This window comes from Tenrec ecaudatus, chromosome 12, assembly GCF_050624435.1.
Source record: "Tenrec ecaudatus isolate mTenEca1 chromosome 12, mTenEca1.hap1, whole genome shotgun sequence".
Classification (NCBI taxonomy): Eukaryota; Metazoa; Chordata; class Mammalia; order Afrosoricida; family Tenrecidae; genus Tenrec; species Tenrec ecaudatus.
In genome coordinates, this window is record NC_134541.1 from 12342422 (window position 1) to 12484524 (window position 142103).

Sequence of the window (142103 nt, forward strand, 5' to 3'; positions counted from 1 at the left end):
ACTGTAATCAGCAGGTGGGGTGAGGGGTGAGGAGGGTAGTGACAGGGTTTGGTCCCTGCTGGCCCAGATGGAAAGGCTATTGCGTCTGGCCGACTCTGGCTGTCTATTGAGGAGCTCCGTGCTCCGTGGGGTTTCCAGAGACTGCTTGTTCTGAGACAGATCTCCAGACCTTTCTTGTGCGGAGCCCCTGGGCGGGCTAGAACCTCTAACCTTCAGTGCGTTCACCATTTGAGCACCAGGGTCGAGGATGCATGGCGGCGGTGGCAGAGCAGACGGCGGGACCCCTGGCCTGAGGCTCCTCCGGAGGAGAGGAAGGGTCTGCCTGGCTTAGCCTAGAGGATACTGGGGCTTGCTGAGAGGCAACAGCCCCCCAGCCCCTGAAACTGGCCTTCAGGGAGCAGGAGCTTAGGGACTTACACGTGGGGTGGAGAGAACAGGTTACAAAACCTAAGACATGAAGGAAAATATTGGTAGATCTGACCACATAAATACTTGAAACCCCCCCATTCTCTCTCTCTCTCTCTCTCTCTCTCTCTCTCTCTCTCTCTCTCTCTCTCTCTCTCTCTCTCTCACACACACACACACACACACACATACACACACACACACACACACACACACACGGATATGACTTGGCAAGCCCCGAGGAGGAAAGTCTAAAGACAACAAGCATTTAGAAACATGCTGAATCTCATTAGGAACCAGGGAAAAGCAGATGCAGACAGGCCCATCCGGATCAGCCTTTGGCCAAACACAGCCCCTGGGGGACATTTGGCCAAGTCTGGAGACCATCTTGGTTGTCACAGCTGGGGGTGGGGTGGGACATGCTAGTCCAGTCTAGAGGATAGAGACCAGGGACACTGCTGAGCATGGTACGATGCACGGGGCGGTCCTCCAGGACAAAGGATGACCAGCCCCAAATGTCACCCACGCGAGGTGAGACCTGTGCCCATGACCACTTCTGGACTGGAGGGCGCCTCATGAGAGCCCCACATCAGCCACTGCCATTGATTGGTTCTGACTCAGCCGCCCGAGGTAGGCTTTCCAGGCTGCAAATCTTTATGGTTCAGATAGCCTCCTTTTTCTCTCTCGGAGCGGCTGCTGGGTTTTAACTGCAGACCCCCTGGTTAGCAGTCCAGTGCTTACACAGTCCGCGTGGCTCCCTGCTGATGAGAGTATGTCCCATGATATCCAGCCACTTCCAGGACGTGGCTAAGATGAGCTTAAGTCTGTCTCTCACTGTGGAGTCTCCACCACTTCATCCTCCAGAGCAGCAGTTCTCCACCTTCCTCAGGCCGCAACCCTTTCATAGTTTCTCATGTGGTGGTGACCCCCCAACCATAACATGATTTTCGTTGCTACTTCATCACTGTTATTTGCTACTGTGATGAATCGGGCAACCCTGTGAAAGGGTCATTCAACCCCCAAAGGGGTCGTGACCCACAGGTTGAGAACCGCTGCTCTAGCCCTTATTGTCCTGGTCCATAAAACGGGCACAGTTTCAGCACCCATTAGAGACGTGCTGGGGAGTGAGTGAGGCCCGGTGACCAGCCCTCGGCTGGGACCACACCCAGGAAGGGGGGCCTACTTAGTGGGTGTGCCAGCCAGACTTCCTGGGTTCCAGGAAGCAGCATTTCTCATTTATAAACAAGGCATCACTGTTGTGACGTTTTTGACAAATATGTGTCTGGTGGGAACCCAAACCCAACCTCACTGCCCTCGAGTGGATTCCAAGTCGCAGCCACCCTGAGGACAGGGTGGAACTGCTTTTTTTTTTTTTTTTACCCTCACACCCGCACAGCCCTGGTCCTGAAGGTATCATCCGCCCTGGATTCCCTGTGCCTCCAGCTCCTATCTGCACCAGTGTACATCCTCTACTCTATCCAGACTTGCAAGGTAGAATTCGGATCATGGTAGTTGGGGGAAGGAAGCATTTAGGAACTGGAGGAAAGCTGTGTTCTTTATCGGTGTTACATCGCACCCTGACTGACTCATCTCTCCCCAGGGTAACTCTTGAAGGGAATTGAAAGCCTTGTCTTTCTTCCTTGGAGATGCTGATGGTTTCGAACTGCTGGCCTTGCAGTTGGCAGCCCAGTGAGTAACCATTACACCACCAAGGCCCCTCTTGGTCTGAGCAGGGACTGTGTTGCTCCTCTCTTTCTTCCCACAAATGCAGGGGAAGGAGGGGCTTCTGTGGACCCGCCTGCTTGCTTCCCCTGTTTGCCCTGCTCCCACCTTTACCCCTGCGTCCTCCTGCAGCAGCCAGAGACCAAGGCAGGGGCATTGTGGGGAGGACATTCAGAAGGCACCGCCCCCCCACCATCCGCCCCACAGTGATTCTCAGAGGCCCAGCTTCCATCGCTGGGCCCCCACCCCCTGCCCCTCCAGCTGCTTGCTGGTCTTGTTCTGGTGACCCCTGGCTGGCCCAGCCGGGGCTGGTGGGAGTGTGGAGGTGGTGACCTGGGCAGAGAGGGGCCGCTGCAATTAAAACACCCTCTGGATGCTTGACAGACCTCCCTGAGTCATCTTTCTGTCACCAACCCCCGCCAGAGCTGGCTGCGAGGGCAGAGGGGAGGGCCGCTTTAAAAAACATTTTTTTTTCTTTTAAAAGAGTCACCCAGCAAAGCAATTTTCTGCACGGGAGGACCCGCAGCGTCAGTGTGCCAGCTTAATTACTGTACAGCCCACGACCCTTCACCAGCTTCCCTGGGCCCCAGTCCCTCTGCCCTCAAACGAGCTTTTTCATCGTCCCCAGCAGGGAGGAAGCCACGTTGCCGCAGTGTCTATGCAGCCGGGAAAGGAAGCCTGAGTTCGTGTGGTGGGCGGTTTTACAGCCTGCCCCTCCTGTATCTCATATTGAACATTTTCCTTTAAAATAGCTTCACTGGCATGTGCCTCACGTCCCATCCAATGTAAACGTCCAGTCTTGATAAGACGGGTCAACGTCATCACCATTTGTGGTGGCTGTGTGGACTTCCACTGTGGCCGCGCCGTGAGCTAGTTACCTTCCTGAGCCCTCGGCCGTGTGTGGGTGTCCTTCAGAGGTACAGGCTGTGAGAGGTGCCCATGTGCTGGGAGGGCCCAGAGAATGCCCACCTGTCTGCCCACTTGAGCCAGCAGTTCCTAAACTGGGTCTCTTGCCCTGGGTGGGCGGAGGCCCAGGGCTGTGTGCTGTGGTAACCCAGGGGTGGGGGGTCTCCTGAGTCTCTCCCTCAGTGCCTCGCTTTCAAAGATTGGGCGGGATGCCCCACCTGCCCTGCACCCTGGGGGACCGTTGGGACTTTCTGTCTTCAGGCTTCTTGTCTGCAGAGACACACTGCCTGCGGCAGGACCCAGGCTGGTGGGCTGCCAGGAGGGGCTCTTACCTGCACTCCTTAATCCAAGTTTCACTCCTGCCTGGTGGGAGCCAGCGGAGGCTCCTTCCACGTGGGACCCAGGGTTTGAGTTTGTACTCCCTGTTCCGTTGGCCAGGGAGGTTTTGATGCTGTCGTGTTGCTGAATGGGTTTCCGCAGGAGCTGCCAGCCCAAGATGGACTAGGAAGAAAGGCCTGGCGATCTGGTGACAATCAGGGGAGACCCAAGGGATGGTGATGGTTTAATCCACAGCTCTCGTGCGGAGGGGAGGGTGCAGGCTGGGCTGCACTTGTTCCGAGTGCGTAGGGTCACCATGGGCGAGGGGCTGGGTGGAATTCGGGATGCACAACTCTGACGGGCATGGCCCCTGGGAACGGACAGGCGACACGGGCCCTGGTGAGGAGTTGTTGGGGGGGTCTTAGTCAGGGGCTTAGGGAAGGGCTCCTGAGGAAGTGGCCTTAGAGCCTTGAGGCCAAGAGAGTATCATGGGTAGACCTGGGGCAGGTGGCTCCAGGTGGGGGCAGGGCGGGGAGCGAGGCAGTTCCACTGGGGAGTCTGGAGTCTAGACCCATCACCTAGCTCAGACTTCTACCTCTGGGTGACCCAGGCAAGCCCTGTGGCCTGGGGGCCCTGGGCATGGTCTCCCCGCGTGAGCTGAGGGGGCGCTTGCTCCCCCTGTCCCGCTCCAGGTTGCACATACCAGAGGGCACCCTGCTCAGAGGACGCCACCCTGCTCAGCCTTCACCTGGCACTCCTGTCCTGGGCTATTTTGCCATTGCCTCTCAGGCTACCAGGGAAGCAATTTTGGAGACTCTTGTAAGCAAATAAAGGCCTGGCTGGCACTTAAGTGGCTGAAAAAGAGCCCTAAGTGAGGGACTCAGACCTGAGAGCCACCCAGTCCTGAGAGCCCACGACTTAAATTTAGAAGCTTCGCCTCCAAATGAGGTGAAATTGCAGGTTCCCTGTGGCGGCAGGAGGAGCCGCAGGTCAGACTGGGCCGGAGTGAGCAGGGCAGATTTAGAGAGATTTAGCGGGGGTGGGCTTAGCTTCCCAGCTGGACTTGGGGAAGAGCCCTGTGTCTTCGGGACAGCTGGAGGTCCCCTCTGTGCTCCAGCCCGGCTCTGGCAGCAGGTCCAAGGGAGTGCTGTCTGCAGCCCTGGGGGAGCGCAGCTTGCAAAGGACCATCTGCCACAGAAGGTTTGGGGACTGCATGACTGTTCCTCCCTCCTGGCCATCCAGGCCCTGCAGGGGGTCTGCGCTTAGGGCTGCCTTGAGCCCCTGTGCAGGGACTTCCTAGACCTGCCCAGCTGAAGAATTAACTCCTGCCAGTTTTGGGGGGGGGGCAGCTTTTTGAGAGCCTTCTCCTGGGTGCCATGTGGTCAGTGCCCTGCTGGACCAGCGATTAACCACAAAAGTACTGACCTGGGTCCCAGGGTCATGTATTCATTGGGGTTTGCAGCTGCCACTGAAGGGCACCCCAAGGAGGCTAGGGTTCCCCCCAGAAACCCAGCTTGGGACAGACGAGGGGGAGCTGCTCTGCTCGGCTGGGCCAGGGGGGCACTGCCCACACCCTGATGTCTGCAGGGCAGGGGCTTGATTTTTCACCCCCCAGCCTCTCCCCACTCAGGGCTACCTTTCTAGTTGGGCAGGTCTCTCCACAATCCTGTTTCTGAGAGGTTTCCCCACCCTGGCGTGGGCCTGGCTCCTGGGAGGCCCTCTGTGTGTGTTATGTGGTGTGTGTGGTACATGTGTGTGTATGTGTGTGTTACGTGATGTGTAGTGTGTGATATGTGTGTACGGTATGTGTGGTATGTGTGTAGTGTGGCGTGTGTATGGTGTGGTGTGTGTGCTGTATATGTAGTGTGTGTCTATGGTGTGTGTGTGGTACACAGTGTGGTATGTATGGTATGTGATGTATGTGTTATGTGTGATGTGGTGTGTGGTATATGGTGTGTATGGTATGGTGTGTGGTGTGTGGTATGTGTATGTGGTATGTGTGGTATATGGTGTGTGTGTGTGGTATGTGGTGTGGTGTGTGGTACATGTGGTGTGGTGTGTGTGTGGTATGATGTGTATGTGGTACGTGTGATGTGGCGTGGTGTGTGGTATATGTATGTGGTGTGGTATGTGGAAATGTGGTAATGTGTGATGTGTGTTATGTGTGATGTGGTATATGGTGTGTGTGGTATGGTGTGTGGTGTGGTATGTGGTACGTGTGGTGTGTGTGTGGTACGCAGTGTGGTATGTGGTGTGGTTTGTGGTATGTGGTGTGGGTGTGTGTGTGTCTGTCCATCCCCCTGGTACAACCTCTGGGAAGGCAAGCGCCTTCTAGTGTCACGGGATCAGCCTTGAGGGGCCAACACACCCAGTTCTGGAATTTTCTGCCTGTGTGCCAGGGCGAGTCATTTCTTCTCTCTGAGGCTCAGTTTCTTTATCTGCGAAGTGGGCACCCTCAGCCTCAGGGTCTGGAGAGCCGGGTGAGGCGGTAGGCCCTCGGCACGGGGCTGGCAGAGTGCCAGCTCCCGCCATCGCCGTCGGTCTGCGGCTGCTGTTTCCGGGAGGTACTGGCACAGCCACGCTCCCCAGGCCCACCCTCCCGGGGCTGCTTCTGCTCTCAGACAGCGCGGCGATGACAAAAGCCGGAAGAAGAACTGGTGGCATTTGAGTGAGGGTTCTGGGAAGGAATTTGAGAGTACCGTGGACCGCCACGAGGACCAAGAGCTCTGTCTTGGAAGAAGTACAGTCAGGAAGCTCCTTGGAGGCAAGGACGGCGAGACATTGTCTCATGCACTTTGGACGTGTGGTCAGGCACGTCCAGGGAGGCCCTGGAGAGGGACGCCATGGTTGGCACAGTGGAGGGGCAGAGAAGGAGGGGGCCATCGGCAGGGTGGAGCGGCTCCCACGGAAGACGGTGCAGGGCCAGGCAGGGTCTGGTCGGTGACACATGGTCGCAGCACTGGGTCTGAGCCGCCAGAGAGTACCAAACAGCAACAACCATGGCAGGGGTGGAGACTTTGGTGCCCAGCCCTGGCAGAGAGCCTCCCGCCTGGGTGTCTAGCCTGGGGTGGTTACTGTCCCCTGGGCAGCAGGTGCTGTCTCTCTGCCCCAAGTCCTCTGGCACAGCCTGGGAGGACCAGGAAGGCTTCCTGGGGGAGGTGGCATCGGTCTGGATCGAGTCTTGGATCTGGAAGATAAGGGTGAGCCAAGAAGTCAGCGCTGGTATGGCAGCTGATGTGGGCCAAAAGCCAGAGTTCAATTGGAAAACAAAGCTCCCTGAGCCAGCCTCTGTACCCCCAGGCCCCTCGTTCCTGCCCTGAAAAGCCAGCTGGAAGAGAAGACAGTAGGGGTGACTGAGTTGCTCAGGGGGCTCAGGGTGAGATGCCTAGAGGAGACTGAATGGAAACAGCAGAGGCAAAACCCCAGGGAGATAAGTTAACCCCCCATACCCCCCCTGCCCCGGGACATTGCTGATCAAACACACAACTGAAAACCACAGTGTTGGTGAGGATGTGGAGAACAGGGCGGCATGCTTGCGGCCGGGCTGGTGGCACAGCTGCTGGGACAAGCAGTGAGGTAATTCATTGAAAGTGAAGCATGGCCGGGGTCAGGGGGACTCGAACGGCTGACGTTACACTCCTAGCTGCCCAATGCAGAAGCCATTCTGCCTGCCACCAGGGATCCTCAGAATTGACCACGGGCCCCAGCCCTTCTGCTCCCAGGAACACGTGCTGAAGACAGGGAGCCAAGAGAAGCAGGAGCACCGTGTCCGTTGCCATGTTGTTCACAACAGTCAACAAAGGGACAGCAGCCCAGTGGCCATTGAGCGAGGGGCGGAGCAACGGGGTGCGGCTGTCCACAGGCAGCCAGCAGTCAGGGAAGCGACCCTCCAATGGACGCGTGCTGCAACCTGGATGAATCTTGAAAACCAGGTGCTGGGTGACAAAAGTCAGACGCAAAAGGACGCAGGTGGCATGGCCCCACCTATAGGCTATGCCCAGAAGAGGCAAATGCAGAGACAGAAAGCAGATGGGAGGTGAGCAGGCCGGGGGGCAGGGAGGAGGGGACGGGGAGTTGGCCGCTGTAGGTGCTCAGTTGCCATTTGGGGCGCTGAGAGTTTGGAAAGAGATCGTGGCCCCCAGTCCACAGCACTGTGCATGCATCGATGCCACAGAGAGGTACAGGTGTGTTAGTTGCTGTCCGACTCATAGCGACCTTGTGCAGAACAGAACAAAACACTGCCTGGCCCTGCGTCACCCTCACCACTGCCCCTCTGCGTGAGCCCCTTGCTGGAGCCATGGTGCCCATCCATCTCCTTTTGAATGCTGCCCCTCTTGTGACCAACCACGAGTGGGCTCTCCTGATACCATGTCCACACTTTCGCCATCCTGCCTCTAAGGAGCGTAGGGCTGCACTTCTTCCAAGATGGGTTTGTTGGTTCTTTGGGGGGGTCTCTTGGGGATGCTTTCGATCTTCTTCGCCGGTCTTCCTTCTTCAGTGTCCAACATGCACCTGTGGAGGAGGTGATTGACAACCGCACAGTCAGGTGCACCTTGGTCCTCAAAGCGACGTCTTTGCTCGTTAACACTTTAACGAGGTCGCCTGCAGCGAAGTAGCCCCAGGTCACACGTTGTTTGAGTTCTCGACTTCTACTCTCATGCGTATTGGGCGGCTCCAGCCTTCTCTCCCTTGATCGTGACGTTGTCCAGTTGTGAGATCCGGGCATTGCGTCGTAATCCAGAGTGCAGGCTACAATTTTTGATCATCAGCAAGTGCTTCAAGTCCTCCTTGTTTTCAGCCAGCTAGGGCGTGCCATTTTGCAAATGGCGGGTTGCTGATAAGCCTTCCTCTAATCTTGATGCCAGTCTTCTTTATGCCATCTGACTCCTCAGAGTAAACATGTTAAAATGACAACTTTTCTATGATAGGTGCTTTATCAACATAAAATTTGAAAACAAAACCACACCATTATAGGGCAGGACTGGCACCAGGGAGAGCTTTCCCCCCAGACAGAGTATGAAGGTCAGTGGAATAGGGTCCCCGAAACCCCAGGATCGACCCTTCCCTGGCTGAGAATCAAAGTATGAAACTGAAGCAGGAGAGATTTAGGTTAGATATGGAGGAGAACTTTCCAACTGCCCTGGCTAGGAGACGCTGGGCTACAATCCCAAGGGACATGGTGGCATTTTTCCATTCTAGAGATGGTGTGGAAAATAGATAAGACAGCCAGGGTTCTGGGCTAGCCTGGCTGCAGCCGTGATCAGAAGTCCATGGCTCCCAGCTGCCTCACCCAGTGCAGACCCAGCCCCCTCCCTGGGACCTCTTGTGCCCTCCACTCTGCCAGCCTCTGAGCTCATCTTGAGCCACCCCCAGGCCTTGGAACTCATTTCTGTTCCTGATTACATGGAGTCCTCTGGAACCTCTGGGCATCTCCCATGCTGTTCCCCTGTCCCCCACATCCTTCCCTCCTCTTGCTTGGCTAACTCACTCTGCGCTCTTGGCTGCCTTCCCGTGGCTGGTGTGTGAAGATACAGACTCCAGACGCACACCTCCCTAGGCATTAGGAGCGTCTCAGGGCAGGCACGTGGCCAGTCTTGCTCCATACAGGTCTGAAGCATGGTGTTCAGCACCCAGCAGGCACTGGGGTGGGGGTAGGCTTGTAGAGAAGGGACGCCAGGGTGGTGGTGTCTCTGGCTGAGAGGTGAGGAGTAGCTGGATGTCAGGGGGCACTAGTCCCCCAGCCCAGCATTGCTCTGGTATTAGGAGCAAGTGGGGAGCACAGAGGCCCCGGTTTGAATCCCGCCCTCCCCGTCCTAACCGTAAGCCTTGGTGAGCACGCCCATGTGGAGGTGTGCAGCTGACCTTGTCCTCTTCCTGCAGGTGGTGGCTATGTCGGTGAGGCTGCACTTCCTGTCCCCTGGGGACACAGGAGCCGTGGGGGTCGTGGGCCGCAGTGCCTCCTTCGCGGGCTTCAGCAGTGCACAGAACCGGAGGGTCTCGTAAGTTCTGTCCTGGGGCGGGTGCAGAGGGTGCAGGGCTGGGGAGGGGCGTGTGTGTGTGTGTGTGTATGTCTGGGTGTTGAGACAAACCTACAGTGTCCTGAACAGGCACCATCCCCTGCTTCTGCCCATGGGCCCTGAAGTCCATCTGCTGGAGCTGACCACTTGCCCACCCCACTTGGTAGATCAGAGGGCAGGAGCTGCTGGGCTAGGTCACACAGCAGAACTGGTCCAGAGCTGGGCCCCGGTCTCCTCAGGGCAGGGCGAGGATGGAATGTCCTTCCTGTTGGGCAGACTGGGAAATGGGGCTGCTCTCCTGGCTCTGAGATGGGCAAGCGACCACACCCGAATGAGAGTGTTTCTTCACATGGAAAAGAGGCATCTGGAGGGCTCCTCCCTCATGCGGTCAGTGGGGGATGCAGGCACACGGCTGACACAACAGGTGCTGGCAGGAAGTGTCTGGAGAGCGCCTCCCACAGGTCTGAGCTGACCCTTGCCTGCACCTGTCCTGGGTCTCCTCTGGTCTGCGAGTCCTCCCTGCCTGCAGTTAGGGCAGATGGAGACCCCAGAGGGCAGCCATGTCCATGAAGACACAGCCCACTGACACTGCAGGAGCCTTGTCCCACTCAGAACAGAGCCCAGTGGGACCTCACCCTGTCCTCTGGGCCCTAGCTCCTCCCCCTTCCTCCCTAGATCCTCCTCCTCCTCTCCCCTCCCCCTCTACCAGAGATGCTCCTCCCCCTCCTCTTCCCACCAAACCCCAAACCAAAGCCACTGCCATTTAGTCCATTCCAAACAGTAAGGACCTTGCCGGTGGAGCAGATGCCCCGTGGGGTCCGAGGCTGTACATCTTTACAGGCGCAGGACAATTCGAACTGTGGACTTTTCAGCGCTAGGGGATACCGACCCAGGATAGGGCAGAACCGACCCTGTGAGTTTGAGACTGTAACTCTTTATGGAGTAGAAAGCCCCATCTTTGTCCCACAGTGTCTGCTGTCTTCAAGCCACTCACCTCGAAGCTCCACTGTGCCACTAGTGCTCCGGGGGGCTCAGAGAGGGGTGCCTTTTTCACGGTTGGGACTCTGTCAGGTGTCAGGAGGGGCCAAGTCAGGGAAGGGTCACCTGGTCACTCCCTGTGAAGGGCCTCATGCTTGCTCAGTGCTCACCTGTGACCATCTAGCAAGGTCTCACCTGTCCCTGTAGACCAGCCCCCAGCCAGGCCTCCAGGGCCTCTGACTGGGTGAAACTTCAGCTGGAGCCTGCAGCCCAGAGCTGTGCCCTGGCCTCTCCCCGCTCCCTCCCTCCTGGTGCTCGGGGCTAGAGGAGGGGGCCAGAGGCCATCAAGTTCAGGTCCTGCCAAATCCAGGGAAGATGGATCATTTGGGGGCCCTTTAGGGGACTCCTCTGCCAGGGACCCCCCACTGGGGAGTAGTGGGGATGCCTGGCTGGGCTGGTCCTGAGGCCCCCTCCCCTCCACACCCTCCTGTAGAAGTAGAAGCTACCTGAGACAAGGGAGACAGGGTTATTTTGACCCTCTGTCACAGCCTGGCTCCCATGGTCAGGGCTTTTGGCTCCGGGCTGGGTGGCCTGGCTTGGGTTTCAGGCCTCGCTTCTGGCCTTATTTCCCAGGTAACCCAAGCAGGTCTGAGCAGGCCTACTGCCAAGCACCGAGCGTATGTGGCAGGCCAGGCCAAGCGACCCTGGCAGGGGAGCAAGGCTACACTCACAGGGAGCAGTGGACGAGGGTCTTTGGTCCCCCAGCTGCCCCTCCCTACCTCAGACCTCGATTCTGGACTGAGGCTTTTCATCCAAGAGCTCACCTGGAGGACATGCCTCTGGGAGCACTTGACTCTAAGGAGTGCCGTATGTACGAAGGTCATTTCCCAAGGACTGGATTTGCAGGGCTTGCTTCAAGGAATGCGGGAGGCGAGGGAGACACATTCCTTTTCATCTCGGTCCCATTCTGCCTCGAAGGGCAGGCAGGGCTGCCCTGAGCCCCTTCCCTGCCACTCCTCAGCTGGCTGGCAGGCGCCTCCTGAACCTGGAGATCAGGCCAGGGCCCTCGGGGCCCCAGGAGTGCCCCCTTGGGGCCAGCAGGGGTGTGTGGGTGTGAAGACCCAGCCAGGTCTGGTTTCAAGAGGGGGCACTCACACTAGACTGCCACGCATAGGGCACTTTGGGGCAGTGGGGGAGGGGGCACAAGCCACTTAACCTCAGTCTTCTCATCTGTGGAAGGGGATCATCGACACTGTCAGGGGTTCACACAACTTGGACTGGTAGTGCCCCTCCTTGTCTGTTATCCTCCTCAGCATCTGATGTCAGACACCACCAGGGTGGTTGGCTGTCCACAGGGCCGGGGCGGGGTCCCCACTGAGGTTGTGGGCAGGTCCCGGGCAGGCGGCTGGCCTGGCAGCCTCACGTGAGGGCTGGGTGGCACGCGCCCATCCGGAGGCCTGTCTGGCATGCCAGGGTGTTTAATATTTACTGAGTCCACCCAGAGCGGTGAGACACCCGCCCCCGGAGGCTGCTCCCTGCCCACTGCAGTGACACCGGGGCCAGACACGCAGCTGGTTTTGCCCTCCCCACGCTGCACGTGCCTCGGGGAGCTGCAGACCGGAGCCACAGAGGTCTCCAGGTGATGGCGGCAGTCGGGCCAGGAAGCAGCACCTGCCCAAGCAGGTGGGCCTCTGCAGCCAGCAGGTAAGCGCCTGCCTGTCTGCTGCCCTCCCACTGAGACCCAGCCTGCTGTCCCTGAGACTCCTGCTCCTCCCCACCTCTCTGGGAGCTCGGAGATGGCCACCCTGTGGAGGGCCCGGTTCAAGAGGTGGGTGATGTTTGTGCCTGGGGAGGGCTTGGGGAGGGGGCTTGAGAAGAGTCACATGATGGGTATTGTGTGTGACAGTCACAGCTGGGAGCTCAGGTATAGGGTCCAGTGCCAGGGATGCCCAGGCTGTGCTCAAAAACCACCTGTTTGAGCAGTCCTCCCCGTCCCCTGCCTTACCTCCATCCTGGCACTACCTGTTGGCCTGCTAACTACAAGGTCTGCAGTTCGAAACCACCAGCCACTCCGAAGGAGAAAAACGAGGTTTTCTACTCTTGTAAAGCTTTATAGTCTTGGAAACGCACAAGGGGCAGTTCTACTCTGTCCTGTCGGGCTGCTATGAGTCGTCATCGACTCGGTGGCACTGAGTTTGGGTTTGTTTGTTGTTTTTGTGCCTCCTAACACCTACATGGTCAGTGACAGCCCTTCCTTGTTCCACTGAAACACAGACTTAGTGCTGACTCTGGGCCCCCTGCTCTGAGGCCTTCCACACCTCCCTCTCTCCCTCCCACTTGACAGATGAGAAAGCAGAGGCACAGAGAGGTTCCTCAAGTTGCCGGCACTTGGCTTAGAAATGGCAGAGAGCCCAGTGCAGACCCCGGCGCCTGGCTCTGAGCCTGGGCTGGTGTCCACTCTCAGGGTCTCCCCGCTGGCATCTCAGCTCCCAAAGGCCAGGAGCTGTCTGTCTGGGCCACCGCACCCCGCCCACCCCCCACCCCCAGCCTCTAGCATGGTGGCTGGCTCAGAGCAGGTGCTTTGTAAAGACTTGTTGAGTGAATGACTAACTCAGGAGAAGCCCCTTTACCGAGGGGGAGACGGAGACTCCGGGTGCCAAAGGGCCGGGTTTGGGGGAACTGAGATTGGAACTTGTATTCTGAACGACCAGGGGGCATGGCGAGGGGCTGAGTGCTCAGGGGGTCATGTCTTCAACATCACCCCCCACTCCTGAATGCCCTGGCCTGTGCCTAGGCATCTGCACTTGGCACGTGCAGTTGAGCGGGGACCCACTGGTCTGGTGCCTGAGAACAGGATGGTACTTCTCTTGGGAGTAAGCTTTCATGTTTCTGGCCTCTGGTACTCTGATGCTGGCTTGGCTTCTCTGGGCCTGGGGTTCTCTCAGGGACCGGGGAGGGGACCGTTGCTCTTTTGCCTCTATGCGTGGACTGTGAGTCCTTGAGGGAGAGGTCCCAGGCCTCAGGGCTCCTGGAGCCAAGTCCAACATGGAGAGAGCAAGACCCCTGTGAGTTTTGTTGGAATGAATCAGTGCCCTTAGTGTCCCACCTCAGATATGCAGTCGACACTAGAGGGTTCTCAGAGCGGCAGGGCAGGGTCACTTCCCTGGGGATGCAGAAATGACACGGAAGGGCCCAGGGGCCCAGTTGGCACTGCAGGGAGGCAGGTGTTCTTGGTGTTATCCAGGCCACGTTCCCAGCTGACGCACAAGATGTCTCATTACAGAAAAAAAACAAACAAACAGAAAACACCTGCATGCCAGCTTCAGGAACAGCTGGATCCAGGAACTCATAGGCCTATGGTTTGGGTCAGCCCCACCTCTGCTGCTCTGGTTCTTGCTCTGGTGGCTTTTACCCCCACCCACTTGGTGGCATAGGCAGCTGCTGAAAATTCCGGGTATATGCCCACCCCGGCCCCCAACATTAGTAATGAGAGAATCTCCCTCCTGTGGATTCTGAACTCTGCTCCTGTCTAATTACTGTCAGAGTAGGTCATGTGTCTCTCCTTGGGCTGTGAGTGTTGACCAGGATGTAGATTGTCTCAGAATGCTCGTGTGCATGTGTGTGCTGAAATATGTCAGGTCACCTCCTTCTACTGCCCTAAAATTACATGTGTGAAGAGGAGGGTCAGGGAGCTGTTCCAGAGGAAAATTGAGGTGCTGTTATCAAGGGGTGGCCAGACAAAGCCAACAGGGGCCCGCTCCCCAGTAAACCCTGGGGCTATAATTTGACCTCTCACAAAGCTTTGCCTGCAAACAGAACTCAGACAGTGCTGGCATTTGGTCTGCTCCACTCTACTTCCCTCTGTAAATTAATTTCTGACATCATGTCTTTATGATGATACTTTTCCATACTCATTTTCCAGCTGAGGAAACAGACCAGGAGAGTCCCAGGAGCTCCCCACTAGACTGTGTCGCTTGGTGGCCATGGGGAGTGGAGTTCAGCCCGGGGTTGGGGGCAACTGATCTCAAAGTGCTTGCCTCTAGATCAGGGTGGTGATAGGAGGGCTTTGGGCACACCTGGCTCTGACCCACACGCCCTCCATCCCATTCCTCCTCACAGAAAATCCACCCATAGAAATTCCATGAGGTCTCGGGCACCGGCCAAGCCCTCCCGGATGTATGGTACGCTGCGAAAGGGCTCTGTCTGCCTGGACCCCAAGCCACAGCAAGTCAAGAAGATCTTTGAAGCCTTGAAGAGGGGTCTCAAGTAAGGATGGGCCCTTGGTGGCTTGGCACCGTGTGGCCTTCTCTCTGCTTCTTTCCTGGGCCCTGTCCCTTAGAAGGGACAGAAGCCACTCCTGGTTGGTTGTGTGCCATTAACAACCCTGTCCTGGGTGCAGCCAGAGTGCTGTGGACACAGCAATGAGAGGGGGCATCAGGGGATGGGGGTGGGGGCGAGAAGAGTCACAGGTTCCCAGATGTTGTAGCAGAGACATAGTTTCTCCCCCTGCTCACGCTGACTTATGAACGGGGCAGCCCGGAACCAGCGCTGATGAGAAATGTCAATCATCTTAAGACAAAATCATTTTCAGAGTATGCGTTCTTCCTGAATTTGTGGGGGGGCAGGGTGATAGCTATGCACCCCAGCAGGAGACAGAGAGAGAAAGAGGTTACCTGACCCCCAGTCTTTGTGGCCCAGCAGGACCAGTGGTAGAAAGACCCCATTTGTCCTCTGTGGTGGGGCTTGGGATGTGAGAAACCTCCGCCTTGAACGGGCTCTGGATTTTGCACCAAGGGAGAGGGACGTGGAGGAGCCCTGGTGGCATAGTGGTTTTGCTTTGGGCTGCTAACCATAAGGTCAGCTGTTCACAACCACCATTCACTCCAAGGGAGAAAGAAAGGGTTTGGTCCTCCCGTTAAGAGTTAGTCAGGTTCAGAAATTCACCGGGGTGGTTCTACTCTGTCCTATAGGCTCGCTATGAGTCGGCACCGCCTGACTCGATGGCGGTGAGTCTTTCAGTTTGGCGAGAGATGGTGCAGGCACCTGTTGGAAGCAGGGGCTGAGAAGGCAGCCCCACGATCCAGCTTCCTGCCCCTCCACCCTCAACCAGGCTGACTCCACACTCCACTCTCTCAGGCTGAAGAAGTCTCTGGGAGGGGTGGGGGTCTTTCCTCCTACCTGGGGGTGGGCACAGCCTCTCCATCCAGCCGCCCTATCCCTATCCTCCTGAGTCTGTGTTCTGTTCTTGTTAAGCAGTCCCGGGCTGCAGCCCCAGCCTCCACGTGACTAACATCCCAGCTAAAGCAGTGTTTCCCCACCCCACCCCCAAACCATGTTTGCCGTGATCTGGGTGGAGCCCAGAGCAGTGGCCCATCAAATCCTCGTGGGCGCAGGATGGGGTCCCTGGCCCCCAAGTCCTGCGCTGCTCTTCCTGTCCGAGCCCCGTTGCCTGAGCAATGGTGCAAATGCCCCAATCCAGAAGGCGTCCCCATGTCCCTCTGTGGCCCCTGGTCTGGGGGCATTCGCCAGCAGGTCAGCCTGCACTGACCTCGCCTTGGGCTGTGGCTGAGCTTGGGGAGGGAGTGTAATAGGGAGGGGAAGATTGGGGGCTCCTGGAACCCACTGCCTGTGTTCATACCCGAGTTCTTCCTCTTCCCTCCTGGGGACCGGAAGTGACACTAGGGGGACGTGGGGGTAGGAGGGGGGACCACAGTGAGTGACCCTGTCAGAGGGGCGATACCAAAATAAGGGTCTGGAATTCGCGGCTGTCGGTGTCTGGGCAGGAATGTATCAGTTTCATGAAGACAGGCCTGCGGCTCATTACAACCACAAACATTTCTCTTAAGCCTGGCCTACATGCGTCCATTTACCTACACGGCACAAACCTGATGCCAACCCAGTCTTGGGATTTCCTCATCTGCTCCAGCCAGAGCTGCCCTCTCCCCAATCACGATGACTCTTTGAACATGTGGTTCCGTCTACAGGGGCCACGATAGTTTAAAGGCGTCTCTTTAATATTGCCACTTCTTTATACTACTACAATAGCCACTTTGTCCCGGGAGGCCTGGGAATGACGATGTCTGTCCTCAGTACAGGGTGGTCTGGTGTCTGGGTGGGCAGCTGACACCGTGAGTTACAGCACTGGAGAGACCACTGCTGGCCACGAGGGGCCAGGTTACTTTCCACCTTGGGGGTTGGTTTGCCCGTCTCTACAGTGGGTGCAAATGCAGTAGACTGGCGTGTGGGCTATTTTAGGCTGAAGGAGCGTGAGCCCAGTGCTCCGTTGCAGTGCTGGGCCTCCCCCTCAGTGTGTGGGAGCTGAGGGGCCAGCATGGAGGCCTCCCTGGACCCTGGCTGCATGTCTGTGGATTCAGTTACAAGTAAAGCCCTGTCCTGGCTCTCCTCACAGGGAGTACCTGTGTGTCCAGCAGGCCGAGCTGGATTACCTGTCCGGACGCCACAAGGACACCCAGAGGAACTCCAGGCTGGTGAGACCCCGCCCCTCCCTGCAGCCACCTCCCTGGACGTGGGTGCGACCACACCCTCAGAGCACAGCGAAAGGAATAGATTGCTTCTTGTGATGCTTTGGCCTAGCTAGCTTTGGCCTTAACGCTGACCTGCAGACTGGTGGGCATCGTCCATCGACACCCCTCCACTCCCCCCAATGCCCTGCCCCGCGTGCGGCAGCTCTGCCCTAGCCCACCTTCCTCCCATTCATTCTGGGCTTGAGAAGTGACCTTCAGGTCAGCCATGTGTGCGTCTTCAGATGGCCGGAGACTGCGGGCCGGCCGGCTCTGGTGGCATCAGGACCAAGGGTATCGCGGGTATCACAGTGATTCTGGCCCTGTCCTGAGCGAGCCTGCCTGTCCCTCTGATATCTCAGCGCTCCTCCTTCTCCCCTGCACCCCCCAGAGCCAGATAGAGCAACACCACAACCCAGAGACCAGAGCAGAAAGCTGGGGTGTCAGCGAGGCCTAGGTAACCACCACGTGACTGAGTAGTGTAAGTGTAATGCGAGGGACCACACAATAGCCCAGGGCCTGGGGCCCCAGAAGGGTCAGGTTGCGCAGGCCCCCGTGAGGCGGGGCCGGTGCCATGGCAACCAACAGCAACAGCGTCCCGTGCAATAGTTGAGGCATACTTGTCCTAAAATGTATATGTAGATATTCATTATCCATCGGAACTCACCTAGGCCATTGGTGTTTGATCAGGCGACCCTGCGCTCTGCTCAGGCACGCAGGCTCCGCCCCCGGATGGGCGGGGCTTTCTCTCCAGTCTTGGGAAGTCCCTCCAGCCTCCCTCTTCTCCATCCTGCTGGCTTCCTGGGAGAAACCCCAGCGTTCCTTCTTGGGGTTAGGCTTGAGAAACAAAAGCGGGGGTTGTCCTGGTTATCTGGCCCTGGGGCGCCCCACCCTGCGACTGCCAGTACTGCTTGTTTGGGGAGCTGGAAAAAGGGGCCATTCCCTCCGCCCCGCCGCCCCCCCCCCCTTGTACCACTTCCCTGGAACAGGGACCTGGGAGGAGCGAAGCCCCAACCCCAGTCCGTGCAAGGAAGTAAGTCTAGACTTGCCCAGGGAGGAGGCTCCCCAATCCCGCCCCTGTTCCCAGGCCTGCCTCCCAGAATCGGAGGGATGGAACCCACCAGCACCCACCCACTCCTTTCTGGCCCCTCATGGGCATGTCCGTGCCACAGAGCCCTGCGCTCACCCACGGCTCCAGAAGTAGCCCTAGCGCAAGTGACTGCTTAAGGTGCTATGTTTTAACTGCTCCCATTTCGTAGCCCGGCACAATGAGGCCAGGGAAGGGGCCTCGCCTAGAGCTGTGGGCCGAAGTCCTGCTTCCTGGGCTGCCCGCTGGTTTCCCCGTGGTTGCTCTGCCTTTCAGAGGCTTGGGGTCTTCGGGCGCCTTTATTTCTGGAGTAGAATTTCACAGGCACAAGAAGTCTGAGTCATGAGAAACATGGGCTTGTGGGAGTTTAACTTCTCCTCCCTTTTCATCCATCAGCTCAGCCCGATTTGTCTATGTGCTCCCCACCAGTTACAGTCGTGGTCTTCTAAGAATGAAACCACAATGGGCATGCCCTCCCCCCGCCTTGCTTTCTTTCGGGCACCCCTCATGGAAACCCCTCCAGTCTCAGCTATTTGGTGGAATTCTGCCCCATCAATGCGCCAGTCCCAGAGGGTAGCTGGTTACGTGCTGCCTGGTAACCCAAACATGGCAGCTCGAAACCCCCTAGAGGCACTTGAGAGGACAGGCCTGGCGACCTACCCTGACACACATGGGGTGTCCACGAGTCTCTCTTGTGGTGTGTGTGTGTGTGGTATGTAAGTGAGGTGTCACTGGTACACACATGCCTCTAGTATGCATCTCACCTGCGGTTGCTCTACCATGCAGGGCTGAGAGGTGGTGACAGGGCACTGGCTGGTTGCCCCAGAAGGTGTGGCTGGCCCTTAGAACCACCCTTACACCCTTTCATTCCTACACCTCGGTCTATACCCCGGCTGGACAGGCCCAGAGAGGCTAGGCTGTTGGTTTTCCATTGTCTCAGGCTTGACCTCCTGGCCCATGCTGCCTGCCTCACCCAGCATCACCACCCCCAGGTTGTTCTGAGCATGGCTGAAGTCACCCACAAATCCCTTAAACATTCGGGCATCATGGTTCCCCTTTATTGGGCACCCACTCTCTCCTGGGTTCCTCAGAGGGACCCTACGGGTAGGTGCTAGTGCTGTCCCATCGCCCAGGAGAAAGTGGAGACTCAGAGAGGGCCGGTAACTTGCCCAAGGCCACACAGCTGCCTGACCTCCATGGGCTCACTCACGCTTCCTCCTTGACCTGGACCACACAGGGCCCACTGTCTCCAGGCCTAGGAGGATTGGGGGCAGGGCCTGGCTGCTGGCACTGGCAGCCCCTGAGGAGTGCAGGGGGGAGGCTCTGACACCATCCCTCCCCCTCTCCCTGCAGGCTTTCTACTATGACCTGGACAAGGTGAGTGTAAACCTCTGGGCCAGCTTCTGGTAAGTGAGGGGCTGGTGGGGAAACAGGCTAGGTGATGAGCCCTCACCCTGTGCTGAGGCCGGGAGGAGGGGCACAGGTTGGGAGTGGGGGAGGGGAGGGGCACTCTCAAAGTGCCATCTCTTTCTCCCTGAGAAGCAAACACGCTCTGTGGAGAGGCACATCCGGAAGATGGAATTCCACATCAGCAAGGTCAGCCAGCCCTCTCGACACCCCCCCCCCTCCACCCCAGCTGCAGGTCCTTCTGTAGGATCCCGGCCCCCGTGGGCCCACATGCCATGGGGGTGGGCAGGGGAGCAGGCCTCTTGGGTGCGAGTGCCCATGCCATGCCCATGCCTGTGCCGGGCGCAGGTAGATGAGCTCTACGAGGGCTACTGCGTCCAGTGCCGCCTGCGGGATGGGGCCGCCAACATGCAGCAGGCCTTCGCCCGCTGCCCGCCCAGCCGCGCCTCCAGGGAGAGCCTGCAGGAGCTGGGCCGCAGCCTGCACGAGTGCACAGAGGTGGGCGCAGCCTGGGGGGGCTGGGGGGCAGCCGGGGGCTCTGGGCTGCAGGGTCTGAGCCACCTGTGGGGTTTTACAGGACATGTGGCTCATCGAGGGAGCCCTGGAGGTTCACCTGGGCGAGTTCCACGTCAGGATGAAAGGTAATTGAGCGCAGGAAGGGGCCGTGTGGGTGCCCCGGGCTGGTTGGGGGCCGGACCTCGGCTTGGGGTGGGGGCTGGAAGAATCCCTGGTGCGCTGCCCTTCCTGAGGCTCAGATGTGAGGTTCACTCCTGCCCATCGTGATGGTTTATCCCCCTCGAAGCTGACACCCACTCTTCGGGGGAGGGGTCCCCTATGAGGGATACAGTAGGAGGGCAGGCAGGCCATCTGCAGTCTCTCTGTTGTAGGCTTGGTGGGCTATGCGCGGCTCTGTCCCGGAGACCAGTATGAGGTACTGCCACGAGGGGTCTGACCCTTCTGCCCCGCCCTGCATGGAAGCCCTGGGGTGGCCCTGGGTCACCATGGCGATAGCCAACACGCCCCTTCCTGGGGCTTGCTCACAGGTGCTCATGCGTCTGGGCCGCCAGCGCTGGAAGCTGAAGGGGCGGATCGAGTCGGACGACAGCCAGACCTGGGACGAGGAAGAGAGGGCCTTTGTCCCCACCTTGCGAGAGAACTTTGAGATCAAGGTATGTGTGTGTGTGTGTGTGTGTGTGTGTGTGGAGGGGGGGGGTTGGGGTAGAGGACACATGGAAGAGGGACAGGTGAGCACCCTGGGCACTCGGCTCAGACACCCCAACTCCCTCCAGGTGACAGAGCTGCGGGGCCTGACCTCGGTAGCTGTGGGCACAGTGACGTGTGACATTGCCAACTTCTTCACGACCCAGCCCCAGGTCATCGTGGTGGACATCACGGAGCTGGGCACCATCAAGCTGCAGCTGGAGGTGCTGTGGAAGTGAGTGGGGGGCGCCCCCCACCCCCCGCCAGCCCCACCACCCTTTCCCAGGGCCAGCTGGTAACTCCCGCTCTGGGGTCCTCAGCTCCAAACCACCCTCTGGTGATGGGGCCTCGCCTGCTCCCCCTGGCCGCCGGCTCCTGCTCTGAGCTCCATTGCAGGCACCTCTGCCCACACCTGCCCTCTCCACTCTGCCCTCCTGGCCCTGGACGGCCTGAGGCTACACCCTTCTCTGTGGCCCCACCCCTCGGAGTTTGAATTCTCTTCCCATTTTTGAACGTGTGTCTATTGACGGCCCGGCTGGTCCAGGTCTCTTCCCGGTGGCCCCCTGGGGCCTGAGTACCTTGTGGGCTTCTCATCTCCAGCCGGGAGACCTTGCAGTGAGGTTGGCTGCCTCAACCAGGCATGCCTGAGGGACACCCTGAGCTCTACCCTGGGCTGTGGCTGCAGAGCGGGGGTGGGACACATGCATTGGACCATCCCTGCCCTGGGAATGGGGTGCGGGCAGTGGGGGGGAGACTCGTGGGCCCCCCACTTCAGGGATCCTGGTGGGTTATGAGTGGGACGGCTTAAAAAAAATCACTGCCATCGAATCCCTTCTAACCCACGTAGACCCTGTGAGACAGGGCAGAACTGTCCCTGTGAGTTTCTGGGGCTGTAACCACCAGCAGTTCGAAACCACCAGCTGCTCCTTGGGAGAAAGACGAGGCTTTCTAAAGAGTTACAGCCTCGGAAACCAGCGGGAACAGTTCTGCTCTGTCCTATGGGGTCGCTGGGGGTCAGAACCAACCCCACATAGGGAGTTGAATTGCGTGGTTCCCAAAACTGTTTGTGGCAGGGGAGCTCACTGGTGAGTGAAGGGTGTGCTTAGAGGGAAGTCCTGCACCTTACTCCCCACTGGCCAGGGGCTAGAGAGCCCCTCAGTCCCCGTGCTTGCTCTGGCTGGCTTCTCCTTCCATCCTTAGTGGTGTCCAAGCCTGGGGTCACCAGGGCCACTGGGCTGGGCCCCTTCTCTCCCTCAACCTGTGTCTCACCTCCTCGTTCCACCTCGGGGGGCTGGCTGCAGGCTGGTTGAGCTCCTCACCCATGGGGATGTCCAGTGCGCATGGTCACTATGAGAGGGGGGCAGGCGAGAGGGGACCCGTGCTGAGCACTGCTGAGCCCCCAGGAGGGGGATGACCAGCCCTCTGTTCTCCCTGAAGCCCATTTGATGCCGAGAGCTCCCTGGTGTCACCCAGCCCCACGAGCAAGTTGTCTGTGGCGTGCAGGAAAGGTTCTGTGTACAGCTGGACACCCCCGAGCACACCCAGCTTCAGGGAGAGGTACTACCTGGTGAGTCAGCCTCCCCCAGAAGGGCCCGGGTCACACTGGGTTGCGGGCGTCCCCTGGGGGGTCGACGAAGGTGCTGGGAGGGGCTGGGCGGGGCACACTGCACCCCCCCAGTGCAGCAAGCTCAGGGTTCTGCCTGGCTTGTTTGGGGCTCTCCCGGGCCTCTTTCTCTTCTGTGCACCCCTGCTCTGGGCTCTCGGGGCTCAGGAAGGAGTTTGGTCCTGGTCCGCAGATTCCCATCAGTAGCCACGGGTCTCCATTTACTTCTTTTAAACCTACGGTTAGTGTATTTTCCTGGCGGGACATTGGTCATTGCTACTTGCTGTGACCCCTGAGGCTCCAGGGCCTTCAAGCCGACCACTCTTGTCCGTTTCTTCCACGGACCGCCCTCCGCCGACATGCACACCAGCGGATTCCTCCTCACCGTCTCATACGCCCTCGCAGCCTCTCTCACCCGAAGCTGTGCACGGAGGTGGCTCTCTCTCAGCTGCCCCGCCCCCCAAGTGCCTCCTCATTCTTTACTGAGAGTGCCCTGGTGGCGCAGTGGTTAAGTGCTCACCTGCGACCCCAACGGCGGGCAGTTCGAACCCACCAGCCGCTCCTGGGGAGAAAGACGAGGCCGTCTGCTTCTGTGGAGATGACAGTCTGGGGCACCCTGTGGGGCTCCACTCTCCTGTTGGGTCACTGGCAGTCCACGTCCCAGGAGGTCACTTTTAGGGGCACGCTGCTTCATCCAGCAGGACCATGCTGCGGTGGCAGTGTCTGCTGCCCCAGTGATGGGCACCGTCGATCTGCTGGGGCACAGGTGCTACCCTAACGCAGCCAGTCCACAGGGGCATGCTGGGCCCCATTGAGCCTGCCCCCTTTAAGGCCTGGCGGGGCATAGGCATACTGTGTATGTGGGAGAGGCACCCCAACGCAGGCCAGTGTGTGTGATGCTGCCCCCAAGTTCTCCACCCTCCAGGCCCTCGGTGCAGGGCGCTGACGCATGAGCCCAGCAGCGTGTGGTTTGAGAGGCAGCTTCCTTGTCTTTGGTTAGAAAATGATTTGTGGTCAAGGGCCTAAGTTCAGGAGCTGGTCGGCGGGGTTTTGGATTCTGCCTCTGTCCTCTCCACCCCCACCTGCTGTGTGGTCTTGGGCAGGGCCGCTTGCTGGGTCACCGCCCCAGGCCAGCATTTGGAGACCACCAGCCGCTCCGCCTAAGGAGACTGTCTGTGTCTAGGAAACGCACCGGGGGTGGGGGGGTGGTGGGAGGGGCTGGCTGTTCTCCACTGCCCCAGACAGGTTCCCTGAGTCGGGAAGAAGAGTGGGGATGGCATGGTCTAATTCTACGGGAGGGGAGGGAGTAGGGTTACAAGTGCGGACAGACAGTGGGGGCACAGAAGGCATGCTGTGAAGGGTGCTGCCGGGGCTTCGGGAAGGGAGGGGGCGCATGGAAGGTCTGAGGGCCCCGCTGTGCATCCTGCCCGTGCGGCCCCAGGATGGCCTGAGTCAGAGGCTTTCTGGGATACGGGCAGCGCTGTCTCCTTGGGTGCCATTTGGTCTTTATAAGGTGGCACAGGAAGATCCTTCCAAGGGTATGGACACGAGAGAGAGGCTCGGTGACCAGCTGTTATTTCTATGATGACAGTATGGCCTATTGACCTTCAGCCATTCATTCATTCACTTCACTCATTCCAAACCCCGTGACAGGCTTTGTCCGTGGCCTGCTAAGACCCGGGCTCTCTGGGAGTGGCTATCCTGTGGAGCAGGAAGACCCCGGGCAGGACAAGACAACTATCCAGTCCCGAGGGCCATCAGACTCACAGGAAAACCAGTGGGGTGGGTGGGGAGGAGAGGACAAGGTGGGAGTGTGAAGAAACGGGATCTGGAAAAGGCATGTCTGAGTCAGGAGCTGAAGGAGATACCCAAGTTGGGAAGGCTATGTGTGTGTGTGTGGGGGGTGTTTTGGGGGGGAGGACAGGGGCAGTGCAGAGTCCCTGTGTGGGAATGTGTGTGGGGGGGGAGAGGTGGGGAAGGGGTGAAGAGGGTGGGGGCCAGTAAGGAGGCGCTGAAGCTGCACAGGAGGGAGGCTGAGGGGTTGGTGAGACTAGGGCGGGTCCTGGCAGCATCACAGGATGCTGGCCACCTTGGGTGGACCTGGGCCATCTAAGGCCTATGACATGCAGAACTGGTGTCCAGGTAGGGAAGCCCCTCTGGGGACCCCATGTGGTCCCTGGGGTGGTGGCGAGCTGACTGTGTCCCCCACCCTTCTGCAGGCTGTCCTGCCACAGCCACCACAGCCGGCCTTGCTGTTGGGTGGGCCAAGGGCCCCCTCCATCCTCAGCTACCTCTCTGACAGTGACTTCCAGGGTCCTGGTCTGCGCAGCCAGAGCCAGGAGCTACCTGAGATGGACTCCTTCAGCTCCGAGGACCCCCGAGACACTGAGACCAGCACATCAGCCTCCACCTCGGATGTGGGGTTCTTGCCCTTGACCCTGGGCCTAAGCACGTCCATTGAGGAGGAGACTCATGAGGCGTCCCCTTCCCTGGGCCTTGTCCCTGAATTGACCCAGCTGGCCGGAGGCCTGTTTGTAGAGCAGCCCGGCTGGAGGGACCTGGGGGTGGAGATCCCCAAGCTACCCCAGGACCCTCCGCTGCACACCCTCATGCCCGTGGGTCACCAGGAGGGCCAGGAGGAAGGAGAGGCTGCCTACGAAGGAGACGATGAAGGCGCAGGCGGAGAGGAGCCGGGTGTGGCCCTGGAGCAGTCCCTGCAGGAGATCCTGGAACTGCTTCGCTCCTCAGCACCCGCCCCACCCCCGCTCCAGGAGCTGGAGTACCAGGTCCTGGGCTTCCGGGACCGGCTGAAGGTAGGGCCACTGGCTGCAGGGCCACGGCCCTGCTTGGCTGCTAGCATGACGTCTGGGAGGGGGCTCTGGGGCCCAGCGGCCCAGGCCGGCATCCTGGCCTCAGTCCTGCCTGTTCCCTCTGCACCTCAGTTTCCTTATCTGTCAAGGGGGCCTGCCAGTGACCCCCATCAGGCTAGAAGGGGGTCTTGGGAGATGTCGCATGTGCCTGACACGGATCAAATGTGGCGAGGAAGATGGGGGCTAGAGCAGAACCAGGCCCCACCGAGCATCTTCCAATCCGAGGGGTCTGGGTGGGAGTCTGCAGAAGGCTGTGTGTGGCCACCCTGCTGCACCTGTACCCTGCCAGGCTCCTGGCCAGCACCGGTCTGGGCTGCAGGGGGCTCAGGCGGCAGGCGGCTCACAGAGGCCTGGCCTGGGAGAATTTTCCTTTTCTATCCTGATTTTCTGTTGACCCAGGTTTAAATGTACAGGCAATAAAATGTCCACCACCTGCCTTTCCGGTTACATCCATTCCTGTATGAACCAGCCCCGTGGGGTAGGGCGCACACTGGCACAGAGGCCGGTCGAGGGCGTGCAGTAGCTGTCTTTAGAATGAGTTTTCGTGGTCTTCCTCCCCCCACCCCCTCAACACCACAGACCAGCACAGGAGCCGGAGCACAGGACCCCTCACTTTATAGGCAGCCACGCCGGACCAGGGCTCCCTGTTCACCATGGTCACGGCCGTTACCAAGAAATGCTGAGAAATGAGTTCAGAAAGCACCCAGGCAGCCGGGCAGGAAGATAATGAGTTTGAAACCGTGCTGCTAGCCCAGCAGGCTGAGTCAGCACCCATCTGCTGTCCCTGCCCGGCCTCAACAATCACCCTCGTTTTACAGAAAACACCCTGAAGTCACACTGCAGGGATGGATGGGCCACTGTAGCTATCTTTACGGACTCTTTACTTTGGAAAACGAAGCTAAATCTGCCACGATAGAGTCGGGTCCAACTCACAGCAGAGCCCACACCCAACACCCTGCCAGCGAATCGATGCCGGCTCATAGCGACCCTTTACCCCATAGGACAGGGTTAAGCTGGCCCTGTGGGTTTCCAAGTCTGCAGTCTTTATGGGAGTAGAGAGCCCCGTCTTCCTTCCTCAGCTCAGTGGTGATTTCGAACTGCTGACCTCGTAGTTAGCGGCCCAGCTCCTGACCACTGTGCCCCTGGGCTCCCATAGCCTTTCCAAGGTACCCCTCTGGCAGCCCAGCGCCGGGTCTTCTCCCCAGAACAGCTGTAGGATTTGAACCCCGGGTCTTTCCCTTACAGCGGCGTGCTTAGCCACGGCTTCACCAGGGGTCTTTACACTTGAGCCCAAGCCGTGGCTTTCAGTTTGATTTTTAAGAGCAATTACACAGCACACAGATGTTTATGTATATGCATACAACCAGACTCACTGCCACCGAGTCGATGCCGACTCACAAGGACCTCACAGCACAGGGCAGAGCTGCCCTTGTGAGTTTCCGAGACTGTAGCTCTTTTTTTTTTAAAAAAAAAATCATTTTATTGGGGGCGCGTACAGCTCTTATCACAATCCATCCATCCATCCATTGGGGTCAAGCACATTTGTACATTTGTTGCAATCATCATTCTTAAGACATTTGCTTTCTACTTGAGCCCTTGGTATCAGCTCGTTTTTTTTTTCTCCTTCCTTCCCTCCTGAACCCTTGATAATTTATAAATTATTATTTTTTTATGTCTTACATTGACCAATGTCTCCCTTTAGCCATTTTTCTGTTGTCTGTCCCTCTGGGAGGGGCTTATATGTAGATCCTTGTGATCAGTTCCCCCTCCTCTTTATGGAAATAGAAATCTCTTTCTCTGCTGAGCGGCTAAATTCGAACTGCTGACCTTGTGGTTAGTAGCCCAATGCATAACCCACTACACCACAGGTCTCCATATATAATAGAGCTTCAAAAAATTCATGGTAAAGCGGAATTAGATGAGAACTTTCTACTATATTTTTGAAGCCCCTCTCACATGTCTGTCCTGTGTCTATGTGTGTGTGTGCTTGCATATGTGGGTCCCATGTGTATGTGTAGATGCATGAGCTTGCGTGGCGTGGTATGTTATGCAGACATAGGTTCTGGCTATCGGAAGTGGCATCTCTGTACCTCATGTCAGTGTTCGCTTGTTGCTCAGTTTCCTCTTGGGCCCTGCCTGTGGGGCCCAGGTGTGGTGTGCAGGGTTGGGTCTATTGAAACGGGGTGTTATTTTGGTGACATTTGTGTGGGTTGAGTCGTGGGTATGTGGGGCAGGGGCCAACCTCAGATCAGGGACTCAGAGAACACGCACTGCCTTCCAGGCAGCTCTGACTCCCAGCCATCCCGGAGAACAGGGCAGAACCGCCCCTGTGGGTTTCTGCGGCTGGAGCTCTTTACAGGGGCAGAAAGTAGACCAGTGACAGGACAGGACAGGGAGACACAGCCCCTGGGAGGGCCTTCCAGGGGCTGAGGCTGGGGCTGTCTTCTGCAGGCCCGTTGGACCAGTGTGGGTGAGGGGCTTCCAGGAAACAGCCTCCTGGTCTCTCTGGGGCTGAGAGGCTCAGCCAGCACCTCGGAGTTAGCTGTCCAGGTGCCGGCCTGCCCCGAGTCGTGCTTGGAAAAGCACGGGAACTTTTGGTATTTCAATCCCGGTGTTTCCCACGAAACCACTCACGATCCCAAGTTCCCAAGTGACAAAGAGTGGCAGCTGTCGCACTCACTTGTCACTTGCCCTGTTTGGGCTCACGGTGTGTCTGCGATGGCCGTTGAGCAGTGATTTCAGGAACCCGGTCCCACCCCCACCTGGTCACTATTCACAGGGCTAGTGGCCGGAGCTAAGCTCAGGGCTGTGGACAGGGCTCCTGTCCCTGGGTCAGTGTGGGCCAGTGCTCAGCAGGTCTGGGTGAATGGCCGGCTGTCCACCCTCAGGGCCACGTCGCTCTGCCCACAGCCACGCCACCCCCCTCGGGAGCACGCCTCGGCCGAGAGCTTGATGGAGTGCATCTTGGAGAGCTTCGCCTTCCTCCATGCCGACCTCACCCCAGATGAGCTCTCCCTGTTTGGGGGCTCCCAGAGCTCCCGGTGAGTGCTGTCCTGCCAGGGTCACCCTGATGGCCACGGCTCCACCCATATCCTGGCTGGTCTTCCACAATGCCCCCGTCTGCTTGCTCATTCCCCCCACCCCCACCCCACATCCCTGCGATGCCCACTGCCAATGGCACAGAGCAGGTCCTTATGACTGCCAAGTGAATGAGGCAGGGTGTCCTGCCTGACCCTGAGCTCTCTGCTCTGAGAAAGGGCTGTTGTCAGTCTTTAAGGTCACCAGAAAGTCCTCTGACATCTACCAAAGTGTCTCCCAGCCTCCCACAACCGTCCCCTCTCCCCCACAAACTACCCCTCTGTCCGGGTGCCGTTCCCCCCTCCTGAGCCCAAATGGGCACCGGTACCATCCCTCCTCCCACACTGCCCAGAGGGGGTGGGTATCACTGTCCTGGCACTGCCGAGAGCGGCTCAGGCCTCCGGGTCAATGTCTACCCACTGCACTGGCCATATTGACCCTGTGCTGGGCACTCCTGACCCGAGGATGTCCCCATTCTCCAGGTTGGGACACTGAGGTTCAGGGAGGCAGGCTTGTCTGGGTCACACAGCTGGGAACCAGACTCCCTGGAAGGGTGTGACCCCAACCCCTGCACCGCCCCAGGTGTCCACCTACACCTCCCATCTTCCCCCCAACCCCCTCACTAGGCCATCTCTTGTGTGGAGTCATTGCTGCCCTTTGATCTTTTTCTTTAAGTTTTTTTTCCCGCTCAGGTTAGCCCCCCCCTCCCCCCAGCACTCTGGGCCCTGGAGCTGGCCCCTCTGGATCAGGGAGTGTTTCCTCTCTTCTACCTGGGAGTGGTCACCAAGGCCCTTCTCCCTCCATCACAGGAAGGATAAGTCCCCGCCTGCCCCACTGCTGAAGGCATCCAAGGAGCTGACGGCCGGCGCCCCGGAGCTGGACATGCTGCTGCTGGCTCACCTCCGAGTCTGCAGAGCCCTGCTGCAGGTGGGCCGGGCGGGGCTCGTGGGGCCAGGCCTGGGAGTCCCTCTGTGAGGGTGCTGGCCAAGCCCTGGCCTGTTTCTGTGGTGGAGGACACAGCCCCGATCTAAACAGCCTCCAGCACAAGAGACAGTCAGACTTGTGAGACTGAATGATCTGAGGGCGGCTGCAGGCCCTGCTGCCCGCCGGCTTCTCACAGCACCCCCACCCCTCCGCCATCCTCTGGGTGGGCTGGCTTCAATTCTGGTCTGGCTGAGCCATGTGCCCAGCCCAGGGACCCGTCACTGACCCTTGAGGCTTGGTCAGCATCTGTGTGGAGTCAGCCACCAGCCAGAGAAACACCACTGCAGCTCCCCCACTCTGCCAGGCAGCTCCCTTCGGGACAGGGGAGCCCAGGGGCAGCAGGTGTGATGGGGAGCTCTGCGGGTGGGCTGCCCGCTGACCAGGCTCATCACGGGCTCTTCCAGAAACTGGCCTCCCCGAACCTGTCGAGGATGATCCAGGAGTCCCTCCTGGAGGAAGCGGTGGAGCAGAAGCAGGTTCTGGAGACGCTTTCGGTTCTGGACTTCGAGAAGGTCGGCAAGGCCACATCCATTGACGACAGTAAGCAGTGTGTGTGTGCAGTGCACGCAGTGACATCCCCAGAGAGCCGGGCCCACGCTCACACCACGGGGCAGGGAGGGAGGCTGGGCACCCTGGGCCTTAGCGGCACAACACCCTGAGGCCCACTTCACCATCCAGTGCCTGGCTTCCTAGATAGGGCCCCATACAATCATCCCGAATGCATTCAAGGTCCACGGTTTGAGGTCTGCCCCTACCTCCTGACCCGGCCAAGGAGTGTGGAAGGGAAGCTGCCTGCCCAAGTGCCCCCCTGAGGTGTGACAAGGGCCCTGACCCTCAGCATCCTGCCCCTGGGCCCCCAGTCATTCCACAGGCCTCCCGAAGGAAGGGGTGCCTGAAGCTGTGGAGAGGCTGCACAGGACCCGGCGCCATCCTGTCCTGCCCTGCCACCGTGCTGCTGGGCCAGCTGAAAAAGACCTTCCTGCACAGAGTCCGAGGGAAGTACCCGGGACAACTGGAAATAGGTACCCCAGTGTGATCACACCAGGCCCCTCCTGGTCCCACCTGCTGCCAGGCCGAGTGTCTGCCCAGCCGGCAGGTGCAGGGGTTTCTCAGCTCGATGGCATCTCTGCCTGGCTGTAGCTGGACTCAGGGACCGGGTGGCTGCAGGCAAACAGGAATTGCTTGCGGGGTGCTTTCTGGGGAGCAGAGTCCAGGGCTTCCCAAGGGATTTTTGAGAACTGCCAGGGGCGAGAGCCAGTGGTGTCGGCCCAGAGGCCGGAGGGTGGGGGTCCTCCAGGTGGCGGTTCTGAGACCCGAGTGGGCTTCTGGTGGAAGTGCAGGGAGCCCAGGCAGCACAGTGGGCAGGCATTGGGGCTTTGCCAGCGTTCCTTGGGAGAAAAGTGTGGCAGCCTGCTTCCAAACAGATTCCTAGCCATGGAGAGCGAGCCTGTGGGGCAGTCCCATTCTGCCCTCTAGACTTGCCCTTGGAAACCCCAGGGGGCAGTTCCACCGCATCTTACTCATTTGCCCCCGGAGCAGCCTATGGGGCAGTCCCACCTTGCCCCATAGGTTTAAGAGTCAGAACTGGCTGTGGTGTTTGGTGGACGGGCAAATCCCCAGGCCCAGGGATGCAGATTCAGGTGCTGGCTGGGGCCCAAGCTCAGAGGTCGAGTCAAGGCCTGTGGTCTCGCCAACCCTGGTTCCTCTCTGGGGTGCACATGGCCCCTCATGGGCCACTAAAAACCAAAACCACACTCATTGCCATTGAGTCTATGCCAACTCCTAGCAACCCTACAGGACAGAGCAGAACAGCCCCCGTGGGCTTCTAGGCTGTCACTCTTAATGGGAGTAGAGAGCCGCCTCTTTCCCCCTCACCGTAGCTGCTGCTGGTTTCAAACTGCTGACCTGTGGCTAGCAGTCCAGCTGGCCAGGCCTTGGGGCCCAGAGGGAACCGGGCCCCATGCCTCGTCCATCCGTCTGTCCGCAGTGTGCCGCAGAATGTTGGAGCAGGTGCTCAGTTGCGGGGGGCTGCTCCCCAGCACCAAGGCTCCGGAGGAGCACGTTGTCACCTGGTTCCAGTTCCACAGCTACCTGCAGAGGCAGAGCGTGTGCGACCTGGAGAAGCACTTCGCCCAGCTCACCAAGGAAGGTGCGGGAAGGTGGCGGGGCGGTGGGGGGGTAAGGGGGGTTGCAGCCCCTTCGTCTCACCTCCATCCGCTGCCCTTCGGAACCGACTCCATGCTCCCTTGGCTGCGTGCTGAAATGAACTCCCGGGTAGGGAGGCTTTAGTGAGTGGGGGCAGTGGTCAGGGCCGGACAGAGGGCTACTCTCTGCTGGCCAGCGTCCCTGTTTTCTTCAGTCATTTCAGGGGTGCATTGGACCACTTGCTAGCCAGCCTCCCTAGACTTGAGGAGGCCCCTTTCCGATAGCTCCACATGGGGTTCTGAGACACAGGTGTGGCCAGGCTTGGTGGAGATGGGGTGCTGCCTGCTCGACGGGACCTGGGCCGTCTCCTCTTGCAGTGACCCTGGTGGAGGAGCTGCAGTGTGCGGGGAAGACCAGGACGGTCCGGAAGCTGCAGGGGAAGCGTCTGGGCCAGCTCCAGCCCCTGCCCCAGACCTTACGCGCCTGGGCCCTGCTCCAGCTGGATGGGGCACCCCGAGTGTGCAGGGCGGCCAGCACACGCCTGGCCCGGGCAGCCAGGAACAGAAGCTTCCGGGAAAAGGTAGGAGGCATGGCTCCTTGGCGGCAGGGAGCTTGGATTGAGGGAAGCGCTGAGGACCAACAGCTTTGGGGTACCTGCCTAGCCAGCCTCCGTGGCTTGAGAGACAGTGTGACTGGTGCACAGTGGTCCAGAGCTGAGACCCTGGTGATTGTGCATTTCAGGCACCGGTCCCTGAGGTGGGCAGGGCAGTGCGGGGGCCACACCACGTGCCCGGCCTTCATTCCAGGGTAGAATCTCAGCACATGGACATTGGATTTGTGACTTTTTCCTTTCTCGCTTGAGAATTCTGGACACATAGCAGTAGGAAGAATAAACATGAAGAACCCCCCCGCCCCCATTCACGGGTAAATAGTGACGTGTTCATGTCTAAGCCACAGGTTCCCTGTTGGCTAGAAGCGGCCCTCTCCACCTCTTTTTCCCCCTTGCAACTTACTTGTGGAAGAATTCTGGTGGTTAGTCTCGCGGGATCTAGATTTCCCAATAGGGGGGTGGATGGAAGGCTCGCTGCTTGTGAGGGGGTGGGGTGCCTTCAAAAAGCCTGCGTGTGAAGACCCTCCTGGCTGTCAGGGGTGGGGGACCAGGGCCCTGGAAACTCAGCCACCTTCTCTTTGGAGACTTGGAGGAGCCCCCCCAGCCGGCGGCCAGCCTGGCTCTCCTCACCTCTGGAGAAGACCTGGATCGATCTCCCCCCGAGGCCTGACCATCCTAAAAGGCTCAGGAAAGTTCTCTGCCAAGAGCTGCCCACTATGCAAGAGCAGCCGTCCCCCGGCTGGGGCTATGTGGTGGGCACCAGCCCAGGTGAAGGTGCCAAGTGCGGGCCCCAGCCCTCCTCTGGGTCCCTCCCTCGTGGTCATGGCAGTTGGGCTCACCCGTGGGCCAGGCACACGGTCACTACAATGCGTGAAGCAGGTGCCCAGTTTTCCATTATGTCCGAGGCCCAATGAGGCTCGTGGCCCTGGCCCTGTGGCTGGTCAGGATGGGCTGGCACTGTGCTGGGAGAGGCTGGTGAGGGGAAGAGAGGAAGGCCCCAGGTAGCAGCCTCACCTGTGTTCAACCTGTCAGTGGGGGCCAGGGGGTGGGTGGGTGATTCTTCCATTTCGCAGGCTGGACGGCCCTGATGGCGCTGCACTCAGCATGCTCAGTAGGTGGCCGTTTTCAGGATGCATTTGTGAGATACGGATGAAACAAGCAAACCTCTCCTGACTGGATTACCGCCCTTAGGGTGAAGCCAGGCTCTGAGCCAGTGTTCCACAGCCGGTCTGAAAGCGGTGGCGCAGGGGGCAGTTCTGAGGGGACCTGCCATCTCCTGACTGCCCTGGACTTGGCCTCCACTCTTGCTCCCCCCTAGTGCCCGCCCTTCTCTTCCCCAGGCTGTGCGCTTCTACACGGATGCGCTGACGGAGACAGACCCCAAGCTCCAGCAGGCTGCCTGCATGGCGCTCAGACACCTCAGGGTACGTCACCCTCCTCTTCGCTAGTGGTGGGCCGAGGAGCCGCCTGGTGGTTAACCTTAGAATCCATTATCATCTAAATGATTCCACTGGGACCAAAAAGGGGGAAGTAACCCAGCAGCTGTCCAAAACAAACAAACAAACAAACAAACACACACCAGAGCACAACCCTTGAGAACCCTCTGGGGTACAGTTCCACTCTGAAACACACGGGGGTGCTGTGGGCGGGCATCAATGCCATCCACCGCAGGTTTGCTGTACAATGCGATGAGATGGGTCCAATTCTTCCCATCTGATGGATGGGGCCGGTGAGGCTTGAGGAAATGAAGTGACTTACTGAACGTCACAGACCATAAGTGGTGGAATTAAGGTTTGCAGCCAGACAGCGGGCAGGCCCCTGGGCACGTGTGCTGACATCGAATGCTACAACCCCCAAACATGGGCACCCCTACTCTGCGAGTGGCCTCTCATCACTAGTGCCTGCACAAGGCACCAGTCTGCTTTGTGTCACAGCCTGGCCTCTCTGCTGGGCCTTTCAGAAGGTGCACTGTGGACTAGGTGGGGCTACTGACTTCAAGGCCAGTGGGTTAAGCCCACCTGCTGGAGCAGCTCTCAGCTCCATCCACGGGGACTCAGAGCGGAGAGTCCCTCAGAAATACCCAAGGAGCATCCTCCCTGTGCCAGGATGCCATCCCCACCCCCCAGCTCTGGGGGATGGCAGGGAGCCAGCAGGTGGCCCACAGACCCACTCTGGGCTCTGATAATGTATATGTCAATATGTGCCATGAGAAAGAATCTGTAAAAAGTACAAAGCCATCATTTACAAACGTTGAGTCTGACGGTAAAAGCAAGCTGCCCAGAACCTCGGCACTCAGCAGCAAGGACTGTGGAAGGTTTTCCTTTCTTTGTGAGCATGCAGTGGGCACCCTTGCTGGCAACTTCAGAGTTTCAACGCAGGGGACAAAATAAGAACCCTGGGTGTTGGACTGGAAGCACTTTAGAACTGTTGGAAGGGCCAATAAGTCAGACCACGCATTGTACCTACTTCAGAAACTGCTTAGCAGCTACTGTTGTCCCTGTCATTCTGTGCATCTTTGCGCTCACGTTTTATACAGTATCAGAGAGTTCGGGTTACATCCTTTGGCTAGACTCTCCAAAACGTTACCTTGGAACTGTCACCTTAAAAATTTTGTTTTCAAAAAGCTCTAATTTGCTCCATGCTAATAGTTCACTACATATTAAATTCCTCCCATTCAGTCTGGAGTCAACAAGAAATCTTCCAAGGGTGGGGGCCACAGACGGACCCTGCAGCCTCTCACATCTGAGCTAGCCAGAGGTTGGGGTGGAGAGCCAGGCAGGGGCACAGACATGCCGGGTTCCCCAGTCAGTGCTGCTGAGGCACCCCAGCGACAAGTTCTGCCAGCTGAGTCTCAGTAAAGCTCAGGCACACAGGGACCCTGGGAGATGCAGAGGGAAGTCGCAGGGACCCCAGCTAGGGACCATGCTAGGACTGGTCCTGGCCGGCTTAGCCAAGTCAGGCCTACCTTTTGAAAACAAACATCCCCTTCACCCCAACTTCACATTCAGGGCGTGGAAAGCATCGACCAGATAGCCAACCTGTGCCAGTCGGACCTGGAGGCAGTGCGGGCGGCAGCGAGGGAGACCACGCTGTCCTTTGGTAAGGTGCTGCCCTGTGGACGGTCCTGGGGCCCTAACAGCCAGCCCCTGCCTGCCAATGGCAGGCCTGCTGGAGACAGTGCTGTTGCACAGTAGAGCAGGCCGTTTTCTGGTTTCCCACCGCATTTAGCAGCTCTGCAGACACTGCTATGAATGTGCGCAGTACGAGCATCATGGGTGTTTGAAGGAGGGTGAGGACCACAAGGTGACACAGGCGCCAAAGGAGCCCCTGCTGTTGGAAAGTGGCGCTGACAGGCCTGCTTGCGAGAGGGCTGTCAATCTGTCAAGCTCAGGGCCCCTGTGATGAACGAGCGGGGCAGGAGGCTGCCTGCCAGTGGCTGCAGTCTGGCCAGGGCAGGCTTCCTCCACGTGGGAGGTGGGAAGAGTGCTCTATTTTCTGCTCACACTTCAGACCTGAGTGGAGGAAAGCCAGGTGTGTGTGGGGAGGCCCTGGGCCCAAGCCAGGCTGGAAAAGGTACATCCTGCTCACTGAAGTCTTTGCTGTGGCCTGCAGAGCAGGCCCCCCCAGGGCAGCCCAGTGACTGGTGACCTTACTATTTCAGGTGAAAAAGGACGCTTAGCTTTTGAGAAGATGGACAAAATGAACTCCCAGCAGAGAGATGTCCTTGGCCAGGAGGCAGATGTTGAAATTACGGTGTTTTAAGGAGCCTTGGTGACGGGCTCTCAGCGGACTGGATGCAATGACGGCGCTCTGGGTGGGGGCCCACTGTGTGAGCTGGCCAGAGCTGTGCCTGGAGGCTCAAGACACAAGTGGGGTCTTGTATGAAAGCAGGGAAAGATGACTGATGGCCTGCGAGAGGCATTTCTGAGTCTTTGAGCCATTGCTTGGATAGGGTCTAGTACCAGGCAGCTGGCTAGGTGAGGCTGGCACGCATGGCTCCAACATGCCCAACATCGAGTCCCAGGGTGGACTGGCTGGTCGGTCAACTGCTAAGGAAAGGACCTGACTCACTTCAACAGCAGCTGTGACCCCGGAGCTGGAGGGCAGCTGGGGACATAGTCGCCAGCCATCCCCTCTACTAGGAACCAGAGCTGAGACTCTCACAGAGCTGCCGGACCAGCAGCACTGGGGAAGGAGGCGGCCAGGCTGAAGGCCCTTCTGGAACTAAGCAAGCAAGAGTCCGCCTTGGGAAGCAAGTCTGTTTCAGGCCTGTGACATCCGTCGCTTCAGATGCTGTCAATTGCTTGAAGATGGCTCTGAGGCGCGCGCGGCCCTGGAGAAGGCCGCTTCCTAGTGAAGCCTGTATTAAAAGCCAGCCAGCCTGGCACGCTGCGAGATGTCTCTAAGTCCAGAACGTGGTGACGACCGAGGGTCTGGATGTCCATGGTGGCTGACGAGCTTTGTTACGGGCATGGTCCCAGTTATACTGCCTGCCTAGGCTTTCTGCGTCTTGAGTTTAATGTAGTATTTATTTGTCTTGTTTATACGCCTGGCATTCTGAAAACTCAATTAAAGAGCTGTTTTCCTCGTTGTTTCCTATCTGGACAAGAGACAGTGGTGGTGGATCCTCTGACGCCGGCCCCACTCCCTCCCCGCAGCCTCAGGGGCAGCCTCAGCTGACAGCCGGCAAGCCCGCCCCTGTACGGACACCACGCGGCAAGGCTGCCGCCTTTCTCTCAATCCAACTTCTGTCCTCAAGTGATTCCAGGGTTCTTTCCCCGCCCGGGCTTGGGTGCCCTTTTCTGTCTGGGGCCAGGGTGCTGTGGGTGACACCAGCGCAGGCCCTCCCTGGTCAGGGGACCAGAGCTGAGCTTACCCGCTGCAGCAGACTGCTTCTTCCTCACACGTAAGGGAGACCCCACTACCTCCGCAGACCTGCGGTTGTTCCACAACCAAACAATTTGAGGGACATTGACATTAGCTAACGCTGCACCCCAAAGCAAGACCTGACTCACTTTTGGAAGGGACCACTGTTTATAGCTCCCTTCGGCATCGGCGGCGGCCGGTGCACTGAGGGCAGGAGGTCCCCAGACCATGGACTGAGAGCCAGTTTGCCACTGTCTTACAGGCAGGGGCTGGGGGGCCAGCCCTTGAGTTAGCACCGTTCTTGAACCTGCTTCTCCGAGTCTCCCAAGTTCCTGACGGGAGGTACTTCTAGAGCAGTGGTTGTCCCCCTTCCGGATGCAGCGACGTCACAGTTCATGTGGCGGTGACACCACCCTAACATTATTTTTGTTGCCAGATCATCACTGTAATTCTGCTACTGTGAAGAATCGGGCGACCCTGTCTGTGAAAGGGCTGTTCCACTCCCAGGGGGGTCGCGACCCCCAGGTTGAGAACGGCTGGTCTAGAGGGTGCTTTTGTTTCGGGAGTGGGGGGAAAGCTTGGTGGTGGTGGTGCAGTTCCCCACTCACACAGAGCTAGCCCCACCCATGGCTCAACCTGAATAACCGCCCCGACACCCCCACTGCCCGACAGCATGGACCCCCTCAGGAGGCAGGGAAGCAGCCGGTCCCGGTTTAGGTCCCAGAGGACGCAGAGACGGGAAGCACCCCAAATCCAAGTTCTTTAGAAAAAAAAGTTTATTGTTGCAACTAAAATGCCATCCCCTCATTGATATGGCCAGTTGAAAACTGTACACTGAGACCCTGAGACCCCGCCCGCCATGCAGCACGCGCACACACGCCTGGAAAGGTATCAGGCCCCAACACCTGGGTTTCTTCCGCTTTTTCTTTTTTGGTAAAAACAATGGTTTATTCTATGGCCATTGTGAAAAGACAACGGCCGGATGAGTAAATACTGGCTTAAGGCATAGAGCGGAGCAGGGGCTAGCTCCCGGCCCCGTCCCACAGGGAGCCTCCGCTGTCCCCACGGGGGAGGGAACCAGCGCGTCCACTTGAAATGCTATAGATACACCCCCCACCCGGTGCATGCAAAGGGCTGGAGGAAAACAAACGGCCTGCCCACAACTGCATTGGCTTCTAACACGTGAAAGGCAAAATGTGAAAATGCTGGCCAGAGAGCAGCTCGGGGCTACAGCTGCCTTTTTGTTTGTTCCTTGTTAAAAAGCCACTTAACGTGGAGGGACTCGTGGAGGTCCTAAGTGCCCTCGGAGGAGGGGCGGTGAGCACCGTCAGGCCCCACAGGGCTCGAGGGCAGGGCAGACGCGATGCTCTCGTCCAGGCTGCGGTCGGCTCCCACAGCTGCTTGGCTCCCCGCCACGGTCTGCACCGGATGAGTGTGGCCTGGGAAGAGTGGGGGTGGCCCTGCTTGCCTCAAGGTCCCGAGCGGGAGGTGTGCATATGGCTTCCTGTCCACTTGGAATGTCTGAGTTACAGTGGGACCCAGCTGGTCCAGGGCGGCTGGGCGGCACCAGGAAGTCACTAGAGCGCCGTGGCCGGAGTTCGGCAAGTGTTTGTTCCTGGAAAGCACCCCTCAATTGCTGAGTGACGACCGCTTCAGCAACAGCCTTCGGAACCAGTCACGGGGCCGCTGGCCTGGCACCTGGGGCGCGGCAGGGACCGAGCGAGCTGTCGGCCAGCGTCCCCTCAGGACGTGGGCCGTGCATGCATTCTATTCCGGGGGGACTGGCGACTGAGTGTGGTGCTAGCAGAGGGGCAGGCCGGGCAGTGCAAGCTCAAAGACTCAAGTGTCACTCTCCAGTCGACTGCGCTACGGACACAAGGCGAAGCGGGCCTCAGTGCCCACGCCACCCCGACCGCCCACAGCAGGCCTCCTTCCCAGGACTGGTGTGGCGCCACGGGTCCCAGGGTGCCGCCGTGCCCAGTATGACCTGAGGGTTTGTTATTGTACTTTCTGATAAAGCCCTTGATGCAAGGCTGACATCAAAATTGTTTAATACATTATCGGTTTAAGAAAATGCTTGTGCCCCTTGGACACCTTTGAGGAGAAAATAAAAAAATAAATACGGAGTGGGGCTCACTACGGACTCCACGAAGGGCTGGGAGGCAGTGGCGTGTGCCTGTCGGGGCTGCGTGGGACGTGTGCACCTGCCACCAGGCACAGAGGCAGGCCACCCCAGGTCTCCGCGGGGTCTGCTCGCCTCGTGCATCTGGTGCTCGAGGCGGGGGCAGGGGGGACCAGGAACTTGGCCAGGGCCAGGCTAGTGCAGAGTGCGTGTCCGTTGGTCCCGGCGGCCCTCACCTACCGCGGCACGTGGCGAGCCGGGTCGGGTGCTACGAGCGAGGCAGACGGGCAGAGGGTGGAGAGGAGGAGGGTCAGATTATGTGTTGCTGCTGAACAGGAACTGGAAGGAAACCAAACATTGTCAGATGAGCCCAGGAGCCACCTGCAGTCGCCCGACTCCCGCCTGCCCCCCACAGCCACCCCACCGCGGACGTTGAGGGTACCTGCTTCCCTCCCTACGAGCACCCCCAAAGAAAGGCCTGTCTGCATCCTGCACCATCTGGCAGCGCTGGCTGCCGGGAGGCAACGCAATGGTCAGCATGTGAAGGCCGAGTCGGGTGGGGCCCCAGAGCGGCTGTGAGGCCCTTCCCCAACCTGGACAGCGACACACGTCTAGTGTGACTTGGCAGCCGGGCGTGAGGACGCCGGGGGCGCCCTGGTGGAAGCCCCCGTGACGAGCAGGGAGGCGGTACCTGTGGAGAAAGCACCCAGGGCCCCTGACGCCCTGAGCCAAAGCAACAGCCAGCTTGTTCTTCAGAAACGAGAGGCCCCTGGGCGCCGGCCAGAGTGCTGTCCCTGCAGAGGGCACTGACAGGGACTGCCCTAACCTTCTTCTCCAGGGGAACTTCCGTTCCCAACCATTTGGACCCCGCCCTGGGAAATCACACCGAAACTGGGGCTCAATACCCCAAGGGCACAGGAAGGCCTCCTCAGCGCCTCAGTTCCCCTCCCTCAGCCACCCCCCCGTAATAACAAAGAGCTATTTTATAAAGGTTAAAAACAACAATGTGTTGTAATTTTTTTTCTTCCAAAAACAAATGAACCAAAAAAAAAAGAAGAAGAGAGCGACGTATTTGGCATTTTCTCTACTTGCTCCTGCAGAAGTGAAGGCCCTGAGACTCGCCTTGTGTATTCTTGGGACCACGGGGCTCACGGCAACCCTAGTGCGTCCATCCGCCACCCTCTTTCGGCCCGTCCACAGTTCCAGCCTTAGAACCTTTGCTCTGTCTCTTCCGAGGCCTGGCTCAGATCCTTCCAGCCCGAATCCTGCGCCCGGCCACCGCCAGTGCTCTCTGTGCCCGGGCTCAGGCGGGCACACTCATCAGTGAAAACATACCCTATAGCAGAGGTAGGCGCCAGCCGTGAGGACCGTCACCATGCACATGTTGACCAGAAAGGGCTTCCAGTGAGTTAGCGCCCGCTCTTCCTCCTCCTCAGGAGCTGGGGACTCCCCTTTGGTGGGGACAGTGACTGGGGTGCTGCTCAGATTCTCCCCCACAATCCGCCTTCTGATTTCAGTGTCTCGACTGGAGCTGTGGAACCAGAGGGGGCCCTGGGTCACTTGGATGAACACTTCCAGTAGCAAGAGTGCTTTCATGGGTGTGATTCCAGGAGAAACGAACCCCTCACCCTGACGGAACGTGGAAGCACCAATGCCACGGGCACAAAGCCAGCCACCTCTTGCTTTAGAGATGGCCAGGAGGACCCCACCCTGGCAGTCCACTTGCCACGCCCTCCTGGGCACCCTAGGCTGTGCCCATAGCTGGGAGGATACTGGAAGCCTGGAGTCCACTCCGAGTCCCTAGCATGAATCCCAGCCTCCAGGACCATTTCCCAGGCCTCTGTGTACCGGGGCAAGCTGTCTTCCATAGGGGCTGGTCAGTGCGACCTGGCAGGGACAAGACGTACTCTCTCCCATCTCCCTCCAGGGGCTCCTTGGGAGTGGCCAGCAGAGGCTGACAGTCCATACAGCAGAGTCCAGACCCTTGGCCTGCTTGCCCTCCCTCTAGCCCCACCCAGGAGGCTGTCTGGTCACAGCACGTCCTACCTCCAATGTGCGTCAGTGCCCATTCTATCCCAGGAGTAGTGTTCTCCCAGGCGACAAGGTGGCTGTACCAGCATGTACTGCGGCCAGGCCCCGAGCACTTGGTACTTTGTACAGGTCAGCTTGTTGTTGCCTACCCCCAAGTCTCAATGGAAGTGACAAGACACGCAGAGGCACCAAGTGACTGGTGCCGCTCAGGTGGACTGCAGTGCCTGATTCTGGGACAGCTGTAGGGGCATCACTCTGCACTCTGGGCCCGCCATGCAGCTCTGCCTTGAGTTAGGGCTTGCTATGCTATGCCTGCTTTCCACCCACCTGCCCGCCTCTGTCAAAGCCGGGAGAGCGGGAATGTGCCCCACCCAGGGCCTGACAGAAAACAGGCTCGCCTGCGGCATGATATCACTGGGCTTCTAGTTCATGGGCCAGGGCTTGTATGGCCATGAGCACCCCAGCCAGGCGCCTGCCTGAGGCCGACAGCGCGTTTTAGCTGAAAGACCCCGTGGTGTGTGACTCACGTCGAGTGAGTAAATACCCCTAGGGGTTTCTTTCAGCTGAATGTGTAGGCAAACGGAAGAGGCACAGCTGGCTCTCTCGAGACTGCCTTCGTCGCGTTAGTGGTTACATGTTAGGTGGCCAACCGCAAGGTGAGGTGAGCATGCGAGACCGCCAACCTCTCCATGGGGAAGGACAGAGCTCTCTGCTCCTGTGGAGTTCCTGTCTCGGAAACGCACAGGGCAGAGCCCTCCTCTGCCCTCCGGGGTCACGACGAGTTGGCAGTGCATCTGGTGTGTGTCAGTGCAGGAAAAGGCTAGCCCCTCTCTAAGGGCTGAACAGCTGCACGCGCCGCAAAGGTGGATGATTGTGATGGGGAATCAGTTGCAGGTATATGGGTTGGTTTAATCGCATCACAATGAGGGTAAAGTTACCCTACTGCTGCCCCCTAGAGTTGGAAGTTGGTGATGTGGGGACGGTCTGTCCTCCAACCCCAAGGTCACAGCTTGTCAGCACATGCAGCGTACATGTGAATGGTGGCAGCCTGACCCAGCACAGAGGGGCTACACTGCTGACCCAGGCCCTGGTCAGGAAAGGGCATGGCTCCTTTTTCAAGATCAAAGGCTCTAGCAATAAACATCCTGACCCACACGTAATTCAGCATGTCCACACACCTCATCTCACCCACAAAGGTACTGCCATCAGCAGCCTCAGACCTGGCTAAACCATCTCCATCCCTAATCTCTGCTCCATGCTACCCACTCCAGGTAGCCTTCCTTGACGACTCAGAAAGCAAAGTATCTGAGGTGGACCTGTAGTGAGCACTACCACACCACCCTCTCTGGTCCCCCAAGGTTTGTTTGGGATGGCCTCCTCCCTAACACAGGCTCTTGGAGGCCAGGGCCTCGGTTCCTGGTCTCTCAGGGCAGCACAAGTGCATATCACTTTCTGTCCAACTGTCAGGGGCAGTAAGCTTGAAAGACCACCTAGGAAGGTTAAGTTCCCAAAGAACCAGAGGCAAGTTGCAGAACAGGCCTGCGAGTGGAGACGTCCCTCAGCGGGAGACCCTGCTTAGCAGCACGGCACGCATCTCCAACAGGAACCACAAGGGGGCGCTAGAGCCAAGCTGACGGCTCTGTCTTGGGCCAAGCTGGGGCCAGAGCCTAGTCCCCTCCAGGCAGGGGAAGGGGCAGTTCCATCCAGGAGCCACACAAGCAGGGGTTGTCAAGAGGAGGCTGCTCCCAAGGGGCTTCCAAGCAACAAGGTCATGTCCCCTTGTCCCCAACGTTACCTTTCTGTGCTACGGGAGACATTTAAGGGGGCTCTGGTTTCGGTCTCGATGGGCGCTTCTCTCTGGCTGTCCCCTGCCTCCTCCTTCACCCACTGGTGGTTGGCGAAGAACCCCTTGCATTTTCCGTTGTCTGGCTCCAGGATGCGTTTGGGGGGCCGAGGTGGTGGGGGGACGTGCTCCGGTGGGGGGTCCAGGTCCTCGTGGGAGAGCTCCTTCCACTGCTCCTGGAAAGGGCAGCAAGAGGAAGCCCATCATCAGTGCTGGTGTCTGGGCTGCCTGTCAAGAAAGCCAGCCCTGCAGAGGGCCAGCAGAGAGACGGGCGGCAACTCCAGGCAAGGGCAACCTTTGCAAACTGGTCTGCTCTGCTCCACATCAACACCTGCCCCGCCCCCACCCCCCAGAACTGCAGTGCCACAGCGGAATGGCCCACAGCTCGGACAAGTCCCTCTGACACGGTGCAGGCCTGCAACTCGGGAAGACTGACCACCCCTCCTTCCGACCGTCACACCGGGTGACAGCAACGATGATGCCCACCTGAACCGAGGAGTCTCCCATGATGAATTTGGCACCTTCGATCACAGCCAGGTAGGAGAAGCGGAGCTGATCCGCAGTCTGGATCAGCCCCATTCGGAACTTCCTCATTTCTAACAGCACTTTCTTAATATCCACGGAAGAAGGGTCTTTCCTCTTGTCCATCTGAAAGCCAGAGTGGGGGGGGGGACACAGTCAGCCACCCCCGCCCGCCAAAACGGCGGCAAGGTGTGTACTTCATTCAGGGTAGGGCATTCCTGTGGCTTGATTTTTTTCTCAAGGAAAAATCTAGGGTGCGGGGAGTGCAGAAGAGTAATTCTAGAACACAGAAGAAAATGCAACAAAACATTGATCGAGTGGGCGCAGTGGGTGGAAAGGGCTATGCGGAGAGAGGATGATTTGCCGATGGCGCCGGATTCCACGTGCAAATGAAGAGCACGCTCGGAGCTGAGCCGCGCAGGGTAACGCCAGCATCACCGAATGGAGTGGCAAGAACTGGGAGAGTGGAGCTATGTGATGTGATGGCAGAGACGGCTGTGGCCTGGCCCCAGCCTTCCCAGGGCCTCGGGCCTCCTTACCAGCAGCAGGCATGTATCAGCGAGGCAGAAGGTTCCTGAACGGCCGATGCCGGCACTGCAGTGCACCACGATGGGGCCGTGCTCCTGGCTGAGGGAGCCCGACTCTCGGACTTTGAAAAGGAAGTTCAGGAACGAGGCTGGTGATTCGGGGACCCCAAAATCAGGCCATGTGGTATAGTGGAAATGTAAAATCTCTCGAGTTTCTTGAGACTGCAAGAGAAAAAACATTCATGAGGGTTCTGACACAAACTCCCAGCAAGCACGGGGTAACTGTACACCCATGACCCCATAGCAGTGTTGAGTCTCAGAACCCGAGCTCCTGCAGGCACCCCTCCCTGCCACCCACCTCTATCTTCAGGGTCCTAGGGCCACTGCCACCTTCTCAGGGGGCCACTGAGGGTGGAAAAGTACCCGCCATGGAGCATTAGCTCTGGGTGATGTGGGACGATTTCAAGACTATTGGGATGTCGCAGAGGACTGTGGATGTAGAGGAAACAGAAAGCAACTTGATCTTGAGGGAGAGGTATTTGCAATGCGTGGCTCCACCCCCAGCGAGCAGATGGTCCATGCGGCCAGGCTGCAGGGAGACTGGTATGATGGGCCCAGGCCAGAGTGCTCCCTGCAGCCTGCAGCAGTGAGGCCTCTGCGCTGTCTCCCACCCATTCTACAGGACTGTGTGGCCGGGGCACCCTGGGCTCTAGTCATCGCAATCCGGCCGCGGTGCTTACTGGGAGAAGAGAATACGAGACCATTTTAACCTCAGAGCACACAGCAGGCGGGCCAGGGCCCTGAGACCACGAGACTCCCTGTCCAGGCCACCTGGAGAGAAGCCGAGAGGCCTGCTTATGAACAACTCTGCTTCACGTGGCAAACTGTCTCATGGGATTCACTACGTGCCAGAGGCCAATACCACCGCCCCGCCCCTTTCCCCCTGCCCAGGTCCACACAGAGCTCTGAGTATCATTATAACCACTTACCCAGGCCAACGGAACCCCGAGAGAGCTGCGTGGGACTAGAACAGCCACAACCCCAGAAATGAAGTTCATGATCTCTAAAGGCTAAAAGCAAGGGTACAGGTCTACCCTGTCCCTGCTCACATTCCCTCAGCAGCAAGCGGCACGGTCTTGTCTTCACCAGACCCGAGGGCAGAAAGCTTTAACCACCGACCAGGTGACCACACCATCCTCCGCATGGTTTCTTTAATGTGAACACTGTTCAAGTCACCCCCCCCCCCCACCAGCTCCTCTCTCTTTGGAGTGCAGTAGTGAGGGGCCCAGCTGCCCACGAGAGCTCCTGGTCCCCTAGCACTGCGTCCCCGAAGGCCACTTGAACCTTTCTTTGGTTCTCAGGGACCTGGGCCCCAGAGCTTACTTCAGTTATGAACTCATCAACAGGGGCCACGAGGAGGCAAAGGCATCCAGTTAAAAACATGACCAAGATGTGGAGGTACCTCAGCAGAGCACGCGTCCCTTTACCAAAGCCCAGCGTGCCCCTCCCTGCACTGACTCCACCTGTACCCCCTCACTGGAAAAGCCCATGCTACCAACTCCCCAGTCCCTGGCACAGGCCAGGAGCCTGGTATTAACATCCCGAACCCTCAGAGAAACCCAACCGAAGAGATGAGGAGACGGGCAACACTGAGAGTGATGTCCCCTGCCCAGGGCCTTCTGGTTTGATGGGGCAGAAGGACCAACCAAGTGGGTTCCAGAGAGCTATGGCTGGCCCGCATTTCACAGCACCCTTGCCTGAGCCCGGCATTGCCACAGACCCCGCTGGCTCCCGGGGCTTACTCAGGACCCCATGGGCAGTGTCTTCTCGGCATGGTGCTTGGTGTGTTCAAAGGTCACAACCTATTATTGCTGTTATTTTTGATCAAAATTTCCCTCCTCTATTATTAATTTTTAAGAGTTGATCCTTCTCCCCTGAAGAATTTATTTCAGAGGACAGCACTGAATCTGCAGCTGAGGCAGAGGGACATGTCTAGAAGAGAGAGTGGAGCACATCCTGGCCCACCTAAGCTATAAGGACGATATTTCCATTCAGAACAGCCAATCCAGAGAAAAGTCCACATGGCCAGCCCCACTATGAGACATGACATCCCTCACTGACCCATAGCCCTACAGGGGACAACACTAGAGACACAGTGTAGGAATTCTGCCCGATCTGATCTCACCACACCAAGGCAGAACAGCAAGGGGAACAGAGCAACGAAGTCCCCAGGAATATAAAAATTAGACTTTGGAAACAGGGTTTGGCACCCCAACAGACTCGACTGGAAAACGCTCCTAAAGGCAAACAAACAGTCCTTGAACTAACTACAAGTTTTTCTTTCTTGTTGTGTTTTTTTTGTCATTGGCTTGTTTGTGGTAGTGTTGTTGCTTTGTTTTAATTTGTTGCTTGATTTTGCTCTGTCTTGTTTGTGTGCATGTTATTATCTCCACAGGTCTATCTAAATAAGATAGGTTGGATGAACAATTTGGAGGAGAAAACAATAGGACCGACTGTTCTGGAGGTTAATGGGAGAGGAGGAGGCAGGGGAAAAGGAAGTGGGTGTTAACAACCCCAGGGACAAGGGAACAACAAGTGATCCAAATTGGTGGTGAGGAGGGTGTAGGAGGCCTGGTAGGGTGTGATCAAGGGTACTGTAACCAAGAGGAATTCCTGAAACCCAAATGAAGACTGAGCATGATAGCGGGGCAAGAGGAAAGTAAAAGGAAATAGAGGAAAGAGCTGGGAGGCAAAAGGCATTTATAGAGATCTAAGTAAAGGCATGTACATATGTAAATGTATTTTTATATGAGGATGTGGAAATAGATCTATGTGCATATATTTATAGGTTTAGTATTAAGGTAGCAGATGGACATTGGGCCTCCACTCATATATTCCCTCAATGGAAGAATACTTTGTTTAATTAAACTGGCATTCTATGATGCTCACCTTCCTGACACAATCACTGAAGACAAAGCGGTTGAATAAGCAAATGTGGTAAAGAAAGCGGATGGTCCCTGGCTATCAAAAGATATAGATAGCATCTGGGGTCTCAAAGGCTTGAAGGTAAACAAGCGGCCATCTAGCTCATAAACAACAAGGCCCACACGGAAGGAGCACACCAGCCTGTATGATCATGAGGTGTTGAAGGGATCAGGTATCAGGCATCAAAGAACAAAAAATCCTATCATTGTGAATGAGGGAGAGTGCAGGGTGGAGACCCAAAGCTCATCTGTAGGCAATTGGACACCCCCTTAAGGAAGGGTTGGGTAGGATGAGCCAGTTAGGGTGCGATGTACCAACGATGAAACATACAAGTTTCCTCTAGTTCCTAAATGCTTCCCCCCCTGCCCCCATACACATACTATCATGATCCCAATTCTACCTTACAAATCTGGTTAGACCAGAGAATGTACACTGGTACAGATAGGAACTGGAAACACAGGGAATCCAGGGTGGATGATCCCTTCAGGACCAGTGGTGCAAGTGGGAGGGTGGGTTGGAAAGGGGAAACTGATTACAAAGATCTACATAACCTCCTCCCTGGGGGAAGGACAACAGAAAAGTGGGTGAAGGGAGATGTCAGACTGTGCAAGATATGACAAATAACTTATAAATTATCAAGGATTCATGAGGGAGGGGGAACAGGGAGGGAGGGGAAAAATGAGGAGCTGAATCCAGGGGCTTAAGTGGAGAGCAAATGTTTTGAGAATGATGAGGACAATGAATGTACAAATGTGCTTTACACAATTGATGTATGTATGGATTGTGATAAAGAGTTGTATGAGCCCCTAATAAAATGACTGAAAAAAAAAGTTGATCCTTGACTATCATTTAAAAAAAAAAAAGGGCAGCTTCAGTCCTCATTTGTGTATACACCTCATGGACGACCCAACTGCTGCATCATCAGACACAAAGTCGCATTCTTAAAGTAGCAGCTTGATTTGTCAAAGCTGTCAAAGAAAATAACCACAAGGCAAGCATCCAGTCACCATCAGACATCGGCTTATTGCCTCCGCAACTTGAGAACTCATTTTAGAAAATAATTTATCTTTTTGTGGTTGAGGTTGAGAACTGCCTTCGGCTGGGTTCTCTGTGAAGCAAAACCCGTGAAGCACACATGCACACCACTGGCGGCTGATTCTGGTTCCCAGGGACCCGACCCAGGGTCTCAGAGAGGATACCTCTCTCTCCGAGCAGCCACCCTCATTCTGCTCTCACAGGATTTGGTGAGTGCAGCCTGGCAACCTGCGGTTAGCACCTAACCCACAGCATCACCAAGCCTCCCTCTTTATATCCACATAGATGCAGATGCAGAGAAATGGTTCATGGAGCTGTGAAGGCTGGCAAGTCCAAATTCTGTGGATCAGATGTCAGGCAGGAGGCTTCTCCTGACTCGTGTAGTTTACACGGGCTGATGAACCCCAAACCATCAAGTCAGATGGGCTGAAGGAGCCAGTGAAACTCCAAACCTGCAGGTCACTGGCCCACATCCCAAGAACCAGAGGTCCGAAGATGACAAGGGGGACGCAGGGTGGGGAGAGGGGTGCTTTGTCAGAACATGCATATATATTAGATACAGGCCGCAGCCCTGGAGAAATGGATTAGCTGTCCACATCAGATCACAAAGTGCAGGGGACGATTACGTTACATGATGATGAGCCATCAGCCCAGTGGCTATGAAACGATGGAGAATAATAGCCTGACCCAGTTGACAGGCAATAATGATCATCCATCACCTGTCAACACGCTTCCTTCAACCACTCATGCGCTTTCGAGAAAGACAGTCATCAAGTCACGTTCACACTGAACCTGCTACAATGGACATGTACACAACCCAACCTGCACCCACCCCATGTAAAACTTCTGTTTTCTAAGTAGCGGGATAGGAGAGGGACGAGAATGAGAATGTTTGATGTGTGTGTGTGTGTGTGTGTGTGTGTGTGTGTTGTCGTGAGTCGGAATCAACTCCGTGGCTGTGAATTTGGCTTTGAGAGTGTGCTTGTGTGCATGCGAGCCAGCGAGCGTGTGGACATGCAAGCACGCATGCCCTCCTCCCCCCTCCCCCCAACAAACAATAGAACAAAGAAGCAGTACTCCCAACTTGATTTCCACAGCTGGTCACGTGACTGCTCACAACAGGCTCTTCCTTGTGGCGCCAGCAAGCCCCTCAGCTCACCATGGCTCTTACCTGGCAGGAGAGCTCCTGCCTTCACTCCTGAAGGGCCTGGGCCACCACCAGTCACGTCGGAATGAGGTGGCTGCAGTTTCCCACGGGCTTTAAACACATTTATCAAGTAATCTATTTAATAAATACATGTCCTAGGGAATTTCCATTATTCCAGACTATTATTTTTGACTTCCCTTTTACACTATCCATCTGATTTTCCACTTGGTAATCAGGATCAGTGGTGCCAGTCAGTACAGTAACTCCCTTCTCTGCCAAGCGATTCAAAGGCACGATGAGCCCAAAGCGTCTCCAGGAGGAATAATAGTCTTCCTTTTGAAACTTAGACCTCTAGACCTGCAGGCCAAAGGGCATCAAAGATGGGAGACAAGAATTTTGCAGGGGGGTCAGTAGGGGTAATACTAATGAGTGGAGCCATTCCCTTGAGTCCTGGCTGTTGGAGACTGAGCACACTGCCCCCCACATGGCAGCCTGACTGTGCCTGCAGTTCTACCTTCAGGATGGAGGTGAACATCCAAAGACCAGTGGATCCATGAGCACAGCATTTCCACCCATTTACTGTGAAGTGAGTCTCTCCATCTAAGGCAAAGCCATGGTGGTAACCATGACGACGGATACTTATCTGTGACTTCACAGGTGGTCATTTCGGCAGAAGCATTAGGTGTAGGGAAGGCAACCGTGCTCTGAGTAAATGTCTACCTATCCCAGTAAGAACGACACACTGCTCTTTCCACGATGGCCACTGCCACCAGGTTGCTGCCCATTCACCTGAGGAACAATCCCACAGAGTAGCCTCGGCGCTGGGCATTCAGTAGTGGCTGCAGCCAGGTTGTCCTTGGTGAGTAGACATCCATATTGCGGGGTTCATGTCCAACTCCCATCCTTGCCACCACAGCCACTTTATTCTTGAGCCCCCTGGGCAATGACAGGAGCATCGGGGAAAGGCAGTGGTTGGTTTCCATGGAGCTCCTCATCCTATCCATCTGATTGCTGAAGTCATCCTCTGCAGAGGTAACCTTTAGAAAAGCCTTCCCGAGTCCCAGAAAATCTTCACTTCTCTGGCGCCACAGAGTGGTCTATCCACGTCCTATTCCTCATGCCTTCTCGACTCGAATTTTCAAATCAGGCTCCTTCCAAGTCCCTGACCATGCAGCCAAACCATTGGCCACAGCCCATGAATCAGTATATATAATTGAACATCTCACTATTTTTCCTTCCTAGCAAAGCAAGCAAGTAGGTACATGCCTGTGGCAGTGACATAATTTCTGTCAACTTGTGAAGGGGTGGAGTCTAGCTTGTCAATCATGTCGCAGCTTGAAGTCATTTGGAGGTGCGAAGGAGGTAAATAGCTCACTGGAGGCCAGATACACACTCTCCGCTTCCTCTTCCTGCTGACAATCCACATGGAGTTACACTGATAGAGCCAAAGTCCTGGAGCTGGAGAGCCATGTGGAGACTCACACCAGCACTGAGATGCTTCCACCACCACTGGATCTACAACACTTCCCACCCACTGGCTTGTGATCTTCCCGAATTCTTCATCATTGCATGTGTTGCGTGAGTCTGAAGAGGGATTTATAGACTGATTACAGGACATATGGGCTAATATTGGATTCATGGACTTGATCTGCACTGGGCTAGGATGTTTTCTCACTATATAATTGCTCTTGTATGTAAAGCTCTTTCTTATACACACGAGTGTCTCTTGATTGGTTTCTCTAGTCCACCTGGTCTAACACAGTGCCACTGTAGCTCTGCCTATGTGGAGGTTCCTTGGCCCCACTGCCCTTTAGGGACAGCAGTGTTCCGCGGCCTCGGCCAACTGATGGGAAGGAGCTCCCCAAGAGCTCACAGTGCAGACTGGAGAGGGAGGCAGTGTGAGGGGGGGACCGTGGGCATTTGGCCTACTTCCTCGAGGAGCTCGTGCCTTCACATCCGGCTTGGACTTGATCTCACATTTATCACTTCTACATAAAGATGGGGTGCTCCTGGGCATGTCGGACTCTATGACCCTGCGGGTCAAGCAGCACCCACTTCATGATGGGCAGCTCTGTTGCATGGTGACTTGGTGCCATACTTAAGCATTGTTTCTATTAAGGCCTAGCAATGACCCCAAAGCTGTTCCTCAAAAGGAGAACAGTTATCTGCAGAGGACAGCAAGGCTTTGTTCCAAAATCCTAAGGGTCTGCCTTGTGATGCACCAACAGAGGCATATCTACCAGCCACTGACACATCAAGCGCCGTTGAATCAGACGGAGCATATGCCCCAAGTCGCAGAACAGCTTGCACGGCAGCCAGAACCTGTTACAGAGACTTCTCTGCTTCTGCTGTACGTCACCATTTAATCCAAGATTCAGTGAGCCAAAAAAATCTCATCCTTTTAAAATCTCTGGGGCTGAAACATTATCCCTCAATTCCTCCTTCCCATGAGCTGTCAGGTAAGCAGCAGGCTGCTAACTTTAAAGTCAGTGGTTCAAACACACTAGCTGCTCCAGTGGAGAAAGATACAGCCGTCTGTTCTTGTAAAGATTTATAGCCTTATAAGGAGGCTGTACATCAGAATCAACTTGATGGTAGTAAGTTTGGTCTTGAGGGGGTGGTTGAGAAAAAGGAGGAGAAAGAGAGACTGAAGATGATTTACTGCAAAGAAATGGCTCATGAAGTTTGTGGAGGCTAGCAAGTTCCAACTCTGTGGGTCAGATGCCAGACTGAAGGCTTCTCCTGACTTAAGTGGTTTTAGGAGCTGAAGAACTCCAAATCAGCAGGTGAGACAGCAGGCTAGGGGTACATCCCCAGACCCAGACGATGACCATCAGGATGCAGGAGTAAGAGAGAGGTTCGCCAGAACATCCAACTAAGAGATGCAGGCCATTCTTCCATGTAAATCAACGGAGTTTCAACAGATTGGCTGCTCTCATCAATGATCACATCCTGTCACAGTATGGAAGGGACTCCAACAGGGTCTGCCAAACCACCGAGAACCACAGTCATCACACCGAGAGCACAGCCATCACAAGCAGAACCATGCACTGATTTAAGTTTCTACACGTACATGCACTGATCACATTCTCTGACTTATACGGCTGCCCTCACAGCTTCCGAGTCGTTCCTCCTCTGTGAACATGAACTCTCACCCTGCCTGCCTAACTATCAAGTTGCTGTTGTCAGTATGATCCCGTAGAGACCAAACTGATAGCCCTTAAAGAGCATCATGCTCCAGGCAGATGTCCTTTAGTAGGTGAGCCAAGCCAAGGTTTGAGGACGACTTCCAAAGACACCTTGATTTACGGTTTGCAGATCATCGCAGGGCAGGAGTCTTGTCTTCATCTGGCCTCTAGGGCCCCTGAAATCTGGAGTCCACGAACATCTGACATGCTGTTCTGCATTTCCCCCATTTGGATAAGAACCAAAGGCTGGCTTTTAATGACAGGCTGTCGTCAAGCAGCTGGGACTAGAAATTCTTTCCACATAAATACACCCAAAGACCTCCCGAGAAGACGTCTGCTGGCCGTGGCACAGGCCAGCCTCGAAGGCCCTTGTCCTGTGCTCCAACCAAGGAGGCTGAGGGCAACGGCAGCCGAAGCCTGTCCGCTGCCGTCTCTCACCCCCCGGCCATTCTGCAGCTCCTCCACCTCGAGGGAAGGACGAGCTCACTTTTCATCGCTCTTTTCTGTCCCGAGAATCGGTCCTGTTAAGAGTTGAGCGAAAGTTCTATGGAGAAATGTCCCTTCCCAGGGGCCACTGGTCTGCGCTACCTTGCCTAGGACACACAGAGCCTGGGCAGCATGTCCCAAGTCAGACGTCGCACAAGAGAAAAAGGCACTAAGCCGCTGTCTAGTGTGCTAAAGCGCAAGCCATACTCACTGTGACGTTTTCCAATTCTAGTTGCCGTACTGTGTAATAGGACTTAATATCTTCCGAGATCAAGGTTAACTTCAAGTTTGTGTCTTCAAAGATCATTTCTTTTTCTTCTCTCTGTGGCCAGTACTGTGCACATTTTAACTGGAGGTGGAAATAACAATGAATTAATGTGAGCAGCCAGCTGTTCTCCTATGAGAGAACACATTTCCCAGTGCCACGGCAACCCAGAGGCCCGGGGTCTTCCAAACCTAGAAGTCACTTCCAGTGCACCCACAAATCTTCTGGGCGGTGTGTGTGTGGGGATGGTGGGGGTGGGAAGGGGTTGTGAAGCTCTCCACAGGACTGCACATGGTCTTGCAACCCCAGCAGTGCCCTGGTTCCCCGCCCTGGTGACGGGGAGTCTCAGGGAGGTGAGGTGGGTTTGGTTTGGTCTCTTTCCTGTCCCCTCCAAAGTGGAACCAGATAGCACAGTCTGGTCGCAAACTACTCTATGTACCACTTCAAAGATGCCCGACAGCCTGGCATACCGAGTGCAGGCATCTGACCCTACCCAAAGCAGGCACTCGTCAGTGGCAAGAACAGAAGAGGCAGCAAACGGACACTTTTTCACTGAGGGCTGCTGCCAACTACAAGTTCATGTTCAAAGAAGGCTCACGGTCCACTGCCCACACCACCACCTTCGCTCAGCTATGGTTTCGATGAGAAGACAACTTCAGAGGTTGTACTTGAATTTTCCTTTAAAACAAGTCAACTCTCAAAGACCTGGGTTGGTTGAGAAAATCTGACTCAAAGTTAGCAGGACACTGCTGTTGAGCTCGGGGCTCAGGCTTAGTCTCTGCCCTTTTTGATTGGACACCAGGGGACCAGTCCACTTTGTTAGTCTGTACTCGCCCAGCCCTAGGGCTCAGTTTCCAATGTTCTTGACGGGAAGGTGCCTGCTGGGAGCCACCTGTGTTGTTTCTTTAGTCAAAGTGCTGACAGGAGCGGCGAGAGCTGGGGGTTGGCTGCACACTGTGTGCCTTCACATTTTACTCATCAAGCCACCAAAGTCGAGAGAAAAACACTTTCACTGCAAAAAAAAAAAAGGTTTCTTCTGAGATCAGACGAGTCAGGTCACCACTTTGAGAACTCACACACGGGCCTCACCTGCTACACCAGTACCTGCATTTTCACAAAGTGGGCCGCAGCAGTCGGCACGAGTGGACACCGTTTGTGTGGGTGCTTTTGTGGGGGGGGGGGAGGGAAGAGCTCTGTTCATTTCCACCGTGAAGGCTCCCTTGGATGTCTTACTTCTGTGCAGTTGGGGCTTTAACCCTCTAGGGCAGCGGTTCTCAACCTGGGGGTAGCCCGATTCATAACAGTAGCAAAATGACAGTGATGAAGAACCAATGAAAATAAATTTATGGTTGGGGGTTCCCATCACATGAGGAACTGTATTGAATGGTCATGGCATTAGGAAGGTTGAGGACCACTGCTTTAGGGCCTGACTACTTTATCTGGATAGTTTCTTGGGACTTGTGATGGCCTCCTGGCAGGCCGAGTCTGTGGTCAGAGGTGGCCAGGGCAGCTGAGCCCAGGGATCGAGGTGCCTGCACCTGGCAAGGCCTGGGGACCCCCGGGCCACATGCTCCTCCTCTGAGCTGGAGAGGGCCCGGGGCCAGGAGTGCTGCAGTGTCTGGAGGGGAGCAGGTCCACTCTGTCCCTGCAGGTGTAGTGTCTCCGGGAGAGACTTTTGTAGACACTCGGGCCCGGAGTGAGAAGCACTGGAAGGCAGGCACCGGCTGCAGGCTGGGGACACCTGGGATTGGGTGCGGGGGCGCGGTGACTCAGAAAACGTGGTAAGAGAAAAGACACTTTGTCTTGCTGCAGGGTGGTGATGGCGGTGGGCGTGGAACCAGCGGGCCCAGACTATGTAAGCCTCCCTTCTCCACAAAGCCTCATCCTGTAGGGCCCAGGGAACAGGAGGGTGTTCAGCTGGCCGGGGGTGTGAGGCGAGCCTCAGTTTAGAAGGGCCAATCTGGAGGCAGGGTACAAAACTAGACTGAGGGGAACAAGTGAAGAGATGGGGATGGGGTGTGTGAGGGCTGCTACAGGGACACTGGGTGGTGGCCGGGGCAACTGTGTGCCCCCATCTAGCTGGTGGCTGTCCCAGGGAGGTTCTGAGAGTTGCACAGAACGTGGGAATAACAAAGAGCCCCTCTCCTTCTGTAGCATTTTCATGGGCAGAGTCCACACTGATGAGACGTGGCCAGGGGGAAAAACCGCAGCGCCCTCTGCAGTCAACAGGGGCTCACTCCTCCCTGCAGCCAAGGGAGCGGCTTCCACATAAAGGTTAGTTTACGCCAACATGTGAGACAGAGGCCCAGGGGCCACAGACCAGAGTACACTGGAGCGGACTGCTCAGACTCTGGAGAGGGATGACCTGGGGGAGGGGGGGTGTCAAGGGCAACCTGCACCTTTTCTTCCCTTCATATTCACTGTATCTGATTTATAACAAACACAGATTTATATACAGATGTTTTATATGAAAGGACTTCAAAAACATTTGTGGGAAACTTCTATAATCTTTCCAAGTCCATGTTTTCTATCAACTCTTTAGATCTCCTGATATGCTGCTGACATTTTTTATACTTAAAAAAACAAGAGCTTCATGGTGGGTTTGTGGGCGGACGGATGGATGAACGGACGGACGGCAACCCCGAAAGTAACAAGCCCACTCACCGAGCCCTTCTCCATCACTCTGTTGAGCATGACCACGCCCCTGCTCTTCTGCTCCCACACCATCTCCCAAAAGTGACCGCAAGTGTTTGGCAGAGGGCCCTGCAAACAGACAACGAGAGCACGCGTGACCCGAGTGGCGCACACAACAGGGCACGTGGGCAGTTGGCAGCGCCCTGGGTCCCACCAACTCACAGGGGTGGCCAAGCCCATCTGTGGGGGTAGGCAGGAAGCAGTGAGGAGAAAGTGACAGGACGTGTCTGGGAGTCTGAGTCCCGGTTTCACGGTCATCTGTGCGACCCTGGGAAAATCCCTTTGCCTCCCTGCCTCAGCTGTGCCAGGGGCTACTCAGCCGATAGTGCCAGTTAGCTGGATCATTCAGACCAAGAGCTTAGCCCACTACCTAGCAGCTGAGGAGCGAGGCATGTAGACAGACACGCGACGTGAATTAGGGCCCTGAAGGAACAGTGTCGCCGAGGCCCGGTGGAGGGCTGGCTGAGCGGCACGAACTTCCCTCAGCCCACCTGGCAACAAGCACAGCTGTGTGCTGGACCCGGGAATGAGTGTAGACTCAGCTTGGGAGATCCAGAAGCTGAGGACTAATGAAGGCCTGACCTGTATTTTCTACTAAGAACCAGACGGGCCCAGTGAGGCTGCTTATGAAAGGACAGGGACAGGACCCAAGAGGCAGTAAGAAAGGCTGTGGTAGACATCCCCCAACCAAGCTCCCCACCCCAAATTGGCCTGGGTTCACAGTCATTTCAGGCTTCCCTCTGATTTTAAAATGCAACTATGAAACAGAAATATATGCTCAGAAGCACCTTATAACTCAAACTTATAAGATCAACAAACTGCATGAAGGAGAAAATAAAAACTGATTTAAAAAAAAAGGGAAATTGAGAGGGTTCAGCCTCATCTGTAGGAAATGAAGGAAGGAGGGAAGTCCCTTCCTCTCTTTGACAGGAGGTACCCGTGGTTTCTGGGTCTCCGGCACAGGAAGGCCACCGACTGCTCCGCTCTTCCACTTGTTCCCCCCTAAAGGCATCCGTGGCCGACAAGGTTAAGCACTCTCTCGAGTTCACACTTGCCATGCAAGCCTTTCCCGGGCCGTTCCGACAGGTGCCAAGAACGCAACACGGACGCTCGGAAAGGGAATGGGACAAAGCTGCTGCCTTGGCGCTCCCAGCTTTGGTGTGAGGAGCCTGTGATTGGCAAGGGAGTATTTGCAGCCTCTAGGGGAGAGGCGGCAGTGGCTCGGCCTCCTCCAGCCGCAGACCACAGGCCCTTGTGGCATTTTCGTGCTGTTTTTCTTGGTGCTGTGGTTCCCAGCAATGCCTCTTCCCAGATTCATGTCACCAACAAACAGGAGATTCTTTGGTGGGCTTTTTGTCTGTTTAAAACCCAACACTCTAGAAGATGTGGCAGACAACTTCAGTGGTGTGGAGGGAGCGAAACTCTCTCAGGAATGAGAACCGCCCATTTACCTGGGTAAGAATGTAACTCCGCTGGGCTTCCTCCATCCTGATCAAACTAGCATTGATATAGTCGTTATCTTCGTGGTGCAGCTTAATCCGACTGTGGTCAACTGAAAGGCAAACCAGAACTCAGAGGTTAATCCTGGGGGTCCAAGAGCTGGCAGGCAGTGCACCCCCTGGGAGGACGAAGGCGCTATGTCGGTCATCAGGGCGTCCACGAGGGCTGAGGCCATCAATATGATGATGGCTGGTATACTCAGAAGATCAAATATGACTGATGAGATAAAAACAGAAAAAATTTTTTGGATGTGCTTAAAATTTAACAGTAAATAATAACACGGATAAACTTTATTACAACAAAATGTATCTTATTTGGGAAATTAATTCTTAGGGCCTATCTTCCCTTGATGCTTGTTATCTCTCCCTCATCCCAGGTAGGCCAGGGGAAGCAAGGAATCCATCCCGTGATAGCCAACAAACCCAATCCTCACTCATCGGCATGGTTAGTTTCCACAGATCAAGATGGAGGATGATCACATCACATCACAAAACAGAGGACAACTCTACCACTGCGTAACTCAAATTACATCACTACATAACTGCCAAACCACTGAGAATCGTGGTCCAGCACATACCCTTAACATAACAGGCAGTGCGACAGGCACCGCACACCTTGGTGTGTCTTACCACCATCTGTATGTACGTCAACACTACACAAAATTGTCTGATAGTGCATTTTTTACTACCGTCATAAATGTAAAATATTAAGGAGATGAAGTCATTAAGGAAGCCGCACGTGGATATGCTTTTATAAAATAAAATAAATAATAGCTTCAATCTTTAAAGGGGAGCAAAATGCAACAAACACACAGCCCCTCAGCGCGATTTAGTACAATGGTGTCCTACCCACGGCTGGGGTTGGAAGATGCAATCACTCAGCACACAGCCGTGGGGACCATGGTGGCATCTCAAACTCCTTCCCACGAATTTCTCTACAGCTCAAGTCCAATGGACGTGCTGCTCACAGCTGTGCGCTGCCAAGTTGATTCGGACCCGGACCCTCTAGCCCCATGGAATCTGCCCATTGGCTTCACTAGCCTGTAATCTTTATGGGAACAGACTGCTAAGTCTTTCTTCTGCAGAGTAGCCAGTGGGCGCGAATCATCCATTTTTCAGTTAGTAGCTGGTTCTAAATCTTTTAAACTCAGAACCTGTCATCATCAGAACCTGTCAATCCCAAACCTCTGAAAAGTATGGATATACTAAATGCAACTTCCGGAATAATTTCAGAACCAAACTCTCATGTAGAAGTCCTGCCCCAGTCACCAAGCAAGCACAGCTAGGTCTGGGTCCCTGAAGCCATTCCTGTGTCATAAGCCCAGCAGGGGCTCCCGGAGGGCCTTACCCTCTTTGGTCAGTGCAGCTGTCAGGAGCAGGTGGGCGCAGCACAAGGGCGGCTGAGCTCTGGCGCCCACCACAAAGAAGACCTCCCGCAGCCCAGTGGGAGAGAAGTGAATGGGACGAGCGGTTGAGGGTTTTCTGCTCTACAGATGAACTCTAATGAGAGATGTTTTTCAGAACCAGCCACCACATTTAGAAGAAAGTTTATCCTTCTGGAAGAGTTCATACAAACTGGGCCACTCCTCAAGCAGAATGGAAATGTACTATGGAGATTACAGATCCCGACAACCTGGGTGACTGGCGCTGGTGGGCTCGGTGAGTGGGTACGGGTACGATGGAAGCGACCTGTGGCCTCTGAGCTTTGGTTTTCCAGGCAGATGGAAGAGGTCAGGGCTAGAGGGACACTCAGTGAGACGATGTGTAAAATGCCCAGCTCAGTGCCCAGTACCTGCAAGTACCCAACGTTGGCGGCTGCCATTACTGTCCCACCAGCATCACAACCATTTGGACATGAGGGCCTCTTCTATTTTGAATCGCGCCCCCCCCCCCCCGCCCCTCCCTTCAATGTCCCAGAGCCTGACAGCACACCACATCCTTTACTGGAGAGTAAAGGAGAGGCTGGAGCCTAGGGTCTTTTCAGGCACTAGGAGGTGGGGGTGGGGGGTGTGTATGGACAGGGGATATTCTTTCCAGCTCAGAACTGGATGTCACATGTTTCTGGGGAGACCAGACCTCACAGTAGAATCACCCAAGGCCTTGCATTTAAAAAAAATCTCCAAATGCCTGGGAAGGGCTCTGTCCAGTCTGGCTGACTTTGAGTACCAGCAGAGCAGCCCATAAAAAGCACCCCGGGCCTTCCTGGTGTGGCCGCCGTAAAACAACCCACCCAGGCCAACATTTAGGGGCCAGCTACTAACTGAAGGGTCAGTGATTCGAACCCACCAAGTTGGTGAATGAGGGGTAGTCTGCTCCTGTAAAGGGCAATTCTTCCCTGTCCTACAGGGTGGCTCTGAGCCTGAGTCAACCAGCTAACAGTGGGTTTGGGCTTCTCTTATGTCATCTTCACACAGCCCACCTGATGGGACAGGTGTGATCCAGCGTTGCTGAAGGTCAGAGAACAACTTCCCCAAAGTGGTGGAGCTGAACTGCACACCTCAAAGGAGAGTACCACAGCGCTTGCGATTGCAAACTGTTCTGGCCCTCAATAGTGGCCCCCTGCACAGCCCACTCTGCCTCAAGGAGCACTGAGGCCACCTTTCCCGGAGGTGCCCAGCCAGGGCCTGGATGGAAGGACCAATGGTTCTTCTATCTTCTATGTCCCAGCAAAAAATTCGGGAAGTTTAGCAGCTCCAACTCCTCTCTGGTTGGGGAATAGAACAGGGTGAAGATCTAATGGCTAAGGACTAGAACAAGTCAGGTGCCCCCCACATCTCCCACCCCTTGGTCCAGCCTCTCCTGCATCTCATCTGGGTATTGTCAGTTAGCAACTTTCTAGGTGGTCCCCAGACTGGAAGCTGGTCCCACCGAAGGTGGAGGCTGTTACGGGGGTCAGCAGATGGCAGGCAAGTGGAGCTGCCTAGAGGTTTTAGGTGAGGTGACCAGTCCCTCCCTATAGTGGACTCCCAGGGCCTCACGCTTTATTATGATGCCTTGGGCCAATTAATACAAGTGCTGAGTCACTAAGAAAAGGTTCTAGCATGCTCGTGGTGTACTCGGCTTCAGCTGGTAGGAAAATGACTCATCACAAAAATATATAGTCAAAGCTATAAAAAGGTGTTTTGAACTCAGCTGTATTTTCCAGACACGGAAACCATACCCCTTCTACAATGGGGGAGAAAGGAACCATTACTTGTAAGTCTCTAATACCTTTCTTTAATATAGGAAACCATCAAGTCCTAAGGCGAGGCTTATCAGTGATTTATTCACAAAAGGGGGGAGGGGTGTCTTGGAGGCGTGGCTGAACAGGCCCACCCACAATGGATATTAGCCCCGCCCCACCCCCAGACCCCTGATGGTGCTTTGTATACTTACAGGGACTGACATCTCTGTACCTGTTTCGGTTTTTGTTTTTAGGAAGCTTGGCCACTTTACATGGGAAGTCACTGGCTTCATGTCGGATATCCTACAGGGGGAAAAAAAAAGGAGTTTTTCTTTGAAATCTCCCACATCAGAAAGTCTTTCAAATGTTAATCTGAGGCTCCCAAGAGTGGGGTGAATAGACAACGGCCCCCCACTGACTGGGGTGGAGGGAGTTGTGTGCCTGAGGACAGAGATGGCGAGGGAGGAGAGGCCTGGGCTGGTGCACCATCTTGCATGGGTCAAGGTGGGAGGGAAGGTAGGCACCCAGGGGACACCAGTGAAGGACCGTAAACACCAGGCCTAGGAGCTCCAGATCAGCAGTTATTCTGAGCACATCAAACACACTTTGATGCCCTCAAACTAGGGCACTGCAATCTCGGGAGAGGGACACTCCACTGTTAAGTCAGGAAGAAGACGAGTCTGGGTTCACAGAAGACTTGCCAGGTGCCTGGAGACGGCTAACTTGACTCTCTACCCAAACACCATGGCGATTACATTACAGGCGTTTTTTCCTTCTACTGTATCCTCATTAAGCGACAAGCCCCAAACAGGAGATCAGGAGCGACCACAACCTTAGAAGTCAGAAAGCAGGCGGGTTGAGAGTCGGAAGAGCTGAGGACACCCCTTATGAGTCCACAGTGGGGAACAGTGAGAACCGACCGAATGTGCACCTCAGGATCCTCTAAGACCCCCCCCCCCACACACAAAACCAGGTCCTGATAAAGGCAGACTCACTGCAGGGTCGGTTGAGCTGTGCATGAACAGGCCCCTCCTCCCCTAATCCAGCTGCTGGGTGCCTGCCCTCTCCCCACCTCTCACTTCTGCAGAACCATGGAGGTGTAGTCTCTGGAAACTCTCTACTTGGAGACTGGCACAATGGCTAGTGTGAGTGCCACGTCAACGACAGAGGGTTAAGCGGGACTCAGCGCCTTTGTCCTAACAGGTGCGGACGCTGTGGTGGCCAGACGTTTGCTGTCCAGGCAGAGACCAGAAGATCTCATTGCCACGGTGTGCACTTCACAACCCACCAGGAGTCTGTGGCCAGCTCAGGGTTGCCAAGCAAGCTCAGAGCTCCCAATCAGCCTGAGCTCCCAGCCACCACTATGCCCAGGCCTCGATTACGGGGCTGCAAGAGCGACAAACAAAACAAAAGAAGGAAAGCCCTGGAAACCAACTAACCAGGGAAGAAAGCCATTAGAACAACAAAACACCTATTATGAGTTTATTCAGCAGGACAAGAAAAGACCTTGTATCCATGAATCAAGCACAGGATGTCCCAGAAAATAAACAAAAAATATCTCTTGGAGCTTAAAAAAAACGTTAGCAGAAATGACAAGCTCAATGGACACGCCAGAAGATAAAGTAGAAGAAAGCTTCCCGAAGACCAGGTCCCCTTCTCCACAAAAAAGTCAAAGTTAAGCAGAAGCGAACGCTGTAATCATAATTCCAGGAAATCTCCTGGCATGAGAACAGGGCCCATCAAGGGTGCGGCACAATGCTGCAGACAGTGCAGACAGCGCCCGAGGGTGGCAGTGGAGATGGCACTGAGACCAGGGGCACAAGGGAATTTTGGGGCTGATGGAAATGTTTGGTACCTTCATTGTGTTGGTGGCTTTGTGGGTGTAGATGTTTGTCAAATTCTGTGGATTGAATTACTTAAAATTGACATCTTATTATTTATACATTATATCTCAACGTTCATGTCAAAAACAAACAATAAAAATAATCATTAAGAACTACAGATCTGGGCACTGTCCTGCATGTGTAAGCCTTAATTTAAAAATCTCTGGCCCTGGGACAGTCCCGGGGACTGTCCTTGAACACCACTATTTCAAGAACCAACCAATTTGGGTCCACTGGGTAGATTATGTAAGATGCCAAACCCCGGCGCTCAGAGACGAAGACTGGTTCCATACAGGTGACAGGGATCGTTGGAAGGCCATGTGCGTTCTTTAGATTGGCCCTGGGCCCCCATGTGGTGGACTTCTGGAAGCCATTTTCGAGCTGGGGAGAGGAAGCAAGTTCTTCTAAAACGACAGCTTGGCTAGCAAGATGCATAATTGCTCGCTAACGTTTAAACAGAACATCTGCTAAGCTGGAGCGCTTCAGAGGGGCGAGGAAGTGAGTGGGGCAGAGCCAACACTGGTGGGATCATCTCTGAAGCTACAATTTCCCATCCGCCCCCTGCCCACGGCAGAAAACAAAGGATCCCGCCAAGACTGCAGCTCTACCACGGAAGGAGACCGGGGCCTGCGAGGGTGGATGTGAACATTTTCAGGAAAGCTCATTATTCCACACTCAAAGACCTCTAAAATCCAATTAGCAAAAAGTCAAATGGGGACGAAAAGCTGATTCATTTTCAATGTCAGATTTCTATTTTTCTTGAAAACACAGGCACAAAAAGCCAGTCCAGCTGCAGAAACATCTTCATGATTAAATTAAGCACATCTGTACGTTAGACACAGGGATTCGGGTTTAAAGACCTTGTGCTTCTCCTTAGGAAGGCGAGCCGCCATGCAGTGGGGTGCCTGCTGAGGAGCGCACACCTGTTCCTCCTGGCCCTCCACACACTGCTGTCACCTTGAGTAACCACAGGATCTAGAGGTTCCCTGAAGCTCAGAGTCTTCACTTGGATCATTTGAGAAGCCAGAGATGGACCTGAAAGGGAAACTGTTGGGAAAATGTTGCATCAAATCCTATTTCTTCCACATTGTGTTATCAAACCGATGATGTTGGATTTAATTAGCATTACTATTTGCTTTAGGGTTGGGCCACACAGACTGCAGATAAAGTATCACCAAAAGAGTTCATAAAACGATTTGAAGCAGGAACCACTGTTGTGTGATGGTTCCAACAGTGACCCCTGGTTTCCCACGGTAACTTCTCTCACTACTACCGCCACAATGAACTAAGGCCCCTTGCCCCTTAGCAGCTACCTCCCTGTCCGCCCCCCTCAGCCCATTTCTCAGATGGCTGCCTCAGGGGAGGGTCCCAACAGTCACCTGGCATCTGATACAAGCTACCAGGAAGCAGCCACTTCAAATGCCCCGAGGGAGCACGCCGGGCACGGTCCCGGAAGCTGGCAGCACTCTCTGACCAGGGAAGTGTGTGTAGAAGCGGGAGGTAGTGGTGGTTGGGACAAAGCAATTAGGAAACATATCTTCAAATCAGTGAGGGTTGCACAAATCCTGTTACTCATAAATCCCATAAACATGAATTAGGAGAGCACAACATTTCTCAGTAACCAGGTACACCCTGTAAAATGCACACACCATCAAAGCCAGAGGTTAAAGGCCTTTGAAGTCAAAAGCAGTGTGGAGTCTTTGGCCTGTGCAAGTTAATGGGATGATCAAATTGACTGCCCAACCACAGGATATTGTTTTTATTATTCCCTACATTCACAGTACATTCACAGAGCCATTATGCAATGAGTCGTGCGTGCAACATTGTGAATTTTGAAGATGGACTACAATGCTCAGTGAATAGAGAAAAATGGAAGTCAACAAGCAAGATGAGCTCACCAGTTTTAAAACTGCAGCATACTGGAAGCTTCTGTGACAGAAAGCTCGAAGGCAGAGCAAGGGAGGAAGGAAAGAACACAACTGGGCAGCACGGGAGGGCGACAGGCTATGCTGGGTCAGTGCCTACACGGGCCTGGGCATGGTTGAGGTAACTCACTTACAAGTCACAAAGAGAACAATCATGTGCATGTAGAGTGAGTCCTGCAGGATGAGCCATCTTCTGGAAGCTTAGTTGAGACTGAACATGGTCCTTTCTGGCCACCCAGCATTTAAACACCCAAACCCAGCCCGTGCCGTCATCTAATCCATTCTGACTCGCAGCGACCCGTCCCCCAGGGCTCCCACGGCTGTCATCTTTCTCCACAGAGCCACTGCAGGTTCTTACAGTGTGTGAGTGCTTAACCACTGTGCCACCAGGGTTCCTGTCAATTCAAACAAGGAACCTTTAGAAATAGCAAAAGAGGGCCACTGTCACTGAGTGTGACCCCAAATCATTTGTAGAAACAAAGCCCCCTCCTTCGTGGTGAATGGCTATTTCTGATTCACTTCCAGGAACTCCCAACTTCTCTTCCAGCTGCGTGGAAGCCCACTGCTGCGGCACGCTGCTGCCACGGGAAAGCCGTACTTACAGCCCACACGCCTCCTCTGGGCCGCCAAGTCAAATGCGGATGCCAGTGCTAATGGCATCCTGGGATCATGAGAGCAAGCTACTGAAGCCTTCCTGATTGCTACACGCCTCAGAAGAGCACTGGAACACACGGCTACAATGGCCTTTTCACATGTCACTGGTTTTAAACCCGGTCTTATCGACCATAATAGCATCTGTTTTGTTTTCTTTTTTAAAAAAAAATCACTTCTCTTTTCAGTGAAATGTCATGAATTTCACCTTGGGCAGAAATCAATAGGCAGAAAATGAATCAGACTTCCAGTAATTGATGTCAATAAAACATATTGGAACCAGTATCTATTTAAATGCTGAGAACCACAAAACTCTTCCTGTAAAAGATGAAATCTACTTTCACTCTGTCTTGTTTACCTTCTGCTTTCCAGAAGGGCGGCTTGACACTCCGAGGGTCTGGGTTGCGGGCAGCAGGCCGGGGACAGCTGTGCGGCTGACTAAGGACCTGACTAACTGAAAGTGCCAGGTTGACACCTCCCTTAGAGGAAACCCGACTACCAGCCGGCTCCTCCCCCTAAGGTTAAAGACCCCCACACTAAGCAGTCAGCCACCAGGAGGACGGCATACAGGGACCACAAGATCTTCCTCCTCTAAAATTGTGGGGACCAGACTAACGAAGCTGGTACTGCTTAGGATGCCTAATGGGCACCACTTAGAAATAGGAATGGGAGGTGACAGAAGATCGAAATGAAACCAGCGTTGGCAAAGACGGTCTTTTTAAGCAGTACCAGATGCTGTTATCAAAACGGAGGGGAAGACACAGGCGCTGCTCTGTTCAACCCAACGCACAGTTAGCACAGACAGCGTTCCGACTGAACACCGGAGTCCAGTCAGGATGGACCACTCTCAGGACTGTTTGTCTTGCCTTTCTTTGTACATCTTTTAGTGATGTGTACAACGGATGCTTCAGCTTGATCATCATTTACAGATATCCAAAGACGGAGTTAATAAAAGGCAGTAATAGTGAGAAATGAAAATCAAAACTTACATCCGACTTACACCAGAACTGAGCGACAAGGGAGCTGCCACAACGGAACCCCTTCACAAAATGGGGACTGTACAAGTATAGCTTTCTAGGGTCTGGATGGAAAAGTAACCAAGGGTAAGACAGATATTCGAAGGCAGTTGGGAGTGACAGTTCGCAAAAACAGACAAGCAACCCGAAGAGGAAGCAGGTAACCAAAGCACTTCCAAATGAGTTTCCAAAGAATTGTGCGTGCGTGTCCATGAAACCACGTTCAGGTTTAGATTCAATTTACGAGTCTCTTCCATTCATCCAAACATTTGTGGCACACGGACTATGTGGGAGGCACAAAGAATGTCAAGATGAATAGCGGGACGAACTCCGTACATCTTGGTTCAAGTAGGGGAGAGAGACACACACAGCTGGGTTCAGCATGAAGCCCTGTCAAGTGTCACCTTCACCAACACAGGACCCAGGACCAGTCATCAAAGTTATGTACGATTCCCAGGAAAGAGAACAGAGGACACCTTCAGACAAGGGACATGCCCTCTCGCGCACTCTGGCCCCTGCCCCAGCTCAACATTAGTGATGTGATCGCCCTCTACGGCAGTGCTTCTCAACCTACCCCATGCCACCACCCTGTCACACAGTTCCTCATGTGCTGGGGACCCCCACCCTAAAATTATTTTCATAGCTACTTCATCCTTGTCATTCTGCTACTGTTATAAGTTGGGCGACCCCTGTGAAAGGGTCATTCGACTCCCAAAGGGGTTGTGACCCCCAGGTTGAGAACCACTGCTCTAAAGGGAGAATGATGGCCCTGATTTTTTCTCTTTTTTTGATGGCCCTGATTTTATCTGCACCTGCAATTTTTTCTTTTCAACCTTAAACTGTGAAATAACTAAAGGGTTACAAAGTCCACCATCAGTTTTACCCTCAACAATTCATTCACATTTTTGTAATGAATGCATCCATTTCAATTTCCTCAACATACTATTGCTTATCCTACTTCCTCTCTCTGTTTCCTGTTCCTAGTCCTCTGCCTCTCGGAACCCTGGGAACTCTGTCCTGGGTAAATGCTGCCCCTTTGATCTTCACTGGCAGAGGACTCTATCTGTGGAGTGAGTGCAGTTCCAGGGCTGAAGGGTGACTAAGGGCCACAGTCTGGGGGTGGGGTGGGGTGGGGTCTCTCCAGTCTCTAACCAGTAAGCTTTCTCTGTTGTATGATTCGGAGTTCTGGTCCACATTCCTCCCCTCTAGCCAGGACCTGCATAGGATCCATCACAGAGCAGTGGCTAGTGGTGGCTAGGCACTATCGTTCTTCTGGTCTCAGGGTTGGGGAGACTGATGGTTCACAGACCCACTTGTTCCCCCTGGAAGTTCGATTTTCATCACTCCTTCCCTTTGAATACTGCGAGACCAACAGATGCATCAGAGAGCTGTTCACAAGCTTTACTGACTGCAGGTGCTGCTCGTCCAAGTACGATGTAAACAGTGTCTGTGAACTGCGTTATGCCAGATGACCTTGGTGTCTCCTGAGACAAGGGGCCTAGTTCCCAGGAGAGCCACACTGTTCTTTTGTGCTTCCCGTGAATGAATGAAGTTAAGGGTGCAAACAGTAGACTGGACACACAGCACAGCCTGCATGGTACTTTAAGTATAATTTATAATTTAAAGATAATGTGGTTTAAACTTTTCTTCTTTTAAGCTTTAAGATCCTAAAGGCACGAGTTCGAACCCACCAGCAGGTCTTCAGGAAAAAAAGAGGCTCCCTGCTTCCATAAAGATTTACAGCCTCAGGATCCCAAAGAGGGCAGCTCTACTCTGTCCTACAGGGTCACTAGGAGTCAGAACTGACTCGACGGCAGCGCGAGTTTGAAAGCTATGTGCAAAGGAGTCTTGGCTGCACACCAGTTAAACACCTAATGACTAAATAGAAGGTTGGTGGCTCAAACCTGCCCAAATGACTCCATGAAGTAAAGACCTGACAGTTTGCTCCTGTAGGGACCGTGACCTTCTGAGAACTGAAAAGTTGCAGTAGACATCAAGGCCGACTGGCACAACCTAGTCCACAAAGACGACATTCTACATTCTACTTTGGTGAGTAGCACGTGAGTCTTAAACATTTTGAGAGCAGCCACACGACGGGCACCTATTGGTCTCTCCCCATCTGGAGTAATGACTAATGAAGAAATTACAGTCAAACGAAACAACAAGTCTGAAGGACTAACCTCAGGTTCGGAGACTGAGACCAGAAAACCTAGACGGTGCTCGACTGCTATTGTCAACCACCCTGAACGGCATTCTAAGAGAAGACCCCTAGACCGAGTCTGAGAAAAATGTGGAACAAACACAACTCCAAATCATAAGAAGCAAAACAAACGAAACCAATCCTAGGCTTACTGATTCGATGCGGGTAGAACCCTTGAGAATATGACTGTTTTGACACCCTTGTACCCGAAACTGAACTCCTTCCTCCTGGTTCAACTTTCAGCCACCCAACAGTCAGGCTTGTACAGTGTACGTGACCAGGGACTATACTCACTTGAGAACAACCAAGCACACAGATCGAAAGGGCAGTTCTGTCCCAAGATCAGTACTGTCAGGAGGGTTAGGAAAGAAGGATGAATGAGAATGATAAACACAAGCACGCTGCTACAGTAAGCCATAAAACGTGTATGCTTAGTGAATGGAAAAACAATTTTCTTTGTAAACTTCCACCCACATCACAATTAAAAGGTTTTGGCCTTGTTTGTTTGAATAAAAAGGTTACCATAGTGGGGGGAGGGGCAAAATGAGGAGCTGAGACCAAGGGCTCAAGCAGAAAGCAAATGTTTTGAGAAGGATGATGGCAACAAATGTACAAATGGTGCTTGACATCATGGATGGACGGATGGATTGTGTTAAGAGTTGTACGAACCCCCAATAAAATGACTTTTTAAAAAAGGTTGCCATCTAGAAAACCCTACGGAGGCAGTTCTTTGTTACTGCTGTCACAGGGGCTGGCTCCCGGGAGCTGAAGCTAGACTGGCAACACTGAAAGATGCATTGCCACAAACCCGAGGCTAGTAAACAGAAATACTCTAGGTCCTCAGGAGAAAAAGTCTCTTCATGCCATTTTGTCAAGAGAAGGCTTACTGAACAACAATGCCAAAGATGACCAATTCAGTGAGTGCTTCCCCATTTACTCTGTCAAGAGGTCTCATGAAGTGTCCCCGAACCACAAACACACTGTGGCCCGTATGCCTGGGGCTTTTAAGCTACCGGTCTCCTCACTGTACAGTCAGGCCATAGCCACGGTTCTAATGGCCTTCCTGCTCAAGGCCGTGCATCCAAATGCAAGCCTGCAAAAGGGACTCAGGAAGCTGACGTTCCACCACTCTACTTTAGTAATTTTAAAGTCACCTGCTCATCGATGCTGGCCGGCCTTTAACATCATTAATCACCCCCCAGTCAGGGAACTTGCAGCATCTGGTGGGCTCAGAAATGGCAGCCAGAGGTTGCCCAGTACAGGATGTGCGAGGCATGTATTGCAGAATGCAACCTACAAACCTCACCCTCACTACTTGAAACTCCAAGAATATCGGAGTACAGGGCCCAAGAAACACCGCATACGTCGGTTTAAATGATGCTTTTCATAAATCGCAGCTTCTGACATAGTCAGTCTTTTGAAAAAATAAACTTGTTTCATGAAGCATAACATCTCTGGAAAAGTATACAAATCACAAGCATAAAGCTTGGTGAACTTCAGCAAACACCATCATCCAGATCAAGAAATAGAATATTCCAGTACCTCACTGCTGCTTCTACCCATCACTACTGGCCCTTACCAAAGGCAAACACCATGTAACCAACCACCTGGTCAGGGGTGGACCAGGGTGACAGGAATTTGTATCTCTTTCTGAAAACAATGCACCGCGGTCTCCTAAAGTCCCCCTGCCGCTGAGTTGATTCCTACTCATAACAACCCTACCCAGGGCACCGGGGCTGTAAGTCTTTACCCAGGCAGACAGCCTCATCTCTCCAGCAGAGTGGCTGGTGGGTTTAAACCACTTGGGGTTAGCAGTCCAATACTTTTAAAAAATCATTTTATGGGGGCTCACATAGCTCTTTATCACAATCCATAAACCCATCTGCTGTGTCAAGCACATCTGTACATTTGTTGCCCAGTCCAATGCTCCAGCAGAACACCTTACCACACTCTCTTGACACATCTTTTACTAAGAAGCAGTTCCTAATTTATCAACCTTATCTCTTCTAGTTAACATTTTTGATATCCTATTCAAGAAATATCTGCCTGTCCCAATTTAATGAATATATTCGCATATATTATCTTCTAAAAGCTCAGCTAAGTAAGAAAAAAATGTTTTCAGAACATCTTGGCTTCTATCTTGATTGTGATGCCACCAAACGTGGCCAGACAACACCCAGGACAGCAGTGTGAGAGGTCTGCCCTCCCAGCAGTCATTTCTGTGCCCAGCCAGTCTGGCTCTGACACCCACGGGCCACTCGGCTGGGAAGCTCTCAGTGTCTGGTTGACCTGGCTCCCCTACTGGTTTGCCTTCGGGCCTTTTCTAAGCCATATATACTCTTTATGCTCATCAGGGTCCCTGTAGCTCTCTGTCTCTGCTGGAAACCACTCTTTCCATTTCTCTGCCTGCAGGTTTGAAAAATGTGATGTTTGAGAAGTTCAATTCAAGTGTGGGAAGGTCAATATCAAGTCCTGATACAAAAAAAAACAAAAACAAATTTGCTGCCATTGAGTGGATTCTGACTCATAGTGACCCTTATCGGGTAGAATAGATCTGCCTTGGTGGGCTTCCAGAAGACTGTAAGTCTTTCTGTGAATAGAAAGCCTGTCTGTCTCCCTCGGAGTGGCTGGTGGTTTCAAACTGCTGACCTTGCAGTTAACAACCCACTGTATAGCCACGAGAGTTCCTTGAAATGCTGATGGAATACTACAGCAGCTCTGCTACTGCTGCTTGAGAGGACATTTTCAGATTTTTTTCCCCATAGTGAATATATATTATTTGTGTGATAAAAAGCTTTTAACTATTCTTAAATTGTTGCTGACCTTTTCTTGAATTCCCTTATTGCTCCTAAAGTTAAAAAAGTCTTCCTCCTCAGTCTATTTTTTAAAGTTAAACGCAATTCAGTTGGGGTTTATTTATTTTCCTTCTATGGTTTTCAACTATGCCTATTTTACACTTTACTGCCTTTAAGTTACATACTCTACTAAGAATAGGGATGATCCACCTCCCCACCCCGTTCCCATTATGAGCAGTATAATCTTTGTGGTGCTATATTGTTATAGTTTAAAATAAAATTTCCTCTCTCCCCCTAAACTCAAATAGTAACAAAATGCAGCTGCATCTGATGAAAGTAATTTGCGAATGAGCAAATCATTATTTTTCCAAAGACAGACAAACTATTACAACTAGTAGGGCTGTTTTTTAAGACGATGCAGACTGGAGTCATCTCCCCCCCCCCCCAACTATTTAGCCAATTCGAGATAATAAGAAACACAGGTGATTAAACGATAGAGAATTTTTAAACTCTCACAATAGCATTTCTGTCGTTCAAATGAATACAGCTACTTTGTTCTTCTGCAAAGAAGATTGCATTGAGGGCTCTGATCCAAGTTTCTTTCTTTGTCTTTTGTATTTATCCAGTATGGATTACTTTGGCCTAAACTTGCAGGGAAACCAAGGCTTCAAACTGGTTTGGACCGGTTCAGTCATGACTGCGGCTGCAAAATGGGACCAGCCCAGAATTTGAAAATTATGGGGATAACTGCAAAGGGAAAAGTTGCAGGTCAAAGCCCTGGTACTGCAGACTCAAAAGAGGCACAGTGGGACCTGCTGCTAAGGCGGTGACAACACACACTCAAAGCGGTGCAGTTGGCTGTCCCCTTTGAGCAGGTCACCGCTGTTTCCAACTCTGCCAGGTAAAAGATTTGATTACTACGAAATCCGCACACACCGGCCCTTGTGTTTGAAGAGGGGGATTACGTTTCTAGCCAGGTGTTCCCCATTCTGGCTCACTCATAATTTACAAATTTGGGTCTGTCCTGTTTTCACTTCATTGGTCATGACTGAACTAGGGAGAACCAGTCTGAAGCCCCGCGTGAAATACGATTGACTGTTCAATCAGTTGTTTCTGTACATCATGTTCATAAAGTCCATTAAAAAAATCAAAGTTCTCCAATATAGTCACCTGACTTTTCACTCAAGAGAAGCGCAATGTATTTTACTAAGTGAATTTAATAGAAAAGCAACATGCAGAGTAACTGCTTCCAACAACAGTGAGCTAAACTAGTGGAGCATTTTGTTACCTGCTCAACATCTTTAGCAGAATGGGCTTTTCCCAAGGGTTCTATCCTTTCCGCCTCTCCTGTCATAAATGGGGGCAGGAGTCGCATGATCTTTAGCTCGTCTGCCTTCTCAGATCGGAATACATGAAAAATAAATTTCTATACAATAGAAACACGCACTAAACCTTTGCTAATAGGATATGATCAATTTTTAGAAGCTTCTGAAAGCTGACAGATACCAAACCCTTTCTTAAAAGGGTCTACTCAATATCTGGATGCCACACCTCCCAACTACAGAGGAACCAAAATCTATACACATATTGCTAGGTAAGACCCAGGGGCCACTGTTACCGCATATAGCTCCTGCAGAACCAATAGCCTCCAAAGATATTATAACCCCATACACATACTTCCTCCCAAGGCTCAACAATGATGACATCGAGGTCAGGCTGGCAGGAAAACAAAGGCCGAGGGCCAAGTGACAGTGACATTTGCAAAGATCAGGACAAAGGAAAAATTTTCCAGCTACTAAAACCTAGACATATTTTCATGCAGCAAGATACACAAACTTAAAGAAAAAGCACTATGAGAACGTGGACTTGCTTCTGCAGAGCCCACAGTGTAAAATGTCACTGAAATGTGCTCCTTTGAGGATCGGCGAGTTAGAGGCAAAACCGAGACATGCCTTTAAAGGCGATGAATTGGTTCTACTGCTTCAGTATGCCCTTTGAAGCAGACTCTTACCTAAGATGCCCGAGTCTAGTGAGGAGGGTCATCTTCAAGATCACGAGCCCAATACATCATGATGCTGGTGACCCACTTTAGTCTTGCATTTCAAGCGGTGTCAAATGTTGTTGGGCAGGTGGCTAAGTCACAGTCCCCGTCCTTAGTGTGTTCTACTTTAATGAGCGAAGACCACCTGTGGCCACCCACAGACCAATACTGCTAAGCAGAAAATACTGACCAAAGAGAAAGTCCGTTCCACCAGAGGGAATGGCACCGAGGTTAGCGAGCGTAGGAAGCTCCGGAGAAGCTGTGGGACTGTCACATCTGGGGGAAAGTAACACGAGGGCAGGAAAGGGATTCCAGGCACTACTGACCTGTGGAATGTCCTACAATGGGAGGAACGACGTAAGACATATAGTTATGTCCCACAGGCTGTTCTGGGGCTGGGTTGGAGAAGGGAGGGTCATTCTCCACTGGATGCCACTTATGTTGCTCTCCCAAGCCCTTGCTACCACACCAGTGGTCAGAAGGGAGAAAGGGGCCCACAGCCACACCACAGGAGCCTGGGACTGAAGTCTGTGTGCCCACCCCAGGGTGCTCAACCGGGAAAGAGCGACTTTCCAGGAATGATACATGAGCCTCTCCACCTCCACGGCCATCCGCCAGAGCTGGCTTGTTCACACCCCAGCCCAGCTCCTGTAGACAGCGGGCCCTCAGCCAGCGCTTACTCAATGGGTGTCTAAACAGGTCAGAAAGAACCAAGGGCAAAGCTAGGGAAGTTGAATGAAGAAAACAGATATTGCATGAGGAGGGCAGTGGAAAAAAAAGAATTGAGTGCATACGCCTGCTCTCTCTGACCCGTCCCTCCATCAGAAGACTTCGGGGTCATTTTCTAGCACTGAGCTAGTTCCTACATGGAGAACCGGGCGAGGGTGGGGGGCTGGTTGGTTTGGAGAGCACTGTTTCTAGGAAGGCTGTCTCTTCCACCTCCTCCTCCTCCTCCTCCCCTGTAGGCGGCCCCGTGCTCTGATACAGGATGGACACTGAGAGGGTTACACTACATTGGCGATCCCAAATCCCTCCTGAAAAACTAGGCAGAGGAGAGGATGATAGGGTTATGAAGGTTTTCGTAAGAGCTCTTAATTATTTTTAAAAATCATGTATTGGGGGTCTAATACAGCTCTTATCACAATACATACATTCATCCATTGTGTCAAGCACATTTGTACGTTTGTTGCTATTATCATTTCCAAAACATCTTTCTTTCTACTTGAGCCCTTGGTATTAGCTCCTCATTTTAAAGTACAACTGAGGAGAGGCTTCCAGTGGGGGAGTGACCCAATCAAGAGAGAGAGCTCCGCAGTCAACAGCACAGCCCTGCTTCCACCTCTGTCCAGGGCCCTCCCGGAGCAGGACATGGATCCTTCTCTTCCCTTCAACTACCTTTGTCCCTGAGGCCAAAGGAGGGTTCTGGCTCCTGCGCTCTCCGGTCCCTGAGCACTTGATTTATCCATCTTTTAATAAAAAATAATCCTTTTTGGGTGCTGCTGGATTTCCTTCAAAATAACAATAACACAAACAAAGAAACCTAGAGCCAAGGGTGGTAATGGGCAGAAGGTATGGGTGAAAGGGGACTGACCATGAGTTTATCCATCCTGAAATATGCTGTCCTCACTACTATTTTAGGTCTGATAGTTTTCATAATTATGTATCTTAAAAAGAAAAAAAAGCAGAGTTTTTACAGTTCTCTGCATTCATCTCTAAAAATAAAAGGACAGCCAGAAGAACGAAACTAGCACTGACAACCCCAGACTCCCGAGAAAAACCTAGACACAAGGTGCCCTGTGTGTGTGTGTGTGTGTGTGTGTGTGCGCGCGCGCATACGCAAGTCCAAGGCAGTGGCTGTGATGCGGTATCCTGTGCTCTCAGCACCGGAGTAGGAGGAAGTGAGAAGGGAACCAGTGAATGCCAACCCTGGGACCAGGAGGACCCCAGGCACCAACCTGTACTCCCTGGGAAATGTGTCAGCAGCCAAAGGGTACAGACTCTGCAGACTCCCATTCATGGCTGAGTGCCAGGGCCCATCCCACCCATCACTCCCAAAGGTCCTGGGACGGTCTAGACCCTGCAAACTCTCAAAACACACTTGTAGGGCCAGCCCCTGAGCTGAGGGGCATCACCTGGGAGTACAGCAGATTGAACAAGAAGGGAACAACAGGGGCAGAGGAAAAAGGTTGAAATGCAAACTCTGGGGTGGAAGAGCAGAAGAGACAGAACTGAGAAAGTACAGGCCATTTAAAACCACTTCACAAAGACAAATGCCCAGGAGTGGTCGAGCCCTGAGCTAGAAAAAAAAATCAGTCCAACTGGACCCTTCCTCCTAGAAAGACAAGGCGCCTGGCAGCTGAAAATTCAGCAAAAGAAAATGCGCTAGTCCCACACAGCACTACTACTTATTATAAAGGGAGTAAGGAGCCAAACAATCGCTGCACAGAAAACCAAAGCAAGCCAGAAAGATGTCCTCACAACCTATGGAAACCCATCTAACCAGTTCAAAGAATTAAGAAAATGATAGAAGCCATAGAGTAATCATTATCAATCAGAGTGAGATATCAAAGTACCAAGGTGACAGGAAGAAAAGGAAACAATATAAACGAGAGGTGAGAAATCGGGAAAGAAAAAGGGAAAGAACTATTTCCAGAGAAGTAGACTAACCACGGAGGAGCAAGAAGCCAGTAAAGAGCATTCAAGGCCTTCCGAGAAATAGAATATGCAGGGATTTTACAAAGTTGCTTGTACAATTCTTGTTAACATTTCCATGAATTTGAAATCATACCAAACAACTAATAAAAAAATGATGAGATTGAAAGAGAGAGACCCTAAGGATAATAAAACCATGAAAACCCTAAAAACTCACTCAACACTTGACTGACGTTAAAAACCATTAAGATCTGAAACTACAAATTCAAAGAGCAAGTTGGTTTTTTGGGGGAAAATGATTCAAAATGTCTGGTAACAAGGCATGGTGAAATACTAATTATATGATGCAGAAAAAGGCGCAAAAAAGGAATCCTTTGGTTACCCAGGGAATAGGCCAATTACATAGAAGGGAAAGATCATCAAATTGCCAGGAGCTGACAGCCAATCCCAGAAGCCAGTGGAATATATTTAAATTATCTATGGGAAGACTACCCCAAAGACTTTTATATAGACGAAATGGCTTTTGAATATAAAAGCTGCAGACAGATTTATAAGCATGCATTAATTCATGGAATCTTTTTTCCTACAAACCTTCCTCTGAAGAATACAGTAGAGACTATGTGTCAGGCACCGAAAAGAACCAGAGATTTAGAGAACACATAGCGAGCATGAGTATTTTCTAACACCTGGGGGTGTGATGGTTGCCAGTGTCAACTTGGCTGTTTGAACCCACCCCGGGACTCTGCAGAAAGACCTGGCAATGCGCTCCTGTGCACATTACAGTCAAGAAAGCCCTGTGGGGCAATTCCAAATCTCTCACCCAGGAGCGTGCTAGGAGTTGGAATGGCCCCAGCGGCAACCAACACAATATATTTTTCTTTCTTTTTAAAATCATTTTATTAGGGCTCATAAAACTCTTACCACAATCCATACATCCATTGTGTCAAGCACATTTGTACATTTATTGCCCTCATCATTCTCAAAACATTTGTTTTCTACTTGAGGCCTTGATATCAGCTAATCACCACCCCCCCCAACCCATGCCCTTCCCTCCTAAACCCTTGATAATTTATAAATTATTATTATTTTGTCATGTCTCACACTGTCCGACGCCTCTCTTCACCCACTTTTCTGTTGTATGTCCCCCAAGGAGGAGGGACAACGTATTTCTACAGCCACAGCATATGCGCTAATAGGAATTCTAAGACAAACGCTGTGCCATGTAATGACAACAGACAGGGACCCGAGACAAGTGGGGGCCAGAATAGGAAGGGATCTTGAAAAATGGAAAAAATCTTGCTGATTGGCTTTACAGAAAGCAACTGAGAATACTTCCAGTCAGAGGCTGGGGCGGAAGAGATTACTGGCTAGCTTCTGAACTCTTGCAGCAGGGAATCAATAGGAACTGCACAGCCCTTGGGGCCCTCGGGGTCTCTTATGGAGGCATTCGTTCAGAAGAATACTTGGAAAACGGTCACTGGTAAGCATCAACGTACTTCATCCCTTTTGGACATTGCTCATCAAGACTTAGAAAAATAACATGTTCATTGTATTCAGTACACAAACACAATGAGACACAAATCACTGTTACCACTCCAGTAGCGTGGATTCTTCTACAGCTGTCTCCAAACACAGGGCAACATCAATTATGAATTCTTTCTTATTTGTACACAGTATCTCCTCTACTAGCCTGTTATCCGGCCATCTAGTCTACCTGCACTTATTCATGTAGTTGCTTTTTCTAACAGGTTTTCTAGGTGTATTAATCACAGTGATAAACAGAATAAATCTGCCCTTCCTAATATTTTAGTTAGAACTTAATTTTCATGTCTTTTTAACCAGTCTAGAATCTCAAAACAATGTTCAACAGAAACCTCCCACACTCACTGCTATCGAGTAGCTTCTGACTCATTCTGACCGTGCTGGGCAGGGTCGAACTGCCCTTATAGGCTTCCAAGACTAACTAGGGGACTAGAAAGCCTCATCCTTTCCCCTGGAGCAGCTAGCTGGTGGTCTCGAACTGCTGACCTTTCTTAACCACTAGGGCACCAGGGCTAAACACTAGATTAACAAGTCACTTAATTTGAACCATCAAAGCTGAAAAACCTTCTCCACTTAACCAGCCTCCTTCTGTTGTGTTAATTACGTTTTAATTGTAAAGAGATGCTAACTGAGATCAGCTAGAATGCCCTGATTTTTTGCTATGGAGAGTCTAACCTCCGCTGAGATTCTCTTCTGGACACAAAGCGCTCCCTTCTCACCACAATCACACAGAACTCACTTTCCATTTGCTTGGACAGAATCCCTGAGAGCTCCTGGCCTGCTTTCCCACCAGCCTTGCTCCTTTGGGATCTGTGTGCTCTCAGTCACCCCAGGGATGCTAATGGTCAGTATCAATGATCTTGCTTTCTCCATGCTTCCTCCTTTGACTTCTCAGGTCTTTTCTTTCTTGATCTTTCACACCCCCAAGTTGAAAGACTGGCGGTGCCTTTGCTAACAAAGGCATTATGGTCTCCTGCAGAAAACTCAAGAACTGTATAAAACCACATACAAACCATCAAGGGTTGGGGTGGGGGGATATCTCTTCAGTTATTTGCCTCACAGGTGGGGAAGTCGGTAGAGAGTGGTTCTATGACCTGAAACCGCTATACACTCAGATTAAGGACTTCAGTTCATTTCCCTACATGTGGTGCCATGAAATGGCTTAATATGACCCTTCTATCCCAGGTCTACTCCGGTAAAGAGTTAGTCTTGCAAACTACAGGGGCAGTTCTACCCTGTCCTATAGGGTGACTACGAGTCGGTATCCACTTGATGGCAGTGAATTTTGGTGCTTCTGACCCAAGGAGTTGGGTACCTTGCTAATAACACAAATACAAATAACAGCATCCTGATGTGGGTGGGCCTATGCAATAAGGTGTGTGGGACTTTCACAAGGGGCTTGCTTGGTCAGTTTCTCATCCCTAAGTCAATCCCCAAGGAGGGGACCCACCACAATCAAGAAAGAAGAGCTGGGGGTAGAGTGTGTCCTTTGCACCTTGCATCCCTGCACTAAGATCCTCTTCAACTGCTGAGATGAGACATCAGCGCCAGGAGACCAGCAGGACACAGAGTGGGGCTTGTTTGCTGAGGGAGGTGCCTCTGGGGGCTTGCCAGAGCTGGGCTCCCAGGCCCCAGAGTGAGAGTCGAGTGCCATTGGGCAGGTGATCCTGCGTGCCTCTGGACAGTTACTGGTCAAAATAAAGAGCTTTGTCACACTGGCCCATGCCAGGCAGAGACTGGCCTGGCCCAGGAGACCTGAGGGCTAGAGATCAGAAGGAGGCCTGTCTGCAAACACAGCTAAGAATGGGCTGTACTGGTTGAATAACTCTATCCTGAGTCATTTCTGATCCCGTTCCTTCTCCACTAAACTCCACTATCTGAGTACAGCCTGTGCATTGTGTGGTCATTGCAATAAATTGTCAAACCCACAGAAGTGTACAGAATGCCAGGGGAGGGCGTGGAGGTGTCAGAATTAGTTTTTTAAAAAGTCTGTCCAACTCAGGAATGATCTGGGGCTGTTGGTCTGGATTCTGCTTTCCCCTTTGTGACAGAGATGGCTGCCACCCCATTCCTACAGCAGGTTCATTCTACGTTGGCTGCTCTGCTTCAATGAAGGCAACTTAGACATTTCTATCGTGACCATGCCTCTTCCAGGCCCTGCCGGCACTGCCTGTGGTTCTCTCTTAGTGGATACTTTCTTAAATAAGGAGCCCTGGCGGCACAGCGGCTGCAGCACTGGGCTGCTAAATGCAAGGTTGGAGCTTCAAATCCACCTATGTGAGAATAAGGAGGCGGTCTGCTCCCACAAAGGAACCCTATGGAGTTCTTAAAGGGCTGCTATGAGTCAAAGCTGACGTGGTGCTGTGAGCTTGCAATCTTAAACAGGTTTAGAAAAGATAAACACGGGTACGGAGAAGGGCAGGGCAAAAGAATGCTTCTGGAGTGAATAAAAACAAAACAAAATCATATTAAAAATAGCATTTCTAAGTAGACAACAGATTCCGAAGACTCCCACCACATACACACAAACACTTACAAATGTAAGTAAAATAGGTGATTTGAGTCAGGCTGGCGGCTTGTACCAATGTCAAGATCCCAGAGCATGGAGGGAAATGGGGCCAAGTATACAGGGATCTCTCTGTACTATTTCTTACAAGGGCACGACGAGGCTATATTTATCTCAATAAAGACTCAATGAAAACAAACCCATAGGATTGGCAGAATATCAGCTAAGATGTTTACAGTCAGTGTTTATATTTTAGCAACAAGATTAGGGGGAAATTTTACTTTGCTTTGCCCAGTAAACATGGCACTTCATAAGGAAAAACAATGTGTGGAAAATGAACATTCATAGCAAAGGCTGAAAGGATCTGGGACTCTGAACATCTGAGAAAACCTTTTCTAACATCTCAAGGGATGCGAGGAGAGTGATACAGATGGGCTGGGCAGCCCCCGCGATTCTCGTAGGACGCACTCTCCCAGTGTCTGACTTCACGCAGGTGCGCAGCAAGCTGACGGGGCTCATGATCTCCCGAGGAATCTTCTCCGTGGTCGCTGGCCCGGCCAAGCAACTTCTAAGAGGAAGGCTCGCCTCTTCTCTGCAGCCGTGTCAAACACGCTCGTTGTGCTTCTCTCCCTTTCAGAGAACTGTACCACAATTACTAGGAGCCAGGGTGTGACTGTTTGGTGGCAGTCTCCTGCCGACAACTGCCCACATCGAGCACCTGTCTGTGCATCCAAGACCACCTGGGCCAGTGCCTAGCACAATGCCTGTCAACTGTAGCTGCCATTACACGCTGAACCAGGTGAGGGCCAAAGACACTGACCTCAATTCAGAGATGGCTGCCACCACGGTTCACTAGGGGACATGAGGACGCTCTGTACGAGAGTAGTTGTCAGGCTGAGTCCTGGACACGTCTTATTGAATTCCATATGCATTTGTGAAGGATTTACAGAGGCATCTCACCTTTCAGGGTGACTAAATTCCACAGTTGACTGGGAAAAGTGCATGCAATTAAAGCTAATGTCTTAAAAAACAAAGCAAAGCCCTAAATTGCCAGCATTTAAACCTTACAGGTTTTTGGGGTTTTTTTTTATGATTTTAAGTGCATGGTTCTGTGGCATTAATTAGTCACCATGCTGGGCTACCACGGTCACTCTCTTTGAAAAATAGTCTTCCTCGTCCCAAAGAGAAACTCAGGCCCCCTCAGTCATCAATCCCACTGCCCTCTCCCTAGATCAGCGGTTCTCAACCTATGGATCGGGACTCCTCTGAGAGTCGAATGACCCATTCGCAGGGGTCACCCGATTCATAACAGCAGCAAAATGACAGATGAAGTAGCAACAACAATAACGTCATGGTTGGGGGTCACCACCACGTGAGGAACTGCACTAAAAGGCCGCGGCCTGAGGAAGGTGGAGAACCGCTGCTCTAGATGTTTGTAAGCTCAGATCCTACTGTCTTCGGTTCCTCTTCCTCTGGTAGCCTCTTTCCCCTACAATGGTGAATGTCCAGGTCTGATGTGACCTGAAAATCGCAGTGTAACACTTAAAGGATTGTCTTCATTCACTCTTCTTTGGACTAGTAACACAGTGGGAGCTCTGGGGGTGAGTTACGCACTAGCCTGCTAACTACAAGATCAGCATTCAAAGCCACCAGCCACCCGACAGAACAAAGATGGGGCCTCTACTCTCAGATTTCCAAGCCCACGGTGGCAGTTCTACAGAGTAGACAGGACCCATGGTAGTGGGTGTTGACTTGAGTGAGAAGTCTAGGCCAGGCCCTGGGGTACATTAGGTGCTGGGTACACAAAGGTGTGGAAGACAAGACCCCACATTCCTATAGCGTTCACATTCTAGCTAAGAATAAAGCAATATATAAGCATATAATAAAATATTAACTCATATGATATGTTAAGTGTTAAAAAGGAATAACATGTTACAGAAGTCAATTCTGCACGTCAGAAGCTGAATGTGTTCTTTCTTTAGTCAAATTTGAATTTTCCACCAGGCAAGTAAGATTCCCAAGCAGGTCTCCAGAACCTGGAGGTTATCCTCCTCAGCCGGGAAGTTTCACATAGGATAGTGACCCAGCTCATCTCACCCTGTGACAGAGAAAGAGGCAGTGGAAAGGGTCTAAACTAGCAGAGAGCTGAGCTGCGAGAAGGCGTAGTTCTGGAATACAGTCCAGCCACTAGATATGAAGGTAAATGTAAGTTGACTTTAGGTTTTGTGTCAATCAAACAAAGAGTACATATAAATTCTTCACAGTACATATAAATTCTAGAACTAAATTGCTCATTGGTTTTGTAATTAATAAGTTTCTCAGCACAGCAACAAAATGCTTTGGGGTAAGAAAAATTAAGCAAGCTTGTGAGGACAGATAAAAGCAGTGTTTAACATTACAGAATACACCCCCCAACCAAAAAGAGCAGTGAGCCAACGGAACCCTGTTTAACACAAAAAGAACCCTTTAGACAAATTATAAAATCTATGGACAACCTAAGGAGTCGTGGTGGCCAAGAGGCTGACTACTAACACAAGGTCAGTGGTTCAAATCCACTGGCCGCACCAAGATGTGGCTGTCTGTCTGTTTAGGTCAAGAAGACAGAAAGCGTATCGGACTGCTGAGGCTCAGCAGTAATTCAATGGCAACAGGTTTGTGACCTATGAGAGCGTGCTTTTGATATATTTTTTAATTTCACTTGGGAAAAATCTGCTAAAAGCAGAATGAGCTGCTTCACGTGACAGCTTCTATGCTCACACAACAACCTCTCCCAAAGCGGTATCTATGCTCTCCATGATCAGGGGCAAGAACCTCAGAAATGTCCACCATGCTCTGTCAGTCTGCGGCACGTGGGGAACCATCTCCAGTTCTACCTCTAGTGTCACCTCATCCACCTTCCTGGCTCCTCCAAATCGAGATTCAGACTTTTCCTACGTGGTACCTACACTCTCACTTTCTGGGTGGTGTACACGGGCTGTTCCCCTGCTGAGATGCTAAGCAGAAGCTTCCTTCCGTCGCCCCCTCTCCACATGCTGGTTTCTACCAAGCTACTAAGTGTACACACGTTGGGCCTGTTAGTTTCTTCAATTAACAACCGATGCTCCAACATTTTAGAGCCTTGGTGGCACTGTCGGATAAGAGTTGGAAAACTAACTGCAAGGTCAGTGTTTCAAACCCACCAGGTGCTCCACGGGAGAGAGATGAGGCTTTTGGCTCCCAAGAAGATTTATGTCTCAGACACCATAAAAGTGGGTCACTGAGTCAAAATTGACTTGATGGCAGTTGAACATTTTAGTAGTGTTTAGTTAAGGACAAAAATGGGGTACCAAACAGGTTGGGTGTCTAGGGGGTTGGAGGATGGCGGTGATGCTTATTTGTGGGAGACAAGAACACCAGACACTGCTAAGGCCACCCTGGTTGTGACATGCAAAGTTCTCTCCTTGGTCCTCTCTCTGCTAGGCCTTTTTCATGCTACCAGCCCTCACCCTAAAAAAATATATATATGTACTTCCTTTGTACTGCGTGTTGCACAGAGCCACACGGAGCGAGAGATTATCTTCTCAAAGGTTTCTCTAGCCTCCTGGGAGAAGACATCTGCACACTAAAATATTAAAGCAGGTTCAGGTTGAAAATGTACAACACAGTTTCATGTAAAAAAGCCTGAAAATGAAAACTACCCTTAACTCAGAAACAGGAGGGGGCTTCAAAAAGCGCATGGGAAGATTTCCCCATGCCAATTTCCCATGCACTTTGTGAATCCCTTATACCTCATCGAGGGAGATCAGATGGGCTGAATTATGTCCCCTGAGAAGTGTGTCAACCTGACTCAGCCATGATTCAGCATTATGAGGAGCCTTTACAAAGGTTGTGGGAAAATAGAACTGAAAGACTACAGAATTTTTCTATGAACTTTTTAAAGTCCCTTGGTATGCAATTATCCTCCATTTTGTGATATGATATAATTATACCCCATTAAATGACCTGCTGTTATTATCTTCTGTGTTGTAAAGCCTAACCTCTATGATGTTAATGGGGCAAGCTTGGAAGCATTCATGTTAATAAGGCCGGACAATCACTCTCCAAGATTAGGTTAGAGTTTAAGCTCCTCTCTTTTGAAAATGCAAGATAAGTGAGTAGAGACAGAAGAACCACAATGTCACACCAAAGAAGAAAAGCTGGTGGTGGAGTGTGTCCTGTGGACCCCAGGCCCCCGAGATTGGTCTAGACCCAGGGCAGGACTGATGCCGAGACATATGGAGATCTTCAAGGGGCACCAGGCCCACAGATGTTCAAAAGAGAGGCAAGACAGAAAAGAAAAGGCCTTCCCCACAAGCTGGTGTTCTGCACCCCACCTTCCAGTCTCCAAAACTGTAAGAAAATGAGCCTGCTTGTCCAAGGCGTCCTCTGTGGTAGTTCTGTCACCCTGCCACTCGATAAACCACAGGCAAGAGGCGGCATGTGTAACTGTAAACGCTGCTCTTTTATGCACCGTGACGTACAATGAGGGAGCATGAGATTCAACTACACACCTTACAGATGACTCATCTGATTTCTCACAGCAAGCTCACTAGGTAATAATTCTGCCACAACATGTACATTTACAAGTTAGTTGGGAAAAGTATATTTATTTCAAAAACAGAAGACTCGGGATATTCAGACAAGAGGCAAAAACTCTTGCACAAGTGAAATATGGACAACTGAAGGGAAAAAACAAAGCCAAAAAACAGACCTAGGCCTAGAGACCCTAGAAGTAAAGAAGAGGGACAAGGAGGAGCTGGTCTGGTCCATGAAGTATCCCTGGGAAGCCCTGTCACTGCTCCCCAGACCCAGACACTCCAACTTCATTGTATCCCAGTCTCCTCCCCAGACCCTGGATCCAGCCTGTGCGCCAAATCCACGAGAATCCAAGCTCAGAATTGGGTGGGACACACGCACACACAAAATCTGCCTGCCTGCCTGCCTACCTGGATTTGCCTGTGTCTCCATCCACCTCCCAGATAGGACTCTAAATGTTTTTGATTAAAGAATCATTATTAATACTAAACATTTTACATACAGTGGGACTTAAAAACTTCATGGAAAAATTCCATTATCTTGTAATTCCATTTTACAATTTTAAGATGTTCAGGGATCATGAACTTTTGAAGCCACTTGGAACAGTGATCATTATTGTACATGGTAAGTAACGCTACCAGGAAACTATACATTTATATTAATAGGAATATTTCAGGTAGAGTGTATCTCAGGTAGGCTCTAGGAGAAGACTAAGGATCCCGAGTGGTGCAGTCATTAAGCACTCAGCTGCTACGTGAAAGGTTGGCAGTTTGAACCTACCAGCCACTCCATGGGGGGTGGGCAGATGTGGTAATCTGCTTCTGTAAAAATTTGGGTCTTAAACTGTGAAAGAAAGGAAGAAAAGAAAGAAAAGAGCAGGGGTGGGTGGAAAAGGAACAGATTTGGGCCTTGAAAATCCTATAGGGCAGTTCTACTCTGTGCTAGAAGGTTGTTATGAGTTGGAATTGACTTGATGGCCACAGGTTTGGCTGTTAGTTTGTAGGGGAGGATGAAGAATGACACCGTGCGTTCTATCACAAGATTAGGAGTTCAAAATCACCAGGCGTTCCAAGGGAGGAAGGTGAGGTTTTCTGCTCCCGTACACATTTACAGCCTCAGAACCCACCCAGGGTCAGTGCTACTGTTGTATTGCTCTGAATCAGAATTAACTGGATAGCAGTGAGTTTTGGGGAAGATGCACCTGACTCAAATCACATTTTTTCATCACCTCACGATACATAAGATACAAGGACTGATGCAGATGAATGACCCTGTTGGCAATACACCACAGCCTGCCAGGGGAAGGAGCACATCTGTCTTGGAAGAAGCACAGCCAGCGAGCTCCTTACAAGTTGGGATGGCGAGTGAGCCTTCTTAAGCACACCGAACGTGCAATCAGGAGGGACTCACTCCTGGAGAAAGAAAGACGCCGGGTGGAGGGGGGGCGCGGGCGGGAAGACACAGGGGTTTCAGCAAAAAAAGAAGACCTCAATGAGATGGGCTGGCACCACTGCTGCAACCAGGGGCTCAAAGGTGGCAACGACGGCCGGATGGGGCTGGTCCAGGCGTCACTTGATTCTGTGGAACACAGATGTCACGGAGTCGGAGGAACTTGACAGCACTTGACAACCACCACACAGGACGCACTGGTTCTATGGGAAAACAGGGTCCAAGTGCCAGACATTCAACTCTTAAAGCTTTTGGAGCGTGACACATCTGCGCAGCGAGGACTATCTGTCCTTTCATGCTTGGCTACCACTCTGACTTCATGCCAGCTGGAGGAGCCCATCTGCGTTATCGCTCCTGTGAGCTGAACCAAATAAGATGGAAGGGGCCCCGCCAGAGAGCAATCAACTTGTGAAGCTTCAGAAGCCAGGGACTCCATCACACCCACGCCTGGACGTGGCTTTAGCCCAAAGCTGCTTGATGCAAAACAGACTATCCAAGGATAACACAAGGGAAAAAAGAACAACAACAAAAGAACACAAACACAACATTTTTGCCACAGCCCACTCCTGTTTGCCTCCCCGGGCTACTGCTGTTCATTTTGTGGCTGCACATTGCTATTGGTCCCAACTTGCTCAGGCATGCGATTGATCCTATCACCCAGCTTCTTCAACTGACAGTGACAGATTGTAGATGTGCTCTTAAATGCAGAGGCAGAAAGTCACTAGAGACAGAGTCGATAGCAGAGGCAGCAGTTAATGCCAGAGTGCAGCCAGGCCAACGTCATGGGCGTGCAGGGAGAGAGCCCACAGCGTTTGGGAACCGTGTCTCTAGTCAACACCACAGGCCCACTCTATCCTTATAGGGTAGGCGCCCCCTCATCCAACATGTCACTAATTGCTAGTGGTAGCTGTGGTAGCCATGGGGGGAAGGGCTGGGGAGGAGGGCAAGCCAGGAAGGGGGGAAACAAGACACAGAATATGCTTGTGGGTGGGAACCAGTAACACAGACTAGTACCCGGAGACAGAACAAGCCCGTCTGAAGCCAATGTACTGGATACAGATGCTCACAGCCTGCCTTCCACGCAACCCCCAACATGTTCTCTAAGACGCCTGCCAACAACCCTGCCTGTGCAACTTTAGCCCTCTTTTGTTCGAAACCCTCTGCCTCTCATCTGCAATCCTGCTACGGCAACAGCCATTTTCGTGTTTGGGGAACACAGGCAGAACACACAGGCTTCAGCCCCACACTGCTCTGACCCGATGGCCGGGAAGCAAGGCTGGGAGTCCAGTGGCCTGGAGAGGCGATCGCTGTCCCTGAGAAGCCAGGGCCGGGTGAACTGGTCGGTCACAGGCTCCCGGAGGGTGGCTTCTCTGCAGTCACAGGAGGCTCTGTTCACGGGCGAAGCAGGAATCACCATCTCTGCCCCAAGTCACTGTCTACAAAAGGTGCTACCATCTACAAAAGGTGACAGAAAGTGCACCAAGGAACTTTATTCTCAATTTTATTCCCAAAGTCCACTTTAAAAGGCAAATCTAGAAAAATAAAACCAATCAAGCTCCAAGCACAAGCAGCCACGACAGCTCCAGATATTCCTCGTTCGTCGTGCCTGGGCAAGAGCAGAGCGCTGTGGTTTCTGGTGTCCCTCCCCCGCTCACCCACTCCCACAAACAAACGATGCAGGCAGATGCTACTGTTCGCCTGGGATCCAGAAAATGAGGGGGGCATGTGAAGATCCACAAATATAGAATCATCATCGGGGCTAAACCAAGGATAGCATGTTTCCAAAGAGCTGACACCCAAAACAATGATTCTGTTTCAGATGCATATGCTCTACCTGGCCAGATTGGGGGGGGGGGGATAGAACTTTCTGGCAAGATCAGGAAATTCCAAACAAATGAAACTCTAAAGGCAAATTCAGAAAGGTGATCTAACTTTAGAGACCCGAGCATATGCTCCCCCATCCCCATCCAGTTTTTGACGTTTAAAGAGGACCACAGCACCAACCACAAAATCATATGCTAACGAGAACTTGGCTTCCTGCCGGGCAACTACGCTCAGGCTTTTAATAAATGCCTCTGTTTCCTGTCAGCATCGGTCAGGCCAGCTCCCAAACCTCTTTAGTCTGAACAAGGGAGACTCTCTCATACTTGGCAAGCATGCTGGAACACAAGACCTAACAAGCCACTAGGAAAGGGCCTCCTGAGGGGCCTGGAGGCAGGACAAGCTGATGAAGAACAGGACAGACACAGGTGGGTGCAATACAGTCCCATCCAGGACCAATAGATCCCTGGGTAGGATGAGGCCCAATGAAATGAATATCCAAGTACATGCAAGCACCCACACAAGGCTGAGAGCCTCCTCACAGAGAAGTACGAAGGAAGGGTAACAGAGAAAATCCAAAGCAGTGTAAACCGACAGCTGATCAATAACAGGCGGCACACAATACCATCAACTCAACACCCCACTGCCAGCCCTAGAGTCCACGCCAGGATTCCAAACAGCACAGCTCACCCACTACTGGGTCCTGGGAATCCCTGGTGGTCAACATATTTGAAGTGCTTGGCTGTTGACCTAACGGTTGGCAATGTGAGCCCACCCAGAGGCACCTCTGAAGAAAGGCCTGGTGATCTACTTTCCAGAATGACCAGCCAGTGACACACCTTGCTGAGCACAGTTCTTTTCTGACACACATGGGGTTGCCATGATGCAGACCGATTTCATGTCAACTGGTACCTGGGGACCAAGAGGGAAAATGGCTGAAGTAGAAGCAGTCCTCACACTGAAAAGCAGCCACGGTGAGCTATTCGCCATAGGCCAGTAAGCAAGCCATTGGCAGCGGGGGCCCTGGGAGGGCCCAGAGCAAGCTCCAGTGTGCCTGGAAGGAAGAACATGAGTGGGCCAGGGCAAAAGCTAGAATGGTCCAAGCCGAGGAAACTGCACACATGCAGAGACTCTGACAGACAGGGAACACGGCCATTTCAGGACTGACACGTGGTTTAGCAGGGTGCTCAGAGCACAGAGAGAGTGTTCTCCATACCTGCGTCAAGTCCAAGGCCTTGACTGCTTCCTGGGTGGGTAAATGAGCCTGTCCTGGAAGAAGAAAACGCAGCCAGGCAGTTTCTTGAAGAAGCAAATGAAACCCACTAGAGACCAAGAAGGATTTGAGAGGTAGGAAGGAAAGAAAAAGAGGCAAGAGAGACTGAAGTCAGGGAACCTAAACAGAGGCCAGCCACGCTCCAGGGTGCTAGGCAAGGGGGTCGAGTATCCACTAGATCAGCGACTAAGGAGCCAAGGCTGGCATTGTCAAAAACTGCTGCCAGGGCTTGGCAGGGTGGAGCCTAATGTCTCTGAGTCAAGGAATCACAAGGGGATGATCGGAGACCACGTCACGGCAAACAGGTCCATTAGAGCAAGACGCTACAGAGTCGTGGCTGGAGGAAGCCCGAGACTGTAACTGGTACAAATCAAACAAGGACAGAGAGGGAGGGCTGAAGATACATACCCATGAATCACTAACCCATTATTAGCAAGAGATCCTGAGCAGGTAAAGGGGTAGATGCCCAGAACACAGCTTGAAGGGCAGCCACCCCAGAACAAAGGCTCCCTTTTTCCTTGTCAGAGGAAGGAGGTGGCCAGAATGGCAGAAGAGTTGGGGATCTGATGGCCAGAGCCCAGGGAGATATGAAGACTGGGAATCAGACTGAGGCTAAAGAATGGGTTTCCAGTAGCTACAGGGGTACGACTTTTGACCCTTCTCCAGTCCTGGAGTAGACCAGCTGGAAACCTAGAGGAAAGAGAAGAACATGTGGAGGGAGAGTAATGAGCAAGGGGGTGGGTGGAGAAGTGCAATAAGCTGTGGTATAAAGGCAAGCAGGCAATGACCTATGCAAGATTGAGAATGCTCCAGGGTTTGGGGCAGATGGAGAGGAGAGGGCGGTGATGAAGTTGCTGGGAGACGTGGGGAGGATGCTGGGTGGGCTGCTCAGATGACCAGTGACCTGGCTTAAGAGACGGCAGCGTCAGAAATGGCAAGGCATGTTGTGAACCAGGCAAATTAAGGAATAGGGCGGGATCTGGAGGGTTCTGTTTAATCCCCACTAGAGTAATATAAGACAAGTGATTCAACAACTCCTCAATGTGGTGATTAAGTGAACTGAGAAGCTCAATGAGTCCTCCCTGAAGATTGGCAGCCTAAGTACAAACCCAACCCAACTCACTGCCATGAGTCCATTCTGACTCACAGCGACCTTAAAGACAGGGTAGAACTGCCCCCACGGGTCTCTGAGACTATAGCTCTTTAGGGGAGTAGAATGCCTCATCGCAGAGCAGCTGGTGGTTTCAAACTGCTGACCTTGTAGTTAGCAGACAAATGCATAACCATTTAAGCCCCCAGTACTCCAGCCTGAGCCCAGATACAGAGAGATTAAGAGTGAAGGGGTGGAGTCTAGCCTCTGTGGGCATGGCCATCTCATGAGGATTCTGGGAACTCCCGTTTTCTTCCTTGGAGGCAGGAGACAGTCTCTCTTTCTGCTGACTCCCTGTGAGATATCCCAGTTAAGACACATGGAGAGAGGCTGATGGCAGTCAGAACCTTGGAACTGAAGGAACCATGTGGAAAGGAAACCCCCTGCCAGCGCTGAGATGCTTACAAAGCCACTAGATCCAAAAGACTTTCCACCCATTGGCCTGTGATCTTCCTGCATTTGGTATCATTGCATGCGTTTCTTGAATCTAAAGAGGGCTTTAGATTGGTATCGTACATATGGGCTACTATCAGACTTATGGACTTGATCTGGACTGGGTTGGGATGTTTTCTCAATGTTTAATTGCTTTTATATATAAAACTCTTCCTTATACACACAAGTGTCTATGGGTTTGTTTCTCTAGTCTACCCGGACTAACACAATCCTATTACTCTTTTTTGTCATCCATTTGTCAGATAAACCCTTCACAAATCTCTGCTTAATCTAAGTAACCAGTAATCCCCAATTCTCTTTTAGAAACACTGGAGTCAGGACTACTTCTAACAAATCATCTTCAGAGCTAGAATAAAAAACTGGGCGGATATTCTCATGTTTTAAATGGTTAGCAGTGCTCTAGTTCTGACTATTTCTGTTTGGGAAGGAAAACATTAAGTGATGGTCTGATTGAAAAAACAGGCAGCAATCAGCAAACCATTCAGCACCATTCAAGACAGTAATTTTTGTATTTAAACTTAAAAACCATAGCTTTCCAAATTTTGCAGTGTTGAAACACCTAAAAATGAAGGCTATTGCTGAGTCCACTGACTAAGGGGATCTGGACCAGCAACCTTGCTTTACAAGGTACTTGACTTGGGAGAAACACACTCACTCACCTGTCTGCTGAGAATTGCTAATAAACAGGCCATGTAATGGGATCGGCCAACTGACAGTATTCAAAATATTCTTTCTTTTTTTTTTTCTTTCAAAATACTCTTACAAATTCACAATAAATGAGACCTTTGGTCTCGGGATGTCCGCTGCAATATCAGGGACTAGTCACATACAGGGACTTTCAAAAGTTCCTGGAAAAATTTCACTGTCATCTCTTTATTTCATTTTTCCATGAACCTTTAGAAACACCCCCCACACCCCAAGATTCCTTCTTAAAACCTTGATTTCACATATTAAAATGCAGTCTATTTTTGTTCAGACTAGTGATGATCGCACATCTACTTGGACAAGAAAAAGGAACACTTCCCAGAAGTGGTCAGTTCACTTCAGTAAATTCCTATTGCCAGCCCCTAAGTGCAATATCCTGAAGGTGTTGCTACAGGCATGTGACAGAAAACCAGAGCAAGAAGCGCTGCCCTCCTAGAGAGGACCCCTACAGAAGTGACATCAGTGGAGTGAGGTCACAGCCATGATGCAGCCTCCATGACACCACCTATCAGAGGCTCAGAGGGGCCCAGGAAAGGCAGCATGTGCGATGTGTTCCACGGCCCGCAGCTCTTACCTGAAAACAGGGAAGGGCCTCCTACCATCATCTGAGGTGTGGACTAAAGCAAAGAGAGCAACCTACTCAGCAGAGATGGAAGGAACTCATGGGTGACCGGGTGGAGAAAGGGTTGGGGACTCTGTTCAGAAGGTAGACTCTGAGCTGCTGAGGGCGACGGGGCAGGAGAGAAGAGAGAGAACGAGCCCTCACACAGAGACCAGGGTGGGGCATAAGGGCCTGGGAGGACAGGACAATCAGGCAGAGAAGCAATGACAGGGGAACAGAAAAGAAAAAGGATCCAAGAAGACAAGACACCTATACTGGGAGACAGCAAACATGAGGGTGGAGTAGGGGGCTATGACCGATTCTAGACCTGTGGGTCACGACCCTTTCACAAGGGTCATCTGATTCATAACAGTAGCAAAATGACAGTGATGAAGTAGCAATGAAAATAATTTTAGGTTGGGGGTTCACCACAACATGACGAACTGTATTAAAGGGTCGTGGCATTAGGAAGGTTGAGAACTACTGTTCTAGGTAATCCGCTGACAACAGAGAAGGGCAAACAAGAGTAAGCCCTTGATCAGGACCTAAAGAGCAACCTGCCCTTCAGTTCCCCACTTAAATGTTCCTTTTCTAGACTGCCTTTATTTGCCCACACCTGTACCTGCTTCACCTACTCCTGATCGCTATCGGGTACCTCTTCTGGGACGGCACCAGTCAATAGGAGCCTAGCTAGGCCAATGAGGCATTCTTAGTGCTCTGGACTGGAAGGGCCTCTGGCCATTCTGCTGGTTGAGGGGTAGGGAAGGGCCTCTGTTTGGCTTATGGGGAGAGACCATCTTGCTCCCCACTTATCCCCACTGGCCAGCACAGAGCATGGCAGTAAGAGCTGCCTGGGCATGCGCTGAGTGGCTGGAAGGACGGACCCTGCCAGGCACTGACCATCTAGAAGCGAAGAGCACATGGTAGGGGTGGGAAACAGCTTTCTCGAGCACTTGGCCTTGAGCTTTTGATTTCAAACAAAGTATAAAGTAGACATGACAGCACGAACCACAGTTCAAGAGTACTTTTGAGATCGGGCTTGGAGGACGGGGGAACAAAGTGTAGAACAAAGACCTTGAATGCTTTATAATGGCAAAGCAATGTCCTCATTTGTGACAGTGCCTAATTTATCATCCCGGAGGGTCCAGCAGAGTAAGCACTGGGCTGCTAACCACAAGGTTGGTGGTTCAAGCCCACCATCGATTCCATGGGAGAACAATGATGTTGTCTGCCCCCATAAAGATCTACAGTCTCAGAAGCCCCACAGAGTTCTACTCGGCCCTACTGATTCACTGAGTCCGAATCAATCCACGGCAGCAGTTACTAAATAATGTATCCAGGAATTATCAAAGAAAAAGCATCTTCTATGACATAAAAAGGCACTAAACAGCAAGAACTTTAAAGACACACCCTTTACCACTTATACATTTTTAATTTTTATCATGGCTACCATTTACTTTCTCCCCTTGATAGAGAAATAATATAATCTTGAGTTTAGACACATGATAAATGGTTATCATTTCTAACCAAGTGACAGGACTCATTAAAAATACTTCTTCGATTTCTCAAAGCAAGCCAACTTAGGCAAGTCACTTTTTCTAAATTCCCACAGGACCCACTCAGTTTAATTTCCCAGTGGGTCATCAAAAGCAGTTCATGGAAATACCACGGGGCCAAAAACGTGTGAACAGTCACATCCAGTTGCCTGATATGGGAAAAAATGGGGGTGACTTCCAACTTCTTCAAAGCAGCAGAGGGCGTGAAGGATTAAGGGGCAAAGGACAGCTCGGGAAGGACTCCAGGTTTGACTCTCCAGGCCATTCCCTCAGCAGACTCTCACGCCTTTCTCCCACAAAAAGCTACTGGGTTCAAACCACTGACCTCTCCGTTAGCAGTCAAGCTCTTTGAACACTGGGGCTGGACTAAAGCACACAACAGGGGTCCACCCTAAAGATGCTGCGCTGTGCTGACCCCGCTCTGCTCCACTCCGGCATCTGCTGCCACACAGGAAGGGGAATACAGGCTCTTTGACGGTCAGTTTCTCCAAGAGAAATCAGAAATTTGGGTTTTGCTGTGGTTTCACCTGATTGACAAGCAATGGCAAGAAATGAAAACTTGCTCCTTGTAAAAACACAAAGTGAGTGTGGGGAGCCACTTTTTGACAGGGAGATAAGAGGTTAGAAAATTGGGTAAAGGTCAGAAACCATCATCTCCTCCTGTCCTAAAAACTCAGGTTTGGCCTCCGTCCGTCCCTGTCTCTAGGCAGTCACATAAGTAGGAAAGTGGAGCAATGACCGATCCTCAGCTGGATTCAGGGCAGGAGACCTCAGGCAGAGAGAACACCGACGACCTGGTGACAAATCCAGAAAGGGGGACAGTCTCACAAACCCACAGGGGCAGTTTTACCCTGTCCACAGGGTTGCCATGAGTCAGAAAGGGCTCGGTGGCAGTGAATTTTATTATTTCATTTTTATGGTACATAGTAAACAGCTCAGGGGATACGGCACTTTGCACAGTGCCTGAGGCACACGGTTGGCTCCACAAATGTGAGCTGGTACTACTGGGCTTTCCAATGAACAAGAGAACCCGGACCGGACTGTGTGTTTCTCCCTCGAATAAGGGAGCTCCGTCCAATTACAAGAGCTCACTATGCTCTGTCAAACTCCAACTCACTGTCGTGGGGGATTCCGGCTCCGAGCGGACGTGTAGGGCAGAGTGTGAGTGAGTGCCTGTGGTAGTTAGATCATCTGCTGTCAGTCTGGGACTTGAGAGGATGAAGAATGAAGGCGTGGAATCTAGTCTGTCAATCGGGCCTCAGCCAATGAGGCCTCTGGGTGGGCATGGGCCTCACCTGAGAATTCTGGGAAATCTGTTATTTCCTCCTTGAAGGAGGGAGATACCTCTGTCTTTGGGAGACATTGCAGCTGACAAGACACATGGAACTACACTAGTGCCCTCAGCTGGAGAAGCCACATGGACCTACCTGGATGCAACCAGTCCTCTGAAGCCGGAGAAGCCAGGTACAGACCCCTGCCAGTGCTGAGATGCTTACAACGCCACTGGATCCAAAGACTTTCTACCCACTGGCCTGTGATTGTCCTGCATTTGGTGGCATTGCCCGTGTTTCTCGAGTCTGAAGAGGACATGATAGATTGGTATGGGACATATGGGTTAATACCGGACTTATGGGACTGGATTGGACTGGGTTGAGATGGTTTCTTAATGTACAATTACCCATTATATAAAACCCTCTTTTATACACATGGGTTTCTATGGATTTGTTTCTCTAGTCTTTCCGGATTAACACAGTGCCCACGTGGGTTTCCAAGACTGTGACTCTTTGTGGGAGTAGAAAGACTCCTCTTTCTTTAGGGATGAGGTTTGTTTTAAAAGGAACTGCAGTCACCCATACAGCCTTCAGTAATACAAAATCACCTGACTTTAGTGCTCCTAGGACGCCTCCTTATTGGTAAAGAGAAGGACGTGTGATAGTTGTGATAGGAATGACGGTGAAAACATGAATTTCTGGGCTAGTTTCAGATCAAGGCCACCATGGACTAGTCATACATTGTTCCCAAGCCCAGCCCAGGGAAGGACACATGGCCCCAATTTTTCCAGAAAGGTCCCCACGCCTCCACTTCCCAGCTTCTCCGATGACTACTGAGTGGTAGGATGCTGGAGGCAATCTAGGCTGGAGGCGATCTACGCTACTAGGCTGCCTGGTCCAATTGCCACATAACTCCTCCAAGGTCTCCTGACAGCTCAGGGCGGTCTCAGAATCCAACCCAGGTTTCCTGAGGCCTCTTACCTCTTAGTCCCTGGGCTTATGGTGCCTTGGACTAAGGTGGTGAAACACTACTGGGACTAAGGTGGTGAAACACTATTGTTCTACGTGAAATTAACCAGCACTGGAGGCCAAAGCCCTGTCACAACCAACTAAGAGGAGTCCCTGGGTCATGTAAGAGGTTAAGCCTCAGGGGACAAACCGAGGGGCAGGCAGTTCAAACCCACCCAGGGATCCACAGCAGACAGTTCTGCGGTGTGGAAAGCCCCTGGAGGGGGCCTCCTCTGCACACAAGGCTCACCAGGAGTCCAGATCCACTCGATGGTGTCTAATAGCAGCACCCCAACTCAGGGAACAGGGTGAGAGAGTTCTTAGCCACTGCCTGTCCCAGTTTCATTTCACCCCATCTCAGAGTTGCTCCAAAGTTGGTTTCTTTTAAACCATCACATCAACTATGCCTTTTCAACAAATGTTCCAACGCCTATCAAAGAATCTAGTTACTTGTTAGAAAAAGAGATGCCACTAAGCCAAGGGACCACTGGTCTTCAAAGAATGGTATAATGCTTCAAAGCGTCCAACTTCCCAAGGGCTGAGGAAGTAACTTTTTGAAATGGAGCCAGATGGAGAATATAGATTGTGTCCTACATTCAAATCCTGTCTTTCTAGAAAGCATGCTTTAATGTCAAAGGATAGAGAGCAAGCTGTGAAGAAGAGCCTAAAATTAGCTCAACCCACACTTAATCTAACATGCTTATCACTTCCTATGATCAACCTACAAGATTAGAACACTGAAGGCCTTTGCCATCCATGCCGTCCTTCCCTTCAGTTTTACCATTTCTCCTGTCTAAACTGGGCCTGGTATCTCAATACTCCTGAAGAGCGACAGTTCACTGACGGGAAGGCATTAGAGCTCAGCTTTGTTCTGTAAAGGAAATGGCATGTAGCGTGTAGTTCTTAAGTGGTTAGAGCGGCCACCTCCTCCTCAGACTGAAGAAAGGAAATTTGAGGTGCTGGACCACGCCTGTTTCCAGCTGCACTTCACACTGACGACCGATAACACACCAGATGCCTCCTTCCGTGGTTCGCATCCATCTTTGAAAGCCATTCACCCCTAGTTTCAAAGCAACCTCTACCAACCAAGGCGGTGGGGAAATACGCATGCTTGTTGTCATCAAGGAGTGGCACAAGTTGCAAAAGGCAGCTTGTATGACAGATATGCAATCACGAAACGGAAGAAAACAAAACGAAACACCCAGGGAGCCGGGTTGTTAAAATTCACTCAGCAAAATCTCCTGTCTGTTAAGTACAGACTTTTGCCCTGGTAGCATACAGTATTACACATTTGGGTGGCTAACCTCAAAGGTAACAGTTCAAAACCACTGGGCACTCTGTGGGAGAAAGTTGAGGCTTTCCACTCCTCTAAAAACGAAGTCTCAAAAACTCACAGGGGCAGTTCTACCCTGCCCTACATGGCAGGGATCTACTCGATGCACTGGAGTCTACCTGATGACGGGAAGTTTGTTAGAATCAGTTTGCTCATCTTGGCATCACTCAGCTTCTGCTCGCCCCCTCCAAGGATGTCCCTGTCCACAGGCAGTGCACAGCAATGACAATGTTCTTAAAGGAAAGAGCTGTCCAAATACTGTTCAAATCAGGGTGAAAACAACAAAGTAAAATAACAGCAAAAACAAACAAACCAACAAAACACCCCTTCCTCCCAGGAGACCACTGGCTACCTTTCTGAGGCTCATGCTCTCAACTCAAAGCCCCAAACCCCGGCACTCTCAGGGAGGTATCGGACTGCTGACTGCAAGGCCAACGCGTTATTCAAGCCCACCAGGAGGAATGGTGGGGCTGTCTGCTCCCGTAAAGACCTACGGCCTTGGCCGTCCTAGATAAGGTCATCCTGGGTTGGAACGGACCCAATGACAGCTGTTCTGAGTTTGGGTTCTCGCTGGGCAGTTAGCCACACAAATAGCCATGGCCCGAGGTAGGCCGCTTCACCCTTCTCCTTGCAGCAGTAGACTGAGACCCAGCGCTGTGGGCAGCATAGAGGCACACAAATCTAAAGGGGGAGCGGGGGGGGGGGGGTTGTATTTATAACAGTGACAAATGCTCACTCATCCTGGGGACTTAAAGTCAATTTACCGTATTATGCTAAAAGCAGTTTGCTTATTTGTTCTCTTGAGTGAACTTATATTCAGAAATGACTTCATCCTCAGGCATTTTTAAGTAGCCCTGTGTTCTTCAGAGAACTCCAACCATTTGGCATAATTACTTGATGTTCACTTTCCTGTAAGTAATTTGCAATCCTGTCTAAACTTCTGAATAACCAATAACCATGGGGGTGGAGGAGAGAGAATGAGTTAAGATGTTTGCTGGAACTTAAATGTGGCAATTTTTGAATAAGACTCTTCAAAAGGAAGAAATGTACCAGAAAGAGACTCATTTAAGACGAAAAAAACAAAAAATGCCCGGGGAGAAATGTTTCATAATAGAGGAACAGAGATAAGAAAAAAGAGTTTCATTCACTCATCACTGAATTCAAACAGACAATTCTGGAAACTTAGTTCTGCTCTGGTGGCATAGTGGTGTAGCAGCACGTTAGGCTGCTAACCGCAAAGTCAGCTGTTCAAAACCACCAGCGGCTCCAGGGGAGGAAGAAGAGGCTTTCAACTACTGTAAAAAGTTAGTCTCAGAAACCCACAGGGGTAGTTCTACTCTGTCCTAGAGGGGTGTCGTGAGTCGGAACTGACTGGGTAACAGTGAGTTGATGTGGTTCTGGAGTTCTGCTGTTTATCCTTGTAATTGGTGTCCCTCACTCTCAAAAGCCCCAGACACAGCCAGGCTTTTCCTTCTGAATCTATAAAGCAAGCCTGCCCAAGTGTCTGGGGAGAAGCCTTTGGCGTGGGCAAGAGGAGTGGTCCAAAGGATTACCCAACAAGTGACCAACCTGCAATACCGGATTGAGAGTTTTCTGGTACAGCAAGCACTAGATTAAAGTAGACTCTAAATTGTTTATTTCCCAGAGGGAGGGAAACAACGACAAAAGAACATAACCCCAAACCTACTGCCATCTAATTGAAAGAATGGCCCCTAAGATTTTCAAAGCTCTGCAGAAGCAGACTGCCACACCTTCCTCCTGTGGAGCCACTGGTAGTTTCAAACCGCTGACCTTTCAGTTAGCAGCCAAGCACTGAACCACCAAGCCATCATGGCAGGGCTCCCGTAGAGAAAATACTGACCTTAAGTTTTACCAAGTCACTGTTTACTGTGGAAGTCTGAATTACAGAAACCACCTCTTGAAGCACGAATACTGTCCCCTGACCATGGAGGATCCTAACAGTTAGGGAGAGGAATCCTTCAGACAGGCGATCAAATCAACATTCCCTCTCTTCTCCTCTTTCCCTCTCTCTCTCTCTCACACACACACACACACACACACACACACACACACACACACGGATGAAAATCATTACCAGCAGCTATTATTTTATTTGTAGTGCGACTTGTACTAAGTTCTAAAAACCAAAAGATTTGAGAGCTAGCTTTTTTCCTTTCTTTGGTTTTTTTTTGGGGGGGGGGGAGGGGGAGCGTGCAGGAAAGCAGAGGAGCAACCTCATCTAAGGGCAATGGCCTCATGCCCCTTTGCAAGACATTCCAAAACTGACACATGTAAATCAGCAGCGCCGTGCCCGCTTGTCATGTTGCCTTGCGAAAGGAAGGGAAGCAGGGCGTGGACCCACAGACTGCTTCCACAGAGTAAAAAAATCACGACTTCTAAACTGCTGGGCACTTTGGTGCTTTCTTCCTCAGCGTGGCAGAAGCATACTCAAGCATGCCAGTCAGCTGAAGCGGGGCCAGATGGAGGTCTCGTTCTAAAATTACACCAGAAAGGGCAGGTACTGTGCATGGATCTCGCTGGGGTTGACTCTTTCGTAAATTCTCAAGAATCAGTTCCTCTATCTTTTACAGGAAAAACCACCGAAGGGCCACAGAGAGTAAAGTGCGCAGAGCTGCGTCAGTACTGCTCACTTCCCCCAGCCCTAAATCAAGCCAGCCCTACCGATTAGAAATGCTCAGGGGCCAATGGGGCGAGGGGGCTGGGGGAACGATACCCTCCCACCAGCTTCTGTGCCTCTCAAGTTTTGAGTGGGACCACCCCCACCCTTGCCCAGGCCCCTTACAGAAGGGAGAAATCCCTGCAGGCTGTATACGGAGTTTTAGAAACATCAAATTCTCTTTGGGAGTCCAATAACCCATTGACACTGGGGTGGTTCTGACTCGGAGCAACCCAACAAGACAGAGAAGCATCCCTTAGGGTTGCCGGGACTGTCCCGTCTCTCTCCCGCTGCCCACCTTTCGGAGAGCAGTGTGCTTATCCGCTGCACCACCAGGGTGCCTTCTAAGTCCAGTCAAAGTAAGAGTCCTATTCAGTGTTGTCAGAGCTGAGGCTAGAACTTGCAAGAGACAGCCCACGAATGAGTGGCTCTCAGGAGCAGAGGGGTGTTGATTGAAGGCTCTGTCTGTTGTCCGTTGTCACTATTGATATTTTGTAAAGATCTCTGCCTTCGTGAGGGTTGTTACTTTACGGAGAGCTAGACTTCATATCCCACAATTTTAAAATGTTTTATGAATTTTATCATTCAACGACACGCAAAACCCTAGAAGTCGCGTGAGGACCGAGTGAAAGTAAAGAGGCCAGAGCCATTCACAACTTTTTCTCAGCCTGTTGCCACCGAGTGGGGTCACAGCAACCCCATGTGTGTCCTAGTAAAACAGGAGGGGGAACAGTACCCTCAAACTGCCTCTTAAGTTCACGTCAGGCCAAGCACAAATTTGCAGTGAAATTGAAAACTTCCTTGAAGCAAACTGGCTGTAAATGCGTCTGGATAAGTAGCCAAGCCTTTCTTCCAAAGCCACCACAGTGGGGAAGGTCTAAAATTCTTGTCATGCTGTGACTCAAAGGTGGTGGCTTTCTCCAAATGGCCTGCGCTACTGTTGCTGCGCCCCACTACAATGAGCCGGGCACCACGCACCTCGGATATCTTTATATTGTCAGGGCCTAGCTAAGTAAGCGATGCCGGTCTGAGGGCCAGTCTGCTCAATCCCAACCTCGGGAGGGCACTGAGATGAACGACAGAGATGGGCCTGCCGACCTCAGGACGTGTAGCCGGGGCTCCAGGGGACCCAGACAGAGGGTGTCCTGAAACAGCTGTAAGACAGGGTAGAACTGTCCCTATGGGTTTCCAAAACCATAACCCTTTACGGTAGTAGCAAGCCTTATCTTTCTCCTGAGGAGTCGTTGGTGGTCTTCAAACTGCTGACCTTGCGGTTAGCAGCCCAAAGCATAACCATAACCACCAGGGCTCACACACTTTAGGTAGTTAAGCTTGTCAAACAATTGCCCATGGGACCATGTGAAGCATGGATGTGGGGGGGGGGGGAGGGAATGGAAGGGCTGAAGAGGCACAACCTTCATAAAGTTGGGCTCCACTCATTTCTACAGCACGACCCTGGAAAGAACAGCGAAATAAGGGCCCTTGAGATCACCGAGCATGGCATGGAGCCCACCCTTCAACGAGTTGTGATGGAGGGATCTCAAGTCCCAGCCCTCCTAGGGACTCTAAACATACAGGGCAGGAACCACTGCTATGAAGCTACAAGGACCTGGAACCAACGACCCAGCATGAACTCCAATTTTTCTGAACACGTGCAGTTGTAAAGAAGCTGTCCAGCCTGCGCATGAGCAGCAGGGGGCTTCCAGAAGTTTGTGGAGGAAAAATAGAATGAAAAGTTACACAGATCCTATAGGAAAGGATACCAAACCTCACTGCCATCCAAGTCAATAAATACTGACTCCTAGAGACGCTACAAGATGGGGTCGAACTACCTGTGGGTTTCTGAGACTGTAACTCTTCATGGCAGTAGAACGTCTCATCTTTCTGCAGACTCTATAAACAACTGGTCCGAGGTAGATCTAAGAAAATATCCCCGGAAGTAGAAAAAACAAACAAACAAACCTAGAACCAAAACTTTCAAGAAGAACTCTGCCACTGAAAAACAGACCGCAAACAAAAAACAAAGGTGGTGGGGGTGCGGCAGCGTTATCTCAAGAGTTACCAGTCTGGAAAAAAATCCTCCAGGAAATTTCTTGTTCATTTCCACCATGAAATTCTGCACCCGCTTGGTCACATTACTCAAGACCATGCATGTTGATGGGCTGAGGAGCTAGCTGTTCACGCTACACTGCAAGATGCAGTGGGGAGGCCAGGGATCCCAGCCGTGCGTGTCCGGGAGCTGAAAGCTATTTGCATGACCGTTATCCCCCAGCTGATTTTGCAGAACCATCTGGCACGGCCGCCTCACTTCCCAAAGTACCAATGGATTCCTATAAATATGCCAGTGATGTCGAACAAATAATGATATGTGCACTTGGGTCCCCAGCTCAATCATACTGGTCCAGACAATTAAGAAAGTCTTCACATCAGTTTCAAAGTGATGAGCCGGCACCTAAATTTAGTTGGCCCAAACCAGGGATGAACAAGAACATTTGGATCGAATGGGTCACTCAAGATGACTAGTACTTCCCAATCTCTCCTTGTCACTCCTGTTTGTTGGGTCATGGTATGTAGATCTTTCTCCTCTGAACCAAAATACAGTTTTCTTGCTTTGGATGAGAAAGGCATTTAAACAAACATCATGGGGAAGTCCTGAGAGCCTTCTCCTTGGAAGCTAGCAATCCAAGCAGTCTGCAGCTCTAGGGAATCAGAATGCGTTATCGTTAGGATATGAGTTTTAACCTCAGTGGGCATTAGATTGCTTTCCGTAATGGAAGCAGCTATAAAAACAAACACCAATTCGAAAGAGTGGCCCATTTGAGAGAGCCTGCCTGGAACATGAAATAAATCTTGCCTTTGAGTCAAGGGCTATTGTGCCATCTCTTTCATGAGAAACAATCAAATCATTCACACTCGAAAGAGTAACCAATGCCAGAGAACCAAAGAATTCAGAGATGAGAGAAACAGCCCAACACCTGATCCCAAGGCCTCGAAAACTTCAGACCGGCAAGGGATCACATCCTAGCCATTCCTTTGAGTCCTGTCGTTTCTCTTCCTAGCTTCTAAAACCAACCACCCTCTTGCCCTGCCTTATTTTTTTTTAACGATGGCATTGCTCTACGGGGTAGCTAGCCACCTCAAACTCGAGACTCGCGGAAGTATGACTTCCATCTCCAGACCAGACACACAACTGCTTAAATGTTAGAAAACAATTTTCACAGCGCTCTAAATTGTGCGCTCCAAGCTGACTTTTTATAGCACCAAATGCTTATTCGTGTCTGAGCTATTATTAGCAGTAAAGATTAAAAGCAGGTCTCCATTCACTATCTAACTGAGCTAGCAGTGAATCTTTGCCTGAAACAGTTGCTTTCTAAGCCGCCACATGCTTCAGCACTCAAAATACACCCCCCGCCCCCCGCCCTTTATTCTCTGCCCCTGGGTCTCTGCATCTTCTTCTTCTCGGTGACAAAGGAAGTCGGGACAATGAGAGAGCATGATGGTGCTACCTCCCTATTCCAGTTTTGGGTAAAAATGACCATATGATCCTTCAAGTCATAGTAGATTGCACACTCCAAAAGCAATTCTGCGGTTAGCAGCCTCACTCTGACATGCCCTGCAGTAGTCACTTCTTTGGTTCCTTTTAAATTTCCATTCTCTGCCCAACCACAAGCACCCGGCTCTTAATCCTGGAAAAATAAAGGTGTCAGAGAACCAACACACCACTTGCAAATCTGGCCACTTTAGTCTCAATTGTCAAGTTGAATTCTGTGTTTTTTTTTAAATGCCAGCGTGATATTACCTGGTGAGGAGAAGAGCTGCTAGCTTCAATTCTGGAATGCCTGCATAGTAAAAGGTAAGATAAGTCCTCAGCGGACAGTTCCCTACGGTCAAAAGAAACCACCTCCAGTCCTGTGGCAATCCAGTAGGAAACTGGGGCAATCTCAATCTAAAGCCATCTTGACTAACTCTTGTGGTTCCAGTGTGGTGGAGAGGCTTAAGAACAACGAAGGAAATTAATTGAAGACCAACACATTACATGCTCCACACTAGCAGCTCACTTTAACACAGTTAACCAAGGCTTGGGTCAGAGCACGTGGGCTTAACACGGCATGAAATAAAATTCAACCAAGACCTTCTCTACAATAGGACTATGTTCCTGCATCAGTTTCACTCCAAATGACTTTCTCCTCAGGGTCTCCTCCCTCCACTCATGCCAGTCTATTTCATAGTCAATCTCCAGCAAAGAGTCTCATGAAAAGCCACTGAATATTCAGTGGCATTAAAATCGACGCAGAAAATTTGCCCTTACCATCTCAAAGTCATGAGTAGCCTTCATTCAATTAGCCCAGAGAGACCAGGCAGAGAACACAAATGTTTCTATTGATCCAGCGCACTTACATTGATTACAGTAGCTGGGCAACATTAGAAATATTTTTTCTATCAGAAGATAACCTACAGTCCATGTAAAATGAGCCCTGTCTAAGAAGCCTGATGCATATCTACCCCAAGACTGCCCCCAAAAGAGAGGCTTTTGTTAGCCAAGCATCCTAATGAAGGGCTTAAAGCTCTTTTCCATAAGAGGATCTCAAAAGAGATTTTAATACTATCCCTAGCTGAAGGACCTCACACATTGCCTTTTGGGCTTAAACGGAAAATAGAGGAAAAGGGGGAAATAGAAAAAAACGCAGTAACACACAAAACTACCTTCCCCCTAAACACAAGTAACCAAATCTCTCTTCTGTCCACTGCTTATTTAAGATACGCGGTGCGGTTCTGACTAGCCCTCCCAGCCCCGGCAATGACATTTAATCGGGAGTGCCTATTTTCTTTAGGGGAATCGAACTGCTTGTGGAAGCAGACATCTTCGTGTTTTTAATCTGTTGTTTAGGAGACGGGCTGTGCCGGCTTTCTTTACGAACCGCCTTAACCCACACGAGGGCTCAGAAGACAGACTCTCAGCCCTGTCCAGAGGATGAGCTGTGCCCTGGAGCCAGATGCTACTTTCGGGGAGTCAAACCTTCACCTGCTCGGTTCCCCTCGCGAATGGTACGATTTGGACTCCAGGAGTGGCTTACTGGAGGCCTCCTGGCTGGAAAGCCTGATACACTCGCGGCTTGCTGCTCGCGTCCTGACAGCGCACAGCCTTCTTCTGACCCACATTCCTCGAAGCTCCCGCTAAGGTAGCCCACCTCCCACCCAGAGGCTCGCGACCCCGTTAGGTGGCTTTGTTTTTTTTCTACAGCATCTGTCACCATCTGAAATGATCTGTCTGTGTCTGTCTAACCTATTCTCCGCTCCACAGGGACTCGAGCCCTTGCCTGTCTGGTTCGCCGCTCCTTCCAGCGCCTGGAGCTGGGACGAGCACGACGCCAATTTATATCCATTAAATGAATGAACAGGAAGGGGGAATGGGGCTGTCATCCGTGGAGTCCTCGGACAGACACGGGCCCAGAGGAAAGGAAACGTGAGGAGGGCGGGGGAGAGGCCGTTTCCCCCGGGAGACAAAGGAAAAGAGTCCGAGGTGGTCCCGTCTGGAAAGGAAGTCTCGGGGTGTTAAAGCCACCCCAGGGGACAAAGGGTGGCTCGGCAGGGGGGCGGGGTCGAGCTGCTGGGGATTCGCGCGGAGAGGCTAGTGGGCGGCCTCCAGGCTCGAGAGGTCACCCGGGCGGGAGAATAGGAAGTAGGTGGGAGATCTCGGGGGGAGGGGGGTAATGCAGGCCCACCCAAGGGGACAAAGAGGGAGCAAGGCGGCCTCGCCGCGGTCGGATCGAATCCTCTACGAGGGCCATGCTGAGGGCGGGACCCAGAGGGCGAACAGGGCGCGGTATTCTGAGGGGGGTTCCCGCGGCCTAAGTGAGCAGCCTGCCGCGCTCCGGGGCGCTCCCGCACCTGGTAAATGGCCGCCCAGCTACCAGACTTGTCGATCTGCTCGAACTCCTTTTCCATCTCCATGACGGGCCAGGGCGGCTGCCGCGTCTCCTCCTCGGCCCACTGCGCCGAACCCCGCTTCAGGCCGTGCCGCGATCTTAGCCTGCACCCCCACCGCAAGCCCGGCCTCTCGCCGCTACCGCCGCCGCTGCTCCTTCATGTCAACCCGGCAGCCGGAAGTACGCACCGCGCCTGTCGAGAGCTCCGCCCTCGGATCCGAAGGACCAATTGGAGCTCGGGAACCATTGCAAGCACTTCCGCGGGGCGGAGTCCCGAGGAGGCGCCGGGGAAGTGGCCCCAGCCCCGCGAGACGTTGAGCAGAGCGCACTTCCCCCTCCCTCCGGGGCTCCGGGCTCGGGTGTGGCGCCCTCCCGTTGCCTAGGCGACTCCTGGGCACCCAGCCCGCGGCGCAATGCTTGGCAAGGCCTGGCAAGGTTTGGGTGGGTCTTGAATTCGAGTCTGAACTCGGCCCCTTGAGTCACGGAGTGACCTTGAAATAGGCACTCCTCCTTCTTGCAGTGCCAAGGGTCCTGGCTGAAATATGGGCCGGGCAGAGAGGATTGCCTGCCACGCTCGCCTGGCTCCCAGCACTGGCCAGAGGAGGCTCGCCTTGTTTTCATGAAACAGGAAAGTCTTATGATTCACTGTTGGGGGAAGAGCCATTATTCCTAAAGGTAGGGGCTCTGTTTCAAATGCACGATTTCCCTGTGGGATCCTCGACTCAAAACAGTTCAGTTGTGCAACTCTGGAATGACCTCTGTGTCAGTATTTCCCAATGCATCAATGAAAGCCCACCTGGACCCTGCTCAGACTGTACCTGCGGAGAACCAATCGCACGGGGCATTGCAAGCACCTGGGAAGTGTGACGGATGTAGGTTTCTGGGACCACCTCCAAGGTGTGGGGCTGAGGCCCAGAATGTGTATTCCTCACTGATCACTCCGTGGAATGTTAATGTCCTAGTCCTTGGAGCACACAGGAAGGAGCGCCGGTCACGTGACCCTCCTGTAGACGGCATTTAAATCCCCAGCGTTGGCGTGTCACGTTCCGTGGAGCCTGTGAACTCCATGGGGTCAAACCCTGAGGACCAATCATGTCTTCCTGTCCCCATTCCAGTCTTCTTAGAGTGACTACATGGAATTCTTGGTTGAATTCCAGTTCATTTCCTGAGTGCTCGTGGCGCTGTGCCTGACATTCTAAGTACACACTCTCATCAGATCCCCCCGGGCCCCCCAACAACCCTAGGAATAGTTGCTGTTATTATACCCACTTTACAGATGAGAACTCCAAGGCACAGTGACTGGCTCAGACTAGCAGTGCTTAATACTTGTATGAAAGAGGATTCTAAGCCTGTCTCCAGGCTGTGGAGCCAGTTTTCCTGGGTCCCCAGTCCATCTCTGCTAAATGCTAGCTGTGAAGTCTTGGGCAAATTCCCTAACATCTCTGCGCCTCCTTTGTAAAATGCTGGTAATGAAAGTACCCACCTGAGAAGGGGGGTGTGAGGAGTGAACGAACCCCTGTTGTGCGCTCAGTATGTTAGGTTGCTTAATAAAAATTAGCTGTCATTATTGCATACCTTCGAATCATAACAAATGGGAATATGACCAAGCGTTTCCTCTGCTGGGTGTATACCTCAGAGAAGTCAGAATCGTAGCATGAACAGACATATCCTACCGCAGCACTTTTCACAATAACAAGACCTTGGAAACAACCTAAATGCCCCCTGGTAGAGGAATGAATGGATTAAGAAACTTTGGTCCCTACGCACAGAGGAGTACTGTGCCACGAAGCACCGTGTGGCATGGGTGAACTTGGAGAGCATTATGCTGAGTGAAATTAGTCAATCACAAAATGGCAAATGGCATATGAGACCGCTATAAAGAAAACAAAGCCAGACATTTACCCCAAAGTAAACAGACTTTAGGTTACCCAGGGCAGGAGTGGGGGAGGGAAGATGAAGCTGTAGGCTCAAGGGCAGGCTGGTGGGAACTTGGGTGAAGGGGATGATCATATTCCATAAGAGGGAAAAGAGAAATCGAAGGGGGGCAGTAAGCTCTTGGAGGAGCTGATAAATCGCTTAAATTGCGGAATACAAAGTTGATTATCTGAAATGTTAATCCCTACCTAACTCACAATTTTTAAAAAACCACAAATGAGAAATAAGTGAATTTCTATTGAATAAATGGAACTGGTCTACAAGGCCTGGCCTTTAAATACAGAGGATGCCCAGGGAGGAGCTGTGTTGGCCAGAGATGCCCATGAACTGGCCATGACCCACAGCAACAACAAAGTTCATGTGGACCGCAAGAGACTTGACCTCGTGGAGTAAAGGGAAGCGGAAGGTTGTTTCCACTGTGTTCCATGGAGCTAACGAAGGGAGTAATAGCCCATCTTGAGCCCAAGCGGCTCTTGTGCCTGCAGGGACTGTCACTCAGTGGCTGGAGTAGCCATAAAACAAGGCCAAAGCTATGGCAGGAGCTTGAGGGGAAAGTGGGGGAGGGCAAAATCCACATTTGGCCTCTCATGGCCCTGTGCTCATTAACAGACTCATTAACTGTCACAAGTCACCTCACACTTGGTGACTAGAAACAACAGCAAACACCTTCTGTCAAAAGCCCTCAAGTCAGGGGCCACACTGAAGTTTCAAGGGATAATCCTCTGCTTCCTGCAGCTTCTGGCCACCCCTTGACTTGCGGCGGCCAGCACTACTTCAGTCTCTGCCTCTGCTTTCACACGGGCTCCTCCTCTGGTATATGCTCTATAACATATGTTATACATGTTTTAACTCAAACCAAACTAAACTCGCTCCCATCGAGTTGATTCTGACTCAGGGAGAGCCTTATCGGGCAGAGTAGAACTGCCCCTGTGGATTTCTGAGACTGTAACTCTTTATGGAAATAGAAAGCCTCATCGTTCTCCCAAGGAGCGGCTGGTGGTTTTGAAGTACTGGCCTTGCAGTCAGCAGCCAATGTGTAACCACTACACCACCCAGGTTCATCCTGTTATAAAGACACTCAGTATTAGATTTCTGCCCTAGGATGACACTAATAATTTATACTTGCTACAGTGGAATAAACGTTGGAATAACAACCACAAGGTCGATGGTTCAAACCCACCAGCTGCTTCATGGGAGAAAGATGAGGTTGTCTGTGTCTGTAAAGATTTGCAGTCTCAGTGGCTATGTGCTGGGTTGCTGAGAGGTCAGCAGTTCAAAATCACCAGCGGCTCCTCGGGAGAAAGAGGAGGCTTTGCACTTCCTGAAGAGTTAACAGTCTCAGAAACCCACAGGGACAGTTCTACCCTGTCCTGTAGGGCTGCTATGAGTTGGAATTAACTTGATGGCAGTGAGATTGTTTTTCTTTCCTTGGTTTTCTTGAGGAGTTAGGACCAGGAGGGTTGGCACTCAACCTACTACGAAAGGCAGAGGGCGCAAGCTTGTCACAGAATTGATGCCAAAGGTAACTCATCATTTAATTTCCACAACAGCTGAGTCTCCTCCACTTCTGTTTTGGACAGAGTAGCAGTCAGAGAGAGCTTTTAATATTTGGAAGGGGAAATTCTCTCAGGTAAAAACTGCCAGTGTGCCCTGTGCCCCGCCCTGGCCCCTCCCCCAGCCTCCTTCCCCAGCCTCTCTGCCCCTCTCCTCCTCCCCTGACTCCAGGAGCCCGAGCCCTCTGATTTGGGCCCCCCAAATCCACCAGGCCAGTTTCCACATCCAGAGTCGGCTGCTCTTTCTGCTCGGATCACTTACATCACTCAGCATCTCAGGTCGATGTCGCCGCCCGGCCAGGTCTTTCTACCCTCAAGTCCCACTCTGCAGTGCCCCCTGTGACTCTGCTGCTTGGCATCTTGGCACTCTCCAAACCAAGCTCCCTGACCAAGTCGATTCCTGCAGGACAGGGCCGAACCTCTCTCTCTCTCTCTCTCTCTCTCTCTCTCTCTGGCTAGTGGATTCGAACTGCTGACTTTGAGGTTAGCAGCCCAATGTGTCATTTACTGCACTGCCAGAGCTTTTTAAAATGCCTCCATTTACTCCCACCCTTCACCACCACCCTTTCTCCAGCCCTTTCTGCCCACTGACTGTTCGCTTCTTGTCTGTGTCCCAAGCACCTGGTGTTGTTATCATAGGAAGTGGGATCTGAGTGTTGGCTTTGATCTGCAAAGCGCCTCGCTTCCCTGCCAAGGCCTGGCCTGGACCCAGCCAAGCCCCAGGTCTCTCCCAGCGGTCTGCTGCTGGTGGATGGGAGCCCTTCAGTGGTGACTGGTTAGAAACATAAACAAAGGACTGCATGTGTCACAAGTGCTAGAACCTCTTCCTGGCAGGCTTCTCGGGCCTTTCCCTCACGGATTCCGCTAATGGAGGAGATCGGCCCTGCTGATCAATGACCCATTGCCCGCTGAAGAATGTCCTACGGAGTGGGTAAGAGCGGCTGCTTACCAAGCCTCCCAAGGACCAGTGGGTGGCTTAGCAGCGGCAGACCCGAGAGTGGCCTGGTCATGTGGTCCAGGCCTTACACAGCGTCAAGAGCTCCGAAGCCAAACTAGGTCTCAGCTCCAATGGCAGCTCCTCAGGGCTAGCCCCTCTGACCCCTCCTCATCAACAGAGACCCGATCACGCTGGCCCGTGTCCTCCTGAGCAATGATCAGGAAACGGGCGAGGGTGTTTCTCCTTGTGTTAACCAAACCCAAACAAGACCAGTTGCTAGTGAGTCGGTCCCAACCCCTGCCCACCTCCCCCCAAATGGGGGTCAGAACAGGAGTGGACTCCTTACCGTTTACAGTGGCTGCCTTTGCACAAGTAGATCCCCAGCCCCTTCTTCCAGGGCACCGCTGGGGGAGACTCGAACTGCCAGCCCTTAAATTAGCAGCTGAGCACTTTGTTGGTTTCACCCCCCTCCTCCGACCTCCTCCTTAGAGTTGCCATGCTATGCGGGGTGGGGGAGGGTGGCTTCAAAAAGTTCGTGGGGAAACAGAATGAAAAGATGACGTCATTTGTCTCCCACGAACATTTTGGAAGCCCCCTCACCTGTGTGCCCTATGTGTGTGTGATACACTTCACGGAGAAGAGGACCTAGGTCGATAGGGCCCAACATGGTCTCTAAACGACAGACCCAGTGAAGCCCACTTGGCCTCGGGAGGTTCCAGAAACCAAGACAACAGGGCTTCTTTGTGCCCCGCCAATGCAGAGCTGGAAGGAGGGACCCCAGGGCGACCCAGCTCCCTCTGTGCACAGCCAGGAAGGGAAGTGGCCCTTCAGCAAGACCCACACGGGCTGTCCTTGAGGAGTTTGGACACCTTGACAGGTTGAAGATTTGGGGTGCTGCCAAGGACACCCTGGGATGGAATAACCAAGGGGTCAAGCCTTGGTCCAAAGAGTGGGAACATGGGTGCAGGACAGAGCCCCCAGATCAGATCAGCGCTAGCGAAGAGGGCTCTTCTGCTCTTGGTATTTTCCACCAGCCCTGTCGGTCTGGCTTATCCCCATTTTACAGATGAGAGCCGGGCTGCTTGGAGAGGGCGAGAGGGGAAATCCGTGAGCTCCCAGGGACAGAGGGCTTGCCAGGATGACAGAGCAAGTGGCACCGGAGGGGACCTGCCATTTACTGCCTCTCAGACCGCGGGCCAGTTGCTCAACCTCCTGGCGTCAGTGTGGACACACTCCAATGAGAGAAACCCAACTGAAAGTGGCTTTTGCAAAACGGGGAATTTACTGGCTCACAAAACTGGGAAGTCCAAGGGTGGCTTGTTCCAGATACAGCCAGAGCCAGGGGCTCAAGCAAGGTCATGGGGACTCAGTCTCTCCTCCCTGCTCTGGTTTGGTCCCACCCCCTGTCCCCTGCAAGCAGGCCCTCCTGCAGGGGTGACCAGGGTGACCCAGCAGTCCCACACTGACTTCGGGCCAGATCAGCCACCCAATGGAAAGCTACCTTCTTCCCCCAGTAGACCCAGCACTAGTCTCATTCGTCTCAATGGGGCTCATGTGGCACCCCCTCGATCCAGGGGCAAAGTTGGCAACGGAAAAAACGGAGGCCCAGCAAGGTCATTTTCTTAACTGAGGTGGCATAGCTAATTAGTGAAAATGAAAACCCACTGCCATCCCATGGGTTCCAGCTCTTAGCAACCTGATAAAAGGTTTCTAAGACTATAAATCTTTATAGGGACAGAAGCCTCACCTCCCTCCCAAAGTGTGGCTGGTGGGTTTGAACCACTAACCTTGAAGTTAACAGCCCCGTGCCTAACGCAATGTACCACCAGCTTTTCTAAGACCTACACCAGTGGCAGACCATCTGGTATCAGCATCAATGCAGACCATCTGGTATCAGCATCCACAGTGTTATAAAGTCCCCCCATTTCAAGTAACTCCCACAATCTGACATATAATGAGCCTGACAAGAATGGCAAGAGTGAAGCCAGACCTTTACTGAGCCTTACCCGAGGGGAAGTGCTTCACGTGTGCTATTAGCTCATTGAGCGCTCACAACCACCCTGTGAAGCCTATCGAGGTATTATGGCGTTATTGTCCTCATTAGAGTACACTGAAGCAATTTACTCACAGTCATGGCTGAAGGAATGGTGGGGCCAGGATTTGAACCCTGCTCTTGAACCCTGCTCTCCTGGTTCTGAAGTTCTCTATACACACAAATAAATGAATATATGTCTGTATCTATCATGCACACACACACAAACATACATGCTCATACCTAGATTACACCTCCACATGAAGAACATTTTAAATCACAATAATTGGGCACATAAGAAACACGATAAACAGAGAAGATGGAAGTTGTGAAGGATTTTATTTTACTTTGCTCCACAATCAACACCCATAGAAGCAACATTCACCAACTCAAACAACCGTAATGCATCAGGCAAATCTGCTGCACAGAATCTCTTGAAAGTGTTAAAAAGCCCAAGAATATGCCTCAGACCATTGTAAACATGGGTCTGTTGTTAAGTTGGAGGCTTCTCCTGACTCTCAGAGGCAGGACACCCAACCAGGAAACCAACGAGGAAGAAGGAAAAGGAAGCAGAAAGCCCACAGCTTGTTGGATGCAGAGGCAAAGGATTGCACGATCAGTAGATCAGGCATTTGGTTGCAAAGCTCAGCGAGTCCAGGGTCAGCAGGTCAGATAGCCGGGTGCCAATGGCTCCCAGGGGTGGCAGGAAATATGGCGGACTGGCTCCGGTCCAGAGAGGCCGAGGTGGGTGAGCCAGACTCTGCCAGAAGCCACGAAGTTCCCTGCAGTGTCCCCTGATTTGGAAAGTACACCCCCTCCCCCACCCAGGGGAGCATCCTCAGGGCTGTGACCTGAGTTTCCAGGGTTGCATTCCACCCTAATCTTACAATGGATTGGCTGCTCACAGCAGATCCTATTATTGGGCTGATCACATGGTGTAGGTCACATCATAGGGGATTACTCCTCCTTAATTGCCAAATCACTGAGAATCCTGGCAGAGCCAGGCTGACGCAGACTTAACTCTCTCAAGAACTGAAGGGTACATAGTCCAAGCTGTGGTATTTTCAATGGCCTCTCACACACGTGAAAGCTGGCAACAGATAGGGAAGACTGAAGAAGAATCGATGCCTTTGAATTTTTAATTTAAGGAATGATAAACGCCCCATGGACTGGCAGAAGAATGAACAAATATGTGTTGGAAGAAATACAGTCAGATGTTCCTTGTAAGTGAGGATGGCAAGGCTTCGCCTCTTGCACTTTGGATGTACTGTTATCAGGAGGTACCCATCCTTGGAGAAGGATATTATGCTCGGTGAATTAGAAGGTCATTGAAAAATAACAAGACCCTCAAGGAGATGGATGGCCGCAGTGACTGCCAACCAAACCCAAGCCCAACCGACTGCCAGGGAGAGGAGTCTGACTCATGGTGACCCTGTAGGACAGGGTAGAACTGCCCCTTGGGTTTCTGAGACTGTGACTCTGCGAAAATAGGACCCTCATCTTTCTCCCGTGGAGGCTGCCAACGGCGGGGCTCAAATCCAGGGAGAATGGTGGGTATGGGGAAGACCTGGGAGCGTCTCCTTCTGCTCTACAGTCAGATAGCTACGAGGCCCAACAGACTCAACAGTGCTTCGTGGCAATATAGCTGCATGCTCCAAAATACTTAACCACTGTGCCACCAAACCAAAAATTCAAACTTATTGCCACTGAGTTGCAACCCTACAGGCCACTGGTTCTCAACCTTCCTGACACCGTGACCCTTTCATCCAGTTCCTCATGTGGTGGTGACCACCCGACCATAAAATTATTTTCATTGCTACTTCATCGCTGTCATGTTGCTACTGTTACGAATCGGATGACTCCTGGGAAAGGGTTGCTTGACCCCCAAGGGGGTCGCGACCCACAGGTTGAGAACCGCTGCTGTAGCACATAGTAAAACTGTCCCATAGGATGTCCCAGGCAATTTGTATAGAGGCAAGCTGACACATCTTTCTCCTGCAGAGAACAGAGAGTGGGTTTGACCTGCTGACCTGTGGGTTATCAGCCAAGCACCTAAGCCCTGTACTGTATGGGGGTATGCTGGGTACCTGTATGCTGTGGTTGCTGGGTGCTATTGAGTAAGCCCAACTTACAGCGATTCCTTGCCCAATGGCCTGGAACACTGGCCAGTCCTGCGCCATTCCCACACTCTGCAGGGTTGGCGCTCGTGGTTGCAGTGGTGTCAGTCTTCTCACTGAGGGCCTTTCTCTCTTTCAAGGAGCCTCTAGTTCACCAAGCACAATGTCCAGGAGGGACAGGTCCCTCCTGATAACATATCAGAAGCACATGAGGCCAAGAAACGGGTAGGCATTCAACCATCACGTTAAGAGGTAGCAGATGACCAAGAACCAATGCTACTGAAAGAAGTCCAAGCTACACTGAAGGCCTAGTGAAAGAGAAGGCTCCAAGAACTGCCGGGACACCAGTGGAAATGTTTCAACAAGCTGACGAAACACTGGAAGCACTCACTCATCTACCAAGAAATTTGGATGACAGCTACTTGGCCAACTTACTGGAAGACATCCGTACTGGTGCCCCTTCCAAAGAAAGGGGATCTAATAGAATAGGGAAATCATTGAGACTATCATTAATATCACAGGCAAGTAAATTTTTGCTGAAGATAAGTCAACAGCAGTTGCAACAGTACAGTGACAGGGAGCTGCCAGGAATTCAAGCTGGATGCAAAAGAGGACCTGGCACAAGGGATGTAATTAGTGATGGGTCATCACTAATGGTAAAGCATTTGGCTGGGTGGACCAAAGCCAACTACAAATCACCTCGAGAAGGAATAGGAATCCCAGAACACTTCATTGCATTTACACTGAATTTGTAAATGGACCAAGAGGCAGTCAAACGAACAGAACAAGGGAAAACGGCACGCTGGGAAGTCAGGGTTGTGTCCTCTCACTATACTTATTCAACCTGTTTGCTGAGCAAGTCGTCCGAGAAACGACTGTATGAAGAAGAACACATCGGGGTCGCAGGAAGACTTAACAACCTGCGATATGCAGATGGCACAGCCTCGCTTACTGAAAGCAAGGAGGGCTTGGAACACTTGCTGATGCATACTGAGGACTGCAGCCTGCAGTATGGATTACAGGTAATGTAAAGGAACAAAAATCCTCACATTGGGACCCAAAGACAGCATCGTGTGAAATGGAGAAAAGACCAGCGCTGTCAAGGATTTCACTTCACTCAGGTCCATGGTCAATGCTCATGGAAGGAGCGGTCAGGAGATCAGCCTGCTGCACAGACCCGGTTAAAAATGTCGAGCAAGGGTCAAACTCTGAGGGCTGAGGTGCTCCTGACGCAAGTCCTGGGGTTTCCAATGGTCCCACAGGTATGCGAAAGTGGGACAATGAAGAAGGAAGACCACAGAACTTGAACTGTTTTTTTGGTAAGGGCTATTGAAGGTACCCGGGCTGCCAAAAGAGCAAAATAAACCTGCCTTGGAAGAAGTGTGGCCGGAATGTCCTGTAGAATCGAGGGTAAGACTTAGTCTCATTTATTTTGGTCATGTGGTCAAGAGACGAGTCCCGAGAAAAGGACAGCCTGTCTGGTAAAGTAGAAAGACAATGGACATGAGGAAGACCACCCAGGAGATGGATTGACGCAGGCTGCAACAATGGGCTAAAAACATTTTGTGACGATGGTACAGGAGGGAGCAATGCTTCATCTTGTTGGGCATTAGGTCACTGTGAGTTAGAAGTGACACAAAAGCACCTAACAGCAGCAGCAGCAACCCCCCCCCCTTGTTCTATTTGACCAGCTGCCCCTTGTTCTAGGTACAAGTTCCACACGGGCTCCCTGAAGTGTTCTAGAATTCCCATTCTTGGTAATGTTATCCCAGATTGGTTTTCAGCCACACACTCAAATGCTTCCGCATAGTCAATAAAGCACATGTAAACATCTTTTTGGTGTTCTCGGCTTGCGTCCAAGATCCATCTGACTTTACCGTGATATCTCTCATTGCCAAATTCTCTCCTGAATTTGGCTTGAGTTTCTGGCAGTTTCCTGTCACTGTACTGCTGCAAGAGTTTTCTGGATTACCTTCAGCAAAATTTTACTTACATGTGGTCATAAAGATATCGGTCGATAATGAACACACTCCTTTGGATCACCTTCCTTTGGGATGGGCACAAATAGGAATCTCTTCCAGTGGATTGGCCAGGGGTGTGTGTGGGGGGTGCTCTTTTAGCCTTATAAACCCCGCCCCCCCCCTCCACCTGGGGAGAACATTCTGGACTTCACTCAAGCTGTTACCAAGTGCATCACTTGAGCTGCCTGTCCTGTGAGTCGAACTGGCTGATGTGGGAAGAGGAAGGTTCTCTGGGGAACTGGCGGACTTGAGTTCGGCTGAAGAAGTGGGAGGTTCCTAGAGGGAAGTTGGAGCCAAGGATGGAAGCAGCCAGTCCATGATCTCAGCAACTAGGAGCCCGGCGGGGGGGAGGGGAAGCTGGGTGTGGAGACAAGGTTTCTAGAAGCCATGGCCACTTCCCCCTCCCTCCAGTCTGTAGGGTCAGGGCTAGGGCACCCCCCTTTCACACAGACACAGACACAATACTTCTGGTGCAGATTATGGAATCTGGATCATTTGGGCCTTTGTGCCCTTGAGCAAATTCCTGGTCCCCTGTGAGCCCCAGTTTCCCCTCTCTCCTATCAGGGTTAAATGTGACAGTGCTTGCAAGGAGCTTAGCCTGCCCCTGTTGCCTCTGTTGCCCCATCTGGCTGCTGCTATGACAGTATGGAAGGGACCCATTTGTTTTAGTTGGAGATGCATGGGGCCTGCTAACCATCAGGCCAGTAGTTCAAACCCACCAGCTGCTCTGTAGGAAAAAGATAAGGCTTTCTGCTCCCTTGAAGATTTGCAGTCCCAGACTCCCACAGGGGCAGCCCTGCTCTGTCCTGTAGGATGGCTAGCAGTTAAAGTGGACTTGATGGCCCTGGGCGTGGTTTTGGTTTGGGGTATGTGTGGACAAGGGAGGTCACTATCCGCCTCTGAGAGTTTTCATGGCATACAATGCAACCTGCTACTTTGGCTTCCCCCCACCCCCCTTTTTGTCACACTGCTGAAAGTGAGCAGGTGGCCTGTGTGGTGTCAAGGAGTCTTCATTGGCCGCTTTGCCGTCAGCATCTTGAACGTCATAATGATTTTAAAACAAAAGTCCCACGTTTTTCTTTGGCACTGAGCCTAACCCATCATGTAGCCAGCCAGCCCTGGAGGTGGGATTTAGATTTTGGAAATCCCTGAAGGGGGGGTTGTTGGTGTATGTGTCCGGTCAAACCCATAGCAACCCTACGTAGAGCACCCTGGCCCGCGCCATCCTCACCATGGTTGTGATGGTGCAGCCACTGGTCCAGCCATCTTTTCGAGGGTCGAGCTGTTGTTTGCTGCCCCTGTACTTTACCAAGCCTGATGTCCCAGTCTCTCCTAATAACATGTCCAAAGTCCATGAGATAAACTCCATCCTTGCTTTGAAGGGGCTTCTGGCTGGCCTTCTTCCAAGACACATTTACCTGTGGTTGTTGTTTTAGGTAGTCAGTCCATTAGACTTTCAAGAGTCTTCTCCAGCACCATCATTCCAATGCCTTGATCCTTCTTTGGCCTTCCTTATTCCATCTCCACTTTCCACACGCATATTTGGCGTAGAAGATAAGCCTGGCTTTCCTCCTTTAATCTGGAGGGCCACTGCTCTTTGGGGAAGCCTGAAAGCAGTGACTGTATTAATGCCTACCATGTTGAGTCGCTCTTCACCGTTTAGTGAGAAGCTACTAAGCTGCGCGGATTGGGTGTTCGCTGTGGGCCAGGCTCAGTGTTAAGCGAGCCTATGTTCGCCATCGTCTCTCTCCATCTTCCCCACAGCCCTGTGTGAACACCGGTACCCTTGTCTCACAGCTGCAGACACTGAGGTCTGGAGTGCCTATGTGACTTGTCCCTGAGTTCATGTCACGTAGGCTGAGGGAGACTGTCCCTGGGCTGACAGAGAAAAAGAATGGATTTCTAAGCTGGACTTGAGAGAGCCACGTTCCTGGGAAAGATGCCCTGGGATCGTTCTGTTCTAGTTGGGCTCCAGGAACTTGGAGACCCAACCATGCCAGCTGCGAGATGCTGGCTGGGACCCCGGTACTCTGTCGCTGGCCAGCAGGGGCTGGAGGGTGTCCATACATGGGGCGACCAAAAGCAGAGGATTCCACACGTCGGTCGGGGCATGGGCGCACCACGCCAGCGATGACCTCCCGAGGGCTGTGGGACAGGGGAGCTCCCAGACACAGGATTCCACTGGAATATATGGTTGTATCTGCTGGCCCCATCCATAGCAGGCTAGGAAGCCAGGCACCCTCTGGCCCGGGGAGGGCCTTTTGCTTTATGTGGGGCAAGAAGGCGAGGGGCACCTGGAGTGTAGAATGGAAAGGTCAGAAGCTCCTTCCGTAGGAGGCACACTGCCTGCCTCGCACATCACGGAGGCAGGGGGACGAGGGAGGGTGAACTGCCGTGGGGAAAGCTGGGGGTGGGCACATGGGCTCCAAACCCTCAAATCCCAACGCCGTCAAGTCCACTCTGGCTCATAACAACCCCGGAGACAGCAGAACTGCTCCCCAGGGTTTCCAGGGCTGCCATCTCCCCAGAAGCAGAGTGCCCTCGCTTCCTGCAGAGGAGCGCCCACACACGCCAACCAGCCACATTCCCACCAGCAGCCAATTTAAAAAACTGTGAGTTTCTACCAACGATCAGCCCTTTTCTGTTCCTCTCCTAGAACAGTGTGTGGGCAATCAGGCCCAGGCTCCTTCACCCTTGTTCTATCCTTTGCTGTTTCCTTGGTTCCTCAACAAGTCAACTTAACAAGACATTTAACCAGCCAACAGGTAACTGAGTAAAGGAAAAGGTGAGAGAAAGGATCATCCTCATAATCCTTTCTAACTTCATAGTGGAGCACATTGCTCCCACCCACATCCTATGGGTCAGAGGGTAGTCAGACGGCACATTCAGCTGCAAGGGAAGCTGGGAAATGTAGTCTTTGTTGGACAGCAATCTATCTGCTCACCTACCATTCGGTTAGTTTCATGACGGGAAACAAGAACAGATATTGTTCTGACACCTGTCGTATCTGACGACAGTTAACATTGAGACCATAGCAGTGAGCACAATTTTATGGAAGTCTTGGAGATAATCCGTAGGAATGGCAAGGCGGGCACAAGCTGAAATGGCAGACTGCTCTAGGAGAGGAACAGAAAAGGGCTGTTCGTTGTTAGAAACTCACAGTTTTTTTCCCCCTCTTAGATGCAAACACAGGCGCTGTTTAAACTACCGTTGCTTGGTTGGATTAATTAGCCATGGTTCCTACTCAGTGGGTAGGCTATTCCCTTCAGGCCAAGATGGCATCAGGGATAGGAGCAGCATTCTGGAGCATGCAATTAAGAGATGGTAGACATCGGCGGCCGCAGCAGTCCTGTAAGATGGCTCACTGCGTTGCCAAGCAACCCCTGATTGGTCCATGGGACATGTGAGCATCCCCAGAGAGTCTGAGTAATAACCGGTGGGAAGAACCTGATGCAAGTTTGGTTTTCTTCGAGTCATGGGGTCCGACTGCCATCAGATATTTAAGAGGAAGCTGGAAATTTGGGAGACGAATGGGGAAAATGACAGGCCTGATGAACTAGAACTAATGTTAATCCCTTTCTGAGGAAGTTCCTGCCGACTGCCCATTTCCCCTCAACGTCTTCTAGACTAGCAGAGTCCACCCTTCATAAGAGACTGAAAAGGCAAGAGACTCATTTTTCAAGCCTCCTCTGTTGGGATGGCAGGGACAGACCACTCAATTCTGGCCAACAGGTGAGCATCACCGTTAGCCAGGAAGACTTCGACCATGTGTTTGAAATGAACGATGGGGAGGCCATGTGCTGGGGATGGAGGCACAGAGATCTTGAAAGCACCTGGATCTTAGAAAGTATCCCTGAGTGGTTGACCTGTCCAGGGAGCCACCTACCTCTGGCCTCCCTTGTTTCCCTCTTGTTCTTGTTTAAGCCACTCCCTGTTGGCCTTTATTGCTACTTGCAGCCCAAAGCACTCTGACGGGTCCTTCCCTTCAGGCTCTACCTCCCTCCAGCTCAAAGCATCTCAGTTTAACCACGTCCTTCCCTCAAAGTCCCGGTGGCCTCCAAAGTCAAGACCTTTTGGAAACCAGTACCACCAGCTTCTCACCGCTGACGCTCTGCATCAGCGTCTCCCGTGTCACTCCTTGATTTTCCTTTGGGAGTGAATCTGTATCCGAGTGGGATGAGAGCAGAACTCGAGGCTTTGTGCAAACCTGCGTTTCGGCGTGGGTTGACCCTCTCATACTGATATCATTTACCTGCATGCGCGTCTCCTTGGCTGGCGTGGATGGTGTCTTATTCACCTGGGAATATCCTCAGGGCCTAACACAGGATCTGGGCAGAGGTGGTGCTCCTGGAATTTTTGGTCAAATAAATGCAGGAAGAAATGACTCATCTAAACCTATTTGACCACCTCTCCAAACAGAGCCGAATGCCCTCCCCGGTGCATAAGCCTTGGACAAGACAGTTCTTGCCGGGATGGAGGCGGAAATAAGAAGGTTAATCCAATTCTCAGTTCCTTGAATCTGCCCTCCTTAAATTACATTTAATCCACTCACTCCTGGCCCTCAACTCTGCCTCAGCATTGAGCCAACTCTGCCTCAGGTCTTCTCACAAACAAAAGAAGGAGAGAAGCAAGGGAATTCTGTTTATTTGAAACCATTTCAAGAAATGAGAAAAAAGGTCAAAACACAACAAAGCTTCCCAAGCCCATTCCCAATGAGTCCATTCTGACTCCCTATACCCCTAAAGGATGGAACAGAACTTCCCCGTCGGGGTTCCAGAACTGTGGGCCTTGAGGGAAGCAGACAGCCTCATCTGTTTACTTTGGGGTTAGCAGCAGAGGACTTTTGCCACCGCACCACTAGGGGCCCATCGAAATAAGACAAAACCAAACCATGTCCACTACCATCGCGTCCTTTTCCCACTCACAGCGACCCTCCAGCATGGAGTAGAACGGCTCCCGAGGGGTTCTGCGGCTGTAAGTCTTTAGGCAGGCATGCTGTCTCATCTTTCTCCCGTGCGGCGGCCAGTGGGCTCGAACCGCTGACCTTTCAGGTGGTAATCCAATGCTTAGCCCACTGCCCCACAGAAGTAATGGGAGAAGCTTTTTGAAGCTAGTCACAGTTGAAAGCACTCATATTGGAGGAGATTTCTTTTGCTCACCGTCGTGCTCGGGAGACTCAGCCGAGCCACTGGGTGCGACTGACAGTCTCATTGGAAGGGTGTTGATTTTTCAAGATGGAACGCAAGACAGTTTGGGAATCAAAGCGAGCATGAGAAGTGGTAGGATTGGATGCAAGTCGTCGGAGGGAGCTCTGCCCACCCCCACCCCCAGCTTCTGTGTGTCTTTGGATAGTTATTGAACTTTTTGTTCCTCTGTTTCTGCAAAATGGGCCAGCATTGGCCACGGAGATTCCTGTGCCAGGCCCCGCTGCTTCCATGCCTGCCCCTACCACGCTCATCCCTGCCACCGACGATTATTCTTGCCCAGAGGGCAAAGAGAGGTTTCAACAGAGGAGATTCAGCAGCAATTAATATAAAAATAAAATGATTTCATGGCTACACTTCAACGAGTCAAGGCACATCGCTAAACCAGTTAGCCATGTGTCATCTCAGAATTCCCACCAAGCCGGAGAGGTAAAGAGGGCAGGTGAGGGCATTCTGGGCCGGCAGTGGGCACCACCTCCTCAGCACCACAGCAGAGCCTCCGGGGGCAGCCGGGGCCCTTTGCACTCTCACCTCATTCTCAGGTGCCAACATGTGTACCTGCCAGACCGAGGGTTCCCTGAGAGCTGTGGATGCCTTAGGAGGTTGTCCTGAGTATGAGGCCCTCACATGAGGTTCAGCTTTATTTTTTTTAATTGTTGTTGGTCACAAGTAGCCTTTGTGAAATAGCGCGAGAGTCAGCTCGACCCAGTGAACAAGTTCTAAGGTAGGCCCGTGGTCATAAGTATGGCCAGGGGAAAAAAAATTCTCCCATGAAATTAGGCAATCAAGGAAACAGGATTCTCCCACGGCATATCCCAGAAATAGGTTCTGGTCAACTGGAACAGAAAAGGAACTTGCTAGAAGGATATAAGGCTCTTTGTAAAACTGGAGTGAGGAAACTCAAGGAACAAGTTTGGGAAGAACCCGAAAGGGTGCCCTAACCGGCTTAAAATGATGGGCATGGCCTGCAGCTCCCACAAGGCTTCCAGACGCTTTGGCTGTCAGTAACCGAAAGCTGAACCAGGTGTAATGCTTGGGGGCCCATGGGACATATAATAACCACCTACATTTTTCACATCCAGGATTTAGTGAAGCACCCTGGTGACATAGTGGGTTATGCATTGGCCTGCTCACGACAAGGTCAGCAGTTCAAAGTCACCAGCCACTCTGAGGGAGAAAGATGAGGTTTTCTGCCCCTGTAGGCTTTACAACCTCATGGAAGAAGTTCTACCCTGTCCTTTGAGTCATTGCGAGTCAAAATCGATTCGACGGCAGTGAGCTTGTTCTGAGTTGTAGTTTGAAGATTCAGTGGGGAACAGCTGTCCCACCGTGAGTACATCTGGTGTGTGTGCTGGGGGAGAGGGGCTGTATCACTGAAGAAACAGGACTCACCCCACCAACCCCAGCACCAGGGACCCCCTAATTGTATCAAAACCCATATTCCCACAAAAATACATTTTCCTTTTATTCAAAAGGTGGTACTGAAGAAAGCACATCGTTTTCAATAAAAATTCAAAGCAGAAAATGATTCAGTCTAAAATATAGAAAATAATTCAGAAAAATTAGAAATAATCCAGAAATAATTTTATAATGATCAAAGCATTTAATATAATATCTTAGTAAAGGTTTCATTGTTTAATTTAAAATAATTTTAATAGGTATCAAAATTGAAACAATAAGAATAATAAGAAAAGTAAGAATACTTCAGGAAAATTCAAAGCAGAAAATAACTCAGTCTTGAAAAGGTAAGCGGCGTGAGGGTTTATTAATGGATAGGGCTGCTTCACAGGGCCCTTGACATGTAGTGGTTATGAACTGACTGCTAGCCCTCGGAGAAAGACGGGCTTTCCACTCCCAGAAAGAGTCACCGTCTTGGGAACTCACGGGGCAGTACTATCCTGTCCTATAGGGTCCCATGACAGTTAGTTTGGGTTTGTTTGTTTGTTTCCTTTTTAAGGGCTGTTCCTAGGTAGACTGAGTCAAAGATTCAGAACGTAGTTAAGCAGACTTGCTCTCTGTTTCTTTCTTCTGCCACCTGCGTGTTGCTTTATCTGAAAGCTGGATCCCTGCAGGGCTGCAATCTGACTACCCGTGGGAATCCGGCTGTAAGGTGCTTGGTGACATCCAAGGAGTGCTTCCATGGCAGAACCCAAACCAGCTGCCATTGGATTGATTCCGAGTCGTGGTGGGTCCCTGTGCAGCAGAAAGGACACAGAGGGGTTTTCAATGGCTGCTTTGGGGGACATATGTAGCCAGGTCTTTCTTAGGGTGGACTTGAACTTACTACCTTTTGTTTCGCATGTGACTGCTAAATATTTGCATTGCCCAGGGTGTCCTTCTTGCTAGAAGCTTGGAGGAGAGAGATTTCTCTCTCCTTGTGTCTCATTGACCCAAAAGGGCTTGGGTCTGTTCAGCTATGCTACATCATCATCAAGAAGCTCATGGGAGGGATGCTGACCCCTGAGGGACATCTGACAATGTTTGGGGACACCAAGTAACGTGACCCAGTTGAGCCCAGGTAACCCACCGAGTTGTGAGTGATAATAATCCATGGTTGGTGACCCCAACAAGGGGGTGCAGGTGGCATCCTGAAGAAAGAGGCTCAGGGATACCACAAAATAGTCTATGAGGCACAGAACAGCATGCTCCACCCCACCTCCAAAGAATTATTTGTTTCAAAATGTCAACAGGACCAAAATGCGATTGAGACTAATCAGACCCACTCCTGTACCTGAAGGCTAGTAGTTGTTGAGAGTCAGTTACAATAGCCACTGCATAAGTTGTTTGCAGATTTCTTTTTTAATCACTCTGCTCAAGATGAAAGTTTCAGAGAACTTGTTTGGGCTGGCCTGGTTACATGCCCATTCCTAGGTTAATGGAAAGTAGGCACGGAGGTCGACCAGTTAGCCTCCCACAGTATGCCTGGGGTGCTAGTACTGGGGATCCCTATGGAGGGATCAAAACAGAATAGAAAGCCCCACACATGTCACTTCTCTAAGAAGCTTGGCCTCTTGACGAAGCTGTGGTGCTGGGGCACATTTCGTGTCTTAACCAAGCATTCCTAGAACGGAGACGAGCTTCCTCACTGATACGCTTCTTCAAGGCGAAGAGGATATTGGGCAGGGTTTGGAACGACAGAGAGCAAGCGGAAAGCATGTGACATCCTGAGAAGAGATGAGCACAAGCGGAGAAGAGTAAGATTTCTATTAGTTTGGTTTAGAAAAGTATCATCATCAATCCCTTCCCTCCTCCTCTCCGTGTGCCTTTCTCATTGAGAAACAAACACTACGTTCCCACCCCCACGAATCCAGTCTTACCTGGGGAATGTTTTGACTCATTGAACATGGTGGACATGATGCCACGACGGCTCTGGTTTCTGTTCTCTTGGCTGCCACGGACGACGATCGGGCCACACTGCTGGGGAGCTCAACAAGCCATCTCGGACGTCCCTCCCAGGCATGGATCTGATAACTTCAGCCTCATCTCGCTACCGCTGGATGCGAGACACCAATGAGAACCACCCGGCTGAGCTCAGGAATGGGCGTGTGATAATAATGCCTTGTTTTTAAGCCCCGAAGTTTGGGGATTGTTTTTCCACAATGTGCTTGATAGCTAGAATGAGATACAAAGGTAACCACACCAAAAAAACCTCACCGCCACTGAGTCTATGCGACTTCAGAGCGACCCTATAGGACAGGGTAGAACTGCCCCTGAGTTTCCCAGACTGTAACTCTTTACAGGAGCAGAAAACCCCGTCTTTGCCCCGTTTTACTCTCGAAGTGGTGTCTAGTAGTCTTGAACTGCTGACCTTGCAGATCAAGGTCCAAGGAACCACGATGCCACCAGGACGCGTCTGTCACGTTGCCACCTTTTTCTTGTTTATTCCAGGCTTCACACTGTGACTTCTGTGGAAGTCCCCACCAGCCAGAAGACAAAAACCACAATTTTGAAATCACAAGGCTCACGGACTCATTAGCCACCCTTTGTGGTGACTGGCACCAAAGCGTCCCATTGAGAAAGACGGAATTCCAATTCGTTCTGAGGTTTGGCTGGGCCAGATCTGATTTTGAAGCTCTGCCTCCGTGTTGACCCTGAGATCAGCCTCCGGTTTCTATGGCTGGGGTTTAAACGACGCTTTCTGAAGAGGAATCTTCAACTGGCTGGTGGCTGAGTGTGAGCACAGAGTGTGCCCAGCTGGGACTTCCTTTCCTTCCACAAGGCTGGTCGGCCAGGGAGCGCGTTTAAAAACAAAAATACCCCAACTCACTGCCATCGAGTCAATCCTGACTCATCACAGCCCTATAGGCCACGGTCGGACTGCCCCTGTGGCGTTCCGAGCCTGTAACTCTGCACGTGTTCGAGGACAGGTGTGACATTCAGGAGCGTTTCCATCAACGGCTTCTGCCTTCCCTCCTGGGGAACAGCATTGTGTGTGTGTGTGTGTGCGCGCGCACTAGAAATGGTTATTTCTTTATTATTATTATTATCATAAATCATTTTATTGGGGGCTCTTTCAGCTCTTATAACAATCCATACACCAATCACACCAAGCACATTTGTACAGATGTTGCCATCATCATTTTCAAACTATTTCCTTTCTGTTTGAGCCCCGAAATGGTTATTTCTGAAATTAGTATCAAAAGTCTGCATGTGCATAACATTCCTTCTGTCTGCACGCAGGCCAAGTATGGCCCAAATGGTTTGGCTAAGCTTGCTTCCGCAGCACCGCCCTCCCGGCTCAATGTGCAATCGATAGCCCTATTGTTGAGTCTTCTGAAAAAAATATTTTTTGATGCAGGCAAAATGTGCACACGGTAACATTTACCCCTTTTGGTGTGTAGTTCTGTGACTTTTGATCGATGTAACAGTGGATCACAGTCAAGATATGGGGCAGTTTCATCAACTCCCCTCCTCCAGATTCCCTGGTGCCCATTTGTTCCTCTACCCATCTATGGCTACCAACCACTGGCTACCTCCCCACCTTGTTTCTATAGCTTTCCTTCCCCAAAATATCATGTAGGTGAAATCATGTTGCAGGTCGTCTCTGGACTCTGGCGTCTTTACCGCAGCACACTGCTGTTGAGAGCCACCCATGCGTTGTAACGTCCAGGGTGCCTTCCCTTTTATCGGTGCCTGGGTGTACCGCAAAGCTGTCACCGTTTATGATTTCCCCAGAAGAAGGATAGGTTGTTTGCAGTTTTTTGTTCATTATGAACAAAGACTCTAATAAACAACCTTGTACAAGTTTGTGCAAGTTTTCATTTCCCTTGGACAACTTCCTAGAAGTGGTATTGCTAGATTGCATTGTGATTGTATGTTGAACTTCATAGAAGAAACCGCTCCGCTGTTTCCCACGCAGTGTGCGCTGTTTTTCATTCCCATGGCTATGTTTGGGAGTTCCAGGTGCTCCGGGTCTTCATCTACACGTTATAGTGTCTGTTTGGGGCTTACTTTTATTTCAACAATTCCTAAAGGAACTCTAAAAGCAAGCATGAATCAAGTTGGGTTTTTTTCCATTTCTTTAAAAAAAATTTTAATTTAATAAATCTTTTTATTCAGGGCTCATACAACTCTTATCACAATCCATACATACATCAATTGAGCAAAGCACCCTTATACATTCATTGCCCTCGTCATTCTCAAAATTCTCCTTCCACTTGGGTTCCTGGAATCAGCTCGTTTTCCTTTTTTCTCCTCCCCCTCCCTCACTGTTCCCCCCCACACACCCACGAATAAAGTTTAAAATCTATAACCCAGATCACAAGACCCTGTATGAACCGGCCCCTGCCCATCTTACCAGGACCATGTGGTATCCTCTCCCCTCCCCTCCTCCCCCGCTTCTCTCAGAGCTTGCACACACAGTTCCTGTGACTTGGGACATGTGTGCTGGCCTTTAGATCTCATCCCAAAGTTACTTCCTCAGGGCTGTGACTAGGTTCTGGTCCCGCAAACATGTTGTCCTATCCCACCGCCTTTCCTATGTAGCCTTTACCACAATGGTTTCCAACCCAGGGGAGCACTTGGAACTGTCTGGAGACAGGCTTGGTTGCCATGGCCAGGTTAGGCATCTAGTGGTTAGAGGCCACGGACGCTAGCAAACATCTTACAACGCAACAGGGCAGTCCCTGCGACGAGGCATGGAATGCTTTGGCCCAGATGTCAATGGGGCCAAGGTTGAGAAACCCTGCGCCCATGAGGGCGTCAAGCAATTGCCCTTAATTGACAGCCTTGCCTTCCCCATCTGGCTTCCCTCTTCATCCGCCCAGGCTTCTCCTGCCTCCCATCCGAGTCATTTAAAGTTGATGGGCTCTTTTTTCACTAGACTCGCAAGCCCGCAGGGCCACGGGGGCTCTGTCTTCTCTGGACATGGCGTGTCATGCACTAAGTGCGCTGCACGGAGAATACATGAAACCTGCCTTCTGGGAGCACAAAGCATCTTTTCCATTTGAGCAGCCCAGAAAGCTTTCCATCTCACATCCCCTTTGATAACGCTTAAGACATCATCCCTGGAGGGGCCGGGGGAGGACAAGAAGAAGTAATAGTGAGTGAGGAAAGGAGAGAGGGGGGGGGGAGAGAGAGAGAGAGAAAGAGAGAGAGAGAGAGAGAGAGAGAGAGAGAGAGAGAGAGAGAGAGAGAGAGAGAGAGAGAGAGAGAGAGATCCAGCAGTGCCACTTAACCAGGGAGTCACGTGCCCTCGCCGTCCTGCTTTTCCCGTCTCTGAGATGGGAATGATCCAAGCTACCTCGTGGGGCTGTGCTCAGAGAGGAATGGGCTGGTCCGCGTCAGGTGCCCTGCACTTGGCGAAGGTTTGGTTTCCTCACCTCATTTCCCCTCCTTCTCTTGAGGTTCCTGGGCGGCACTGGCGCCCACACTTGCTCCCCTAGATCAGCGGGTCTCAACCTTGGGGTGGGGGGTGGGGGGTTACCACACCATGAGGACCCGTATTAAAGGGTCGAGGCAGTGGGAAGGTTGAGAACCACTGGTCTAGATATTTCAAGATGCAGAATCCCTCCCCCCACCCGCCCACACACACACAGACACACATCCTGCGTACTCCTCATTGTGAAGAGGAAGAAAATTGAGACTGTAACACACGCAGTCCCAGAGGTAGGGACCTGCAGCTTGGTGAACCATTCTGTGCATGCTGGTGGCTCCTGTCCTCCAACCCTGAGGTCCCTCTGGGGCTGCAGTGTGTTCCAGGGGACATAAGTGGCTGCGAGCTGATGGCCCCAGATACAACCTTCAACCAAGGAGGGACTGTCCCTGTGAATCAGTATCTTAGCCCCTTCACACAGGGGACCACCACGCTAAAGTGTACTCAACACAGGCCCCCAAGGGTTCCTAGCGAAATTCAACTTCAGTGGCCCCAACAGGTAACCAACAGGTTACCAGCCCCTTAATCAAACCCAACCCAACTCACTGCCATCGAGTCGATCCCGACCTATGGCAACCTTATGAGAAAGGGTAGAACTGCCCCTGTGAGTGTCTGGGACCACATCTCTTTATGGGAGGGCTGGGGGTTTCAAACTACGGACCCTGAGGTTAGCAGCCCATCCTATAATCACTATGCCCCCAGAGCTCCTTAGCCTATTAGGAATGCACTTTTCTGGCTCCCCACCCTCCTTATCTTACTTTCCTAACTCCTTTGTTGTTCTTCCTGGGATTGTCTTTCAAATAAATGACTTGCCAACATCAACTGCCTACCTTCTGTCAGGAAAGATGTCTTCATCTTTTCTCTTTTTAAAATCATTTTATTGGGGGCTCATATAACTCTCATCACTATTCCATCATCCATCCATCCATCCATCCATCCATCCATCCATCCATCCATCCATCTATTGTGTCAACCACATTTGTACATTTGTTGCCATCATCATTCTCAAAACATTTTCTTTCTACTTGAGCCTTTGGTATCAGTGCCTCATTTTTTCCCTCCCTTCCCTACCCTCCCTTCCTTGTCATTCCTTGATAATTCATAAATTATTATTATTATTTAATGTCTTACACTGACCAATGTCTCCCTTCACCCACTTTTCTGTTGTCCATCCCCCTGGGAAGGGGTTATGTGTCTGTTGATCATTCTCCCCCCACTTTACCCTTTCCCTCCTGGTATCACTACTCTCAGTATGGGTCCTGAGGGGTTTATAGGTCCTGGATTCCGTGTGTTTCCAGCTCTTATTTGTACCTATATACATGCTCTGCTTTAGTTGGATTTGTAAGGCAGAATTGGGGTCATGATAGTGGGGGCAGGGAGGAAGCATTAAGGAACTAGAGAAAAGTTGCATGTTTCATTGGTGCTGTACTGCACCCTGACTGGATTGTCTCTTTCTTGTGACCCTTCTGTAAGGGGATATCCAATTGTCTACAGATGGGCTTTGGGTCCCCACTTCTCATTCCCCCACATTCACAATGATATGATTTTATGATCTGGGTCTTTGATGCCTGTTACCTGATCCCATCGACACCTCATGATCACACAGGCTGGTGTGTTTCTTCCATGTGGGCTTCATTGCTTCTCAGCTAGATGACCGCTTGCTTATCTTCAAGCCTTTAAAACTCCAGACACTATGTATTTTGATAGCCGGGCACCATCAGCTTTCTGCGCCACATTTGCTTATGCACCCATTTTGTCTTCAGTGATCATATTAGGAAGGTGAGCATCATGGAAAGTCAGGGGATTAGAACAAAGTGTTCTTGCATTGAGAGAGTACTTGAGTAGAGGCCCAATGTCCATCTGCTACCTTAATACTAAACCTATAAATACATGTACATAGATTTATCTATTTCCCTATCCTTATATATAAATATATTTACATATGCACATGTCTGTGTTTAGACTTCTATAAATGCCCTTTGCCTCCTAGTTATTTCCTCTATTTTCCTCTTGTCCCACTATCATGTTTGGCCTTCATTTGGGTTTCAGTAATTCTTCTCGGTTACATTGCCTTTGATCAAGTTCTCCCAGCCATCCTATGCCCTCCTCACCATCAATTTTACATCACTTGTTGTTCACTTGTTCATGGGTTCGTTAACACCCACTTCCTTTCCCCTGCCCCTCCCTCTTCCATGTTCTCCGAGAACTGTTGGTCCCGTAGTTTTCTCCTCCAGATAGTTTATCCTGCCTGTCTTATCCAGATAGATCTGCAGAGACAATAATAAGCACTCACAGAAAAAAGACAGAGCAAAACAAACAGCAAAAGAAAGCCAACAACAAAAGTGATGACCAACAAAGTGAGGGGAGGGAGACATTGGACAGTGTAAAACATGAAAAATAACAATAATTTATAAATTATCAAGAGTTCATAGGGGAGAGGGGGTAGGAAGGGAGTGGAAAAATGAGTTGCTGATACCAAGGGCTCAAGTCGAAAGAAAATGTTTTGAGAATGATGATGGCAACAAATGTACAAATGTGCTTGACACCATGGATGGATGTGTGGATTATTATAAAAGTTGTACAAGTCCCCAGTAAAATGATTTAAAAAAAAGAAAAGCCTGTACATAGTTCAAGGCCTGTTTGTTGACCTTTAGGAGTGTTTTCTGGTCAAGTCTGATGGGTTGCCATGCCCTGGCTCCAAAGTCTATTTTTGGTTTTCTCCGGGTACTTCATTGCGTTGCTCCCTTTGTCGCTTGTTGCAAGCCATTAGCATTTCACCCCGAGTTGTGGGGTCAGATTGGGCGCAATTCCCGCACTGTGCCGCCGTGTTGCCCCTCGAAGGCCCCCTCAGTGAGGGAGGGACACCGTGTCTCGTGGTGGGGCTGGCCCTATGGTCCTCTCAGTGCATTGGCTTCTCTGAGCAGGAATAGCATCCTGGGGCTTGGTGGGCCAGGATGTGCTCCACTCTTTCGCCTTCCTCCTTCGCTTGCTCCCGTGTGCTCTGATCAGACATGTCCCTCTCCCTGAGCTGTAGCTTCAGTGCTGTCCTCTGAAGTGAATTCTTCTGCAGGGAGGAGAGGCACCTGCATCTTTTCATATGAAGGTCTTTCCCTGGAGGCTCAAAGTGCTCGACCACTACTGTTCCTTTCCCCTCCCGCTAAGCCAGTGGTTCTCCACCTGTGGGTCGTGACTCCTTTGGGGGTCCAACAACCCTTGCACAGGGGACACCCGATTCATAGCAGTAGCAAAATGACAGTGGTGAAGTAGCATCGAAAATAATGTTATGGTTGGGGGGTGGGTCACCACCACATGAGGAACTGTATTACAGGACTGTGGCATTAGAAAGGTTGAGAACCACTGCTCTAAGCAGCCTTCCACCACCCATGGTGTAAAATCAGGAAACGTGTCCATCAGAGATGTACGCTTTCACTGTTTTTACTCCACCTGGGTGCTAAACAAATCATCTGAGATGCTGGACTCTGAAGAAAAACTTGGCGTCAGGATTGGAGGAAGACTCACTAATGATCGGTGATATGCAAAGGACAAAACCTCGCTCGCTGAAAGCCAAGAGGATTTGAAGCACTGACTGATGCAGATTTACGACGGCAGCCTTCAGCATGGATTACACCTCGACACACACACACCACCAAAAGCCTCCCCAGCTGGCCGGTAAGCAACTGACACGAGAAAAGATTGAAGTCGTCAAGGATTTCATTTGACTTGGATCCACCATCAGTGCCCATGGACGCAGGAGTCAAGTAATCAGACAAGGTGCTGCATTGGGCAAATGTGTTGCAAAAAAAAAAATACGGTATCTATATTTTTAAAGTGTTAAAAAGTAAAAATGTGACTTTGAAGACTAAGGCACATGTAACCTTAGCCATGACATTTTCGATTTCTTTATATTGCATGGTAGACAAAGAATTAAAGTCTTTGAATTTTGGTATCGATGAGGATCCTTGATAGACTGCCAGAAGAACCAGGTAAGAAAGGTGTCTTTGAAGAAATGCAGCCGGGGTGCTCCTTAGAGAGATGGCGAGACTCCATCCCATGTCCTTTTGGGCGTGTTGTCAGGAGGGGCTAGTTCCTGCAGAAGGACATCATGCTCAGGAAGTAGAGGTTCTGTGAGAACGAGAAAGACTCTTAACGAGATGGACTGAGCCAGTGGCTGTAACAGGGGCCCCAGACACAGGACTAGTGCTGAGACTGACACAGGACTGGGCAGCATTTCATTGTGTTTGGACAGAGGCTTCCATGAACTGGAACCAATGTGGTGCCACCCAACAACAGCCTGCCACCAATTAACAGAAGGGGGTGGCACACAAGTACCGCAGCTCCTTCGCCTCTTCCGCAGGGTAGCAGATTCATTCGACATTGACCTCCAGTGCCCTGATGTGGGATGAACTCCTGGCTGCCCCCAGTTGTAACTTTTGGGTAACTTGCGTACTGTCATTGGTTTTCCTGCCCTGGTCAGTCGCCCATCCTCCTGGTGTTTCCTTCACCTTCCAAACCAACCATTTGTCCTTGAGTCTTTGTCTCCGGGGCTGCATCTGAGAAGCTCAAACTGAGTGACAAGGCCTGCTTTCAACGGATTCCTAACTATGGCAGATATCTGTTAGACCCAATTACAGGCACCCTGGCTTCAGGTTGCCCCCTCCGAAATCATAGGGTGGGGCATTTCTGCAGCTAAACAGCTGCTCCCGTCACAATGCCATCTGGGGCTGGAGCAGATGACGCCCATTCACTGGGTGGAGGGACCCATCTTTCCCAGGGCATGAAGCCTCTCACCCTACCCTTTGGCACATAATTGCCCCTTTATTTTCACATGAACTCCTTTGTTGTATACACAGAGAGTTACTCTCCACGAAGCCCACAGGAGGCTCTATTGTCTTGGGAAATGCCTTTGGGTCTGAAGACGTGGTTACTTTCTGGGGCCAGTGGCACTTGTTAAATGTTGGTAGGGGAGAGAGAACTTGGCTCCACACTTTCACTTGCTAGACAGAAGTTGCAGGGAGCGGCTGATGGGCAAGCCCAAAGCCACTACCACTAGGTCCTAGGGATAGTGACTAGGACCATGCTACATTTTATTGTTATTTTCTAAACATTCCGCTTCTCCGTGAATTCGCATGAAGACCCGTCTTCGTTGACTGGGGGCTTGCATCGACTGCCCCTGTTTGCATCACCTGGTCTGCTCACTGAACAACCAACCACACCGCCCCTACTCTCTGGGTCCCCCAGGTTCTCCTGGAGCTCTACCCACAAAGAATCGTCACTGAGCACCAGCCAATTAGAGCAGGTGAGGGACAGTAACACGTTGATTGGTTCATAGATGAGCTTGTGCAACACATTGGCTCAATCACAGTTTCTCTGAGGATTTGATTGACAGCTACTAGGAAGACGTGATCTGGTTGGCTGACTTGTGAGCTTAGGACAGTCTGAGTGTTCCAGGGAAGGAACCATCCGCCACGCTCTTTTGCCGACTGTCTTGGTTCCGGAGGCTTTACAAATGGCAGCTGTTTTTTCTTCATCGAACACCGCTTCTTGCTGTGCCACGCTGACTCCCCCTGGATGGCAGAGTTCTCACAAGTCTACTGAGCAAAGTCTGGAATGTCCCAGTTCATTGTGTTTATTTAAAATCAAAGCAGCCTGAAAGTACTTCCATGTCTTATTCAAGTCTTGTATAGGTCAGGATCTTGGTTCAACTGCTGTCATAGGAGCCCCCACATTATTGGCTTCACAAGATTAAAAGTTTAATGCTCTCAGGGACCAGTCCCATTGGCTGTGGTGGCATGCTCACCACGGGGCAGCCATCTGTGGACCGAGGGGGCTGCTACTGCCATTGAGTCTACCATCCCACCAGTGGGAAGAGGGACGGGGGCAGGGTGGACTCCAGGGGGCTCCACCCTACCTTCTCCACATACCCAGAAGCTCAAGGTCCTGGTCTCTGGCATCCTTCACTCTGCAGGTGGCCAGAAGCCAAGGGCTCTCTTGCCCTATGACCCCTGAGAGACATTGGCAAGAGATGGGAGGAAGGGAACAGAGGAAGGCCAGAGTGGTTATTTCTCCAGCTCTCCTGTTGGTTCACCAGGGACCCTTGTGTCCCTCAACTGAAGGTCACAAAGGTCACAGATTGGGGCAGGTAACTCTATAGCTCTCTCTGTCATGTGGCCACCACTCCTTTCTCAGCCTGTGTTAATATGGGTACTTTAGAGAAACAAATCCGCAGAAATGCATGTATGAGAGTTTTACGTAAAGGTTAAGTGCACATCAAGAAAACATCCCAACCCAGTGCTGCCAAAGCCCCCAAGTCCAACATTAACCCAGATGTCCAATACCAGTCCACAAAGTCCTCCTCCATCTCACAAAACAGATGCAATGATGCCGACTGCAGGAGGAAAGCTGAATCAGTGAACCTGTAAACATCTCAGCGCTGGCAGGGGTCTCCAAACAGCTGCTCCAGGACCCAGGGCTGCATCGCGGCAGGTCCATGTGGCTTCTCCTCACGGATGTCTTCCAGGAAGTGAGCCTTGCCAGCTGAAGCAGGGAACTGGCTAAGGTAGCTGCACCCTGGTCAGGCCATCACAAAGCAAGAGGCCCAAGAACTAGAAAGGCAAGGCTCCTGGAACCATTTATCCCTCACGAGCCATTTATCCCTCATGAGCCATTTATCCCTCCGCCCTTCAATTAACCCCACATGTGCTTTTCGACCAGGTTGGCACAATAAACTAACTCATAGCCCCTCCAGGTCCGGAGGTAGTTAGAGACCACGCCCCCTCTCTCCCTCCCACTGCAGCACTATGTAGGGGTGTAATGCCGTCTCGGTGATTATCTCATGCTGGAACACCCCTCTGTTATTAGCTTCCGGGGTGTTGCAACAACCTGCTTGTGTTTGCTACACCTACCTACGCTTTCGAAAAGCCTGCTTCCTGCCAGCCTCTGTCTGAAAGGAATCCTCCTAAGGATCCAGGCAGGGTGTGTCTATCGCCACCCCCCTTTTATGCACAAGGGCACGGAGGGGGCAGAGAGATTAAGTGAGTTGTCTACCGTCACAAAAGGGGTCAATGGTGGCTCCAGCATCGGAACCAGTGTATTTTCCAACTCGTATGTTATTGATGCTCCCCTCCCCCACCTCCCTCTGACTGCGCTTTAAGGCCAGAGGCAGGCCCCCTGCCTCGTATGGGCCCCTTCCCCATGATCTCTTCTTTTCCTGCGTAGCGCAAGAGCCTTGCTTTTTTCACACTTACTCGTGTGAACACTATGATCTTCGTAGGGACCCAGGGATGGGCACGGGGTGGTGGTGTCACCATCTCTGCCGTGCTGCCCTGTCTCACCTGGACCTTCTCTTTGCCTCTAGCCCCCCTTCCCTGTTCTCCATTTCTCTTCTCTCTGCACACATGGGAAGGAGCCCTACTGGCACAACGGTTAAGCACTGGGCTTCTAGAGGTTGGTAGTCCAAGCCACCCTGAGGCTCCTGGGGCAGTCTGCTCACATAAGGATGAGGGGCAAGAAAACCCCATGATGCAATTCTCCTCTGTCATATGGGGTCTCTGGAAGTGTGAGCCAGCTGGGCAACATGCAACAGACATACCCAGAAGCTCACTGGCAATCACACAAATACAAATGCCTGGGCACGTACCGAGATCTACAGACGAGTGCACATACAGAAACACGTGCACACACACACACACACACACACACACACACACACACCTTCGCCTCTTCTTCAAGAACAAAGAACACAGACCTTGAACTTACACCCGCAACCTAGGGTGAGGCGGACCCAGTGCTGGCCTGATTCCCACCCACCTCCCAGCCAGCTTCCATATTCATTTTTGGCCCTAAACTTGTTCTGTCACTCACCCAGGCCTGTATTTTCTTTTGAGCAAAACCGGGAGAACAATTCCAGCTCAGCTCCCGGCAATGATGCAGGCAGGAAAACAATCACAGGATTGCACACTTGTTGGGCGAGCATCGGAACACCTCGTAATTGGCTGCCCTGCAGCGGCCCTGAGGGGCTCACCTCTGCCCTGGCAGAAGGCACCGAGGCAACAAGAAGCCAAGAAGGACCCACATGGGCTCTGGATTCTCGGACTCATCTTCCGGACGCTGAGTGTGACAAGCCTGATGACCCCTAAGCCTCACCTTTGCCTTTCATGAACACATCAAGACGTGTGGGCCCCTGGTGACAGAGGTTCAAAGCCAGATTCCCCACTCAGGCCAGTAAGGGAAGAGGAGATTTTGCGGCGGGTTCCTAAATTAGAGGATGATTTCTGGGCGTCTTTCTTTATCTCTGTACTATTTCTACTGCTGCTGACGCAGCTCTGTGCCCGGGTGGAGCACAGGGTCAGGGGGAGGTGGGGAAGCATTCTGTAGGTGTGGCCGGGCGATGTCCGAACGTCCTGCCATGCTCCTGCCTTGAGCAGCCGAGGACACTTCCCACACATCCAGGGACAGAGGCTGTTTAAAGGTTGACCCGGGGTCCCCACCATCGTCTGGTCTGAGCCTGAGCTGTCTCTTTAAGCAGCTCTTGCTTTGCCGTATAGCCCATGTCCAGGAAGCCTCTGGGCCGAAAGCGAATTCCGGCTTCATTTCATCAAGTCTTTTCAGGAGAACTCAACTGCCCTGATTCTTAAACACTTTAAAAAGAAAAAAAATTGTGGCCACTTTTGAATCTGTTGCTGCTTCTTTCCCAACCTTGAGTACGAAGAGAGCGGAGACCCGTTCAGATGCCAGCTTCCAAACTCCAGTTCTTCCGAGAGGAGCCAGCGCAGAATGGTGACTCTGCTCTCAAGGTCAGTCTCTGCGCTGGAGTCCAAGGGAGAATATTTTTGTTCCAGGTTGTTCCGCTGTTTAAAGCATGCTTTGGAGGTCAGCCGTCTTTGAAGTGGATTTCAGTTGTGATGTGTTCTAAAGGGGAGGCCCGGGCATTTTAACTTCTGCCAAGTGCGCAGGGTCATCGATGATGATGATGATACTAAGTCAGAGCTGCCACTGACGGCAGCACCGTCGGTCTGTGTGCCAGATGCTTCATAGGCATGGCCTCCTTTCGTCTTCTCCAGGACCCTGGGAGGCAGGAAATGGTCTCATCCTCCTGGTGGGGAGCTTCCCCTTTTCCACGAAGCCCTCCTAGACCACACTCTCACCCCAGGCCGAGTGTTCTCTCTCCTTCAGGCCACTGTACCTGCGCCTGGTGCCGGTCTCCTCTGAGCCCACGGCCCTGATACCAGAACCACGATGTAGTCAGCGTTGATGTCATGCTGTCTGTTGGTAGGTGCCACTGAGTTGGTTCTGACTCCCCGCGACCCTATGGACAAGAGAATGAAACACCACCCGGTCCCGTGCCGGCCTCGCAGCCATTCTATGCTTGAGTCAATGCTGTAGCCACCGTGTCACCTAGCTGGTCCAGGGCCTTCCTCCCGGCCACCTCCTTTACCAAACAGGGACTGGTCTCTCCTGACAGCATGTTTTGCCATCCTTGCTTCTAGGGAGCATTCTGGCTGGACTTGGTTAGAGACAGATTTGTATGTTTTCGTAGCCGTCCGTGGCACTTTCCACCATCTTCAACAACACCGTGATTCAAATGCATCCATTTCATTTTCCTTGGCCAACTTTCACATGCATCTGAGGGGATTGAGGATCCCATGGCTTGAGTCAGGGGCACCTTTGTCCCCAAGGTGACCTCTTTGCTCGTCAATACTTTTAGGAGGTCCTTCTGCAGCCGATTTGCCCAACACGGGGCATCATTTGATCTCTTGACTGCTGCTTCCAGGAGCGGGGACTGTGGGTCCTAGCAAAACGAAAACCCCTGACCCACTCCATGGTCCAGTTGTGAGGATGCTGGTCTGCTTTCCACTGCGTCAAAGTCCATCCTGGAGGCTACAGTCTTTGACCGTCATCAGCCAGTGCTTCAAGCCCTCTTCACTCAAGCCACTATGTCACCAGGGCTGTTTCAAGCCCACCTCTAAATTCATTGTCATTGAGTTGATTCTGACTCATAATGACCTGACAGGACAGTGTAGAGTCGCCCCTGGGCGCTTCTGAGGCGTATACATTTTCACAGATGCAGAAAGCCGCCTCTTTCTCCTCCTGAGGGACTGGTAGATTCAAACTTCCAATCTTGCCATTAAAAGACCAACCTGCCACTCACGACCCTACTACTGCTCCTTCAAGCCCACTCAGTTGGCACCCAGTTAACATTTCTTGAATGAATAGTTACCCCATTTCTCCAAGTTTAGCGGTCTCCTCTCCAACGAGAAAGCAGATAGTAATTGTAACACTTCATAGTTGCTGGCGGAGGTGGCTGGCCACCCTCCCAATATCCATTCCTCACCATCAGAGCTTGGTTTGGTTCTGGGAAGCAGTGCTACGACAGCTGGCACGCACACACCTTCGGCCTCTCCCTCCATCCTCCCTCTTCTTCCCTGGAACCTGAGCATGATGGCTTCTGGCCCATGAGGAATCTTGGGGCTCTCAGACCAGAAAGAAGGCCTTTAGGACTTTGATGCTTCACCGCCTGACTTCTTCTTCTTTTTTTATTTTTGAGAGTCAGAATTGGTTTATTGACACAATGCCCCATGCTGTCCTCTGCTCTCAGAACAGCTCGCAGGATCAAAAGAACCCAACCCAAGTCCCTGAGGTTGGCATCTTAGCATGGCTCCCCTCCCTGCGGGAGGGCAGAGCAAGGACCCTGCCTGCTCCATCAGGCCACCTTTGGGATGGGGAGATGCCTGAGCATCACACAGCGCCACCCTCTCCGCACCCGCGACTATACGGGTCACCTTTACTGGGGTGCAGAGATGGCATGGCCCCCTCCTGTCCTGAGGCCACCCTAGAACAGTCACTCTGGGGAGGACAGTAACCAGACCCAGGCACACACTTCTGTTCCCCCTGCTTCACACTGTCCCCACCATTCCCCAAGACCCAGGCCATGGCAAAGGGGCTGGTAAGGAGGGAATGGGGAGGGTACCCCTGACTTCTTAAAGAAGATCTAATACCTTATCTAAAAAAATCACACGTATCTAGGTTTTTATTCTGCTTTTGTTAGTCAAATACACTTCTGATTGACAAAGCTTGGCCAGGCCCACGTTAAGTGCTTCCCACGTACCTCGGTCATGGTTATCACCTCTACTTTGTCGACAGGGAACTGAGGTTCAAAGGGATGGAGTGCCAGGGATGGAAACAGACGGTTGGCCTCCAGAACTGGGTCCCGTGGCCACAATTTCTGTTGTCTGCTTTCCTGAGGTCTGATGAGGGATGCTCAGTGGACATCATAAACCGTTAGACGTTAGTTTTCTCGCTCACTCACTCACTCACTCACTCACTCACTCACTCACTCACTCACTCACAGCCTCACTCATTTGTTCATTTAGTTGACAGACGTTTACGGAGAGGCAACTCAGGAGGCTGAGGTTAGACGCGGGAGATTATCAAACTGCCCAAAATGCTCTCTGCTCGCCAGCTACCCCTGCAATGTGAGGCTCTGTGGTAGCGAACCACAGCCCCCTGTCCAGCGACACCCTGTTGGATCCCCGGCGGACCAGCCCTAAGGCCTCCAGGAGGAGGCCCCTCCCACGGGTTGGCCAGTCCTCCACTTGCTCCACGGTGTGCGGTGACCCTGCCGGTGACAGAGCGAGGCTGATGCAAGTTCCACCTCCGGCCTCCTCCTGGAGTGCTCTTCCGCCTGCTCCCTGCAAGGCCGACCCTGTTCCGGAGCCTCCTGTCTGTCTGTCCATCCTGCTGAGTTATTTCTCAGCTGATGAAGGCTCTTCGGACTTCAGTTCATATTGGAAAGGAAGACATGGAAAAATCCACTTGGAAGCTGTAACAGGGCTGGGCAGAGGGCCAGACTTTTCATTCAGGGACCCAAATGTCATTACCCATCCGTCTGCTTGCTGGGCAGGACCTCCTCTGCTCCACCCCAGGAAGTGCCAGATGTTTGCCCGGGGCGCCATGCCTCAGCCAGGCTGCCTGGGTCTGGAAGCCGAGCCAGGGGAGGGAGCTCGGTTTGTTTTGTCTTCAGCATTTGTCTCATCCCCACCCTCTTCAGTGGCCCGTGACCCTAATACCCACAAGGTGATCCTGTGGTGCCCGGGCCGATGACAAGGTGCCGGGGTGGGTGGGTGGGGGGTTGGTTGTCCTCTTGACTCCACAGTCTCCAGAGATGGCCGGGGAGCTTGTCACTGCTGCTCACACGGGTCCACACTCTTCTTTGTGGCAGTTTTTTTTTTTGGGGGGGGGGGGGACAAAATGTGTTTCCACTGAGTTGTATGCCAAAGAAATGACAACAAACTGGAAGGACCGTTCAACGTTCAAAATCGATTTTCCTTAAGCCGCAAAAGATCGGTTTCTTAACACATGCCTTAAGACTAAAACTGACTATGTAAAACAGTGAGACATTCGAAGTATTCGTTTTCGCCCTTGAGCTCGACTTTGGACGGAGCGCGCTGAGTTTGGGCTGGGAGAGATGGCACAACGAGCTCGCTTGATCTCTAATTCGAAACGTTGGGGAGTGAGGTACACACAGCAAAGAGGAAGAGGCGCTGATCCATGGGTTTTCACTGGAGTCGCCACCACCCAGAGCTATAAATGGAACATCCCCAGTTTTCTAAAACATTCCCATGTACTTCTTCCCACCTCTCCCTCCCGCACCTATCCCACACCCCACTGCTCCCAACCCAGGTACGCCCCACTCAGGTCGCCATGGCAACGGAGCTACGCATGTGCTTGGTCAAGCAGAGGCTCAGCAGTCCAAAGGAAGCTCCTCCAAGAGGCGCATTGGCACAGTTGTCATGATGGCGAGCCTGGGACTGGCCTGGCCTGTGGGGGCAGTGGTTTGAGCTATGGTACACAGGGTAGCTATGGATTGGAACCAACTTGTTGACACCTCACAACAGCGGCAGCGGCCACAGTATGCTGGTGTTCTTGCGTCTGACTTTCCGGGCTCCAGCCATGCCTGTGCGACTCATCATGCTGCCGTGTGTGAGCCAGCAGTTCACTCTTTTCTGCTGCGTGTTCCATTTCGCTAGCACAACGCAGCTCTTTAGCCTACGGTTGATGTCACGCGGCTGCCGTGAGTTGGGCACATCAACAATGACAATGACACAGGCTGATGAGCATGTGGACACATTCCAGTTTGAGGCTATGGTGGCCATCTCTGAACGTGACTCTGGGTGGGCATTCGCCCTCATTGCCCGAGGGTGGGCTTGCGTTCACGCAGCATCCCCCCTTGTTCATGTGGCCAAGTCTCCTCCGTTCTGACCAGTTTCCCCACCCCAGGGCCACATGCCCCTTCCTTCCTGCTGTCACTTAGATGCTCAACCTGAAGGTGCCTTTCCCTGGAGCTGCCCCCTCCTGACCCAAATCTGTACCCCTTTTCCTAGTGTTCTCCACTCAGCAGCTACCTCAGCACCCATGTGGATATGTCAGAAGTCCGCCTGGAGACCGCTTTCCCTTCCCCGCCCAGTCCCGGGCCACACCTAACCCACCAACCCCCAGCTCCTGCCCATTCCTCGCTGTCTCCGCTACCCGCAGTCTCCTGGGTCCGGGCCCCTCATCTTGCTCTTGGAGAACCGCCCCAGCCTCCCCAGTGCGCTCTTGGCTCTCACCCTTGCTTTCCCCAAATGGCAACAAGATGCTCTTGCAGTGCGAGCTGGAGCGCATCCTGCTCTTTGAATGTCTTCCCAATGCACTTGGACTCCAGACCAGATGCTTCACGGTGGTCGACGTGTTGCTATGGCATCTGGCTCCCACCTGCCTTCACAGGCCATCTTTCCCGGGCTTACTTTCAGGTCCCAGGACCGACCACCCTCTTTCTAACCTTGGGGGCCTCCAGACGCACCTTCCCCTGTGCCTAGCGTGTGGGGCACTCCAGTCTCTTGCCCCTCCTTGCAGGGAAATGCTTTGCTCATCCCTGCAAGCTCTCCCCATGGAGCCTCAAGGAGTACGAGCTATGCCATGCACAGGCTTGTGTAGGAGGCCCAGGGTCCACCTTAGTTCACATTTCACTCGGGCTGCCTCTTCCCTTACACTGCCAAGCAATAACCCTTCGTAAGGTTAGATCCTCATTGAATGATCAAGTTCTGTCTTGACAGCAAGGAACCCTGATGACGCAATGGTTAAGCGACAGGCTGCGAGCTTAAAGGTCAGGGGTTCAAACCCACCTTTGGCACTGAGCGTGAGAAGACCTGTTGATCTGCTCCCATCTAGACCAAAGGCTGG

General features: G+C 52.2%; 2 protein-coding genes across 2 annotated transcripts; one reads left to right on the forward strand and one right to left on the reverse strand.

The window, feature by feature from the left end:
- Positions 1–9240: 9240 nt before the first annotated feature.
- On the forward strand, positions 9241–35991 carry RIPOR3 (RIPOR family member 3). The gene is made up of 21 exons (XM_075527744.1): positions 9241–9350; positions 14466–14612; positions 16756–16834; positions 19308–19331; positions 19497–19550; positions 19710–19859; positions 19939–20002; positions 20249–20292; positions 20405–20530; positions 20651–20796; positions 21999–22128; positions 24384–24977; positions 27945–28075; positions 28922–29039; positions 29501–29636; positions 29957–30118; positions 31084–31245; positions 31619–31821; positions 33192–33275; positions 34860–34950; positions 35513–35991. The coding sequence occupies exons 1-21, from the start codon at positions 9241–9243 to the stop codon at positions 35611–35613; spliced, it is 2856 nt and encodes a 951-aa protein (XP_075383859.1). The 3' UTR covers positions 35614–35991.
- A 1480-nt stretch (positions 35992–37471) lies between these two features.
- Positions 37472–105409, reverse strand: PTPN1 (protein tyrosine phosphatase non-receptor type 1). Its single transcript, XM_075528550.1, has 10 exons — positions 105176–105409; positions 60437–60527; positions 57014–57114; positions 55533–55631; positions 52815–52952; positions 43775–43984; positions 43200–43361; positions 42666–42889; positions 40175–40370; positions 37472–39178 (listed from the first exon to the last, which is right to left on the reverse strand). The coding sequence occupies exons 1-10, from the start codon at positions 105236–105238 to the stop codon at positions 39155–39157; spliced, it is 1308 nt and encodes a 435-aa protein (XP_075384665.1). The 5' UTR covers positions 105239–105409; the 3' UTR covers positions 37472–39154.
- Positions 105410–142103: the final 36694 nt, after the last annotated feature.

What these genes read in the sequence shown, in the direction of transcription:
- RIPOR3 (XM_075527744.1), top strand. Translation starts at nt 9,241, where the DNA reads ATGTCGGTGAGGCTGCACTTCCTGTCCCCTGGGGACACAGGAGCCGTG. An exon ending in TGGAATTCCACATCAGCAAG is followed by an intron (nt 19,551 to 19,709) that starts GTCAGCCAGCCC and finishes TGCCGGGCGCAG; the next exon opens with GTAGATGAGCTCTACGAGGG. An exon ending in CCCGGGACAACTGGAAATAG is followed by an intron (nt 30,119 to 31,083) that starts GTACCCCAGTGT and finishes GTCTGTCCGCAG; the next exon opens with TGTGCCGCAGAATGTTGGAG.
- PTPN1 (XM_075528550.1), bottom strand. Translation starts at nt 105,238, where the DNA reads ATGGAGATGGAAAAGGAGTTCGAGCAGATCGACAAGTCTGGTAGCTGG. An exon ending in GTACAGAGATGTCAGTCCCT is followed by an intron (nt 57,115 to 60,436) that starts GTAAGTATACAA and finishes TTTGCCTTTCAG; the next exon opens with TTGACCACAGTCGGATTAAG. An exon ending in GAGTGATGGAGAAGGGCTCG is followed by an intron (nt 52,953 to 55,532) that starts GTGAGTGGGCTT and finishes TTCCACCTCCAG; the next exon opens with TTAAAATGTGCACAGTACTG.